The sequence below is a fragment of the Silene latifolia genome, chromosome Y (genome assembly GCF_048544455.1).
Source record: "Silene latifolia isolate original U9 population chromosome Y, ASM4854445v1, whole genome shotgun sequence".
NCBI classification, from domain to species: Eukaryota; Viridiplantae; Streptophyta; class Magnoliopsida; order Caryophyllales; family Caryophyllaceae; genus Silene; species Silene latifolia.
In genome coordinates, this window is record NC_133538.1 from 57,753,278 (window position 1) to 57,897,456 (window position 144,179).

A 144,179-nucleotide genomic window follows, 5' to 3' on the forward strand; every position below is an offset into this window, starting at 1 on the left:
CAGGAATGCCGCTGCCTATGGAAATGGCCACACCAGAAAGCTACGATGACTCGCCGTTTACTGACGATATAGCTACAGTGGCCTTACCAAAAGGATTTAATGTTCCAACAATGACCCTCTTCGATGGAACCACAGACACCTGCGATCACATTAGCCAATTCAAGTAGAAGATGATGGTTACCACTGCCACAGGAGCCTCAAAGGAGGCATGTATGTGTAAAGGATTTGGTTCGACCCTAACCGGAGCAGCATTACAATGGTTCGCCGGCTTGCCTAACGGGACCATATCTTCATTCGCCGATTTGGACAACGCGTTCAATCAACAGTTCTCCAGCAGTCGGAGAACACCAAAGCAGCCAAGTGATCTGTATAGGATCGTTCAGGAAATAGGTGAGTCAATCAAGGATTACGTCACCAGGTTCAATGCAGAGTAAGTTTCAATTCGAGGCTGCGATATGTCCACGGCCATCAACGCTTTCAGGCATGGCCTGGATAAGGAGTCAAACCTCTACAAAGAATTAACGATGTACCCTTGTGAGAGATTCGAAGAAGTCCAGCAGAGAGCTACAGCAGCATTAAGATTGGATGAAGATATACAAGCTAGAAAGGGAATAACAAACTTCGACAAACATGGCAGAAAGATCCTTACAGAAAAGAAAGACGAGCGAGCTAAGCCATACAGCAGACCTAATATCAGCAGAATAGCAGAGAAAAGCCAGCAAGTTGACGACTCCCAGCATCCTCCAAAGCTATCTAAGTACGGATTTAACACGGGAATGAAAGGATTGCTGAATGCGCTAAGAGGCCTAGGTGATCAGGTTAGGTGGCCAAAGCCTCCCACTCAGGATCGACCCAACGACGACAGGGACAACAGCAAGAGATGCGAATGGCATGAGTACATAGGTCACAGGAGAGAAGACTGCTACAGGTTGCGAAAGGAGGTAAAGTTCCAGGTACGCAGGGGAAACCTGGACCACCTTTTATCACGTGGGGGCAAGCAGGATAGGAGAGAAGCAGCAAATCAGGTGCTTCCCTATGCTCCACCCGTATGCACAAAAATTATTAACGTGATAACAGGCGGATCCGAGCTATCAGGTTTGACATATTCCACCGCTAAGAGGAAAGCCACCGGAAGCAAAGGGGATCACCCAGAAACTTCATACAGAGTAAGCCAGAGCAATTTACCCCCGGTAACCTTCGACGAAACAGACATAGAATGCGGCGTAGAGCAACACGACGATGCCCTAACTATAACGTTGTCTATTGGCAATTGCAACGTACGAAAAGCATTAGTGGATACAGGGAGTTCTGTGAACCTCATCATGCTTGAAACCCTCAAAACCATGGGTTTTGATAAAGAGAACCTGATAAAGAAATCTCTGCCCCTGGTGGGATTCAGTGGTGAGACTACGCATTCGTTAGGTGAGATAACCATCCCAACATATATTGAAGGAGTTAATAAACTGGTGAGATACCTAGACATTGATGGTCTAACCACTTACAACGTGATACTAGGAAGACCATGGCTGCATCAGATGAAGGCGGTACCCTCAACACATCATCAGTGTCTCAAGTTCCCAACACCATGGGGTACGGTCACAGTAAAAGGGGATCGAGAGGAATCCATAAACTACTACGCTCAAGCCCTCAAAGCTACAACCAAAATCCCCTCATAGCAATTACAGGACCGGGACACTTCAAAAGAATACAAGAAACCTCCCTCGGAGGAACTGGACTAGATACACCTGGACGAGGAGCACCCGGATAGGACAGTATTGATTGGGGCAACTTGCAATGAAGAGCTGCGCAGCCAACTGACTTAATTTATAAAAACCAACATGGACTGCTTCGCTTTGTCCCACAACGATATGATAGGTATAGACCCATCCTTTATTTCACATAAGCTAAGTGTGAACCCAGGCTGCACCCTAGTACAGCAGAAGAGAAGAAAATTCGCGGCAGAATGAAACGAAGTCATTGACAAAGAAGTAGACAGTCTCTTGGCCGCAGGTAAAATTAGAGAAGTTAGCTACCCATAATGGCTTTCTAATGTGGTAGTTGTGCCAAAAAAGAACGGCAAATGGAGGGTGTGTGTAGACTTCACAGATTTAAACAAAGCTTGTCCCAAGGACCCCTTTCCATTACCACATATCGATGCAATGGTGGACGCTACTGCGGGACACGAGCTACTCACTTTCCTCGACGCCTGGAGCGGTTACAATCAGATCAAGATGCATCCACAAGATCAAGAGAAAACGCCATTTATGTCGGAAAGAGGCATATATTGTTACAAGGTCATTCCCTTTGGCCTGAAGAACGCCGGGTCCACTTACCAACGGTTGGTAAATAAGATGTTCAAGCAGCAAATAGGAAAGACCATGGAAGTATACATAGACGACATGGTTGTAAAGTCCAAAAAAGCAGAAATGCACATGGAGCACTTGGTAGACACCTTCCAGACATTAAGGGAGTTTAAAATGAAACTTAATCCGTCCAAGTGTTCGTTTGGAGTATCCTCGGGAAAATTCCTAGGGTATATGGTGACCTAAAGAGGAATTGAAGCAAGCAAGGAACAGATAAAAGTAATATTCCAGCTGGAATCACCGCAGAAACCAAAAGATGTGCAAAGGCTGGCAGGGAAGGTGGCGGCACTAAACAGGTTCATATCAAGGGCTTCAGATAGGTGCAAGCTGTTCTATGATATATTGAGGAAAAGTCAGATATTTAAATGGACCGAGAAATATGAAAAGGCATCCGCAGAACTCAAAAGCTACCTGAGCACACCACCGTTACTCGCAAAGCCGGAGCAAGGGGAGCCACTATTCCTGTACTTCTCAGTCACGGAAGCAGCTGTAAGTGCGGTCTTGATCAAAGAATAAGAAGGAGTGCAGCATCCCGTATATTACATTAGTAAGTCTTTGCTTCCTGCAGAGACCAGGTACACTTTCTTCGAAAAACTAGCATTGGCTTTGGTTACTGTTTCCTATAAACGGCGACCGTACTTTGAATCTCACACCATCCATGTAATAACCAACTACCCGCTAAAGACTATTATGAGGAAGCCTGAACTTTCGAGCAGGATGACTAAATGGTCAGTGCATCTTAGCGGGTATGACTTGCAATTTGAACCCAGAACAGCGATAAAATCCCAAGCCCTAGCAGATTTCGTCTCTGACTTCTGCCCTGCTACCCGTGGGGAAGCAGAAGAAGGAATGCTGGCGATAACGGGGAGTCAGGATAGCGAGATATGGACCCTATACATTGATGGAGCCTCAAATACAAGGGGAGATGGTGTAGGTTTGATCCTTCGATCATCTAAAGGTGATATGATAGTACAAGCTGTTAGGTGTGAGTTCAAAGCAACTAACAACGAAGCCGAGTATGAAGCCCTTATACTTGGGATGCAGATGGCGTCGGGGCTTAAGGTGAGGAACCTGAGGGTGTATAGTGACTCCTTACTTGTGGTAAATCATGTAAACAACGAATATGTGGCACGAGATTCAAAGATGATAGCCTACTTGAAGATAGCCACAGAGAAAAAGTCAAAGTTTAGAACGTTCAAGATAAATCAGGTGCCGCGAGATCAGAACGTTGGGGGCCACCTTCCAGCCACAGAGCTATCAAACATACCTATCACCCATGTGTTGACCCCAGCCATCCAAAAAGAGCCAGATCAGAATCCGGTGAAAGAGGATGTACACATGCAGTGTACGCAGGGAGCCAGGACGCTGCTTTCCACGGTTTGACAGCAGGATGCAGATTGGAGGATACCATACATAAATTGGCTAAAGGATGGGACACTCCCTGAAGACAGAAAGGAAGCACAAAGTTTCAGGATAAAAGCCTCCAGGTATATCATGATTGATAACATTCTCTTCAGAAAATCATTGGCAGGACCATGCCTCAGGTGCTTGAGCAAAGAGGAAGCAGAAACAGTACTACCAGATGTGCACGGCGGAGAATGTGGGAACCATGCTGGAGGACGAAGTATGTCTAACAAAATCTTGAGACAGGGGTATTTCTGGCCCACCATGCGCACAGATGCCGTAAACCATGCCAAACGCTGTGAGTCATGTCAAAAAGCGGCTCTAGCAATCCACCAGCCAGCAGAACCAATGCATCCGATTATCTCTCCATGGCCATTCATGATGTGGGGCATGGACATAGTAGGTAAGTTGCCCAGGGCTCCAGGAAACAGAGTGTATATGCTAGTTATGACTGATTACTTCTCAAAGTGGATTGAAGTAGAGGCAATGACAGAGGTAAAAGAGCGGCAAGTGATCTCTTTTATCAAGCGCAACATTATAAGCAGATTTGGAATACCATCCGAAATCATATGCGACAATGGATCCCAGTTCATATCAGATAACACCGAGGGCTTCTGTGCACGATGGAACATAACACTCAGAAAGTCAGCCCCCAGATATCCGCAAACCAACGGCCAAGCCGAGTCCAGCAACAAAATCATTGTGTAGAACCTCAGAAAACGGCTGGAAGAGTTGGGGGAAAATGGGCAGATGAACTACCATTAGTACTCTGGTCAGACAGAACAACACCGAAAATGGCAACAGGCCAAACTCCATTTAGCCTCGTATACGGAGCAGCGGCAGTGATACCCTCAGAAGTCCTGGTGCCCACGCACGATCACTGGGGTCGACGGCAGAAGCGAAACAAGGTCGAAATGGCTAGGAGCCTGGATACAGTTGATGAGCTGCGAGAAAGCGCCTACATACGTATGGCGTCGTACAAACAATCTGTAGCAAGGACATATAACAAAAATGTCAAGATCAGGAGCCTTGAAGTGGGGGACCTCGTACTCAGAAGGGTATTCGAAAATACCAAGAACCACAAAGCAGGCAAGTTTGCCTACAAATGGGAAGGGCCATATCAGGTCGAAAGCATTGTCAAGAATGGGGCATACAGGTTACTGACCATGCACGGTCAAATCCTGGATAAACCCTGGAACATTCATCACTTGAAACGGTACTTTGTCTGACAAAGTGGCAAAATATTAGTTTACAAAGGACCTTTCCAAAGTCCGTGAAGCAAAAAAAAAGGAGGGGGTTAGTATATGCTTTAGGTATTGGTATGTTTCAGAAAACTTTTTTCTTTTTGTTTTCCCTAGTTTTTTTTTTTTTCAAATAGAGTCGTTTTTAAACCAAGTAGTCCAGGCTGTGGCTTCCTGGATCCAGGTGTTGCTCTGGAACACCATGAGATAGTACCAGATAATTTGCTCTACTTTGGACTTTATAATGCTTCTACGAAGAAAGGCTTTGGTACTAATGTTGGTTACTTATCATATAAGGAACACTTTGAGGGTCCAGCCCCTGCCATGTGAGGCTGCGAAGACGTTTATCTTAAGTCAAGCCACATAGGGAGCATACGCCGAGGTAGCGCGCAGGGTACGGCATACTAAGACCACCCATACCTTAACGTTAATCTCAGTAATTCCATAGCTATGACGTAGAGCAAAAGGTGCACGCACGGAATTTCAAACGTCTGGAACCACAAGGAACACAACATTCCTTGTTAGTCAGAAACAGTCAATGAAGGTATGCTCCAGTCAGCTAATCCTAGTGATAAGATATTTTACGTCATGGGTAAAATGTGTTATCAAAAACCTGTCACCAGGAACAACAGATGTGCACCTAGAACCAGGTCAGCTTCCTGGGTATACCTATGTGGAATCACAACTCCAAAAATCAATGGCAAAAAACGAAAGTAAAACAAAAGGAGGGCCTAAAACCAGGGCCCAGAACTACTTTAAGTCAAGGCACCTGCTACCTGTAGCAGGCACCATCAGAGTTTAAAGCCTGCATACCAGCAGGCACAAAACGAGCCAAAATAAAAAAACACGAAAAAGAGTTTTTTTACAAACTTGCACCACACAGGGCCAAGTCCCCAGATAACTTAAAAATTTAAGAGAGGTCAATCCTCTCGACAACTGCATCCTGACCAGTGCTCTGCTCCCCGTGCTCCATCTACTTCTTTATTGCAGGTACCTGAACAGCCTCGGGAGTTGCAGCAGCACCTTCACCAGTCTCTTCCGCCAGGATCACCTCTACAGTCCTAGAGATAGCCCTAGATCAGTCATCTCTTGGGGGCAGTTGAATCAAATGCCCTGAAGCAAGCCGGGGTCAGGAGCCTCCCAGTGCAGGCCAGTAGTTGGCATGATCAGCATCCCTAAAGTTAGCAGGGAGGCGCAGTAGAAGCTCATCAGCATGGACATGAGACCCAGGAGCGCGTGATATTGAAGTCACTTCGATAGGTTCTGGAGCAGGCCTAGAGGTGGATCTCTTTCTTGAGGAGGCAGGAGAGGTAAAGAAGTCGTCAGTTCTTTTCCTGGCTTGGCGCATCAGGATCTCAGAAGCGGAGGGTCTAGCACTTCCTACAGAGGCACCAGGACGCAAGAGATCGGAATAGAGAGCCAATGGGTAAGGAAGCTTCTAGAGATTAAAAGAGGATGTTTACCAGAAGACATGGTTTCGTCAGTGGCAGAATCATCTAAACCAGAAATCAAGAGGGGAAACAGTCTGCGGTCTTCAGGGATGGAGAAAAGCTTGGCAACAGAGATTGCTTCATCTTCAGATTTCTCAGGGTACTTGAGTTCTGCGTCATATCAAAGAGTAAGAACAGTGAGCGACAAGGGCAATCAAAAATAGACATGCAAAATACACTTACTCTTAGCAAAAACCCAGTGCTCGAAAAAGTAATCAGTGTGGATGGGAAGAGATTCAAGCTTGACATAGAAGAAATCCTCGTACCACCCATCGTCCTTCTCTTTAGCCGCCGACTGGAGGAAGTTTTCAGTCTTCTCCACGGCCCTGAAGGTGTATTGGCCATTCCCCAACGACCGACACTGAAACCTATGGGCCATATCTGACAATCCAATCTCGGCGCCCATACTGTTGTTCAAAGCAACAGTAGACAAGAGAATCCTCCATGCATAGGGGGCAATTTGGGCCATGGGGAGAGAGTTCAGGCAGATGAACTCTTGAATCATCGGGGGGAAGAGAAATTTAAGACCAAGGACGAAAGGGTAAGTGTACAAGCAGATCCACCCCGTACGAAAGGCGTCTGCTTTCTGACTGGGTTTGGGGATGAGGATCACCACATCGTCACCTAGCCCAAGAAAAGCTTTGATCCTAGGGATGTCCTCTTGGGTTAGGTGACAATCACCGGAATGTGGTCTTTTGAAGACTCCCTGCGAAGGGAAGTCATCGTCCTCTATGAGGTCAATGGTGGCGGATGAAGATGATGTGAGACTAAGTTTAGCCATGTCAAGTAAGGAAAGAGAAGCAGGAGTACCTGAAAAGACGGGAGGAGGTGGCGCTGACAGTGAAAGGACGTTGAAGAAGAAGGGTTTGGGGAGACGGAAATTTGAAGATTTTGAGGAAATGAAATGATGATGAAAGAGAAAAAAGGGGACGGGTGAGATTAAATAGGAGAGGGTAGTTGGGGTTTTGAAAAATGTGAATTGAAATGGAGTATGCGAGAAGTCACTCAACGATACACTGCAATTTCCCGCTCAAATAATTAGGGTTGCGCTTTCGCGGAAAATTGGAGCCAAACTGTTAGGCCCAAAATCTGGATATGGGTTGATCTGGGGCAGCAGGTCTGGAAGCATTGTGGGACGCAGGATATCAGGGAGCCAGGGTGACAGCATCAGCGTGCGGCGCAGAATGTGGGCTTTGATCCGCATGGAAGAAGCATACGAGAGTCCTACCACTTACCATATTCAAGGAAGGAAAGCCCTATTCGGTGTCAAAATAGGAATAACTTGGAGGGAAAGCAAGAAACCCTAGCTAGCCGAGCTCCCCTATATAAAGAGCCTCAACGTAAAGAAGAGGCATCATCAGAAGAATACGAAAAATATACCCTATCATTCATAGCAAGCGCACGAACTGTATTTCCTCCCGAATTATAGTGAAAATATTGGTGGGAATCCGTCTCCCCCCGCGGTTGTTTCCCAAATTGGGTTTTCCGCGTCACCAAAATTGCTTGTGTTCTTTACTTATAACGCACATTCCGATTAGCATACAGCAAATAATTAAATCATAATACGGTTCTAACGCTAAGACCGAACCCTAAATTGGTAGAAATTTACCAAAACACTCCCTTCCCACAACAATGCCCTTCATAGATGCAATGTTTAGGACAATTCAAACCGAATTACCTTTACAAGATGGATGGAAGAAACAATAATTGTTCACAACGTTTTTTTTAGCACAAGCAATCCTCTTATTTAATTAATAATGAGAAGGATTACAAACTTGACAAAAAAGCTAAACAAGTCCACGACTTTCCAAGCTAGAACGTCGACTAAGACTGTAACACCCCCACATACCAAGGTGCCTTACCAAGGACCACTCTAGCATATGAAGATGCTACCATCTCGGTTGCCCGAGGTAAGTATATCAAAATAACCATTCAAGAACAATTATAAAAGTATAAAGTTTAGTGAATACATCGTCTTAACTGATCACTAAAGTAACAGTATATAAATCTCAATACATCAAAACAAGGTATCTAAACTCGTGACAGCGGACACTAGACTCAAAGTGATGACATCCCATCCTCGTCCCCGCAGCTAAATGTAATCATCACCTGTCACAATCTGCTCACCATCCGCGAATGGATCACCAGAGTTTTATAAAACACAACGGGGTCAGTTCACTGAATAATCAAGATAAGATAATCGCAAAGAAACAACCAAGGCAAACAACTATACCACCATTCTTCAACTCCAATCACATCTCACATCCGGCTACACACATAAATGTGTAGCCCTGCCAGATTACCCATTGCGTTAGGTAATCGTCACCGCAAGTGGGGGACCGCTGCCATGCCCACCTAAGCCCCGCTCATCGCACCGAGCAACCACCGTTGTCCATTAATGTGAACATCCCTCTTTGTGACAGGAACCATAAGGGGCGAACCAAGGGCGTGAAGCCACTCCCCAAAATGACTAAACTCAGCCGAGGACGCACCTCGTAACATAGACAAACAACAACAATTCCAACAACCAAGAAAAACCATTCCAACAATAATTCCAATCATGCCAATACAACAATGAACACAGTTTAAATCAATTAAAGAGGCAACTGAGTAGGGAAAACCCTACCTTATCACTGATCCGAATCACAAGCAGACAACGGAAGCTAGAATTGTTACTCTACGAATCCTTCACCTAATAACAATCACAACAGTACTAATCACAACCATGCCAATCAACCTTTTCTCCAAATCTAAGTATTAGGGTAAAACCCTAAAAGACAATACTAAACAAAATATACGGAATTAATGACTTACCGACGATCAATTGCCTTGAGAGTGATTAAGGATGAGTAGAGAAGCATAGAATTAATTAGGTTTTCGTAAAATTAATAGAAACTATAAAAACACGATTTATATAACCTTTAATCATCCTAAATCAAACCGCGAAAATATATCCCGTCAGACCAGTTACTCGGCCGAGTACCCCTACTCGGTCGAGTGTTCCTGGACAGTAGCCTGACCAGAAAACACACGACACTTTACTTGGCCGAGTTAGCCCTATTCGGCCGAATAACTAGACCCAGAAAATCGTGGTATTATAAAGACATCTTACATAATAATACTAACACACACAAACACACAATACATAACTAATACAACATAAAAAAAACGCACACAAATGCTAATACAACATAATAATAAAAGGGGTAATGGAGGTCTTCACTCTTCCATTCTACCCTTGCCTTTGCCTTCGGGATACATCTTCCTCTTGTTCTTCTTGCTAACCTGCCTAGCATGGGTTTCCTCCTTGGAACGAATCCTAAACGGATCCATAACAGCAATGGCACCAGGGCTCTTACACGACCCTATACTCGGCCCAAGTCAAGCCTTCATGTGGCTCACCACCTTCCTGGGACCCAAGCTCATCTTCTTCGGGGGCCTCATCACATTCAGGCTCACATTATCGCCAAAGTCTTCAAGGTAGGCGTAATTTGCCTTGGCTGCCTCCCTATACTTCAAGTCGATGACTTCTTCCTTGCGGAACTTTGATCTTTCTTCCAAGGTTGAAGCTCTTGACCATTTGACATAAGTGGGAGTCACCCATGTCGTTAACGCGGGGTTTGGTACCTCCCACACCGGACGAGTGGCCCACCACCTCTCGAAAGCACCCACAAGCTTGGAGTTTCGGAATACACTCTCTTGGATGAGATGATCTTGAGCGGGCACCTTTTGTTAACGGCCCATTTGCCTCATGATCCTTTCCGGATAAATGAAGGACGCAACCTTCAAGACCAAAACCATTAAAGAGCAAGAAGAAGCGGCCGGAGTGGGAAGCCCCGTAAAAGACCTCAAGTGCCACCACAGCACCACCCAACAAATGTGAGGGCCGCCCTCCTCAACCAATTTCGAGGTCCAATAGGCCTCGGTGCATGCAAAGCTATCCGCATACAACTTCTTCCTCATGGTAAGATGACGAAAAAAGTGAGAAGAATCATCAACCGGAGGCTCAACATACCTATGCCTCTCCATAAGCCATACTTGGAGGATCCTAGGGGATCCAAACGAAGGGACTTCTCCACAAGAACCATACTTGCCCAAATCTTGGACAATCTCGCCGAGCAATAACCAAGAGGGATCCCATCCATTCTCCATCTGCTCGACAACCTGAACATGAGTCATGCTACCATACCTCCTTTTACCCTCTTTCTTCAAAGCATCAACAAGGAGGTAAGCATGCACTAGACAAAAGCCAAGAGCCCTTCTCCTAGCCACCTCCGAAATATTGGCATCCAAGCGATTTGAAAAGATGTTGATAAGAGATAACATATCAACACCATGAGGAGCAAGTAAGAAGTTCACTTGGCTCGTCGAGAAGCCTAACATGGAACGAAACTTCTCCTTATAGCACAACCGAGTAGGAGTAAGCACCGGAGTACAACTCCGCCACCCTCAAATAGCACCCACTTCTTCGGCAAACGGGCAAATTTCACCTTTAGGGAAAACGAAAACATGATATTTTGCATCCCAAAAACGAGAGCATGCTTCAAGGAACGAGGATTTCACCTTGACTTGATGAAGCACCAAAAATTGACCAACTCCCATTACAATGAGTTGATACTACTCGGGAGGCGATAAATCCCGACACCAATGTCGTAATCTATCTTCGAAAGTATCCATGAATTATTTTGTGGAAGAAGAAGAGAAGGTTTTAGTAGAGATGTTTTGTGTTTCGGATGATGAAACAATGAAGCATGAAGCTCCAAATTTATACAAAACAAGCAGCGCCTTTTTCCGAAAGAAGGGGGAGGTACCTTCCATCGCCCAGGAGCTCGCGCCTAGCTCTTTGGACTGCTTCTAAAAATCCGCACCTTGACTTGTCCTTGTCAAGCTGTGCTTCTTTCTGACACCTCACTTTTCTCGCCTTAGGGCTCGCGCCTCTTTAGGCTTTCCCAGAATTTTTTGTATTTTCTCACACTCACATTTCCTTGGATTCACGTCTTATGAAATCCGACACGGTTTTCATGACGTAGCTTTAAACATACGGATTTTTCTCTTCTTTTCTTTTTAGGGCGGAGGGCTAGTCGCCCCGATCCTCGACGGATCGTTTCCATGTCAGTCGAAAATTTCGAATTTTTTTTTCGCATTTCCGCAAAATTGATACATGACATAAATTTTTCTCAAAACACTCTTGCAAATTCGAGTCTTGATCTCGCAAAAATCAAAATCAACAAACTCACAAAAATCTTTTTCAAATTCATCCATGGCGGTTTGAATTTTAATTTTTGAGTTAAAAATCAATTTTGGCAAAATTCGATGTGATTTAATTCAAACACAAGTTAATTTCTCGAAATTTCAAAACAATTCCAAAGTGTAATGTCTTGTCGCGGAATTTTCAAAATTCATTTTTCAAACAAAAAATTTCGATTTTAACTTCGAGTCATCGTGGTTATTTTTGTTTTCAAGAAATACTTTGCGTGTTTACGTGTATATGTATATGCTACCTGTTGCCTGTTTTCTACACTAACAGTGAAGGAGCAAATGCCAAAGCAAATGGGGAATCAGCCGTTGACCGCGCTTCTCCGAAGCACAGCACACAAAAAAGTAAAGCACAAACAAACTACAAACCAAAAACACATATATACAGACCGCCTCAAGCAAAATATACACATACACAAACCAAAGTCCAAAACACGGGCAAGCAACAACTAACTACTCAATGCCTCACGGCGGGCTAGCTTCGGTCCCTCTAAGAGTCGCGGGCAAAGTAGACACCCCCACCTGCTCTGGCGTCCTCTCAGGAGAACTCTCCAGCGTCATCCGCTCCATCGTGACACGAAGCTCCTCTGCCTCGGCCAACTGAGCCCTAAGAGAAGTAATCTCAGCATTCCGGCTCTGCAACTCTTCCTCGCGGCGCCTTAACTCCTGCTGCCGAGCGGTGAGTCCGAGCTCCTGTGCCTGGATCGTCGATCTCGCCTCATCCAACCCAGCACGAACCCGAGAAAGCTCCACCAGATCCGCAGTACTCTTCAAAACACAACATAGATCGCTAAGATTTAACAATGAAATGAAATACAAAAAGACACAAGAATAACCAACAAAAGGTACCTGTACAAACCGAGACTCCCTCGCAGCCAGGTCACCATAAAGCGCCCTCCACCGGTTAGCCATTTGCCGCAGAGCCTAATGACTAACGGTCGACACCTACACAACAAAACAAAACCTTTCAACGAAAAACAACACGCAGAGCAAACAACAAAATACAAGCAAGAAGGAGAGCTCAAACTAGCCGCTCACCCTCAAAACCGTCAACCTCCACTCCATGCCAGCGTCCGTCACCTCAGGAACCGTAGGCTCTGGCAAACGCTGCTGCAACTCCTTACCACTCGGGCCCAGAAAGGTTGTCTGTGCCATGAAAGCTAGGGGTTGGGCCCTCATGAGGTCATCAAAACCCTACAACAGGAAGTCATGTCAAAGGTAACAAACCCTTTTACCGAAAAACAAAACACGACGACAAGCACGAGCTGATGAAAACATACCACAATTGGGTACCAAGCAAGCCTCGACAAACGGAAGGTGTCGTAGTCAGCCCCTCGCAACAACAAGTCCTCACCTCCACGACCTTGAAGGTGCTCCGCAACCTCGTCAGGAATCGACTCCTGGTACAAAACCCTAGGTTGGTCGATAGGCACCACAAAAATCTAGCTGAAGCACTGGCGAGCCAAGCGCTCACCAAGGTACCAAACATGGTCGATCGCCGTCTTTAGGTACAAGCGCTGACAACTACGGGACCGCAAGCGCTCTCTGACAAAGGCAGGCACACCCGTATAGTGCTACCAAGGCACCCAACAAACTGAATCCATGATAATTAGTCAACTAACTGGGGGCTTTCTAGCTACCTAGCCATCCTATCTCTAGCTCTTTTCACAAAAAAAAAAAGAAACAAGGAATGAAAACTCACGTCGTCAAGCTGAAGGGCGTTCACCTGGCGTCTGTAGTCTAAATAAGTCGACTTGGTGGACTTCTTCCGAGCCACCGTCCAACCCTTCACGACCGGGTAAACTAAAGGCACATCACCCACCGCCTTCGGACGCAAGGAGGGTAGGTAAGAAAACAACCAAGCCTGCAACACAAAAACACAGCAACGACAAAACAACCAATTTTCAAAAACACTGAAACACAACACAAAAGAAAACAAAATCAAAAACAACAACCAGCAAGCACGCTCGTACGTCCAAGATGAGGCCGGGACCAACGAAAGTAGGGGAACTCTCATCCTCCATCGTCTTCAGACGAATGGTGGCGTACAAGTAACGGGTAAACCGGGCCAGACCAAGCGTCCACCAGTCAGTACCAGTCGTACTGACATAAGGCGTCTAAGTCAGCAAGGAAATGAAGCACCTTGGTCATCAAGTGCTCGCCCTTGTCACCAAAGTACGTGGTACCTAAGAGGTACAACAACCACAACCGCGCCTCCTGCGCATAAGCCTTGGCCTGGCCCTCAGGATTCGCCAACGGCTCCGGAACAAAGCCAGTCACCCTCACCATGAAGTGGTCCCTCACGTAAGAGTTCGCCATCAAGAAATGGGTAATGTCAATCGGTGGATACAAACATTGTCGATCAAGCCCGTGATCACAGCAGAAGACACTCTCTCTGGTGTCTCCGTAAACTAAACCGGCCTCTTGCCACAGGGAAGACATGACACCATGGCAAAATTCTCTAAGGTGATGCCGATCTCCCCAAACTGCATGTGGAACGACGACGTCGTGTGCCAGTAGCGATCCAACATGGCATGGATCAAACACAGGTTCGACCTAATCGAAGCCCAGTGAATCTCGTGCCAAGAAGGAACCAGCGGGCCCATGGCCGATCTCTCTATCAACGCCCACGAACCTAGTCGCAGGGCGTCATAGAAACTCATGCAAGTCGAGAAGCTTGAGAATGTCCTCATGGTAGCAATCTCCTGAAATTGAAAATCAAACAAGGTCAGAACACCTATTCAGGTCTGAAACGGCAAAAATGACGAAAGCTCAACAAAGCAGCAAACTCACTAGGCCCTCGTGTGTATGATAGGAGATGTGAGTGTCGAGCCGCAACAAAAACTGGCTGTCGTCAAACCCCGCAGCCCAAGCAGGCGCCGCCCGCAAGTTCAGCCCCCGCGGAGCCTGAACAAGCCTAGCCTCCCAGTCGCGGACAAAAGCGTCGCCTGCCTCTGTCTCCACTCTGCGCCTCTTCGCATCGCGAGACTGCACAGAACGACGAGGACCCCTCTCAATAACCCGCACGACTCCCTCGAGCTTCTGCCTAGAGACTATATGAGCTCTCCTCCTGGTAGTGACCCTCCTCCCGGAAGTGCCAGCCGTGGATTCCGCCCGAGTCCCTCCAACACCAACAACCACGCCACCCCCCCCCCCCCCGAGCCTCTCTGGCCCCCTCAGCTCTAGCAGCCTCCGCAGCAGGCTCCTCCTCGGAAGCGTCCTCCACCACTACTTCCAGCGCACTCCCCGAGGTACTGACCGGCCCGGACCTACCGAGAGACTCCAAGGTCCTAGAGACCTTCTCCTCCAAGGCCTCAGCCTCGGACCCAGCGGGCCTAGCAGCTCCCGAACACCCACCTGAAACCAGAACCAAAACAATGTCAGCTGAAATTTCGGCATTACGACAGCACAAATGGACAAAATCCCAAAAACAAAAAAAAAACTTGCAAATAGAAAAACAAAAGCAGACAATAGCAAGGGAAAACCCGCCCAATCCTATCCCGCACAAAAAAAAAACTCACAAAAAAGACGACCCGCCCTTCTTTTCAAGCAAAAGACGAGTCAAAACGACAGCAAAAAAAACCCGAACACCCTCGGGCCAACACAAGGTTTACAAAAAAATAAACACCAAAAAATTTCCGTCACAACTGGGCAGTTTACGCAGTTCAAAAGGCGATTTTACGCCAAAATTGAGCGCAAACGGGTCAAAATTTCAAATTACGACGACGGCAATGCAACGTGACTCGATCACGCCCCAAGACGACCTAAACTACCATCAAGGTCTATTCTAAGCAAGATGGCTCAGTTTGAGCCCAAACGGGCGCTTATTTCGTCAGGCATAAGACCGTCTAATAAGGGCAAAATGTGGAATTTTGCCCCTAGCACCTAACGAAGGTTTAACATAGCACAGACGGCCTTCCTCGACTACAATGCAACCTAGTAGGGCACACAACTCGAGCAAACAAGCACGACATTGAAAAATGAGACGATCTCTTGTCTCATTCGCGTTTTTCGCACGAGAACTGGGACCAAAATGCAAACTCAAAGCAACCCTATACTCCTAAACAGGTTTCCAAACTAATGCAAGCATCAATTTCACTCGAAAATGGGAAATTAAAAACGCCCAAAACAATTTCAAACGAATGAGGGTACGTCCTAATTCAATCAACAAAACACAAACAAATGCAAGTGGAATCAAGAGGATTTACATACCTTGAGATGACATAATGGCAATGTCACAAATCTAAGCAAAAAACGAAATCAAAAATGGAGGTTTTTTTTTGGCGATTTGGTGTGATTTATCGAGGAAGATGAAGGGAATGGGGAGCAAGCTGCCCTCGTGTCCTTTTAGGAAAATAAGGGGAGGTCCATTACATCGCACAAAGGCTCGCGCCTCTTTGGGCGATTTTATCTGTTTTAGCGAAGTTTTTGGCTTTGGCCCAAACACACGCAATACAACATTTTCTTCACAAATAGTAAATGGCGAGTTTCAAAATTTGCTATTTTCACTAATTTCAAACGACGGAATTAAAAACCATCATTTTCTTCACAAATAGCAAATGACAAGTTTCAAAATTCGCTATTTTCACAAATTTCGGACGGAATTAAAAACAATCATTTTCCTCACAAATAACAAATGGTGAAATTAAAAAATTCGCTATTTCACACAAAATTGCAAGATAACGAAATTAAAAAACGTTATTTTCAAAAAAGAGACAAATAGCAAATGACAAAAGTAAACTTCGCTATTATCACAACGAAATTTTCCCAAACAAAAAATAGCAAATGGCGAAATTCAAAATTCACGTATTTCCCAAACCCCGAACAACGTCAATAAAAAAAACGCTACCCCCTTTTCAGAATTTAAAATTGCAAATGGCAGTAACAAGGGCCGCCATCCGCAAGATCCAAGCCCAAGTTACAAAGGGCCTATCTCTTCCCAGCAGCGCGAATATCCCTTATAAGCACTAAAATTCCCCAGCAGGACATCTGAGGCCTCCCCACGGAGTCCACTAACAACAGGCAACCTCTTGAAATAAGCCCCATAAACCAGGCTATTTCCCACAATCAACTATTCGACCTTCAATGGCCGGCGAGTCTTTATGCAACTTTAATGGCCGGCGAGTCTTTACGCACCTTTAATGACTGGCGAGTCTCTACGTACCTTCGGCGACTGGCAAGCCTCTACGCCCCTTACAACATCAACATGGCTGGCAAGCCTCAACGCACCTTCAATGTTTGGCGAGTCTCTACGCACCTTTAATGGTCGGCGAGCCTCCACGCACCTTCAATGGCTGGCGAGTCTTTACGCGCCATAAATAGCTGGTGAGCCTCGACACACCTTCAACGGCTGGTGAGCCTCTACGTGCGAACAAGAAGAAATTCAAGGACATATCCCAAAGATGCCTCAAGTATGACTCCTTTCTATGGCTGGCGAGCCTTTATTCATAGTCTAACGGATATTAAACGACCCACACCAACAGTCGACAGACTTTAAACTGTTCCCGACCTGGGGGATATACTTTGACTTTCTCCGTGTCCAAGACTTAGTCAGAGTGGGGGCTCTGTAGATTCTCGGTATCTGTTAAATCCACAACAAACACCCGATGATTATAGGACTACAACATTCTTAGGAATTGCTACGTTTGATCGATAGTTTATGTAAACTACGCGTCGGAAAACTCAAAAACGATTTCGAAAACAAAACATTTTCAAAACATTTCAAAAATACCAGGAATGTTTTATGCACGACGATGGCGTCGCAATGACACTAACTAGAGTCAAAACCGACACCGGACAAAAAACGGACTCAAAATTCATATCCCGAATCCAATAACGAGTCAAACCGAGTCAAACACAAAAAACAAACCCTACAATGCCTCCATGCTAAGTATACATAGTATACTTTATGGTCAAGCACAACAATCATGTCCTACAAAACCTAGGATAGAACAAACCGCAACTCCAAATTTTGATAGTGACAAGACAACTCGAAGACCCGCGGACATGCTCGCGCCACGTCGCCCAAAATGCACACAACCACAAAATCCTCTGTAAATACCCCTCAAATGCCACCATTTGAAGTTACGAGAGAGTCCGCCCCCTCTTTCTCCCTTAAAATTCTAGACCTCGACTTCTCGAGTCAACAAACGACTCATGTTTTCGACCTACCGATTGAAAATACGAGCCTTACACATTGTCTGGTACCGTCATCGTGCATTAAATCACTTGGCTTACCACTTCGACCAACAACACCATCACTAAAGCAAAGAAACACTACATATTTTACAAAAACGGTTTTAACCGAGTTTTCCGACTCACGAGTTTTTACACTTTGTCGATTTCTCGTCAACCAACCTAGCATGATAGTATGAGGGTGTAATAAATCCTCTTCTTTCATGTTCTATTTATCTGTTTTCATGACTTTAGCATGATAAAACATGCATAACATGATCCAAAATACGGATTGATTGAGCCAAAACCGAGTTTTGACTGGAAACAGAGGCTGGTAGTCACCACTACCAACCTCGCGCCTCTTTAGGCCTCCCCAGTCACAACTCAAACGTGTTTGCGTTCATTTTTCCTCTATTTTCATTTCTTATTTGCAATCGGTTTTTACCATTTTAAATATTTCAAATCATTTTTATGATGAGCATTTTTAACCATGAATTATATTCACCCTTGGCTCTTCATGCCATGACGGTTTAATCCGTGACTCGGTGATAATATTTGGTTAATTACATTTTAAAGGGTACTTTAAAGCCTTTTTATTCATTTGTTTACATTTGCAAAAAACCATATTAGACATACAAGTATAATCATCCTTGTTTCTACATACCATGTCGGTTTAACCTCATTACGATGATAAACTTTGGCTAATTACAAAACAATGAACTTAATATAATTAGTTCACATCAAGCACTTTTCACACTTTTTTACAAAGCAAAGAACTTAACAAAATTAGTTCATATCAAGCATTTTTACACCTTTTTCTTACAAAACTATCCATGTCAAGCTTGCAAAACCGAACCCGACATCGAATATTATCAACACAATGATAATTATTCCAAGTCCCGTTCTTCATATTAGCACAAAAGCGGTCTTAACGACCTTTTCAACAAAAGCGGATTTTAACACCCTTTTACAAACGATTTCACAAACACTTTCAACCACCAGGAGACACCCCTTTGGGCTGTCGCCTAAGTCGCGCCTAAACAGGCTCTCTGTTTTCTATATTTCAAACCAGGACAGGCTCCCTTGCATCGCCTTATGGCTCGCGCCTCAATAGGCTGCTTGGCGCTGCTCCTATTTCCTTTCCAGGACTCTTCTAGGACGATCCCGACTTCGGTTAACCCGAATACAGGACGAATCAGATTGATGAGTTTGCATTTCACACTTTGCATTCTAAAACACCAATTTTTTAAGACAAATGAATCATGTTATGCACCATAAGCCTAAATCGGTAAATGTATGTTTATGTTCCGTCTTGCATGCAAATCAACATTAAATCCAACTTAACATCAATTACTTGATATTTGGATAAACAACCAACATATTAAATCTCACATGTTAGGTTTAAACTTGTGGTTGCGCATTCATGCATTTAACCTGTTTTATCAACTTTTGCACTTAACCAACCAAGATTGATTAGTAGAGGCCGCTACCGCAGGCGGGATTGGGTGTTCGATTAAAGGGCTTACCAATACATACCCTCACTTCTTACTCAGAAACTTTGGATAGTGGACGACCTTATCCAGGGTGAACAAGAGTCATTCTAGAGATAGGATGCTAAAGAGGAACGATTCCTTATCTTTAGTACCTATGTCAAGCACCACTTTTTGTTTCATTTGACCGAGGTACAAAGTGGATTCAAACGGTTTCCAGGCATCCCATAATTGCTTGGTGGTGACTCCGAGCATCTTTGCATCATTTCGAGACCTTCACCGAGACGAAACCGATCGATCAAAAGGGATCCGGCCGAAAGCATTTCTACGGCACCGAGCTAGCTTTCCGACTGGTGCATATCCACAAATTGGCTTGACGTGTAGGTGGCCTATGTCCACACTATGTGAAGTTAGGAGTTGCATTAGATTACTTGCCACGTAGTTCATTAGAGCATATGCATTAGATTTGTATATTAGTAGTTGCATCATGTCATATAGTTGCATTTAGGATTTTCGAAAACCTAATTGAGAACTATGACAAGTGCACATAGGCCTTCATATCTACTTTTTCTCCTTAAGACTTTGTCTATTAGAATACATTCAAAACACCCTAGGTAGTGTACTACTAGTATATTTTGACCCATGAGTTAAGGCCTAGTCAAGAGTTTGCATATGAGTGCCCTATCCAACCTTATGATGTAATATGGACTTAATCAACTTGTCTACGTGACCTTGATTGACTTGGTGGTGTGGCAACCCAAAAATACTTTCCATGAATAAGTTTGAAGTGCTCATTTCAAAAGATTTTGTGATATGGAATCGTTTTAATTGCCAAGGAAACCTCAAGTGTTTTGAAATGTTGGAATTTGTGAAGTTTAGTCGTTTTGTTGGAGGCATACCACTTTGATGTGCTTTGGAGAGGGATCCATTGAATTAGGCCCCACATGGTTGTGAATTCAACCACCCAAAGACAGAGTGGCTATCACCCCGAAAAACTATTGTCTAGAGGTTACCGGTTGCCTAATAAGCGATTAGCGAAAGCAAAGGACAATAGCAAGGAAGGGACAAACCCCAACTTAAGTTTTGAAATGTAAAATGCAGAAGTAGAAATGAGGTCAAATTTTGAATGCTAGTCAAATCCACTCTCTTTTGTTTAATTGAATTCAACATTTCATTCCGAAAAACCTTTTGTTATGCCACTTTGTTGAGCATGGGACGACCCTTGACCTTTACTTTTGTAGAGAATTCGAGACATGTCATGTCATATGCCACTAACACCATAGGGATCATCCTTCTACGACATCCAATCGCCCTTGATGAAAGCATTTAGCGATTGTGGACAAAAGTAGCCTAGTTTTACACCATTTGGAGGTTATTTGATTGTATCCTCTTAGACTTAGTAGTTTGTAGAACTAGTGCCTATCAAGAAACGTGTGCTCTTGAAGTGATTCTCTTTTAGCAATTCCCGCCACTTAGATAAGGAAAGTGACTATTCTTTTTGTAGATGCATTCTATATTTCTTTGTGTGCTTAATGTTTGGATGCAATGCCATTTTGGCAAGCCCGACCTTACCTTGCAAGTGTTGGAATAAGTGTCCTCTGACAATAATGCGATCACAACTGTCGATCATAATGATCACATGTTTAAATCTCATTTTAAGAATACATGTGGAATATAATATTTTACAGTCAACAGGTCCACACATATCGGTAATGATTGGCTGACTAGAGTTTGACATTACTGTCGTGCGACGGTGGTGATCAGTTGATCGCCTTAGGTCATACCTGTAATACCCCGTATTTTTTTATATAATTAATTAAACGGATATTATTGAATTAAACGGATATTATTAAACGGATATTATTATATATTAATTATTATATATTAATTATTATACATTTTATATTACTAATTATGTCGGGTTAATTGTTAGTCGAGAATTATGTTAAATTATCAAGCGAAGTTTATTGTGACGGGTTTTATATTGAATTCGAAAGGAGAGCCAAACAATTAAACATCGACCCATTTGAGCTGGCCCAATAACATGTCCAGCCCAATAACCCTAACCCTATTTAACCCTAACCCTAATAGTGCCCCAACCCTAACCCTAACAGTCCCCTAACCCGCCTCCCTCCTCTCAAATCCCATCAACCCGCCTCCCTCCTTCATCAGCTTAGATCTCAGCCTTTCACGCAAAACGAGAGAGAGAGAAGGAGCGTGAGTGTTGACGGCACAGCAGGGAGAAGCTAGGGACTAGTGTCGACGCCCGTGGGTGGCCGTGGTGGCCGTCGTGGTGGCAGAAAGATGGTAAGACCAACTCTTTTCCTCTGTTTTCGTTTGATGTCGGGTTTTTGGGGGTTATGTCGTGTCTTGTTGAGGTGTTAAGGGTAGTTGTTGACGGAGTATATGGGTAGTAGGGTGTGTGACGAGTCAGGTGGTGGTTGTTGGGGTGGTTGTAGGCGGCTAGGGTGGCAGGGATAGGCAGAATCGATTAAGAGGGCAAAACAGGTTTGGGTTACGGTTTTCAGGCGAGTTTTGTGGTTGGGATTTGGGGTGGCGCCACCGTTGACTCGGGGGAGGTCGAAACGGCGGCGTCACGGTGTCTTGGTTCGTGGGTTGACGGCGAGTGGGGTGTGGTGGTTGTGACAGGCTATGGTAATGAGGGCGGTGGTGGTGTGTCGTGTAAAAAGGGGTGTTTGGTGAGGCACGGCCGTGAACCGTGGCCAAAAGACGGCCGTGGTTCACCTCGCCGGCGAGGGTCGACCCTGTGGGGTGTTTGCTTTGGTGGCTGGGTTGAAGTGGGGGACTTGTCTGTGGTTGACACGGTGGTGAGGTGGTGCGTGGTGGTGCGTGAGTGCGAGTGAAGGGGGGTAGTGCGATGCGGGCTGTTTTGGTTTTAAACGGGTTTTTCATCATCTAATCGTTATATTTCGTATCGGGTCGTATTCTAAATTAATTAATTAATTTCCGAGTGCATTAAAATAATTAAAGACGGGTTTGAGTCGGGATGTTTGAATTGTTTAAAGTTGATTCGGGTATCTCTTAAATCATATGATTCGTGTAATCTTTTATTTATCATTTTAGTTATTTAATTTAATTCCCGAGTCTTTTAAATAAATTATTCCCGAGACATTTAAATAATTTATTTAATTTGATCCCCAAGTCGTTTAAATAATTAGAGATGGACTTTGAGTGGGACCCGGTTAAAGTAGAAAGTTACTATATCGGGAAAGTTCTATTTTGGGAGATTTCTATATTTAGTAGTTAGTAATTATAAATATCATAATTGTTTTAGGTGACGGATTCGTGAAGGATCGATAATCAAATGCATTGCTTTATTTACTGACCGCTTAATCGCTTAATTGGAATTCTTTGGCACTTTGAGGTAGGGAAATACACTTGTCCTATTATCGTCATAGTTGAATTGTGTTGACTTGATTCCTGGTTGTTGATTTACGTTATCATTTATATTCGGAAAGGTGATTGACTGATTTGATCGTATTGAGTATGATATCACAACATCGGGTAAATCGGCATGACTTTATGATTTATCGGTTCGATGATTTATATACATATTGCATTGCATTAATTACTGTTGAGCATTTCATATGCATTGGAGTTGGAGGATGATGTGGTAGTGACGATGTTGAGATACGATGTGATGTTGTGATAAGGCCCGGGCGGGTTCTGCAGACTTGCCTGGTGTCCTCACTGTTGGTGGCGGATCGGCTTGGTCGATATATAGTCTACCGGGATCGGTATGGTGGGCGTTCGGGGTATGAGATGTGTGTGATGAGTTGAGATGGAGATGGAGGTGACGGAGTATCATGCATATCATATTTTATTGTTTTATTGTTTTCCCTACTCAACCTCGTGGTTGACCCTGTGTATTCGTGAACACCTGTGATGAACCGTTTTATGGGGAGCAGACTTGACAGGTTTAAGAGATAGGACGGGAGCTGGATGGGCGTGAGACACTGGATCAAACGACTTAGTAACTAGATCATCATCATCTAGAAGACTTCACTTTTATTTATGTCAGTTCTTGTAATTTAATTTGAAAAGAGAATTTGTAATAATTAAGTTAAAATATTATATAAATTGCCTTGGAGTTTAATTTGTTATTCACTACCTCGGGAAACCGAGATGGTAACAGTCCGTTTTATTCAGGAATGTCTTGACGAGGACTTCTTTTATAAACCGGGGTGTTACAAAGTGGTATCAGAGCGAACGATCCTCAGGCCTAAACCAATGAGCCCAATGAACATAGGAAGAGTCTAAATAAAATGAACACCGGGATAGAACTGTTAGGAGCACACTGAGGAAAGGTATGAGTTAGGGGCCCCCTCACACCGAACCAGTGGTCCTCTCAGTTGAACCGGAAACCATGAGTGTATACGAGAGAAAAGGGTAGAGTAGTTGCTTGAGGATGAACAGAAATTCAAATATCGTTGCTTAAGTATTAACTAATTGATGCATTGATTATTGCTTAATTGAGTTGATGTATGCCTTGGGACCATATATTCTAACCATTATGCAGGACAACGCTACGGTAAGTAATTGGTATGAATGATGTGTTGATAGCACTACTATGACTAAGTGATATGCGGTTATGTGATCCCGAAGCCATGTTAGTATAGTCTTGTGATAGTAATAAGAAACACGATAGAATTTCATATCTTTAGTCATCACAATCGTGATTTAGATATAATGAGTAGATCGAGATGCGAAGGGATTCAATGGGGTAGATGTTACGAATTGTACAGTGTGAGATTTAAGTTAGGATGAATTAGTATCGATAGTATAGTTGTAAGAATTGGGACATAGAAAAAGAATGACTTAGTGATAAAACTCGTTTAGTTGATGTTACTCTTTAATTGGCCTTACTGCCATTTCTTTTATGTTTATTGCCTATGGATGAAAATTTTACGAGAGATAGCCCGTGAGTTAGTGTTCATTTGACGTTGGTTTCATGCTTATAGGATATACAGACTAGGAGTAATAAATACTTTAGTGAACTGTGGTTAGGAAGTTCCCGTGTAGTGATGTTTGACCAATGATTTTATAAAATCCTCATTTAAATGGTATTAATAATTTTCGCATAAATTCCAACTCCATCGATCGTAAAATTTACATATGTGTTCAAATTGTTAAGCCGCTAAAAATCTTGATGTCTCAATATTGAATAATAAGTTTAGTAAACTGAGTTGTAAAATTCTTTAAAAATGGAATTCTTGTGCTTTAAACCTAATTCTTTTTCCCTGTATTTTAAATCTCCGTGTTTTATAAAAGTAATATGAATCAAGTTTTAATCAAACAGTTATTTATTCGTGATTTTGGAAGTTACCACGTGAATCAAAACATTTAAAATGTGCGTTCTAGGTTAAGTTTTCATGCAATTGTTTAGTTAATTCATGAGTTTAATAATGTGAATTTGTAATATTTTATATGACGATAGTAGCACGCATGTTCAGTAGATATGTATCTTAACAAGGGATAAATTTAAAACTTAGTCGATAACATGGTTGGCATGATAGTATGATTAAAATTGGATAGCTTAAATTTATTCTTAATCAATGGTGAAATATTTTATACGAGTCCAGTTGTTTGCATATTTTATATACATTTGGCATGTTGTAATATTTTATATCATATTTGCATAGTGGTCGGATATATATGAATAATAAAACTATATTGTCGTACCTAGGAAAAATTGATGGCGTTAAAAGCTAAGGTGATTGTTCTAATATACTCGCATGAATATTTACAATAATTATGTTTAAAAGTTTACAAATGGGTGGTAGTAATGATTGTGTCTAAATGTTCACACGTGGAGGATGTCATCTGAGATCTAAGGTCCTTTATGTGAGTCTGTGTACCTATAGTTATACCTATTGATTTCATTGCATTAAATTATTTCAGTTGAACCTAAAACCTATAACATGATAATAAACAGTGTCGTTATTCCTTATTGAATATGTTCGTTATTATATCGTCATAAAATGCTAAAGTGATTCTTGCAATTGTAACACGACATTCGACATATCTATATTCTCGAGTCGTTACTATCAACCATATTTTAATAAAGATTGTTTATGATAATGAGATTGGCAATTATAATGGGATAACCCTTTTTAGGATTCACATGATATGCATTGTTTTAAATGATAGTCGTTATAGTTACGTTTAATTGAGCCGTGAATATAATTGAGTAAAGAAGTGCAACTAAAATCCTGATGTTGAAGTAATAGTCGTTCATTAATAAAGATAGGAGTGAATTGAATAAGATGAACCGGTAAATTACAATATGTGAGTCGACACCCAAGCTTGTTTTGTTTAAAGTAATTGAATTAAGTTTACCTGATTTTGGGTTTCGTAGTAAGCTGTAAGTGGATTCTATGACGACCCTGTTATAAGATTATGTTAAGAAAATTATTCACCGTACAACATGAAAGTAAAAGTTTGGAAATGAAGTTAGATTTTGTCGTGTGAGTATAAATTCGGAATGAGATTTCCAGCCAGTGTTTGATTGTATGGTTTCATGATATTTGCTAGTCTGGAGGAATGGAACTAGAACGGAGTCACAAGTAGTTGATTAATTTAGTCATGTTGTTCATTCATGTAGCGAATTGGTGGGTTGTGGTTAGTTAAGAATGTCGAAACTGGTTGTTTTCATTTTATTGGTGATTCTGTGTCTTGAACTAAATCTGTACAATTAAGTAAAGGAAAGTCAGACTGGACCTATTAAGGTATAAATTTTCATAAATCGATTTAGTAAGTTTTGGACCCTAATTCTTTCTCATGTTGATTGATTCCCTATGTTTCTAAGGTAAAAGATTACCCTAATTGGTAAAATGAATAATTACTAATGCTTTTTACTGGAAACGGTAGCCTCTTTCAGTTGTTAGCCGTGGTTTGAGATCTGTAGTTATAATAATAAAGGTTACGAGGACGTAACCATGTTTTTAGTTGGGGAGGATTGTAAAATCTTGATGCTTAATTTGCACTTATTTGTAGGTTATAGTTGACCAAGTTGACCTTTAGTTGTGGGGTACCTATGCGGAGGAGTTCGATATGTTTTGTTCATACTTCGGTTAGTTAATTGATGTGTAAAGGGAGAGTGTGATTAAACTACTGGTAATGTGTTATGAGTTAGCCTATGAGCTGAGTTATGGTTACGGGGGATACGTTGCGGTCCAAAGTCGACCATGGTTAATGAGTTTATGTTGAGTTTGAGATCGGAATTGAGATGGAAAGATGATGATGGTGTTCTCAGATGATTATATAGTGTTATACATTTGGGTTCGCAGGTAGTTATTAGTTGTAGTTAATTGGATTAAGAAAAGATGAGTTAAACTTCGGGACGAAGTTTATTTTTAGGAGGGCAGAATGTAACATTCCGTAGTTGTTACGTTTAATTGATGAGTCAAAAGTGTGTTAACCATGTTAGAATTGCGTGACGTCCGTAAGTACAATATACAATACCTTTCTGTTGTTGAGTATGGGAGCGAACTTCGGGACGAAGTTCATTTTAAGGGGGGAAGACTGTAATACCCCGTATTTTTTTATATAATTAATTAAACGGATATTATTGAATTAAACGGATATTATTAAACGGATATTATTATATATTAATTATTATACATTTTATATTACTAATTATGTCGGGTTAATTGTTAGTCGAGAATTATGTTAAATTATCAAGCGAAGTTTATTGTGACGGGTTTTATATTGAATTCGAAAGGAGAGCCAAACAATTAAACATCGACCCATTTGGGCTGGCCCAATAACATGTCCAGCCCAATAACCCTAACCCTATTTAACCCTAACCCTAATAGTGCCCCAACCCTAACCCTAACAGTCCCCTAACCCGCCTCCCTCCTCTCAAATCCCATCAACCCGCCTCCCTCCTTCATCAGCTTAGATCTCAGCCTTTCACGCAAAACGAGAGAGAGAAAGGAGCGTGAGTGTTGACGGCACAGCGAGGAGAAGCTAGGGACTAGTGTCGACGCCCGTGGGTGGCCGTGGTGGCCGTCGTGGTGGCAGAAAGATGGTAAGACCAACTCTTTTCCTCTGTTTTCGTTTGATGTCGGGTTTTTGGGGGTTATGTCGTGTCTTGTTGAGGTGTTAAGGGTAGTTGTTGACGGAGTATATGGGTAGTAGGGTGTGTGACGAGTCAGGTGGTGGTTGTTGGGGTGGTTGTAGGCGGCTAGGGTGGCAGGGATAGGCAGAATCGATTAAGAGGGCAAAACAGGTTTGGGTTACGGTTTTCAGGCGAGTTTTGTGGTTGGGATTTGGGGTGGCGCCACCGTTGACTCGGGGGAGGTCGAAACGGCGGCGTCACGGTGTCTTGGTTCGTGGGTTGACGGCGAGTGGGACTGTGGTGGTTGACAGGGCTATGGTAATGAGGGCGGTGGTGGTGTGTCATGTAAAAAGGGGTGTTTGGTGAGGCACGGTACGTGAACCGAGGCCAAAAGACGGCCGTGGTTCACCTCGCCGAGGGTCGACCCCTGGGGGTGTTTCTTTGGTGGCTGGGTTGAAGTGGGGGACTGGTCTGGTGGTTGACACGGTGGTGAGGTGGTGCGTGGTGGTGCGTGAGTGCGAGTGAAGGGGGGTAGTGCGATGCGGGCTGTTTTGGTTTTAAACGGGGTTTTCATCATCTAATCGTTATATTTCGTATCGGGTCGTATTCTAAATTAATTAATTAATTCCCGAGTGCATTAAAATAATTAAAGACGGGTTTGAGTCGGGATGTTTGAATTGTTTAAAGTTGATTCGGGTATCTCTTAAATCATATGATTCGTGTAATCTTTTATTTATCATATTAGTTATTTAATTTAATTCCCGAGTCTTTTAAATAAATTATTCCCGAGACATTTAAATAATTTATTTAATTTGATCCCCAAGTCGTTTAAATAATTAGAGATGGACTTTGAGTGGGACTTTGGTTAAAGTAGAAAGTTACTATATCGGGAAAGTTCTATTTTGGGAGATTTCTATATTTAGTAGTTAGTAATTATAAATATCATAATTGTTTTAGGTGACGGATTCGTGAAGGATCGATAATCAAATGCATTGCTTTATTTCTGGACTGCTTAACTGCTTAATTGGAATTGCTGGCACTTTGAGGTAGGGAAATACACTTGTCCTATTATCGTCATAGTTGAATTGTGTTGACTTGATTCCTGGTTGTTGATTTACGTTATCATTTATATTCGGAAAGGTGATTGACTGATTTGATCGTATTGAGTATGATATCACAACATCGGGTAAATCGGCATGACTTTATGATTTATCGATTCGATGATTTATATACATATTGCATTGCATTAATTACTGTTGAGCATTTCATATGCATTGGAGTTGGAGGATGATGTGGTAGTGACGATGTTGAGATACGATGTGATGTTGTGATAAGGCCCAGGCGGGTTCTGCAGGACTTGCCCTGGTGTCCTCAGCTGTTGAGCTGGCAGATCGGCTTCGGTCGATATATAGTCTACCGGGGATCGGTATGGCTGGGCGTTCCGGGGTATGAGATGTGTGTGATGAGTTGAGATGGAGATGGAGGTGACGGAGTATCATGCATATCATATTTTATTGTTTTATTGTTTTCCCTACTCAACCTCGTGGTTGACCCTGTGTATTCGTGAACACCGTGATGAACCGTTTATGGGAGCGGACTTGACAGGTTTAAGAGATAGGACGGGAGCTGGATGGGCGTGAGACACTGGATCAAACGACTTAGTAACTAGATCATCATCATCTAGAAGACTTCACTTTTATTTATGTCAGTTCTTGTAATTTAATTTGAAAAGAGAATTTGTAATAATTAAGTTAAAATATTATATAAATTGCCTTGGAGTTTAATTTGTTATTCACTACCTCGGGAAACCGAGATGGTAACAGTCCGTTTTATTCAGGAATGTCTTGACGAGGACTTCTTTTATAAACCGGGGTGTTACAATACCTAAAGGGTGACGCTCTTAATTGATTATTTAATAAATCGTATGTCGATACGGGTTAATTAAATTGCTTAAAATTGTTGGATGATTTTGTGAGTAAAAATTGACGTGACTCATTGTAATTCGATTAAATGAGTTACGGTCTAAGTAATCAAATTGTTTTATTACTTAGATTAAATTATTGTTTACGAAACAATTGAATCAGAATGAATAATTTATTATAAATACAAGTTGTTGTAGTTTATAATTATATGACGAATTTTGGTACATGAAATTGTGAATTACTAATTATTTTTGTATGTGACATATTTAATTAATATGATGATTTTTAATATGTTAAAAAAGCATTATAATGTAACATGTCACATATATCACAATTGACAAATGACAAAAATAAATTGGACTACCATTTTATGGGATAACCGGTTTTAATGAAGGGTGTAGTAAGTTTTTTTTTTATATTTTAAATGTCTAAAAACAAAATGATTACCCACCTAATACTAGCCATGCAAACCTATTTTCTTGGGAAGAAAATGAGCATCATGCATTGACCTAAAAACCTCCCTTCCACCCGGTTTTTCATAGAGAAAAACAAAATAGTTTTCTCTTATTTTTACACTACATGTATTGATTTTAGTAGTGTATTATTAATTCATTTTACTCTCTACATTTTGTGAAACATTTTAGAGAAAGAAAAACCACAAAATTTCTCTCCTCTAAACCGAAATAGAGGAGAACAAAATAAATATTTTGGGTCAATTTTAAGCTAGATTAATAATATTACTAGTTCATAATATTATTAATTATTAAGAGTAACACCTTGGGTATATGCTTTTGGGAGAAGTTCTAATTTGTACCTTGTTCATCCATTGTTGGAAAGCTCAAGAACTAACAAGAAGGAGACCTTGTTGGTGCCCAAATGGCCGAAAATAAGATGGTGAGAAACCGGGTTTTCCATCTCTTTTTATTAAGTTTGCATGCATAAGATCTTGTATTTATTTTATGACTAAATAAATTAATTCATATATGAGTATGTAAACTTATGATATTAATGAATCCAACAAGTGGTATCAGAGCCTTAGGTTGTTTGCATGCAAATCGGTTTATGGTTTTTCCGAGTTATAAGATTAACATACAAAACTAATTAATTTGGATTTATGAAGATAAACCCAAAAATAACTTTCCATGTTAAAATTTTCTGATCCTAAGTGATTTTTAGGACATTTTGGTTTATTTATGTATTTTATTGTTCATTTTATATATTATTGGCATTAAAATGGGATTTTTATGATAAAAATGTCATTTTTGGACGAAAAATAGCTAAACTTCGAATTTTATAGTGGTTTTTGGATATATTTTCACATATATTATCTACTGATGGCCTGTAAATTTTTATGTTAAAATAAGTTATTTTGCTCGAAATATGAATTTTTAAGTTAAAATCGTATTTAAATGGGTAAATAGGTTAATATGAGCTATATTTCGAATCTCGTCATAGAAATTTAGTATGTTGTCACATGCAATTTTACAAGATGTGTTTAAAATATTTGGCTATAATGAAGTCTTTATGCATAATTTTTGAATTTTTGATAAAAATCACATAAATAGTGACTATAATTAGTACTAATGCTAAAACATACTTCATGACTAAAGGAAAAGCGTCACATGTTGCATTTTATCATATATTTCAGATCTAAAATTGAAAATTTGATGAAAATAATTTTTCTCATATTTTTATGGTCATATTTGTTAAAACCGATAAACCGCAACATTGTTTTTCTCGATAAATTTTCAAAATTTTTAACCTAAGTTTTGAACATTATAAGTGTCATGGTATTTTCCCAGAATGTTCATAATTTTAAATTTCAAATTTCGAAACTATTTGAAATTTTTATAATTTAATTTGAAGTTTATAGCATAATTTTGTATTTTTGGGTCCATTTAATTATGAACAATATTAAGAAATCAAGTTTAATTATTTTCAAAATGTAAGTACAGACTAAGTTTTGAGTCCTAAGATGGTTAGGGTAATTAACTTGTACATAAATATGAATTTATGTAATTATTGTGATTTTAACAAGTTATAATCACGCAAATCCATGAAAACCGATATATATACGATATTGGCTCTTAAAAAGTGATTTAGCATAAAATTAAGCATGTTCATACATATTATAATGTTGCATTTTATTTATGAATGTCATTTTAATTTTATGTAATTTTTGAATTATGTAATTTTACTTAGTATGGCCTTAGTTTTAATTAGTATTACCCGAAATGTATGGGAATATCGATTCGGTTGTAATTATTTTGATCTCGTATCACCGTTTTGTAATTTAATAGATTTATTTTTATTTTATTACAAATGTATAATAGGAAATTATGTAATTCGTTTTGTAATTTAATTATTCCAGAGTTCCTTGAAGACGGTGCCATTCGAGAAGACGGTTCATCAAAGAAAGTGTTGCCTTGAAGTGCGTGCCAAGACCGTAGTTCAAGGGACCAAAGGAATTGGTTTCCGAATTTGTAATAGTTTATTAGATTTAATATTTTAGGAAGGCCATACTAGGATTTTATTTTTATGCTTTGCATTTTATTTATATGTTGCATGCATCGCTAAATCGCCATAACTAAACATGCATTTTAAATCGAGTTTATCGACTGTGTCAATTACAATTATCGTAGTTCGCCGCTTTAGTTCACTTAAAACGTGATAGATAATAAATTGACATGACCTCTCGCTAAAATGAACAATTGAGAATTAGCCTTACCAAAAAGTAGAAACCATGAATACCTATTTCGTGAGGGAGTGCGCTTGGCCACACCGAGATACAAACCTTGTTACGTAGGGGAAGTGGGTGATAAATGTCTATCCACCGAATTCATGTTGATAAGGGATGAATCGGCTACAGCGTGGCCAAGTTAATGTGAATTTGGATCATGGACACATTTATTCGAAATTTGGGTTGAACTCAACAAAAGTATTCTCGACCATAGCCGGATGTGTTTTGGGCTAAAGATAAATATTAATGTAATTTTATCGACCAAGAGTTCTAAAAGTAGAATCGATTAAAGAGTTAATCCACCGAGTTATATTGATAAGGGATGAATCGGCTACACCGTGCCCAAGTTAATATGAATTTGGATCTTGGAATCATTTATAATAGTTGGGTAGAGGTCACTATATAAATGCTCATATCTTGTTAAAATTATTTACAAGTATGATTAAAAAGACAAATGTTAATATTTCCTTTTCCTCCATACTTGTAGTTCATTACAATGAATCCATCGAACGCTATTACACCGATAACTATTGAGTCTTGCCACAATGTTTTTGACGGCGTTTGCTTCAACAATGATTTCGACACTACAAGAGAACTTCATTTTGGGATAGGTTCGGATGGAAACATAAACTTCATCACTTCTTCTAGACCACCTACTACTACAAGATCTCTTGTGAGCCGATCTCACGAAGACCGCCTCATAAAATCTATAGGATCTTTATCTTTGGAAGAGAAAGATGCCAAAACTAGTGGGAGCTCAAGCAATCAAGCTCTTGCTTCTAAGAGCAAAAGGTTCAAGAAGAAGGGAAAGAAAGGGAAAAAATTCAAGCAAGTTGAAGATGAGTGTCATTATTGCTATGGCATGGGACATTGGCTTAGGAATTGTCCCATATATTTGCGAAATATAAGGGAAGGAATCATCGTTCCAAAAGGTAAAATTCCTAAGGAAATTTATGTTATTGATGTAAATTATACTTCCACTACGACATGGGTACTGGGTACCGGTTGTGGTTCTCACCTTTATAATCATTTACAGGTGTTAAGAGACGTGAAGAGGCTTAGCAAAGGAGATGTGGATCTAAGCCTTGGAAATGGAGCTCGAGTAGCGGCCGAATCCAAAGGAACTTATGTATTGGCTTTGCCTAATGGATTTGAGTTGTATTTACATAATTGTTTTTATGTGCCTACACTTTCTAAAAACATTATTTCAATCGCCATGTTAGACATGGACGGTTTTTGTTTTGTCATTAAAAACAATCGTTGTATTATTTCAAGGAACGACTTGGTTATAGGCCAAGCTCCTTCCATTAATGGCATTTACATTTTAGAAACCTCGAATCCAACTAAAGACATCTACAACATTCAATCAAAGAAACTCAAATCAAGTGATCCAAATGAATCGTTCATTTGGCATTGTCGATTAGGTCACATAAACGAGAATCGCATCAAAAGATTAATTTCGACTAATGTTATTACACCATTTTATTATCAATCATATGGAACATGCGAATATTGCCTTCTTGGCAAGATGACTCGTAATCCTTTTAGCGGTAAAGGAACACGAGCTAGTGAACTATTTGGACTCATACATACCGATGTGTGTGGACCAATAAGTATCACCGCTCGAGGAAATTATGACTACTTCATAACCTTCACCAACGAGTTGAGTAGATATGGGCATATCTATTTAATGAAGCATAAGAGTGAAGCTTTTGAGAAATTCAAGGAATTTCAAAATGAAGTAGAGAACCAATTGAACAAAAGGATAAAAGCATTACGATCCGATCGTGGTAGAGAACACCTTAACCATGAATTCGATTCACACTTGAAAGGTTGTGGCATAATATCACTACTATCTCCACCCGGAACACCACAACTCAATGGTGTTGCCGAAAGGACAAATCGAACCCTACTTGATATGGTTCGATCAATGATGAGTCAAACCGAGCTACCAAACTCGTTTTGGGGAGTTGCAATCTAAACCGCAATTAGATCTTTGAATAATAGTCCAACGAAGACAACAGAAAAGACTCCATATGAGATGTGGACGGGAAGGGTTCCTAATATATCCTATATAAAGATTTGGGGATATGATGCTTACGTCAAGGCAAAGATCGACAACAAGCTTGTCCCAAGATCCGAAAAATGCATCTTTGTAGGTTACCCCATGACCTTTCGAGGATATTAATTCTACAAACCTCAAGAAAACAAAGTGTTTGTGTCTTGCGAGGCTGTCTTCTTAGAAAGAGAATTTATTTCTAAGAGACAAGTGGGAGAAATTTTGAACTTGATGAATTTCAAGAGCCACAAACCGAGGTAGAGACGCAAGAAGATGTTCCTTCGTCGTATAGCACGGTTGTCCCTCCTCCACTTAGAAGAACGGGCCGAGTTACTCGCCATCCCGATCGATATGTGGGACTTATCGAAGAACATGGAACACTCGATGTGTTGCTTTTAGAAAGTGACGAGCCCGCCACCTATAAAGCCGCAATCTCTAGTCCAAATTCCTCCTTATGGCTTGAAGCCATGAAGTCCGAGATGGATTCTATGCATGAAAACCAAGTTTGGAACTTGGTGGATTTGCCTAAAGGGGTAAGACCTCTTCAATGCAAATGGATTTTCAAGGTCAATAATGGTATAGAAGGACATGATGATGTCTACAAAGCTAGGCTAGTGGCAAAAGGATTTACCCAAGTCCAAGGTCTTCATTATGATGAAACCTTCGCCCCCGTAGCCATGCTGAGTGATACGTGCATTTTATATAGTCCTTTTTGGCCTTTTTATGCCCGTATTTCTATGCTATTATCGTAGTTTTATGCTACGAAATGCCCCGAATTGTCTACTTTTGTTTCTCTTGTACTCCTTCCTATTCTAGATAAACTTCCCTAATCAAGGGGGCACTAGAATTAAGGAGAGAGATTAAAATAAGGCAAAGTATTGTAGTGGGGTTTGGTAATTGGAGAGAGGGAAGATATTGTGTGGTATTATTGTGGGTGGGGTGATTAAAATAAGTATTGTTGTGGGATAAGTTGATTAAAATAAGTATTGTTGTGGGGTGAGGTGGGGTATTGTTGTGGGGTAAGGTGATTAAAATAAGTATAAAACTTTACTAAATAAGGAAATAGGAAAGGTATTGTGAATAGATGAAAAAGGAAAGAGAGAAGTTTATGTAGAATAGGAGGGAGTATTATTTATAGGTATGAACCGGAAAGGAACATAAACAAGCATAAAACATGTCCCTATGCATGAATTTAGGAGATGAGTTTAGTCGGAGCTTGCAAACTACTTTTTTGAGATACGCAAAGAAGTAAGATAGCTAGGCGAGCAAAGGAAGAACTTCAAATTGCTAGTGCCTATTTTGAAGAGCCATACCTTGAGTTATGCAACTTATTTTCAAGTGATTCTAATTGAAAATTAAATCTTGTTCTCTTAGCTTTCCAACACCACTGGAATCATCCTGTTTGCCCAAGTAACGAAGAAATGGCAGCCGTTTAAAGTTCAGTGCGAGAAGCAGGAATTGTGCGCTGGAAAGTACTCGATCGAGTACAATTATGTTCGATCGAGTCTTTTTTCTACTCGATCGAGTAGTTGCATTTTATGGTTTACTCGATCGAGTATTTATTTCACTCGATCGAGTTGTTTTAGCTTAATTTTGCTCGATCGAGTGGTTTAAAATCACTCGATCGAGTGCTTTGCTATTGGGCTCGGTCGTTTTAGTCTTACTTCGCTATTAGGTTTAATAAGAATCGTCTCCTCTATAAAAAGGACGACGACAAACACATTTAAGAACACCTTTTTACACTTGACGACCCTTTTCTACTGTTCTCTGTTTCCTCTCTTTTCCGGATTTACTGTAATTCTCTCTTTCCCTTCTCTCTTTTATTTAATGTTCGCTATTCTTCTTTCCTTTGTTTTCGCTCTTCCCTCTATTATGTCTAGCAAATTTTTCCCTACTAGGATTAGGGGATTCGATGAATGAATGTTAATTGCTAATTAGGTCTATAGATTATCGTTGTTTTTGTCTATGTTGTTAATCACTGCTATAATTGTATTCTGCTAGTTGAGTCGACACAATTAGCTTATTTAATTTTGGTAAGCCTTGACCTAGACCTGAAGGTTGGAAGGAGTGAGACCTGCGGTGAACAATAGGATGCGTTAGTGAGGGCAGAAGCTAAGCTAATTGTATTTTAGGGCGAATTGAGACCGGAAGGAGATATTCGTTGCCCTTTAGACCGACACATCGACTAATCTATGACCTTAACTGCAATTAATTGACGTTCATGGATGAACCGGTTTCCTAGTTCCCTTTTCTTATTATTAATCACTCTTTTTATTTCCTCTTACCTTTAATCTTGTTTAGTTTAGTCAAACAACTCAAAACCCCCACTGTGACCTTAGACAGACCGAATAGAAAAGTGTATAGTGACCGCCTCCCTGTGGAGATCGACCCTACTTACTCCTGATTTCTGTTAGTAGTACCTAGGTATTTATTTTTGGTACCTGATGACGGTATCAAATATTGGCGCCGTTGCCGGGGGGGCAACTATTTATTTACTTGTTTCATTCTGTCTGTCTTTAGCCTCAAGGGATTTATTCCTTGAGGCAGTTCTTATCTTTTTCCTTGAGTGTTGTTTTGATAGGCCCTACAGGTCCTACCTAGACAGTTCTAGGTAAAAGATTGTCAAAGGAAAGGCTTGAGTACCTTTGACCTCCACCAATATTCCATCCTATGGCGCATCAGGTGGTTTACTGTGGGAGATGTGGTGCTGCTGAGCACAATGCAGCTATTTGCATGGCAGAGAACGACGAGGTCTATGCGTTCAAGCATCGTAGACAAGTTAGCCATTCTGTTGTAGTTGTGCCGCCACATCTACCTTATCAATGAGGCTACTAACAACCTCCGTTTGTCTGGCCACCGCAACAACAAGCTCCTCCTTCTGATATATAGAAAGAAGAGATTGCGGAGCTGAAATCTTTGATGAAGGCACTTGCATCCAAAAGGCAAGAGTATGATAGATGTACAGAAGCTCAACTCATTGAGCTGGAGTCTCAAATAGCTCAGCTAGTAGCTGAGTCGAATAGTAGGCAACCAGATGAGGTATACTCTACCTACACCGAGAGTGGTCTTTCCCATGAAGGACCCGAGTTGCCTAGCACTATTAATGATTTGGATGACTCGGATTACGAAGATCTATCCGAAAATGAAGCGAGTTATGAAGATTTCTGCGCTGCACTAGAGAAATCACTCGATCGAGCTAGTAATAGTGTTCGATCGAGTAGAATATCAGAAGAAGTGTTCGATCGAACAGAATTCACCATTCGATCGAACAGTTGCTTAGAGGAAGTACTCGATCGAGTTAATTTATGTGCTCGATCGAGTGAATATCATGAGGAAAGCTTTCGATAGAGTAACAATTCTACTCGATCGACTGATTTGGCCAGTGAGAGTATTGATACGTCATGAGGGTTTATTCTAGATGACAATTTTGATGATGACAACAGTTATGGTGAGTCTCCCCTTTTCAAAGCCGAGTTAGATGCGCTTGAGGCTGCGATTCACGGGACGATATCCACAGAGGAAGGTGACGAGAAGACAGCTGAGTCGGTAATTGCTCATAGCACGGATGAGGTAATATATTATTTTGTCAATGATTCCGACATTGAGAGCAACCCACCTGAGGTAGTTAGCGATAATTTTATTGTTGTTAATATTAATAGTACGCTACCTCGTATGACTCGTGTTTTTTCTTTTAATGCTATACCCCCTCCTAGTTGGTCAATGATTTAACAGTTTTGCACCGTTCTTGTCATCATAAATTTGTTAATATGAAACGGAGCCTTAAATTATTATTAATTGCTCCCGAGCTCCTATAGTTTGTGGACAAATTTAGGAGCTGTCATAGGAAATTTGTTAGGCTTAAACGGTTAAACATTTCAATTTCCTATTTTATTTTTATATCATGGTGCTACTTATGCTCTTGTGTAGCACATGCGCAGATATATGATATCATGCTAAGAGCTTTGAGCTGCTTTGATTATAACTGACTGGAGCAGCTGGATGAAGAAAAGAAGGTCGAGCTGGGACATGTCTGAAACTAGCGCTACCCGGGAGGCAACCCGGAGATTTTATTTTTAGTTGTTTTTCAAACATTTCAGTTTTTATTTTGTTTAATAATCGATTCTCTCGATCTAGTTTTCTTGCTTTGATTCGCTTCTTATGACGCCACTATGAAGCTGTTTGTGACCTCCCACGTTGCTGGCTGGTTTGGGGAGGTCCCTTATTCGCGCTATCTTGTAAGTTTTCCGTATCTTCACTCTCCTCTTTTAGTTTGCATTTCCTTTCCATGTTTTGGTACAATGAGGGCATTGTACGGTTTGGTTTGGGGAGGTTATGCATCCATATCTGTGTCTGCATATTGTTTTTATTGCATTTCTTTTATCAAATTTAATTTATGTATGCACTGTTGTTTATTTTTATAAAATTAATTGTATGCATTGTACGGTTTTGTTTGGGGAGGTCATGCATCCATAGCTGAGACGAATTAATTGTTAAATTCGTAAATTGAATATAAACTGTTATATTTAATTAATGTATATAATGTTAGCTTAAACGAATTAAGATGTTAATTCGTAATTAAACGTAACCAGTTATATTTAATTAGCGAATTATAAATATGTTATATTTATAGTTAATGTATATATTATGCGAAATTGTCATAATAAAATGTTGACAGACCGGTATTAATAAATGTCTACATAAATTGAGAATTGAGAAAATAATATACATTTTATACATTTGAGAACAACCAAAATAAGAAGATTTTTCTCCTTATCCTTGTGGTTGGTGAAACCGAGATAAAGAGAAAAAGGGAAAGAATAAAATCTTCCCATTTGACTCCCTTTGCACGGTTGAAGGAAACAAAAAGAGAAGAAAATATCTCTCCCTAATTACACTCATGTACACGGTTATATGAGAGAGAGAGGGAGATCATTTTACTTACTCATTTTTGACTTAAAAACCTCTCATCACAAAACCCTAAAAACTTCTCTCAAATTAGGTGAAATTAGGGTTCTTATTCTAGCAAAAAGAATGACATTTCTTAAAGCATTTTGGGTTCAACGATTAGGAGAATATCGATCTCGATATTGTTCTTAGGCCAAATTGCTAGGACCAAAGGTTGATTCTAATCTCTATACTTTTGTTTTTGTAAATTCGTTTATGACTAGTTATTTCATAATTATAATTTCGTTATAATCCGAAATTTTCTTGATGAAATATACCGCTATTTCCCACAAGTGGTATCAGAGCATAGGCTACGAAATTATTTTATATGATTTTCATGAATGAATTTAAACAAAAATTTTGAAGAAAAAAAAAACAGTTTCGGCCGAATTAATTTTTTTGCCGAGACATTTATCGTTTTTTTTTTATGTTTTTGTTTCCATTTTGATTTATTCATATTGTTGTTTTAATTAGTTAAGATGATAATATGATAAATTTGTAGATGTTTTGATTTAATAAGAATTAAATTAAAATGTAAATGGAATTTGTTTTAATTGTTGATGATTTGTTTTTGCTATATAGTTTTGGCATACAAGTTAATTTAATAATGTTCAAATCAATTATGATGAATCAAATATTCGGATAATCGATTTAATCATAATTTAGATATTCATTTTAATAGGTTAAATTGAATCATCTAGTTTGGATCAAAGTTTAAATTAAATGTTGTTGATTATGCCAATCTTGATATATTAGCAACATTAAACAAATTTATTCATGAAAGAGTTGTTTTTTTGAAAAAAAAAACAAAACTGTTTTTTTTGGTTTTTAGGGTAAACGCTGAAAGCATTTTTAAAAGAAAAAAAAACTGTTTTTTTTTAGGTCAAAATGCCGAGGGCATTTAAAATTAAAAAAAAATCTGTTTTTTTGTTTTTTGGAATTGCCGAGAGAAAAGAAAAAGAAATCTGTTTTTTTTTTTCGTTTTTGCAGAATGCCGTGAGCATTTATAAAAAAAAAATTGTGTTTTGGCCAATACTCTTTATACATTAAATTTATAATGTATGATTGTTTGTTGTGAAAAGGTTCACATATTTTAGATACCCAATTATTTTAAAGAGGTTTAAAATAATGTTGGATTAATTCATATTACAAGTTAATATGTATTAAGATTGGAATTATTGTGAGTAATTGAGGAATTGTCACATAATTTTGATAATTATAAAATAGGTGGTTTGGATAAATTACTCTACATAATTAACGAATTATGTCTTGAATGGTTAATTTATAGTTGATGCATTTTTATTTAGTTGTATGAATTGTTGAATGGTTTAATTTACGTATTTTTGCAATCGGTTGTAATTTTGTATTACCTAGTGTGGCCTTAGTTAATTATGTTTTCGTAATGATGGAAACATAATTTTAATGTAATTTTGAGATCTCGAATCTCCTTTTTGTTTTCTTTAGTATTATGTTTTTGAAATTAGAATGTAAATAGGTTTATTTTGTAATTTTAATTGTAATTTTGAGAAGACTAAAGATGGAGATTGGATTGCTCACTCCCGCTACATGGACCAAGATGGAACATCAAGACAAGCTTCTCGGGTCCTAGGAAGGATTCCAAAGTTGTATTTATGTTCATTTTGGTATATAGGCCACACTAGGACTTTATTTTGTTTTACGTTTTTCATTCTCATTGCTTTTCATTCACATGATAATTAGTGCATCATATTCCGCCTAAACCAAACCACCTACTACAAATATGCATGAAAATTGACTCATATAGATTGAATGTTAGTTATCATGGACATAAAGATGTCACACAATTTTAGGCCATCATCTTAGTTTATTCATTCTCGCATGCTAGATATTAGTTCACTTAAAATGAATTAAAATAAAGTTGATGGGATCTTCCTCTAAAACTAAAATTGAGACTAGTCTTTATAAGGGCAAACAACTATGAATCCCTTCTTCGTCGGTAGGAATATAGGACCATACTCTCCATATGACCCCTTCTATATTGGGTAAGTAGTTTGTGTTGACTTATTTTACCTCAACATTATAGTCCGAAGAGTTTCTCGTGACCATGATGGACTATAGATAGAATTTACAGAAATTTATCAACCAAGAATTCTAACAGTAGAATTAGCCAAGAGGTTGGCTTATCAATTTACAAATAATTGAGTCTTGGGATCATTTATATAATTCTTGAGGGAGGTCAATTGTATAAATGCTTGAGTCTTCGCTTATAACAATTTTGCATTAGACTTAAATCATTACGATTAGTATGCTTATTATTTTTATTCTTCTTTTCGCAATGTAGAATTAGTTTTATATTGATAATACTGCTTACAACAAATGGCTGGAAATAATGATATCCCTATGCCAAGTGCCACACTTGGACGCGAGTCCTCCCTAAAAGCTTTCAAGGACCACATGAATCAGTTCACACGACTGGAGAATGACGGGTCCAACTTTGCAGACTGGGAGGCATCATTACGGAATGCTGTCATTGTTGACGGTAAGCTCAAGTACTTAACTGAGCCAATACCGCCAAACCCAGGCCCCAATGCAAGAGCTAACGAGTCAATTGCTTATAGTGACTTCGTTATGGAAGCGGGTGCGATAAAGATCGTACTCATTTTTGCAATGGAAACCAATTTGCAAAGACGCTTCATTGCCCAGGGTGCAAACAAGATTTTCACCACGCTCACTAATGAGTTCTAAAAAGCACCGAGAATCGTTACTTATGAGCATACCTGTCGCTTCTTTGATACGAAACTCCAGAAGGGCCAACCGGTTAGCCCACACATTCTTAATATGATTGAGAATGTCAAGAAACTGGAGGCACTTGATTGCAAAATCAGTGAGAGCATAGTCATTGACCGTATGCTTTATTCACTTCATGATGGTTTTGCCCTTTTCAGGGCAAATTACTACATGAATGACATGAAGAAAAGTCCTCATGATCTACACTCACTTCTTGTACAGACCGAGAAGGATATGAAATTGAGTGGGAGCATGAAGCAAGATGTTCTCATGATTTCGAACAAGAATAAGGGTAAGGGCAAAGCTCACGGTGACCTAACTGTAGGAAAGCCAAAGTTTAAGAAGTCAGGAAACGGTAAGAGTGGGCCTGGTGAGACTAGTGGCTCACAAGGCAAGGCAAAGAGCAAGGGCGGTGACATTGAGTGCCACCATTGTCACAAGACTGGACATTGGAGGAGGAACTGTCCCATGTACCGTGAGGACATAAAAGTAGGCCGCGTCACTCCTGTTGGTATGTCATCTTATATTCATATGATTGAGATTAACCATGCAAGTTTCGGAACTTGGTTACTTGATACGGGTTGTGGTTCTCATCTGTGTAATCATTTGCAGGGCCTAAAAAACATCACACCTCTCGCAAATGGTGATGTGGACCTGCGAGTCGGGAATGGAGCACGAGTTGCTGCAGTCTCAATGGGAACATACGTAATCCAGCCCCTAGTGGTTTTTAGTTATATTTATATAACTGTTACTATGTACCCAGTTTATCTAAGAATATTATTTCTGTTTCCGTACTTGATAAAGACGGTTTTTTATTTTCAATAAAGGACAATAGCTGTATTTTCTATTTTAATGAAATGGTTTATGGCAAAGCAGTTTCCATGAATGGAATTTATATCTTATATCAAACCACCGATATATTACATGTGAGTAAGAGACATTAAAGGTTGCTGACAAAGATCAAACTTATCTATGGCATTGTCGAATGGGACACATAAATGAAAAACGTGTAAAGAAACTCATTGATAATGGGACTATTCCCACATTTGATTTCTCTTCATTTGGCACGTGTGAATCATGTCTTATCGGCAAAATGACTCGAATTTCCTTCAAAGGTGTTGGAATGCGTGCTAGTGACCTATTAGGACACATACATACTGATGTATGTAGACCTATGTCAATTACCGCAAGAGACGGCTATAGATATTTTATCACTTTCACGGATGATTTGAGTAGATATGGATATGTCCACTTAATGAAGCATAAAAGTGAGTCCATTGAAAAATTCAAGGAATACCAGAATAAGGTTGAGAACCAACTGGGAAGAAAGGTTAAAGCACTCCGTTCAGATCGGGGTGGCGAATATCTTTTAAATGAGTTTGATCAACACCTTAAAGACTGAGGAGTAGTTTTGCAGTTAACTCCACCTGGAACATCTTAATTAAATGGTGTGTCCGAACGGAGAAATCGAACACTCCTTGATATGGTTCGATCCATGATGAGTCACACGATAGTACCTGATTCATTATGGGGTTTTGCTCTTTTGTCAGCTGCTCTTATACTTAACCGAAGTCCGTCTAAAGCTGTCGACAAGACTCCATATGAAATGTGGAAGGGAACGGTCCCTAACTTGTCCTTTATTCGGGTTTGGGGCTGCGAGGCTTATGTCAAGTGGAGACACGAGGATAAGCTCGGCCCGCGATCGGTCAAGACATACTTTATTGGTTATCCAAAAGGAATGTTTGGTCATTACTTCTATTCGCCAACCAAACATCGAGTTTTTGTTGCGGCTAGTGCGAAGTTCTTAGAGAAAGAATTTCTCGAGAACAAGTCAAGTAATAGAACCTTCGAGCTATCGGAGATTCAAGAACCAACAACCGAGGAACGGTTGGAGGAAGATGTTCCTTCAACTAATGATACGGTTAACATTCCTCAGGAACCTAGGAGGTCGGGTAGAGTCTCTAATCCTCCAGACAGATACATTGGTATGGTCGAGGAGAATGACGTTTTGCTCCTAGAGAGTAATGAACCCGCTACCTTTAAAGGTGTCATAGCCTATTCCGACTCTAAGCTATGGCTTGAAGCCATACAATCCGAGATGGACTCCATGTATGAGAATGACGTATGGGATCTTGTTGATTTACCTAACAAGGTAAGACCTCTTCGGTGCAAATAGCTTTACAAAATAAAGCATTCTGTAGACGAGAAACCAGATACCTATAAGGCACGACTAGTGGCAAAAGGTTTCACCCAAGTGCACGGATTGCATTATGATGGAAGTTTTGCAACCGTAGTTATTCTGCGTTTCATTCGGATAATCTTAGTGATTGCCGCTTGTCATGACTATGAAATTTGGCAAATGGATGCGAAAACCACCTTCTTAAACGGTTATTTAGAGGATGAGTTGTACATGGTACAACCCGAAGGTGTCATAGATCCTGAAAATCCTAAGAAAGTGTGCAAGCTTAAGCGGTCCATTTATGGATTTAAGCAAGCTTCTCGGAGTTGGAATCATCGTTTCGACCAGGTGATAAAAGAGTATGGTTTCACTCGATCGGTCGAGGAACCATGCATATACATCAAGTCGAGTGGGAGCAAGATTGTTTTCTTGATATTGTATGTTGATGACATACTCTTTATTGGGAACGACATTCCTCTCTTATCTTCGGTTAAAGGATGGTTGAAGAACCATTTCCAGATGAAAGATCTGGGTGAGCCACAAGGCATATTGGGAATCCGTATCTATCGAGATAGATCACGACGGATGTTATCATTGAGTCAGGAGTCTTATTTAGATAAGATTCTTGAAAGGTTCAACATGACCAACTCCAAGAAGGAGAACCTTCCAATGACGTCTGCGATTCATTTGAGCAAGTCTCAGTCACCCAAGACACCTGAAGGGATTGAGCGCATGAGTCGTGTTCCTTATGCATCAGCCATAGGATCAATCATGTATACCATGATATGCACACGTCCAGACGTGGTATATGCATTGAGTATGACGAGTCGGTACCAAGGCAATCCAAGTGAAACACACTGGATAGGTGTTAAAAACATCCTTAAGTACCTACGGAGGACTAAGGATTGGGTATTGACTTATGGAGGAGATACTAAGCTATGTGCAATCGGTTACGCAGATGCTAACTTTCAAACAGATCGAGATGATTCGAAATCTCAGTCTGGATTCATCTTCACTCTTAATGGTGTTGCGGTCAGCTGGAAGAGTTCCAAACAGGATGTTGTAGCAGATTCTACTACTGAATCCGAGTACTATGCCGCTTCAGAAGCAGCAAAGGAAGCTATATGGATGCGTCAATTCTTATAAGGACTAACTGATGCGTGTCTTTTATATGATATTTTATACCTCATTTTACACGCATTTTAGAGCTCATTTTAGTAGTTTATGCTATTATTCTCCCTATTTCCGTCTACTTTCGTGTTTTTGTACATTATTGTAGAAATGTGAAGAATTCAACAGAAACTGAGTTAAATCCGTCCCCGAGTATCCTGCATTGCATTTTGACGTGGAGTATTCACTTAAGGAACGAGCTTGGTGCGCATTTAAAGGCCCGAAAGACAAATCCACGAGATCATAGAAGTCAAGTACCAGCTGGAGCGGTCGATCGACCACTACCTTCAGTCGATCGACCAAATCACGGATCCGAGGCTATCAGACATCGCTAGTCATCGATCGATCGACAGCCCTTCTTAGTCGATCGACCACATCGCTGCTTCAGACGAGAATTAAAAGATCGAGGAACTTAAAGCCCATTGTGTTTAGGTTTTAATAATAAGTGTTACGTATATTTGCTATATAACATAACCTAGTTTCTAAAGATTTTCATTCAGAAAAATACCTAGTTTTACATTCAGTTTAGTTTATAAAATAATTGGGGTTCGGAAATATTGTTTTGGGAAAGGATTTTTGTTCGAGCTTTTAATCATCCTTCTGCAAATTTCGGTATTCCTTCTATTCTACTTAAGTTTATTTTTATCGCATTGATAGTATAGAAATCGCTAGCTAGTTTCCCAAAGCCGATTTTGTTGTTTTATGTTGTCTATTTGTTCAATCGTCTTAATCATGAATTCGATAGTAAATTACGTCAATTTCATTGTTGTTATCATCTCTAGTATGAGTAGCTAAATTGCTTGTGCTAGGATGTAGGGAAACTATAGTGTAGGCGGCGTAGAATAATGCGGACTGAATCGCGTGTCAGTCGATCGACTGACATACTTGGTCGATCGACTGACCTTGTGGGGTTTTACTTTCGTTTTAATTGTTTTAAGTTCTTTATTCGACAAATCGAGTGCACACGACTAGTTGAATATTTAGGATATGACTGACCCATTAGATCGAGAGATAGGGACAGTTGTTAGATCACCAATTAAAATGACTAAACTATGCTGAGATCGAAAGATAGGTAAAGTTTAGATTATAAGTCACTTTTCAGGACGAGAGTCAGTATTAGTGATATTAGGGACTTATAGCGAGATCGAAAGATGCTATCTGTTAAGAGTGGACTGAGAGGACCTCTTGTTTCCCGCCTCATGTGTTTGATTTAGACCGACTTAGTTTGCTGCCGCCGAAACTATAGTGAACCGACCATCCTAGTACCCCTTCTTTTATCTGTTTTATCCGTTTATTTAGTTTATTGTCTTTTATTGCTTTTAGTATAGACCCAATCAATTCAACCCCCACTTTCGTTACCTTAGACTAAGTTAGACAATTAGAAATTACATTCGCCTCCTTGTGGTTCGACCCTGTTACCACTAGCCTAGGTTAGTTTTAATAGGAAAATATAAATCTTATTTTTGGTACCTACAACGACGGGTATCAAATTTTGGCGCCGTTGCCGGGGAGGCAATTGTTCTAATTTTTAGTTGTTTTTATTTAGTCTTTCTTAGTTTAAAGGACACCTGTTCCTTAAACTTTTCTTATATTCTTTTTGTAGTTTCTTCTTATGCGCAGATCACAGGGTGGTGAACTAGTACCGTTCAATCCTGAGATTGAGAAATCCTTGCGCGAGTTGAGACGATCACAAAGGGTATTACCGACAGAGGAAGAGTTGAGTACTCTGTCAAGCTACTACGAGAACGCTCTGTTCGAGGAAGATCCACCTACATCTCCTGCTTCTATTTCTTCAGCTGAGACAATCACTTCTCCAGAAATTCCAGTCATGGCTGAAGAAGCAACTATAGCAAGTCATTCTGAGCCGACAGCCGAAAACCTTTACAAGGGATTCGAATTACTTGGAGCTGATAGGAAATTCGAACCAAAGCCTTCCTATATCAACCTAGTTGAAAGGAACCAGTTCGGGGGAGCTGCAAATGAAGATGCAGCCAAGCATATGGAGATATTTATCGATTACTGCTGCTCTGTACCCCCGCCGACCGGTGTGACCCAGGACCAGATAAAGGAGACTATGTTTATATTTTCACTCCGTGATGCTACAAGGGAGTGGTACAGAGACCTGGACCGAGCCGCTCATGGGATCACCGACTGGAACTCCTTAGCCCTGGCATTTTATAAAAAGTACTTCTCTGCCTCGAAGACTAACGCCATTAGAGCTCAGATTACAAGCTTTAAATAAGGGCCGGATGAGAACTTTCATGAAGCATGGGTTCGTTTCAAGAAGCTGGTGCGAACCATACCTCACCATGGGTTCTAAAAATGGAGTCTTTGCAATCAGTTCTATAACGGGCTGTATGATGACCAGAGGGATATTTTGGATGCTGTAGCCAATGGCCGATTTGCTGAAAATATGGGAGAGACTAAGGGGTGGAAGATCATTGATGACTTAGCCATCCACAAGGCTGAGTATGGGAATTCCCGGGGGAATCAAAGGAGGAGTGTTGAATCTCCTTCTATAGCTGCACTTGAAGCTCTTACTGCAAGATTTGACAAGTATGAACTGGGAGGAGCTTCAAAAGGAGGTATTTACCAAGTAAATGCTGTGTCAGACGGTCCTTTCGTCTGCAGAAGGTGTGGAGCTCAGGGACATGTCTCAGAGAATTGTCCCAGTCCTTTCGAGTCTTGTGCTGCCTTTCAACACTATAGGCAGACAAACACCTACTATGAGCCTAATGTTCATCCCAACTTGAGTTGTAGTAGCCAGAATGTCCTAAATCCAACTCCACCTCCGCAACAGCAGCAGCAGCAAGCCTATGTACCCCCTCATCATAAGCAACAACAATATCAAAAACTTCCCTATGTGCCGCAGCAGCAACAATCTCAAAATTCCGAGTTTGCTGAGTTGAAGAATATGTTGCAAAAGGAGTCCCAAGCTAGAGAGGCTGGAATGAAACTTTTAAAAAGCCAAATTGCTCAGTTTGCTAGCAAGAGTACCACTCGAGCTCTGGGACACTTACCGACTCAAACTGACCAGAAAGAGACCCTAAATGCCATAACTTTAAGGAGTGGGTCGACCCTGAAGGGCCTGCTATGGTCGAGGATGCCACTGCAAAAGATGAGGCGAAACCGAGTCAGAATAAAGCTGTAACGAGTAATACAAAGAAAAAGGCGTCTACCAGGTATATCAGTCGATCGACTGATATACCCGGTCGATCGACTGAAGTGCGGGTTATAGGAGCTTCTGGAACCGTAGATCTCAGTCGATCGACTGAGCAAGGTGGTCGATCGACTGAGGCCACTGCTGATATTGAGAAATTTCGTCCTCCAATGCCCAATAATTTGAGAGACCACTTATTTCGGGGTACGACAACTCCAAAAGTATTGGGGCAAGACCCGAGTGCTGATGGGTCCGTCCCGATTCCGAAGTTCGACCCAATGTCGGTCAATGGCTTACATTTGAGACGGTCTGAAGAGGGTTCAAGCTTCGATAAAGAGAAGGTGGTGGACTTTCAGCCTAAGTCCAGGGATGCCGGCATGCGTGATTTAGAGGAAAGGGCTAAGCTGCTTCTTACAGCCTCGTATCCAGAGAGACTAGTGCCGACAAAGGAACAGGTATCTTTTAGTAAATTTGAAAATGTTGTTCGTAGTCTTAATGTACAAGTGCCTTTCCTTGAATTAGTGAATCAAGTGCCCGCTTATATGAAGTTCATGAAGCAATTGCTTTCTAAAAAGAGGTCACTTGAAACCGTGCATACGGTTGCACTAACTGAGGAAACTTGCTCTTACTTGACTCATACTGCACCCCATAAGCTACAGGACTCGGGCAGCTTTTCCGTTCCATGTAATATAGGTACCTTCTCTATTGAAAAGGCATTATGTGACCTAGGAGCTAGCATTAGCGTCATGCCCTTAAGCCTTGCTAGGAAGCTAAAATTGACTAGGTTTGCGATCACGAGACATGACATTCGGATGGTGACCGATCTGCGGTCCACCTATAGCGTCTAGAGGACATCCCCTGTGCAAATAGGGAAGTTTTTCTTCCACGTAGACTTTGTAGTACTAGATATGCCTGAGGATGCCCACATACCTATCATTCTAGGTAGGCCATTTCTGCACACTGCTGGTGCAGTTATTGATGTTGGTTCTGGGACCCTGACCTTCAAAGTGAGGAAGCATTCTATTGTCTTCGCCAAAACAACTAGGAAGAAGGACCCTATGTGGCTGTCACACCGTAATACGGTTTACGAAAAGAAATAATACTTTGTGCTTCCCGATATGCCTGTCTCTACTCCTATTCTGTCATAACCCCTCTGCCTCGGTTGGGAGCAAATTGGAGGAAGATTTGTCTATCTCTCGATATTGCGGAGCTGGTTTGGGAAGGAAGAGCCGCAAGTCGCTTTCCCGTGAAGAAGCCGATCATTCAAAGAGGAGGTCTTGGTTGCCTTAGCTATGGCACTGATGAGGAAGTTGATGACGAGCCGGTGAAAGTGAGAGAGTCCGATTTAGATTCTGATGAGTCCGAAGAGATCATTGACTGGGGAGATATAGAAGTTGTTGATCCGTTGAGTTCGGCGGATGTTGAAGCTAAGAAGGGTGCGGCTAAGAAGATGAGCATCGTTGAGGCTACCTCTAGTAGCCAGAAGCCAACGAAGTGGGCCATACCATGGCTATTCTTGATCAACTATTAGTTGATCAAATGCTTTATCAAACATTTACTTTATTGCTTTTACGACTATTTACCGTATTTTGTGTGCGCGAGACTTCGCATTTATTTTTGTTGCTTAGGATTTTTAAGTACTTTAGACTTTGGTTTGGGTTTTACGCAATTTTGAGCGCGTATTATTATGCACTTGCAGGTTTTTAGACCCCATTAGCTCAAGTAATTGAGCAAATACGAAGAAATCAAAAATTTACAGCAGCTTTCCCAGTCGATCGACTGCCTTCCATGGTCGATCGACTGAGTTGCGCATCTCAGGAGTTTCTGTTCCTGTTCACTTTGGTCGATCGACTGCCATCTGTGGTCGATCGACCACCACCTTCTTTGTACTGCTCACGACGACCTTTTCCTCTTTGTGTTGGGTCATTTTGCGGGATTAAGGGAGTTTTATACTCTATTTTATTTCCCGACTCATTTCTGATTTCTTCCATTTTCGTAGCTTTGCACATAATTACCGCTCCTTCATTGCTTTCTCGGTTTTATGCGTGGTTCTTTGTTTGTCTTTTCAGGTATTTATTGGTAGCACTGCTGGCTACTGAAACCTCCTAGCTCACACTGGTTTGGGGAGGTTTCCTTTGCTACGGTTAAAGTCTTGTGAGTTTCTAAGTCTTTACTTCATGTTTTATTTATTTAATTTTCTCGCTAATTCCCGTTTATCTTTTCTTCATTACAAGATTTTGCACAATGGGGACATTGTGCGATTTGGTTTGGGGAATGGTTTTGCGTCGCATATCATTTACTTGCATTCACGTTTACATTTTGTTTTGCATTGCTTTTTCATTTCATATATATATACAAAAATCCAAAAAAAAAATTGATTGAAAAATTTCAAAAATTCAAAAAAATGCACCTTTATTTTAGCATATAGGTCGGGTCGGAACGGTAGTATTTCAATGATGACATTGCATTTGTACCTGTTTTTGCCTAAGCCTTGCTTGATTAACATGTTATTAGTAGAATCATATAAGTGCATACCTACGAGTTTTCGTTAATTGTTTGCTGAACTTGAGACTTGACTTAGAATTTTGGCAAGCTACATCATATTTCTAAGATTTAGAGCCTATAACTGGTGACATCTATGACCAGTTTATCTAGGTTGTGAGTAGTATTCCTAATGAGGCATGTTAAGTAAATGTGCATAAATATGAACTTAATCTGCTTAATACCTGTATGCATTCGGTTTGTGGTCTGTCGACACATGTGGTAGAGGTTTCCCTTTATTCATTTTACCCATGAACTCGACACTGCCAAAAATATCCTTTTTGTCCTATTTACTACATCCTACATTTAGCCTGTCCTTTGTCAAGCTAGTAGTCTATGTTCTTGGGATTGTTACTTAGTTTTTGGTAGCATTTGCTCTTATATGAGATTTTGTTGGGAAGATGAAATGAAGGAGGAAAGAAGTTGAAAGGAAAGAAAAAGAAACAAAAAGAAAAAAATGATTCGAAAAAATGAAAAAAAAAAGAGTTCTTTACTGTTCATAGCAGTCGATCGACTGCCAATTCTGGTCGATCGACTGAGGTTCGAAAGAAAAGAAGAAATCAATTCGCATAGTTCATAACCCTTATCTTTTGGCGATTTTTGCTCCCATGTTGCATTAGTATCTTATTGGGAGTTAGTTGATTACTTTTATACCGGGAGATTGTGAGATTTGTGCTTGCTATAGCACCGTTTCGTTTGATTTTGAGCAAGAAGAAGGATGTTGCGATATGGTTCCGTTTTGGTACTAGCTTGATCACCTGTGCCTCCACTTTTCCATAAATGTTTTGCCTCTTCTTACCCATACCTCACATATCCACATATATACCTCGGCATGTGTCATGGTCTTTTGTTGGTTGGAATGCATATGTACGGTTGTAGAGATTGTTTTCATATTATATTGCAAACATGTTCTTATAGGTCATAGTTAGGTGAGAGTCTGTACAAAATGAATTCTTTCTATCCTCTTATATATTCACCTGTGCTTATGTGTGATATGAGCGACCCGTGAGAGTCCAATTAGATAAGTCTCTATAGTTGACAGTTCAACAATTTTCTAACGACTTCATGACTCGTTTGCATGATTCACATTACTGATTGATTGTTGGTTGTTGCATTAAAATGGTTTAGGCTTTACATGTTGTAATTCGCTCTGAGATTGAACTCGTTCCATTAAGTTTTAGGATCGAGTCTAATTCTTGCTTGGGGACAAGCAAGGGTTTGGTTTGGGGAAGTTTGATGCGTGTCTTTTATATGATGTTTTATACCTCATTTTACACGCATTTTACAGCTCATTTTAGTAGTTTATGCTATTATTCTCCCTATTTCCGTCTACTTTCGTGTTTTTGTACATTATTGTAGAAATGTGAAGAATTCAACGGAAATTGAGCTAAATCCGTCCCCGAGTATCCTGCATTGCATTTGGACGTGGAGTATTCACTTAAGGAACGAGCTTGGTGCGCATTTCAAGGCCCGAAAGACAAATCCACGAGATCATAGAAGTCAAGTACCAGCTAGAGCGGTCAATTGACCACTAACTTCAGTCGATCGACCAAATCACGGGATCCAGAGGCTACTGTACACTGGTAGTCAGTCGATCGACCGCCCTTCTTAGTCGATCGACCACATCGCTGCTTCAGACGAGAATTAAAAGATCGAGGAAGTTAAAGCCCATTGTGTTTAGGTTTTAATAATAAGTTTTACGTATATTAGCTATATAACATAACCTAGTTTCTAGAGATTTTCATTCAGAAATTTACCTAGTTTTACATTCAGTTTAGTTTATAAAATAATTTGGGTTCGGAAATATTGTTTTGGGAAAGGATTTTCTTTCGAGCTTTTAATCATCCTTCTGCAAATTTCGGTATTCCTTCTGTTCTACTTCAGTTTATTTTTATCGCATTGATAGTATAGAAATCGCTAGCTAGTTTCCCAAAGCCGATTTTGTTGTTTTATGTTGTCTATTTGTTCAATCGTCTTAATCATGAATTCGATAGTAAATTACGTCAATTTCATTGTTGTTATCATCTCTAGTATGAGTAGCTAAATTGCTTGTGCTAGGATGTAGGGAAACTATAGTGTAGGCGGCGTAGAATAATGCGGACTGAATCGTGTGTCAGTCGATCGACTGACATACTTGGTCGATCGACTGACCTTGTGGGGTTTTACTTTCGTTTTAATTGTTTTAAGTTCTTTATTCGACAAATCGAGTGCACACGACTAGTTGAATATTTAGGATATGACTGACCCATTAGATCGAGAGATAGGGACAGTTGTTAGATCACCAATTAAAATGACTAAACTATGCTGAGATCGAAAGATAGGTAAAGTTTAGATTATAAGTCACTTTTCAGGACAAGAGTCAGTATTAGTGATATTAGGGACTTATAGCGAGATCGAAAGATGCTATCTGTTAAGAGTGGACCGAGAGGACCTCTTGTTTCCCGCCTCATGTGTTTGATTTAGACCGACTTAGTTTGTCACGCCGCCGAAACTATAGTGAACCGACCATCCTAGTACCCCTTCTTTTTTCTCTGCTTTATCCGTTTATTTAGTTTATTGTGTTTTATTGCTTTTAGTATAGACCCAATCAATTCAACCCCACTTTCGTTACCTTAGACTAAGTTAGACAATTAGAAATTACATTCGCCTCCTTGTGGTTCGACCACATTTACCACTAGCCTAGGTTAGTTTTAATAGGAAAATATAAATCTTATTTTTGGTACCTACAACGACGGGTATCAAATTTTGGCGCCGTTGCCGGGGAGGCAATTGTTCTAATTTTTAGTTGGTTTTATTTAGTCTTTCTTAGTTTAAAGGACACCTGTTCCTTAAACTTTTCTTATATTCTTTTTGTAGTTTCTTCTTCTGCGCAGATCACAGGGTGGTGAACTAGTACCGTTCAATCCTGAGATTGAGAAATCCTTGCGCGAGTTGAGACGATCACAAAGGGTATTACCGACAGAGGAAGAGTTGAGTACTCTGTCAAGCTACTACGAGAACGCTCTGTTCGAGGAAGATCCACTTACATCTCCTGCTTGTATTTCTTCAGCTGAGACAGTCACTTCTCCAGAAATTCCAGTCATGGCTGAAGAAGCAACTATAGCAAGTCATTCTGAGCCGACAGCCGAAAACCTTTACAAGGGATTCGAATTACTTGGAGCTAATAGGAAATTCGAACCAAAGCCTTCCTATATCAACCTAGTTGAGAGGAACCAGTTCGGGGGAGCTGCAAATGAAGATGCAGCCAAGCATATGGAGATATTTATCGATTACTGCTGCTCTGTACCCCCGCCGACCGGTGTGACCCAGGACCAGATAAAGGAGACTATGTTTATATTTTCACTCCGTGATGCTACAAGGGAGTGGTACAGAGACCTGGACCGAGCCGCTCATGGGATCACCGACTGGAACTCCTTAGCCCTGGCATTTTATAAAAAGTACTTCTCTGCCTCGAAGACTAACGCCATTAGAGCTCAGATTACGAGCTTTAAATAAGGGCCGGATGAGAACTTTCATGAAGCATGGGTTCGTTTCAAGAAGCTGGTGCGAACCATACCTCACCATGGGTTCTAAAAATGGAGTCTTTGCAATCAGTTCTATAACGGGCTGTATGATGACCAGAGGGATATTTTGGATGATGTAGCCAATGGCCGATTTGCTGAAAATATGGGAGAGACTAAGGGGTGGAAGATCATTGATGACTTAGCCACCCACAAGGCTGAGTATGGGAATTCCCGGGGGAATCAAAGGAGGAGTGTTGAATCTGCTTCTATAGCTGCACTTGAAGCTCTTACTGCAAGATTTGACAAGTATGAACTCGGAGGAGCTTCAAAAGGAGGTATTTACCAAGTAAATGCTGTGTCAGACGGTCCTTTCGTCTGCAGAAGGTGTGGAGCTCAGGGACATGTCTCAGAGAATTGTCCCAGTCCTTTCGAGTCTTGTCTTTTTCAACACTATAGGCAGACAAACACCTACTATGAGCCTAATGTTCATCCCAACTTGAGTTGGAGTAGCCAGAATGTCCTAAATCCAACTCCACCTCCGCAAAGAAGCAAGAAGAAAAAGCCTATGTACCCCCTCATCATAAGCAACAACAATATCAAAAACTTCCCTATGTGCCGTAGCAGCAACAATCTCAAAATTCCGAGTTTGCTGAGTTGAAGAATATGTTGCAAAAGGAGTCCCAAGATAGAGAGGCTGGAATGAAACTTTTAGAAAGCCAAATTGCTCAGTTTGCTAGCAAGAGTACCACTCGAGCTCCGGGACACTTACCGACTCAAACTGACCAGAAAGAGACCCTAAATGCCATAACTTTAAGGAGTGGGTCGACCCTGAAGGGGCCTGCTATGGTCGAGGATTACACTGCAAAAGATGAGGCGAAACCGAGTCAGAATAAAGCTGTAACGAGTAATACAAAGAAAAAGGCGTCTACCAGGTATATCAGTCGATCGACTGATATACCCGGTCGATCGACTGAAGTGCGGGTTATAGGAGCTTCTGGAACCGTAGATCTCAGTCGATCGACTGAGCAAGGTGGTCGATCGACTGAGGCCACTGCTGATATTGAGAAATTTCGTCCTCCAATGCCCAATAATTTGAGAGACCACTTATTTCGGGGTACGACAACTCCAAAAGTATTGGGGCAAGACCCGAGTGCTGATGGGTCCGTCCCGATTCCGAAGTTCGACCCAATGTCGGTCAATGGCTTACATTTGAGACGGTCTGAAGAGGGTTCAAGCTTCGATAAAGAGAGGGTGGTAGACTTTCAGCCTAAGTCCAGGGATGCCGGCATGCGTGATTTAGAGGAAAGGGCTAAGCTGCTTCTTACAGCCTCGTATCCAGAGAGACTAGTGCCGACAAAGGAATAGGTATCTTTTAGTAAATTTGAAAATGTTGTTCGTAGTCTTAATGTACAAGTGCCTTTCCTTGAATTAGTGAATCAAGTGCCCGCTTATATGAAGTTCATGAAGCAATTGCTTTCTAAAAAGAGGTCACTTGAAACCGTGCATACGGTTGCACTAACTGAGGAAACTTGCTCTTACTTGACTCATACTGCACCCCATAAGCTACAGGACCCGGGTAGCTTTTCCGTTCCTTGTAATATAGGTACCTTCTCTATTGAAAAGGCATTATGTGACCTAGGATCTAGCATTAGCGTCATACCCTTAAGCCTTGCTAGGAAGCTAAAATTGACTAGGTTTGCAGTCACAGACATGACAGTTCAGATGGCTGACCGATCTGCGGTCCAGCCTATAGGCGTCCTAGAGGACATCCCTGTGCAAATAGGGAAGTTTTTCTTCCACGTAGACTTTGTAGTCCTAGATATGCCTGAGGATGCCCACATACCTATCATTCTAGGTAGGCCATTTCTGCACACTGCTGGTGCAGTTATTGATGTTGGTTCTGGGACCCTGACCTTCAAAGTGTGGAAGCATTCTATTGTCTTTGCCCAAACAGCTAGGAAGAAGGACCCTATGTGGCCTGTCACCTGTAATACGGTTTCTGAAAAGAAATAATACTTTGTGCTTCCTGATATGCCTGTCTCTACTCCTATTCCTGTCATAACCCCTCTGCCTCAGATTGGGAGCAAATTGGAGGAAGATTTGTCTATCTCTGATATTGCAGGAGCTGGTTTGGGGAAGGAAGAGCCGCAAGTCGCTTCAGCTGTGAAGAAGCCGATCATTCAAAGAGGAGGTCTTGGTTGCCTTAGCTATGGCACTGATGAGGAAGTTGATGACGAGCCGGTGAAAGTGAGAGAGTCCGATTTAGATTCTGATGAGTCCGAAGAGATCATTGACTAGGGAGATATAGAAGTTGTTGATCCGTTGAGTTCGGCGGATGTTGAAGCTAAGAAGGGTGCGGCTAAGAAGATGAGCATCGTTGAGGCTACCTCTAGTAGCCAGAAGCCAACGAAGTGGGCCATACCATGGCTATTCTTGATCAACTATTAGTTGATCAAATGCTTTATCAAACATTTACTTTATTGCTTTTACGACTATTTACCGTATTTTGTGTGCGCGAGACTTCGCATTTATTTTTGTTGCTTATGATTTTTAAGTACTTTAGACTTTGGTTTGGGTTTTACGCAATTTTGGGCGCGTATTATTATGCACTTGCAGGTTTTTAGACCCCATTAGCTCAAGTAATTGAGCAAATACGAAGAAATCAAAAATTTACAGCAGCTTTCCCAGTCTATTGACTGCCTTCCATGGTCGATCGACTGAGTTGCGCATCTCAGGAGTTTCTGTTCCTGTTCACTTTGGTCGATCGACTGCCATCTGTGGTCGATCGACCACTGCCGCTGCTGTACCTGTTCACGACCTTTCCCCTGCTGTGTTGGGTCATTTTGCGGGATTAAGGGAGTTTTATACTCTATTTTATTTCCCGACTCATTTCTGATTTCTTCCATTTTCGTAGCTTTGCACATAATTACCGCTCCTTCATTGCTTTCTCGGTTTTATGCGTGGTTCTTTGTTTGTCTTTTCAGGTATTTATTGGTAGCACTGCTGGCTACTGAAACCTCCTAGCTCACGCTGGTTTGGGGAGGTTTCCTTTGCTGCGGTTAAAGTCTTGTGAGTTTCTAAGTCTTTACTTCATGTTTTATTTATTTAATTTTCTCGCTAATTCCCGTTTATCTTTTCTTCATTACATGATTTTGCACAATGGGGACATTGTGCGATTTGGTTTGGGGAATGGTTTTGCGTCGCATATCATTTACTTGCATTCACGTTTACATTTTGTTTTGCATTGCTTTTTCATTTCATATATATATATATATACAAAAATCCAAAAAAAAAAATTGATTGAAAAATTTCAAAAATTCAAAAAAATGCACCTTTATTTTAGCATATCGGTCGGGTCGGAACGGTAGTATTTCAATGATGACATTGCATTTGTACCTGTTTTTGCCTAAGCCTTGCTTGATTAACATGTTATTAGTAGAATCATATAAGTGCATACCTACGAGTTTTCGTTAATTGTTTGCTGAGCTTGAGACTTGACTTAGAATTTTGGCAAGCTACATCATATTTCTAAGATTTAGAGCCTATAACTGGTGACATCTATGACCAGTTTATCTAGGTTGTGAGTAGTATTCCTTATGAGGCATGTTAAGTAAATGTGCATAAATATGAACTTAATCTGCTTAATACCTGTATGCATTCGGTTTGTGGCCTGTCGACACATGTGGTAGAGGTTTCCCTTTATTCATTTTACCCATGAACTCGACACTGCCAAAAATATCCTTTTTGTCCTATTTACTACATCCTACATTTAGTCTGTCCTTTGTCAAGCTAGTAGTCTATGTTCTTGGGATTGTTACTTAGTTTTTGGTAGCATTTGCTCTTATATGAGATTTTGTTGGGAAGATGAAATGAAGGAGGAAAGAAGTTGAAAGGAAAGAAAAAGAAACAAAAAGAAAAAAATGATTCGAAAAAATGAAAAAAAAAAGAGTTCTTTACTGTTCATAGCAGTCGATCGACTGCCAATTCTGGTCGATCGACTGAGGTTCGAAAGAAAAGAAGAAATCAATTCGCAACCCTTATCTTTTGGCGATTTTTGCTCCCATGTTGCATTAGTATCTTATGGGGAGTTAGTTGATTACTTTTATACCGAGAGATTGTGAGATTTGTGCTTGCTATAGCACCGTTTCGTTTGATTTTGAGCAAGAAGAAGGATGTTGCGATATGGTTCCGTTTTGGTACTAGCTTGATCACCTGTGCCTCCACTTTTCCATAAAGGTTTTGCCTCTTCTTACCCATACCTCACATATCCACATATATACCTCGGCATGTGTCATGGTCTTTTGTTGGTTGGAATGCATATGTACGGTTGTAGAGATTGTTTTCATATTATATTGCAAACATGTTCTTATAGGTCATAGTTAGGTGAGAGTCTGTACAAAATGAATTCTTTCTATCCTCTTATATATTCACCTGTGCTTATGTGTGATATGAGCGACCCGTGAGAGTCCAATTAGATAAGTCTCTATAGTTGACAGTTCAACAATTTTCTAACGACTTCATGACTCGTTTGCATGATTCACATTACTGATTGATTGTTGGTTGTTGCATTAAAATGATTTAGGCTTTACATGTTGTAATTCGCTCTGAGATTGAACTTAATCCATTAAGTTTTAGGATCGAGTCTAATTCTTGCTTGGGGACAAGCAAGGGTTTGGTTTGGGGAAGTTTGATGCGTGTCTTTTATATGATGTTTTATACCTCATTTTACACGCATTTTAGAGCTCATTTTAGTAGTTTATGCGATTATTCTCCCTATTTCCGTCTACTTTCGTGTTTTTGTACATTATTGTAGAAATGTGAAGAATTCAACGGAAATTGAGCTAAATCCGTCCCCGAGTATCCTGCATTGCATTTGGACGTGGAGTATTCACTTAAGGAACGAGCTTGGTGCGCATTTCAAGGCCCGAAAGACAAATCCACGAGATCATAGAAGTCAAGTACCAGCTAGAGCGGTCAATTGACCACTACCTTCAGTCGATCGACCAAATCACGGGATCCAGAGGCTACTGTACACTGGTAGTCAGTCGATCGACCGCCCTTCTTAGTCGATCGACCACATCGCTGCTTCAGACGTGAATTAAAAGATCGAGGAAGTTAAAGCCCATTGTGTTTAGGTTTTAATAATAAGTTTTACGTATATTAGCTATATAACGTAACCTAGTTTCCAGAGATTTTCATTCAGAAATTTACCTAGTTTTACATTCAGTTTAGTATATAAAATAATTAGGGTTCGGAAATATTGTTTCGGGAAAGGATTTTCGTTCGAGCTTTTAATCATCGTTCTGCAAATTTCGGTATTCCTTTTGTTCTACTTCAGTTTATTTTTATCGCATTGATAGTATAGAAATCGCTAGCTAGTTTCCCAAAGCCGATTTTGTTGTTTTATGTTGTGTATTTGTTCAATCGTCTTAATCATAAATTCGATAGTAAATTACGTCAATTTCATTGTTGTTATCATCTCTAGTATGAGTAGCTAAATTGCTTGTGCTAGGATGTAGGGGAATTATAGTGTAGGCGGCGTAGAATAATGTGGACTGAATCGCGTGTCAGTCGATCGACTGACATACTTGGTCGATCGACTGACCTCGTGGGGTTTTACTTTCGGTTTAATTGTTTTAAGTTCTTTATTCGACAAATCGAGTGCACACGACTAGTTTAATATTTAGGATATGACTGAGCCATTAGATCGAGAGATAGGGACACTTGTTAGATCACCAATTAAAATGACTAAACTATGCTGAGATCGAAAGATAGGTAAAGTTTAGATTATAAGTCACTTTTCAGGACGAGAGTCAGTATTAGTGATATTAGGGACTTATAGCGAGATCGAAAGATGCTATCTGTTAAGAGTGGACCAAGAGGACCTCTTGTTTCCCGCCTCATGTGTTTGATTTAGACCGACTTAGTTTGCTGCCGCCGAAACTATAGTGAACGGACCATCCTTGTACCCCTTCTTTTATCTGTTTTATCCGTTTATTTAGTTTATTGTCTTTTATTGCTTTTAGTATAGACCCAATCAATTCAACCCCCACTTTCGTTACCTTAGACTAAGTTAGACAATTAGAAATTACATTCGCCTCCTTGTGGTTCGACCCTGTTACCACTAGCCTAGGTTAGTTTTAATAGGAAAATATAAATCTTATTTTTGGTACCTACAACGACGGGTATCACTAACCATAGTTTCTAGTTCGAATGATCCAATCACTATCTATTGTGATAATAGAGGTGCCATCTTCCAGGTTAAGGAGCCTAAGTCTAGCAACAAGTCTAGACATGTACATCGGAAGGCTCACCTGATCCGTGATTACGTGGAGCAAGAGGAGATAGTGATTGACAAGATTGTTTCGGATGACAACATCGTGGAGCCTCTCACTAAACCATTGAAATATGATAAGCATGAAGGGCACGTTATTTCCATGGGAATTAAACGTGTTCCTGAGTTGTAGTAGTTGATTATGGATTCGATACATTATCTTTTTCATATACTATTTATAACTTCATCGTTTTATTTCATATTTTATTTTTAATGTGGATTGTACGACAACATTGAACGCCACAAAGTGAACTGAATTACATTATATTTGTTTTGGTCCGTAATTGCCTATATTAGCTGATAACTCTGGCTATTATATTGTGAAGTTGATTGATGGTGGGTTCAACGAGCCATAAGTCAAACAGTTGGCTGATCGATCACAGATGCGAGTTATAACTATACCTCATAGGACAAATTGTGACAACGTAATGGAGTCCTAAATGTTTAAAAACATTCGGTGCCAGGTCATGGATTGGACGTCCATTGTGTTCCTAGAGTCGATTCTTTTGACTATCGACTGTCTCTTGAGATTAAGGCAGTTTTTGGGTGACTTTGGTTTCTTTCTCATGGTCGATCGTAACAGGAGGCTAAGCAGATTTTCACTGAGTCATTTCATACTGTGCTTATATCTGCAGGATTCGAGTTGAAGAAAATATCCAACCTTTATCAGGTTTAGTCATATCTCAGGGCCACTCGAGGAGTTGTAACTGAAATGTTTGGCCACGCTCGAATGATGATTCATTTATCAGTTAAGTTACTCTCTAGTCGGGAAAACCACTCTTGATATCGATCACTTGAAAAATACGACCTTTGTGAATACGGATTTTGCAAATTGTTTTACATTGAGTGGGAGAAATTTTAGGATATGAGAATCGGTTATCGCACATACACTTGTGAGGACAAGTGGGAGATTGTTGGAGCTAGTGTCCTCCACAGTTGGTGTGATAACGTATATAAATCTCTTATAGGTTCACAAGGGTATACTTAATATTTTATCAGTTGATTAACGTTTACTTAATAACGGTTGGCTTGCTAGAAGTTTGACGTTATTATCATACTGATGGCGGTGATCAACTGGTCCCTAAAAGTCACACCTAAAGGATGTGTTTGAGAGATGTGATTGTATGAAGATATAATCACATTGATGCCTTATATGACTAAAAGCTTAGTCCATGTATTCGACTAAACAGTTAGTCAATGTGATGATGAGACGATTATTTAATACAATTAAATAATACCAGCTGAGACGAATTAATTGTTAAATTCGTAAATTGAATATAAACTGTTATATTTAATTAATGTATATAATGTTATCTTAAACGAATTAAGATGTTAATTCGTAATTAAACGTAACCAGTTATATTTAATTAGCGAATTATAAATATGTTATATTTATAGTTAATGTATATATTATGCGAAATTGTCATAATAAAATGTTGACAGACCGGTATTAATAAATCGACTACAAACTGTTGTGCATAGACTTATTAATACATGTCGACATAAATTGACAATTGAGAAAATAATACACAATTTATACAATTGAGAACAACCAAAATATGAAGATTTTTCTCCTTATTCTTGTGGTTGGTGAAACCGAGATAGAGAGAAAAAGGGAAAGAATAAAATCTTCCCATTTGACTCCCTTTGCACGGTTTAAGAAAACAAAAAGAGAAGAAAATATCCCCCCCTAATTACACTCATTTACACGGTTATATGAGAGAGAGAGGGAGATCATTTTACTTACTCATTTTTTACCTAAAAACCTCTCATCACAAAACCCTAAAAACTTCTCTCAAATTAGTTGAAATTAGGGTTCTTATTCTAGCAAAAAGAAAGGCATTTCTTAAAGCATTTTGGGTGCAACGATTAGGAGAATATCGATCTCGATATTGTGCATAGGCCAAATTGCTATGACCAAAGGTTGATTCTAATCTCTATACTTTTGTTTTTGCAAATCCGTTTATGACTAGTTATTTCATAATTATAATTTCGTTACAATCCGAAATTTTCTTGACGAAATATACCGATATTTCCCACATATAACTGGTGACATTCATGACCGGTTTATATAGGAATTAAGAGTAGTACTCCTTGCATAGCATGTTTATCACTTTTGCACTTTTATGAAATTATATTGCTTGTCACTTGCATACATTCGGGTTTGTGTTCGGTGTCACATGCAGGGAGGTGCTACAAATCCCCTTTCCTACATTTTTCACCCATTTAGCTCCACTTAAGCCAAAATTAGCCTTTTTGACCCATTAGCTACATCCAAAACTAAGCCTGCCTAGTCAACCTAGTTTGTATGTCTTTTGTGGTATATGTATTCCGTCTGCGGTTTGGCCTGTTTTCATTATTGGAGTTGGTGGACGATGAAGAAAGGAAGAAATGAAAAAAAACAATTAAAAAAAAATGAGAAAGACGTGAATAAAGAAAAAAGAAAGAAAAAAAGAAAATAGAAAATAGAAAAAAAAAAAAAAGGAAAATCACGTGTGTGTAGTAAACCATGAGAAATAAAAAGTGTGAAAATTTTATTCAGCTTGTTGAATATTGAGACCGTACGTGTTCATTTTTATCTTTTGACGGTCTCACTCCTCCGTTTTATTCATATCGTTTTGAGGAGATTGTGTATTGGGTAGTGGGTTTTGTGCCAAAGAAGGGCACTTGTGTTTTATTTTTCAGTCAGTTGAGATTCGGACGGTCTTATATGGTCTTGTTTAGGAGCTAGCTTGACGCTTTACCTTCACATTTCCATAATTTGTTTTGCCTTTTCTCACCTGAACCTCACTTTCCCATACTATTTGTAAGCCCTCGGCTGTGACGGACATTGTTGGTTGGAATGTATGTGTAGTACTTGAATCGTCTATCATTTTTGTTGCATGAATGTTATGTAGGTCATAGTTTAGGCGAGTGTCTGTTTCTCTGTCTCTCTTATACATATATAATTCCCCATTTGCTTCATAAGAGAAGAGTGACCACGTGAGAGTCCGATTTTGTTGGTCTTGCAAGGTCTATAGGTCAACCCTGTTTATGGACATCTTATAACTCGTTTGCGTATTGACTGTTGTGGCTATAACTATTAATTTCTGTTGCATTAAATTTGTTTAAGTAGACAAGTTATAGCTAGCTCTGAACTTTATTTTTCCGTTCCATTAGTTTTGCATATAGTTTGCTTGGGGACAAGCAAAGGATTGGTTTGGGGAGATTTGATACGTGCATTTTATATAGTCCTTTCTGGCCTTTTTATGCACGTATTTCTATGCTATTATCGTAGTTTTATGCTACGAAATGCCCCAAATTGTCTACTTTGGTTTCTCTTGTATTATTTATAGGTATGAACCGGAAAAGAGCATAAAGAAGCCTAAAACATGTCCCTACGCATGCATTTAGGAGATGAGTTGTGTCGGAGCTTGCAAACTACTATTTTGAGATGCGCAAAGAAGTAAGATAGCTAGGCAAGCAAAGGAAGAAATTCAAATTACTAGTGCCTAATTTGAAGAGCCATATCTTGAGTTATTCAACTTATTTTCAGGTGATTCCAATTTGAGATGAAAGATTGTCTTCTTAGCTTTCCAACGCCACCAGAATCATCCTGTTTGCCCAAGTAACGAAGAAATGGCAGCTGTTTGAAGTTCAGTGCGCGAAGCAGGAATTGTGCGCTTGAAAGTACTCGATCGAGTACAATTATGTTCGATCGAGTCCTTTTTCTACTCGATCGAGTAGTTGCATTTTATGGTTTACTCGATCGAGTATTTATTTCACTCGATCGAGAGGTTTTAGCTTAATTTTTCTCGATCGAGTGGTTTAAAATCACTCGATCGAGTGGTTTGCTATTGGGCTCGGGCTTTTTAGTCTTATTTCGCTATTAGGTTTAATAAGAATTGTCTCCTTTATAAATAGGACGACGACAAACACATTTAAGAACACCTTTTTACACTAGACGATACTTTTCTACTGTTTTCGGTTTCCTCTCTTTTCCGGATTTACTGTAATTGTCTCTTTCCCTTCTCTCTTTTATTTAATGTTCGTTATTCTTCTTTCCTTTGTTTTCGCTCTTCCCTCTATTATGTCTAGCTAATTTTTCCCTGCTAGGATTACAGCATTCGATGAATGAATGTTAATTGCTAATTAGGTCTATAGATTGTTGTTGTTGTTTTTGTCTATGTTGTTAATCACTGCTACAATTGTATTCTACTAGTTGAGTCGACACAATTAGCTTATTTAATTTTGGTAAGCCTTGACCTAGACCGGAAGGTTGGAAGGGGTGAGACCTGCGGTGAACAATAGGTTGCGTTAGTGAGGGCGGAAGCTAAGCTAATTGTATTTTAGGGCGAATTGAGACCGGAAGGAGATATTTGTTGCCCCTTAGACCGACACATCGACTAATCTGTGACCTTAACTGCAATTAATTAACGTTCATCGATGAACCTATTGGAGCAAGTGTCCTCCACAGTTAGTGTGATAACGTGTATAAATCTCTTATAGGTTCACAGACTAAGTTTGAGAGATGTGATTATATGAAAATATAATCACATTGATTCCTTATATGACTAAAAGGTTAGTCCATGTATTTGACTAAAAGGTTAGTCAATGTGATGATGAGTCGATTATTTAATACAATTAAATAATATCAGCTGAGACGAATTAATTGTTAATTCGTAAATTGAATATAAACTGTTATATTTAATTAATGTATATAATGTTAGTTTAAACGAAATAAGATGTTAATCCGTAATTAAACATAAACGGTTATATTTAATTAGCAAATTATAAATATGTTATATTTATAGTTAATGTATATATTATACGAAATTGTCATAATAAATGTTGACAGACCGGTATTAATAAATCGACTACAAACTGTTGTGTGTGGACTTATTAATACATGACGACATAATGACACTTGATAAATATACACATTTTATACAAATTGATAACAACCTAAAATTAGAAGATTTTCTCCTTATTTTTTGTTGTGGGTCACACGATTTAAGGAAGAAAAAAAGGAGAAAAATATCTTCCTAATTCTCTCCATTGGATGGTTAAAAGAGTGAGAGGGGAATCATTTTTCTCTCTCAATTTTTAACCTAATACTCCCATCAAAACCCTAAAAAAAACCTACTATAAAAGAATTAGAAATTAGGGTTTTCTTTCTAGCAAGAAAGAAGCATTTCTCGGAGCATCTTGGGTGCAACGATTAGGAGAATATCGATCTCGATATTTGTTCTTAGGCCAAATTGCTAGGACCGGAGGTTAATTCTAATCTCAATTATTTTGTTTATGCAATTTCGTTTATGACTAGTAATTTCATATTTCATAATTTCGTTATAATCAGAATTTTCTTGATGAAATATACCGATATTTCCCACAGTGGTATCAGAGAATAGGCCACGAAATTATTTTATATGAATTTCATAAATTAAACAAACAAAAAAAATATAAAAAAAAATTCGGTCGCACCATTTTTTTTCTGCCGAGATGTTTTTTTTTATGCTTTGTTTCCATTTTGATTTATTGATATTGTTGTTTTAATATGTTAAGAAGATAATATGATAAATTTGTAGATGTTTTGATTTGATAAAAATTAAATTGATGTTTTGGCATACATGATGTTAAATTGTTGTTTAAGAATCATGATTCATTAATTTAATAATTTTCAAATCAATTGTGATGAATCAAATATTCAGATAATCGATTTAATCATAATTTAGATATTCTTTTTAAGAGGTTAAATTGAATCATCTAGTTTGGATCTATATTTAAATTAAATGTTGATGATTATGCCAATCTTGTTCTAGTAGCAATTTTAAACAAATTTGTTCATATTAAAAGGGTTGTTTTCGAAAAGAAAAAAAAAACTGTTTTTTTGTTTTTAGGGCAAATGCCGAGAGGTATGCCGAGGGCTATTAAAAAAAAAATCGGTTTTTGTTGTTTGTGTTTTGGCTAATAATTATTATACATTATATCTATAATGTATGATTGTTTGTTGTGAAAAAGTTCACAAATTTTAGATACCCAATTATTTTAAAGTGGTTTAAAATGATGTTAGATTAATTCATATTACAAGTTAATATGTATTAAAGATTGGAATTATTGTGAGTAATTGAGGAATTGTCACATAATTTTGATCATTTTAAAATAGGTGGCTTGGATAATTACTCTACATAATTAAGGAATTATGTCTTGAATGATTAATTTATTGTTGATGCATTTTATTTAGTTGTATGAATTGTTGAATGGTTTATTTAAGTATTTTTGCAATCGGTTGTATATTTGTATTACCTAGTGTGGCCTTAGTTGATTATGTTTTTGTAATGATGGAAACATAATCTTGATGTAATTTTGAGATCTCGAATCTCCTTTGGTTTTCTTTAGTATTATTTTTTGAAATTAGAATGTAAATAAGTTTATTTTGTAATTTATTATTTGTAATTTTTGAGAAGACTAAAGATGGAGATCGGATTGCTCACTCCCGCTACATGGACCAAGATGGAACATCAAGACATGCTTCTCGGGTCCTAGGAAGGATTCCAAAGTTGTATTTATGTTCATTTTGGTAGATAGGCCACACTACGACTTTGTTTTTATTTTACGTTTTTCCTTTCTTGTTGCTTTTCATCGCATGATAGTTAGTTCATCATATTCCGCCTAAACCAAACCACCTACTTATATGCATGAAAAATGACTCATATAGTTTGGATGTTTGTTATCAAGGACATAAAGATGTCACACTATTTTAAGCCATCATCTTAGTTTATTCATTCTCGCATGCTAGATATTAGTTCACTTAAAATGAAATAAAATAAAGTTGATGGGATCTTCCTCTATAACTAAAATTGAGACTAGTCTTTATAGGCCAAACAACTATGAATCCCTTCTTCGTCGGTAGGCATATAGGACCTTACTCTCCATGTGACCCCTTCTACGTTGGGTAAGTAGTTTGTGTTGACTTATTTTTCCTCAACATTATAATCTGAAGAGTTTCTCGTGATTATGATGGACTATAGATAGAATTTACAGAAACTTATCAACCAAGAATTCTAAAAGTAGAATTAGCCTAGAGGTTGGCTTATCAATTTACAGATAATTGAGTCGTGGGATCATTTATATAATTCTTGATGGTGGTCAATTGTATAAATGCTTGAGTCTTCGCATTATAACAGTTTTTGCATTAGACTTAAATCATAACGTTGAGTATGCTTATTATATTTTTCTTCTTCTTTACGCAATGTAGAATTCGTTTTATATTGATAATACTGCTTACAACAAATGGTTGGAAACAATGATATCCCTATGCCAAGTGCCACACTTGCACGCGAGTCCTGGCTCATAACTTTTATGGACCACATGAATCAGTCCACACGACTGAAGAATGACGGGTCCAACTTTGCGGACTGGGAGGCATCATTACGGAATGCTGCCATTGGTGACGGAAGCTTAAGTACTTCACTGAGCCAATACCGCCAAACCCAGGCCCCAATGCAAGAGCTAACGAGTCACTTGCTTATAGTGACTTCGTCATGGAAGCGGGTGCAATAAAGAACGTACTTATTTTTGCAATGGAAAAAAATTTGCAAAGACACTTCATTGCCCAAGGTGCAAACAAGATTTTCACCACGCTCACTAATGAGTTCTCAAAAGCACCTAGAATCGTTACTTATGGCAATACCTGTCGCTTCTTTGATGCGAAACTCCAGAAGGGCCAACCAGTTAGCCCACACATTCTTAACTTGATTGAGAATGTCGAGAAATTGGAGGCACTTGATTGCAAAATCAGTGAGAGCATAGTCATTGACCGTATGCTTCATTCACTTCATGACGGTTTTGCCCTCTTCAGGGCAAATTACTACATGAATGACATGAAGAAAAGTCCTCATGAGCTACACTCACTTCTCGTACAGACCGAGAAGGATATGAAATTGAGTGGGAGCATGAAGCAAGATGTTCTCATGATTTCTAACAAGAATAAGGGTAAGGGCAAAGGTTACAGCGGCCTAACTGTAGGAAAGCCAAAGTTTAAGAAGTTAGGAAACGGTAAGAGTGGGCCTGGTGAGACTAGTGGCTCACAAGACAAGGAAAAGAGCAAGGGCGGTAACATTGAGTGCCACCATTGTCACAACACTGGGCATTGGAGGAGGAACTGTCCCGTGTACCGTGAGGACATAAAAGAAGGACGCGTCACTCCTGTAGGTATGTCATCTTATATTCATATGATTGAGATTAACCATGCAAGTTTCAGAACTTGGGTTCTTGATGCTGGTTGTGGTTTTCATCTGTGTAATCATTTGCAGGGCCTAAAAAACATCACACCCCTCGCAAAGGTTGATGTTGACCTGCGAGTTGGGAATGGAGCAAGAGTTGTTGCAGTCTCATAGGGAACATACGTAATCCAGCTCCCGAGTGGTTTTGAGTTATATTTATAAAACTGTTACTATGTACCCAGTTTATCTAAGAATATTATTTCTGTTTCCGTACTTGATAAAGACGGTTTTTCATTTTCAATAAAGGACAATAGTTGTATTTTCTCTTTTAATGAAATGGTTTATGGCAAAGCAGTTTACATGAATGGAATTTATATCTTATATCAAACCACAGATATATTATATGTGAATAATAAGAAATTAAAGGTTGGTGACAAAGATCAAACTTATCTATGGCATTGTCGAATGGGACACATAAATGAAAAACGTGTAAATAAACTCATTGAGAGTGGGACTATCTCCACATTTGATTTCTCATCATTTGGCACGTGTGAATCATGTCTTATCGGCAAAATGACTCGAATTTCTTTCAAAGGTGTTGGAATGCGCGCTAATGACCTATTAGGACTCATACATACTGATGTATGTGGACTTATGTCAATCACCGCAAGAGACGGCTATAGATATTTTATCACTTTCACGGATGATTTGAGTAGATACGGATATGTCTACTTAATGAAGCATAAAAGTGAGTCTTTTGATAAATTCAAGGAATACCAGAATAAGGTTGAGAACCAACTGGGTAGAAAGGTTAAAGCACTCTGTTCAGATCGTGGTGGCGAATACCTTTCAAATGAGTTTGATCAACACCTTAAAGACTGTGGAATAGTTTTACAGTTAACTCCACCTGGAACACCTCAATTAAATGTTGTGTCCGAACCGAGAAATCGAACACTACTTTATATGGTTCGATCCATGATGAGTCACACGGTAGTACCTCATTCATTATGGGGTTTTGCTCTTTTGTCAGCTGCTCTTATACTTAACCGAAGTCCGTCTAAAGCTGTCGACAAGACTCCGTATGAAATATGGAAAGGAACGGTCCCTAACTTGTCCTTTATTCGGATTTGGGGCTGCGAGGCTTATGTCAAGTGGAGACACGAGGATAAGCTCGGTCCGCGATCGGTCAAGACATACTTTATTGGTTATCCAGAAGGAATGTTTGGTCATTACTTCTATTTGCCTACCGAAAATCGAGTTTTTGTTGCGGCTAGTGCAAAGTTCTTAGAGAAAGAATTTCTTGAGAAAAAGTCAAGTAATAAAACCTTCGAGCTGTCGAAGATTCAAGAACCAACAACCGAGGAACAAATGGAGGAAGATGTTCCTTCAACTAATGATATGGTTAACATACCTCAGGAACCTAGGAGGTCGGGTTGAGTCTCTAATCCTGCAGACAGATACATTGGTATGATCGAGGAAAATGACGTTTTGCTCCTAGAGAGTAATGAACCCGCTACCTATAAAGGTGCCATGACCTGTTCCGACTCTAAGCTATGGCTTGAAGCCATGCGATCCGAGGTGGACTCCATGTATGAGAATGACGTATGGGATCTTGTTGATTTACCAAACAAGGTACGACCTCTTCAGTGCAAATGGCTTTACAAAATAAAGCATTCTGTAGAAGGGCAACCAGATACCTATAAGGCACGACTAGTGGCAAAAGGTTTCACTCAAGTGCACGGATTGCATTATTATGAAATTTTTGCACCCATAGTTATGCTGCGTTCCATTCGGATAATCTTAGCGATTGCCGCTTTTAATGACTATGAAATTTGGCAGATGGATGTGAAAACCGCCTTCTTAAATGGTTATTTGGAGGAGGAATTGTATATGGTACAACCCGAAGGTTTCATAGATCCTGAAAATCCTAAGAAAGTGTGCAAGCTTAAACGTTCCATTTATGGACTTAAGCAAGCTTCTCGGAGTTGGAATCATCGTTTCGACCAGGTGATAAAAGAGTATGGTTTCACTCGATCGGTTGAGGAACCATGCTTATATGTCAAGTCGAGTGGGAGCAAGATTGTTTTCTTAATATTGTATGTTGATGACATACTCTTGATTGGGAATGATATTCCTCTTTTATCTTCGGTAAAAGGATGGCTGAAGAACCATTTCCAGATGAAAGATCTGGGTGAGGCACAACGCATATTGGGAATCCGTATCTATCGAGATAGATCACGATGGATGTTATCACTGAGTCATGAGTCTTATTTAGATAAGATTCTTGAAAGGTTCAGCATGACCAACTCCAAGAAGGGGAACCTTCCCATGACTTCTGGGATGCATTTGAGCAAGTCTCAGTCACCCAAGACACCGGAAGGGGTCGAACGCATGAGTCGTGTTCCTTATGCATCAGCCATAGGATCAATCATGTATGCCATGATATGCACACGTCCAGACGTGGCATATGCATTGAGTATGACGAGTCGGTACCAAGGCAATCCAGGTGAAACACACTGGATGGTCATTAAAAACATCCTTAAGTACCTACGGAGAACTAAGGATTGGGCATTGACTTATGGAGGAGATACTAAGCTATGTGCACCTCGGTTATGTAGATGCTAGCTTCCAAACGGATCGAGATGATTCAAAATCTCGGTGCTGATTCGTCTTTACTCTTAATGGTGTCATGGTCACCGGAAGAGTTCCAAACAGAAGTTGTAGCATTCTACTATCAATCTGAAGTACTATGCCGCTTGTATGAAAGGAAGCTATATGGATGCGTCAATTCTTATAAGGACTAACCATAGTTCCTAGTTCGAATGACCCAATTACCATCAATTGTGACAATAGAGGTGCCATCTTCCAGGCTAAGGAGCCTAAGACTAGCAACAAGTCTAGACATGTACATCGGAAGGCTCACCTGATCCGTGATTACGTGGAGCAAGAGGAGATAGTGATGGATAAGATTGCTTCGGATGACAACATTGCGGATCCTCTCACTAAACCATTGAAATCTGATAAGCATGAAGGGCACATTATTTCCATGGGAATTAAGCGTGTTCCGAAGTTGTACTAGTTGCTTATGGATTCGATACATTTTCTTTTTCATATGCTATTTATAACTTCATCGTATTATTTCATATTTTGTTTTTCATGTGGATTGTACGACAACATTGAACGCCACAAAGTGAACTGAATTACATTATATTTGTTTTGGTCCGTAATCGCCTACAGGAGCTGATAACTCTGGCTATTATATTGTGAAGTTGATTGATGGTGGGTTCAACGAGCCATAAGTAAAACGGTTGGCTGATCGATCACATATGTGAGTTATAACGATACCTCGTAGGACATTGTGACAACGTAATGGAGTCCTAAATGTTTAAAAAGATTCGGTGCCAGGTCGTGGATTGGACTTCCATTGTGTTCCTAGAGTCGATTCTTTTGACTATCGACTGTCTCTTGAGATTAAGGCAGTTTTTGGGTGACTTTGGTTTCTTTCTCATGGCCGACCTTAAAAGGAGGCTAAGAAGATTTTTACTGGGTCATTTCATACTGTGCTTATATCTGCAGGATTCGAGTTGAAAAAAATATCCAACCTTTATCAGGTTTAGTCATTTCTCAAGGCAACTCGAGGAGTTGTAACTGAAATGCATGGCCATACTCGAATGATGATTCGTTTATCAGTTAAGTTTTTCTCTAGTCGGGAAAACCACTCTTGATATTGATCACTTGTAAAATACGACCTTTGTGAATACGGATTTTGCAAATTGTTTAACATTGAGTGGGAGAAATTTTAGGATATGAGAATCGGTTATCGCACATACACTTGTGAGGACAAGTGGGATATTGCTGAAGCTAGTGTCCTCCACAGTTAGTGTGATAACGTGTATAAATGTCTTATAGGTTCACAAGGTATACTTAGTATTTTATCAGTTGGTTAACGTTTACTAATAACGTTTGGCTTGCTAGAAGTTTGACGTTATTATCATACTAATGGCGGTGATCAACTGGTCCCTAAAAGTCACACCCAAAGGATGTGTTTGAGAGATGTGATTATATGAAAATATAATCACATTGATGCCTTATATGACTAAAAGGTTAGTCCATATATTTGACTAAAAGGTTAGTCAATGTGATGATGAGTCGATTATTTAATACAATTAAATAATATCAGCTGAGACAAATTAATTGTTAGTTCGTAAATTGAATATAAACTGTTATATTTAATTAATGTATATAATGTTAGCTTAAACGAATTAAGATGTTAATTCGTAATTAAACATAAACGGTTATATTTAATTAGCAAATTATAAATATGTTATATTTATAGTTAATGTATATATTATACGAAATTGTCATAATAAATGTTGACAGACCGGTATTAATAAATCGACTACAAACTGTTGTGTGTGGACTTATTAATACATGACGACATAAATGACAATTGATAAATATACACATTTTATACAAATTGATAACAACCTAAAATAAGAATATTTTCTCCTTATTTTTGGTTGTGGGTCACACGATTTAAGGAAGAAAAAAAGGAGAAAAATATCTTCCTAATTCTCTCCTTTGGATGGTTAAAAGAGTGAGAGGGGAATCATTTTTCTCTCTCAATTTTTAACCTAATACTCTCATCAAAACCCTAAAAAAAAACCTACTCTAAAAGAATTAGAAATTAAGGTTTTCTTTATAGCAAGAATGAGGCATTTCTCGGAGCATCTTGGCTGCAACGATTAGGATAATATCGATCTCGATATTTGTTCTTAGGCCAAATTGCTAGGACCGGAGGTTAATTCTAATCTATATTCTTTTGTTTATGCAATTTCGTTTATGACTAGTAATTTCATATTTCACAATTTCGTTATAATCCGAATTTTCATGATGAAATATACCGATATTTCCCACAGAACAGACATTCTAGTTCCCTTTTCTTATTGTTAATCTCTCTTTTTATTTCCTCTTACCTTTAATCTTGTTTAGTTTAGTCAAACAACTCAAAACCCCTACTGTGACCTTAGACAGACCGAATAGACAAGTATATAGTGACCGCCTCCCTATGGAGATCAACCCTACTTACCGCTGACTTATGTTAGTAGTAGTTAGGTATTTATTTTTGTTACCTGACGACGGTATCACTGAGATCCATACGGATTTTGTTAGCGATTGCCGCATTTCATGATTATGAAATATGGCAAATGGATGTCAAAACCGCTTTTCTAAATGGAAATTTAGAAGAGGAGGTGTACATGATACAACCCGAAGGTTTTGTTGATTCTAAAAATCCTAACAAAGTATGAAAACTTAAGAGATCCATTTATGGACTTAAGCAAGCATCAAGAAGTTGGAATCATCGATTCGATCATGTGATAAGAGTGGTTTCACTCGAAGTGTTAAGGAACCATGTTTATACATGAAATTTAGTGGGAGCAATGTTGTATTCCTAATCTTGTATTTCGATGACATACTACTCATTGGAAATGACATTTCGATGTTGTCTTCGGTTAAGAAGTGGTTAGGTAACCACTTCCAAATGAAGGATTTAGGAGAGGAACAACGCATATTAGGTATCCGGATCCATAGAGATAGATCCAAGAGGATATTGGCACTAAGTCAAGAATCTTATGTTGATAAGATTCTTCGACATTTCAGCATGGACAAATCCAAAAGGGGATTGGTACCTATGGTACGTGGAAGAATATTGAGCAAGTCTCAATCACCCTCAGAACCCCATGATGTTGAACGCATGAAGTTGATCCCCTATGCTTCCGCTGTTGGATCAATCATGTACGCCATGATATGCACACGTCCTGATGTCTCGTATGCCTTGAGCATGACGGGTAGATATGAAGGAAATCCAAGTGAGAGTCACTGGATAGCCGTCAAGAACATCCTTAAGTACTTGAGAAGAACTAAGGATTCTATCTTAGTGTTTGGAGGAGACACCAAGCTCCGTGTTAATGGTTACACGGACTCAAGTTTTCAAACGGATAGAGATGACATGAAATCACAAGCCGGTTTTATTTTCATGCTCAATGGTGGTGCTGTTAGCTGGAGAAGCTTCAAGGAAGCTGTGACTGCGGATTCAACAATGGAGGCTGAGTACATTGCAAAGATCGAAGCGCCAAGGAAGTCAGTATGGATCAGGCAATTCACGGAAGGTCTAAGAGTAGTACCTACCGCCAATGATCCCATCACTCTCTATTGTGATAATAGTGGGACGATCTTCCAAGCCAAAGTGCCAAATTCTAGTAATAGATCTAGACATGTACTTAGAAAATATCATATAATTAGAGACTTCATTGAAAGAAAGAAAATTGCGATATGTAAGGTTGGGACGGATGATAACATAGCTGATCCGCTCACCAAGCCTTTATTGCAGGCTAAGCATGATGTACATGTTGCATCCATGAGAATTAAACGTATGCCAGTTTTATGTTAGATTTTGATATGAAATAAAAGAGTTGTTTTATTTGCTCATATGCATAATCACATTTGTCTTTTATTTTTCCATTACTTTGTCATATTCAAATGGGTTGTGGAGACAAGATTGAACCCCATTAATGTGAACTAAATTGACATAGTAATCGCCCATAGTCACTTATATGAGGTGACCTCTCGAAGTGACTAGAGTGTGATGCGATTGATGGCAAATTTAAGTGCCATAGAGTCATATGAGAATGACTAGTCGATCACATAGGCAGACTGTTAGGAACCCTTTGTCGGGCTAATGACCGCTTATAGAGTTCTGGCAAATTTATATAGCCTGGTCGTGGCGAGAGCTACTATAGTATTCTAATGAGTCGATTCTTTTGACTAAAGACTGTTCGCCTAAGGTGGCACAGTTTCAGATTAACTTTGATTTATGTTACTACGACCTTTGTAAATGGGGTCAAATGGGCATATTTTGGGTTATGATGGTTGTGGCTAGTCGAAGGGGATAGTGCGATAGGAATTGTCCACCCCTTGTCAGGGTTAAAACAATATCTCAGGGCCACTCGAGGAGTAATGAACTGGAAATGCTGGCCACGCTCGGAAGGTATCTATGGTAGATAACTCCGGTCAATCAGTTATTCTCCAGATCGAGGAAACCACTCTCGATATGATCACTTGCAAGTAGGACCTGAAATACACCTTGCATTGAGTGGGAGATAGTAATTGGACAAGATAATTGGTGACGCACACTTGTCGAGGACAAGTGGGAGATTGTTGGAATAAGTGTCCTCCGACAATAGTGCTATCACAACTGTCAATCATAATGATCACATGTTTAAATCTCATTTTAAGAATACATGTGGGATGTAATATTTTACAGTCAACTGGTCCACACATATCGGTAATGATTGGCTGAATAGAGTTTGACATTACTGTCGTGCGACGGTGGTGATCAGTTGATCCCCTTAGGTCATACCTAAAGGGTGACGCTCTTAATTGATTATTTAATTAATCGTATGTCAATACGGGTTAATTAAATTGCTTAAAATTGACGGATGATTTTGTGAGTAAAAATTGACGTGACTCATTGTAATTCGATTAAATGAGTTACGGTCTAAGTAATCAAACTGTTTTATTACTTAGATTAAATTATTGTTTACGAAACAATTGAATCAGAATGAATAATTTATTATAAATACAAGTTGTTGTAGTTTATAATTATATGACCCATTTTGGTACAAGTAATTGTGAATTACTAATTATTTTTGTATGTGACATATTTAATTAATATGATGATTTATAATATGTTAAAAATGCATTATAATGTAACATGTCTTGTAACATGTCACATATGTCACAATTGACAAATGACAAAAATAAAATGGACTACCATTTTATGGGATAACCGGTTTTAATGAAGGGAGTAGTAAGGTTGTGTTTTTATATTTTAAATGTCTAAAAACAAAATGATTACCCACCTAATACTAGCCATGCAAACCTATTTTCTTGGGAAGAAAATGAGCATCATGCATTGGCCTAAAAACCTCCCTTCCACCCGGTTTTTCATAGAGAAAAACAAAAGAGTTTTCTCTTATTTTTACACTACATGTATTGATATTTTAGTAGTGTATTATTCATTCATTTTACTCTCTACATTTTGTGAAACATTTTAGAGAAAGAAAACCACAAAAATTCTCTCCTCTAAACCGAAATAGAGGAGAGCAAAATAAATATTTTGGGTCAATTTTAAGTTAGATTAATAATATTTCTAGTTCATAATATTATTAATTATTAAGAGTAACACCTTGGGTATATGCTTTTGGGAGAGGTTCTAATTTGAACCTTGTTCATCCATTGTTGGAAAGCTCAAGAACTAACAAGAAGGAGAACTTGTTGGTGCCCAAATGGACGAAAATAAGATGGTGAGAAACCGGGTTTTCCTTCTCTTTTTATTAAGTATGCATGCATAAGATCTTGTATTTATTTTATGACTAAATAAATTAATTCATATATGAGTATTTAAAATTATAAGATTAATGAATCCAACAGCAAGAAGGTATTCTATCTCATGGATGTCTTGTTGTCAGTTGAAGGGGCGGAGTGAGACTCGCTAATTGTCTTATATCGGCTATGTTATTAGAATAATTTAAATAAGGGTCAAGTTTTAGTCACCTCTTTACTCGAGATGAGAAAAGGTTCGGTTTGGGGATATTTGATGTGACTCGTATTTTCACACATTTAGTCCCCTAACTAGCCTTGTTTCATATGATTTTACGTGATTATTTAGGTCGTTTCTTGTCTTTAGCTTCATATTATGAAAATTCTATGAGGTTTGGTGCCTTTGTAGGAGGACAGCACTAGTCTCTCTTAAATGGAGCATTATGGAGCTAAATTGATTACATCTAACGACCAAGCATCAAAGAGGAGACCGAAACTAAAGGCCTTAGTCAATAATAAGTTTCTGAGCAATCGAGAGGAATCCCCACGAGTCTAGGCCAGCTCCCACGACCTAGGAGGCAGCCAAGCAAAATCAAGAGAGAAAAGAGAGTGAGCTAAGGCGAGCTAAGGCGAGCTCACTAAAGGTCGGGTAAGCTCAAATGGAGCTTGGGCAAGCCCGTACCAAGCTCCCACGAGCCAGCTAACAGAACTGACCTCGAAAGGAAGAGGTCATGGGATCTGACCTAGCTCTAGCAAGGCAATGGATTTTCTTAAGGGGCCTAATCATCATTTAAGCCCTTAGTTAACCTAAATCTTGTACTTAATATAAATACCTCATGTAATTAGAACTATAAAAAGAGGAGGAAATCATAGTTTAGCTTATTTAGACTACATTAATTAGCTTAATTACATCTTAATCCTTCCTTAATTATTGCTCAAATAATCTTAGATCTAGCTTGGTAATTGAAGACTACTTGGGTTTTGTATTGGAGAATTGACAACTCTTCATCATTAATCAAGGCTCTCTTTTATTATTCTTCCATTTCCTTTGTTTATCTTAAGTTGGTACAATTCCTTTACTCTTTACTTAATCTTTTACTTAATCTTTTGTTAATTGTTTTACTCAATCATCATATTTATACTTGTTAAGATTTTTGACACCATTGATGACATGATTACCATGATGATGTGTGAGTAGTCTTTTAGCTAGAGTTAGTGGGGGATTAGGGGAGTAATCATGGGTTAGATCAATGCTTAATGAGTTCATATGAATGATTATATGTTGTGTTTTCAACTTATGCACATGTTATGCTTGATGAAATGCTTGATTGATAACCTAGCATGATTCTCTAACCTTTTTAACAAGACTTGTAAGAAATAAATCAACTCAAGGATTGTTAGACAATGTATATAGTTGAATAGGGAGATCCAAGTCGTTGTAGGTGTCGTAAGCTATAAATAAACTCAACTCCAAGACTTAAGTCTCCCTAGGAATTATAAGATATAAATCAACTCGATTCAAACACAACTATAATCGTTTGTATGACTCATTATTATGATTATACCATGTTTCCCCTATGAACCCATGACACCCTACTATTTTTAATCACTTGTTTACATCTCTATTTACTTGCGTTGTTATTCATTTGTTTACTATTTCTTTATAGTAGTTTAGCTTACAACTCAAACCTAATTGTGACCCAAAGACATAGCTACTTGCATTAGATAACCATTTGATAAACCGTCCCTTGGTATCCGACCTCTACTTACTCCTTTACAAGTAGTTTGTTAAGTTTATAAATATAGTTTTGATTTGATTGTTAACGACGTGACTCGGTTACATTTGAATTGTTATTGATTGTTGGTTATATTCAATTGTTGTAAACATGACTGGGAGAGCATGTAACACCCCCATAAGTTGGGATCCTTCCTCAAGGCAACCCCAACACTCAAGAGTGTCGCAAGACTTGGTTTCCCAAGTTTGAAGTGCGAACATACGAATATAAAGCAATTTAGGACAACGATTTAAATAGATAAGTTGTAGTTAGATAATTAGTTACAAGTTAAGGGATGCAAATAACATCCCATTTAGTTAAAACCATATTGAAATAAAAGCTGGAGTCTAACGAGTCAAAAACTAGACAACAAGAGTGATGAGAACAAAGTGAAGACCGCTCCCAAGTCTCTCCATATATGCAAAGCTAACCTTTCAATTCACTCTCCCCATATGAGCGAAAATCATCATATGGTTCACCACAAACATTTGGAAAGCACTTTGGTTAGCTCCAATAATACAAATGTTCATGAATGGCATGCTACTATGATAATATACATGAGTATGTAAGTAAAGATTAATACAATGGTGCACGATAATTCAAGTATCCGCCCCAACACACCGATGTCAGGGACACGCCCACGACACCGCATCAAACAACTAGGTACTCGGAAAACGTTCATGGCACCGGGCCCGAGAGCGACTCGGATCCCCTAGCAGATGTCGTGTCTCAACCACACGAGTCCCTCCAAACGTAAGTCCTTAATGTGCACATCCCTCTTGAAGTGGAAAGCTCCAAGAGGCGACTCAAGCGTAAGACGGTTTCCAAACTGTCTTACGTCTCCTTAACAACCATGTATCATAACCAATAGCAACCCAACACATTCTCCAACAACCAACACCGCATAGGATGACAATCACAAACAAGTGGTATGCTTCTCAATTAACACAACTCATGACATGTAATAAATGCTCAATTCAATAATAACTCACCCTTTTGTACCAATATCTCATAACCATGTTATAATGCAATCTACCTAACAATGTGAGACCAACCATACTTAGCCAAATTTCCATATGTATGAATATTACCAAATAATAACATACCATCATACCCTAATTACCATTACTCATGTTATAATGCAACTACAATGTCCATAATGCTAATTAATCCACAAATAAATATCTATATCATCAAATCTAAGTAGGGAAACCCTACCTCTTGCTAGTCATCAATCAATCAACCAACAAAGTTAGAAGGGCGCCTCAATGAAGTCTCCTCCTACATAAATTATGACTACTATTACTACTAATTACTATAACAATAATAATACTAATTAACTCCCTTAATTATCCTCATTAATTAGTCACAACCCTAATTAATTATAAGACCACACACTAGATAAATTAAGGTCTAATAAATAAGAATAAGGAAGAAAGGTTAAGGATTTACTTACAAATGCTAACAAATGAGCAAGAACAAGAAATGGAAGACAAATCTTCAAATGTGTGAGCTAGATCTTGAAGGATACAATGTATAATGTTTTTAGAGGTTTTTAGAGAGTGGTAGGGTAAGGTGAGGGTGATTTAAGTGAAGGAAATCAGAAAAGATAAGAGTTAGAGAGTGATAGGCCACCTACCACAATATCATGCAAAAGCTGGACAACGACAGGTCACTTGATCGAGTGACCAGTTCACTCGGTCTAGTGAACCCTTCACTCGGTCGAGTGACGATTTCCCCTACCCTGTATAAAAACTGAAAGACTTACTCGTTCGTGTAGACCCCTACTCGGTCGAGTCAGACACTACTCGGTTGAGTACTTTGACCGAATAAGCCTCTAAAAGCATGGGTGCTACAATCTTCCCCCCTAAAAATGAACTTCGTCCCCAAAGTTCACACCTGACTCAAAACAAGGTGCCTCAAATACTATACTCTATATCCTGTGATATCCCTAAGGTACTTGATGATAAGTACAACTCTGACCAACACTACCGGCTCCCAGGTGAGGTAAGGACGACTAAGTACTACTAAAGGTTGGAGAAACGAAAGAACTTGCACTTGCGTAAAACGCCCCACCCCTGTAGAAACAAGGTTACGACCTCGTAACCAAACTCATTTCTGCCTGAAAAGGTGAGGATACCGGTCTTTCATGGTCTCCTCGGCCAACCACGTAGCCTCCTCTACTAGATGGTTAGACCACAAAACTTTCATCAACACCGTCCCAGCGTGTCTTGTTTTCCTTATCTTCAAGTCTAAGATCTCCTTGGGCGTTTCCACGTAAGTTAAGGCATCATCTAACTCGATCATTTCCGCCTCAAGCACATGTGACAAATCACTTATGTACTTACGCAATTGAGACACATGAAAGACATTGTGAACTCGCTCCAATGCCGGGGGAAGTGCTGAACGGTAGGCCACTTCCCCAACTCTCTCCAATATCTCATAAGGCCCTATGAACGTTTGGCTCAACTTGCCTCTCCTCCCGAATCTCATCACTCCTCTCATGGGCGAAACCTTAAGTAAGACCTTATCTCCCGCCGCAATTTCAACGTTGCTTCTCCTCAAGTCGGCATATTTCTTTTTCCTATCTTGTGCCGCCCTCATCTTTTCTCGGTATATATGCACTTGGTCTATCATGTTTTGGATCATTTAAGGTCCTAACAAGACGGCCTCGGTGATATCATCCCAACATATTGGACTCCGACACTTCCTCTCATACAAGGCTTCAAACGGCGCCATGCCAATGCTAGAATGTTAGCTATTATTTTAAGAGAACTCGATAAAATTCAACCTATCTTCCCAAGAGCCCCCAAATTCCAAAACGCAAGCTCTCAACATGTTTTCCAAGGTTTGAATGGTCCTCTCCGTTTGTCCATCCGTTGCCGGGTGGAAAGCCGTACTCATTTTCAATTGAGTACCCAAAAAACTTTGAAGCTCTTGCCAAAACCTTGAAATGAATCGTAAATCCCGGTCCGACAAATAACTTTCGGAAATCTATGAAGCTTGACCACATACTTTCAATAGGCGTTTTCTAATTCCACCTTGATCTAAGTGTCTTTCATTGCAATGAAGTGAGGTGATTTGGTTAATCTATCTACAATGACCCAAGTCAGGCTGTTCCCTTTTTGAGTTCTTGGTAATCCGACTATGAAATCCACATATATCGTCTCCCACTTCCATTCCGGAACATTTAGCGGTTGGACTTTCCCTTATGGTCTCTTGTGTTCTCCTTTTACCTTTTGGCAATTCAAGAATCTTGCCACAAATTCCGCCACTTCTCTCTTCATGTTTGACAATAAAAAATTCTTCTTAAGGTCCTTGTACAACTTATCACCACCCGGATGCACCGAGTAAGGTGTGTAATGGGCTTCATTCATGATCTTATTTTTAAGCTCTTTATCACTTGGTATGCACCACCTCCCTTTGAATCTAAGACTTCCGTCTCCATGCAACTCAAAACTTGAGGTTTCACATCTCTCCAACACTCCTTTCCACTCTCGGATCGTTGTATCACTTGTTTTCTTCTCCCGTATTTCATTGTACAACTCGGGTTCTAAAGTTAAGTCTCCAATTGCCCCCTTTTCGTATCATTTCAATACCCATCTTCTTCACTTCTTCATTTAGGCTTAGCATGGACAAAGCGTTATGATACGTGCATTTTATATAGTCTTTTAGCCTAATTTATGCACGTATTTCTATGCTTTTATCGTGGTTTTATGCTACGAAATGCCCCGAATATGCTACTTTGGGTTATTTTGTCTTATTTGCAGGAATGAACCCAAAAGTAGTGAAATCAAGCCTTTTACCGTCCCTTTAGCATGCATTTGGATGAAGAGTAAATTTGGAGTGGGAATGTAGCTATTTTGAGATACGCAAAGAACAAAGATAGCTAGGCGAGCAAAGGAAGAACTTTAAATTGCTAGTACCTACTTTGGAGAGTCATATCTCGGGTTCTACAATATATATTCAGGTGATTCCAATTGTAGATGAAAGTTTGTCCTTTTAGCTTTCCAATGCCACCGGAATCACCCTGTTTGCCCAAATAACGAAGAAATGGCAGCCGTTTGAAGTTCAGTGCGCGAAGCAGAAAATTGTGCGCTGGAAAGTACTCGATCGAGTAGAATTATGCTCGATCGAGTCCTTTTTCTACTTGATCGAGTAGTTGCACTTATTGATTCACTTGATCGAGTGGCTATTCCACTCGATCGAGTGGTTTACGCTTTAGTTTACTCGATCGAGTGGTTTTATACCACTCGATCGAGTGGTTTCGTTGATGCGTTGGGCTTTTTAGCTTTAATTCCGTCAATTAGGTTAATAAATCCTATTTTTCTTATAAATAGGAGTAGGACAACATTGTAAACCCTCCCCTTTTTTCATCTGACACTGTCAGACGTTACTTTGCTCTATCATTGCTACTGATACTTTGTTCCTAATTTCCGGATTAATTCCATTAATTCTTTCTTCCCTTTTCTCTCTTTAATTTAATATTTATTGTTCCTTCTTCTTCTTTATTTCTTGTTCTCATTTATTCCATGTCTAGCTAATTCCCCTTAATATGTTAGGATTAGGGAAGCCGTGGTAGAAATATGTTAGGATCGACTTGATTAGATTAGTCTTGCGATAAGAATTGTATTAGGCAATTTAATTGTTATTAGGTTGAATGAATGCATGCAGAAGACCAATTTATCTAGTTAACCCCGACCTGGATCGAAAGATTGGAAGGGAAGGCTTGCTTAATTACAATAGGTGATACCTAATTAGGGCGAAAGCTAAGTTAGGAGACCCTAGGGCGGTTTAAGGACCGAAAGGTGACGACCATAGCTCTTCTTATCGATCAATAGTTTAATCGACTCAGTTGACCCGATAGTGTAGCTGCCACGGTAGACCGACTCCTAGCATATTTCTCTCTTTTATCTGTTAAATTCTCTTACTTCTCTCTCTTGCCTTAGCTTCATTAGTTTAGTTCCACAATCAAAACCCCCAAATAGTGACATTAGACAGATAGGATAGACAAGTAGATAGTAAACCGCCTCCCTGTGAAGATCGACCCTACTTATCGCTAGCTTCTGTTAGTTTTATTTAGGTATTTATTTTTGGTACATAACGACCGTATCAAATTTTGGCGCCGTTGCCGGGGAGGCATCTATTTATTTATTTGTTTCATTTTATCTGTTTTTAGCCTCAAGGGATTTTTCCCTTGAAGTCGTTCTAATCTTTTTCCTTAAGTGTTGTTTTGATAGGCCTTACAGGTTCTACCTAGACAGTTCTAGGTGAAAGATTGTCATAGGGAAGGCTTGAGTACCTTTGACCCGTCACCTATGTCCCATTATATGGCACAACAGTGATTTATCTGGAGATGTGGTGTCCGAGCATAATGCAGTTTTTTGTTTGGCAGAGAATGACGAAGTTTACGCGTTCCAACAGCGTAGTCAGCTAGTCAAGCAGCTGTAGTTGTGCCGCCACATCCACCCTATCAATGGCCACCGCAACAAGATCCTCTTGATGTACAAGAAGAAGAAATTGCGGAGCTGAAATCTCTATTGGAGACACTTGCATCTCATATGCAAGTGAGGCAAGATTATGATAAACGCACTTTTTCGCGACTTGATAAGCTCGAAACTGACATTGCTCAGTTAGTAGCTGAGATGCAAGAAGAAGAGGTATACCTTGCTGAGAGCGGTTTTTCCCCTGAGGAAACCGTGTTGCCCAATGCTGAGGATGACCTCTATGACTCGGATGACGAGTTTCTATCATATTTCAATGCCTTACGCGAAGATTTCAGCCCTGTCCAGGAAATATCACTCGATCGAGTGACTTATATTAGTCGATCGAGTGAAATTTCAGAAGAATCAGTCGATCGAGTAGTTTAAATCACTCGATCGAGTGAAAATCAGGAGGAAAGTGCTCGATCGAGTAATAATTCTACTCGATCGAGTGAGTTGGCCATTGGGAGCTATGATTCGTCATGTGGGTTTGATTTAGATGACGATTTTGACGATGATAACGGTTACGGTGAATCCTCTTATTCAAAGCCGAGTTAGATGCACTTGAGGCTGAGATTTACGGGATTCCACTGAGGGCGACGAAAGGACAGCTGAGTCGGTATTTGCTCCTAGCACGGATGAGGTATTACATTCTTTTGTCAGTGATTCCATTGTTGAGAGCAACCAACCTGCGGTAGTAAACGATAATTTTATTATTGTTTGTTTTAACAGTATATTGCCTCGTTTGACTCGTGCTATTTCTTTTAGTGTTATACCCTCTTCCATGTGGACATATAAATTAACAAATTTTCACCGTACATGTCATCTCAAAATTGCTAATCTGAATCGGGACACTAATATATCGTCTATTGCTCCCACGCTCCTTTATTTCGTGGATAAATTTAGGAGCTCACATAGGAAATTTGTTAGACTTAAACGGTTGTTTAAATTTATTTCCTATTTCTATATTCCACTTTGGTGCTACTTACATTTCTCTGTAGCACATGCGCAGATGTACGATCTAATGCTGCGCGCTTTGAGCTGTTTTGATTATGATTAATTAGAGAGCCTCAAAGAAAAGAAGGTCGAGCGGGGACCTGTCTGAAGCTAGCGCTACCCGGGAGGCAACTCGGCGATTTTATTTTGCTTTTTATTTAATTTCAGTTGTAATAAATGGTTTTTATACCATAAACTATATCAGTATGCTTGCTTAGTTAGTTTGCGGGCTGTTTTTCATTGCGCCTTTGCAGGAATTCTACTCGATCCTTAAGCTGCAGAAAGACGAGTTATCGAGTAAAAAAAAAAAAAAAAAAAAAATTTTTTTTTTTTTTTACTCGATCGACCGCTTTTCTACTCGATCGACCACTATTCCTCTCGATCGAGCTATCTTGGACGCCCATTGCTTGACTTAGCTTCTTGTGACGATGTTTCGGAGCTATTAGTGACCTCCCACGTTGCTGGCTGGTTTGGGGAAGTCCCTTATTTGCGTACTCTTGTAAGTTTTCCCGCATTTACTCTCTTTCTCTCCTAATTTGCATTTCCTTTCCATGTTTTGGTACAATGAGGGCATTGTACGGTTTGGTTTGGGGAGGTTATGCATCCATATCTGTGTCTGCATTTTATTTTCATTGCATTTCAGTTATCACGTTTAATTTATGTTTGCATTGTTGTTTATTTTTGTTAAAAATTCAAAAATTCCATAAAAATTGAAAAATTGTTAAAATTCAAAAAATTTCATGTTTATTTTTGCATATAGGTTGAGTCGGAACGGTAGATTTCAATGTTGAAATTGCACTTTATCTGTCTTTTTGCTTAAGCCTTGCATTAGACTGTTATTTTTTAGCTTTGTCTTATTGCATATCTACGAGTTAATGTTTAATTTAGCTGAACGAATAGACTTGACCTGAAATTTTGGCAACCTACTTATAATTTCTAAGGAATTAGAGCCTTATAAACTGGTGTCATTTATGACCGGTTTCATGTAGGATTGTGAGTAGTTACTCCTTGCATAACATGTATCATCAATTTGCACGTATATGAAATTCAATTGCTTTTTGCCTTCATACATTCGGGTTAGTGGTTGGTGTCACATGCAGGGAGGTGCTTACATTTTCCCTTTCTTTCATTTTTACCCATTAAACTCCACATTAGCCAAATTTGCCTGTTGACCCTTAGCTACATTCCAAATTTAGCCTGCCTTGTTAAGCTAGTTTAGATTGTTCTGCGGTATATTGTCTATTGTATCAAGTTTGGCTTGCATCTATTGACTCGGAGTTGGTAACTTATGAAGAAAAGGAGGATGATGAAAAAGACGTGAAAAAGAAAAAGAAAAAAGTTGAAAAAAAAGGAATTCGAAAATGAAAAAAGAGAAAAAAAATTCGAAAAAGAAGAAAAGAAGAAACCGAAAAAATCAGAGAAAGAAAAAGAATGAAGAAAAAGATGTTGTTTGTTGAAGCGGTTTCACTCCTATGCTTTATTTATATCATTTGAGGAGTGTTTCTAGTTCGGTTTGGTGAGATTTTTTGGCAAATGAAGGGCATGTGCTTAATTCATAATTGAGTTGGAAACGGATGTTGATATATGGTTTTGTTTAGGTACTAGCTTGGCCGCCTATACCTCCACATTTCCATAAAATGTTTTGCCTTTTCTTACCCATTGCCTCACTTTACCATATTTTTGTAAGCCCTCAGCTGTGACAGGACCTTGTTGGGTTGGAATGTGTGTACGGTATCTAGAATTGTCTATCATATTAGTTGCATGCATGTTTATGTGGGTTGTAGTGTAGGTGAGCGACTATTTTTCTTTCTCTCTTACATATATATGTTCACCCTTTGCTTCATGAGAGAAGAGTGACCTGTGAGAGTCCATTATCAAAGGTCTTGCAAGTTCGACGGTTCAGGTACTTTCATAAACATCCTATAACTCGTTTGCATTTGACTGTTTGCTATAAGTGCTAGTTTGCTTGCATTAAATTGGTTTAAGTGGGCATTTGTAGCTAGCTCTGAGTTATCTTTTCCGTTCCATTAGTTTGCATTTAGTTTACTCGGGGACGAGTAAAGGTTTGGTTTGGGGAGATTTGATACGTGCATTTTATATAGTCTTTTAGCCTAATTTATGCACGTATTTCTATGCTTTTATCGTGGTTTTATGCTATGAAATGCCCCGAATATGCTACTTTGGGTTATTTTGTCTTATTTGCAGGAATGAACCCAAAAGTAGTGAAATCAAGCCTTTTACCATCCTTTTAGCATGCATTTGGATGAAGAGTAAATTTGGAGCGGGAATGTAGCTATTTTGACATGCGCAAAGAAGAAAGATAGCTAGGCGAGCAAAGGAAGAACTTCAAATTGCTAGTACCTAATTTGGAGAGCCATATCTCGGGTTCTACAAGATATATTTAGGTGATTCCAATTGGAGATGAAAGTTTGTCCTTTTAGCTTTCCAATGCCACCGGAATCAGCTTGTTTGCCCAAATAACGAAGAAATGGCAGCCGTTTGAAGTTCAGTGCGCGAAGCAGAAAATTGTGCGCTGGAAAGTACTCGATCGAGTAGAATTTAATTGTTATTAGGTTGAATGAATGCATGCAGAAGACCAATTTATCTAGTTAACCCCGACCTGGATCGAAAGATTGGAAGGGAAGGCTTGCTTAATTATAATAGTTGATACCTAATTAGGGCGAAAGCTAAGTTAGGAGACCCTAGGGCGGTTTAAGGACCGAAAGGTGACGACCATAGCTCTTCTTATCAATAGTTTAATCGACTCAGTTGACCCGATAGTGTAGCTGCCACGGTAGACCGACTCCTAGCATATTTCTCTCTTTTATCTGTTAAATTCTCTTACTTCTCTCTCTTGCCTTAGCTTCATTACTTTAGTTCAACAATCAAAACCCCCAAATAGTGACATTAGACAGATAGGATAGACAAGTAGATAGTAAACCGCCTCCCTGTGGAGATCGACCCTACTTATCAATAGCTTCTGTTAGTTATATTTAGGTATTTATTTTTGGTACATAACGACCGTATCACGTTACACAAGGAGTGCACCGACTTCCTACTCAAGGCATTGGCTACCATATTAGCTTTCCCTTCCCGGTATACTATTTCCATGTCATAATCCCCAATGAGCTCAATCCATCTTGTTTGCCTCATGTTCAACTCCTTTTGGGTGTAAATGTATTTCAGTCTCTTGTGATCAGAAAACACCTAAAAGGTCGCACCATAAAGGTAATGCCTCCAAATCTTCAAAGAAAAGACAACGGCTCCCAATTCTAAGTCATGGGTCAGGGTAGTTCTCCTCATATGACTTTAGTTGCCGCGACGCATATGCAATAACCTTACCGTTTTGCATTAGTACACATCCTAAACCATTCTTTGAAGCATAGGTATACACTTTAAAAATTTCACTCCCTTCCGGCAAGGCCAACATCGTAGCCGTTGTTAGGCACTCTTTTAGGGTCAAGAAGGTCATCTCACAACTCCCGTCCTACTTGAAATGGTTTTCCTTCTTCATCAACGACGTCAAAGGCCTAGCGATCTTAGAGAAGTATTTCTCAAATCATCGATAATACCCGGCTAGACCTAAGAAACTTTGTATCTCCGCCGCATTTTTAGGTGCTACTCACTTTAACACGGCTTCAATCTGGTAGGGTCCAAAGCCACTCCTTCCTTTGATATCACATTTTCTAAGAAAGCCACCTTCCCCAACCAAAATTCACATTTAATAAGCTTGGCATAAAGTTGATGGTCTCTTAAGGTTTGCAACACGATCCTCAAGTATGCTCTTCATGTTCCTCTTTGGTCTTAGAGTAGACAAAGATGTCATCGATAAAGACCACCACAAATTTGTCTAAGTATGGCTAAACACGCTATTCATGAGGTCCATGAATACGGCCGAAGCATTTGTCAATCCGAAAGGCATCACCACTAACTCATAGTCCCTATACCTTGAGCGAAATGCGGTTTTCAGAATGTCCTCATTCTTGATTTTCAATTGATGGTAGCCCGACCTCAAGTCGATTTTGAAAACACACCGGCTCCACTAAGTTGGTCAAATATATCATCAATCCTTGGTAACGGATACTTGTTCTTGATGGTGACACTATTCAACTCTCGATAGTCAATACACAACCTCATATTTCCATCCTTCTTCTTCACAAATAGAACAGGTGCTCCCCACGGTGATACATTAGGTCTAATGTACCCCTTATCCGCTAATTCAAAAATTTGCTTATTTAATTATTCTAACTCCTTTAGACCCATCCGTACGGGGCTTTAGAGATTATTCCCGCTCCCATTTTCAAGTCCACACCGAACTCTATTTCCCTTGGTTGAGGTAATCCGGGCAATTCTTCCGAAAATACATCCTCAAATTCTCCCACTATTGGTATATCTTGAGCTTGTGGTCTTTCCATACTAGTGTCCCACACATGAAACAAGAGCATAGGACAACCCTTCTTTAAACAAGTCTTTAAGGTCATTACCGAAATGAGCTTCACCTTGGGCTTAAGCAAGTAGCCCTTGTACGATACTCTAGTACCCTTGGGTCCTTTCAAATCTATTTTCTTTTGATGACAATCTATATTAGCATTGTGCTTACTTAACCAATCCATCCCCAAAATTACTTCAAACCCATCTAAAGGAAACTCAAAAAGATTTACCGGAAAGTTTGTTTCGTGTACCAAAACTAACACCTCTTTATACACCTTTGAACACACAATAGACTCTCTCGAAGGTAAGAACATGTGTAATACCCCTTATTTTAATGACTTATAATTATGAATTGAGCATTTAATAGTTATAATGATAATTATAATTAGTGGATCGTGTGTGAGACGGAATAAAATAATAAAATAACGGATGAGTCGGGAATTGAAGTTTGGCCGTGTATAGACGTGTACTTTTGGCGTATGATACTCGTGTTGTGAAAATAATAATAATACTACTACTAATATTAAGAATAATGAATATTATAATAGGAAGTTTCCTAGTTGTTTCCCTACAACTCAACCTACCACTATAAATAGATGAAGGGAGCCTCACCATACAACCTTATTGACTCATAAACACAATAAAATTAAAAAAATAGGAGAAATGGAGATCTAGAGGAAAGGAGAAGGAAAACTAAAGTAATTATCGTCTCAAAGGTAAAACCGTCTTAAAAATAATTGAACTCGTATTTTCTATTCATTTAATCGTGCCCTAGAAAAACCGTGTAACCACCATTGACCATGACTTTTACCCTAGTTATAACAACCCAACCCGCCACCGTCGTAACACAACCCCAATAAGATGGGATGTATACCTTTGGGCCCATAATTTGTCCTCACATAAGCCCAAAAGCACAAGGCCTTGTTACTTAGTGATGAGTGAAAGCCTTTATAAATATCTCATAAGCCACGCAATTTCCCGATGTGGGACATCTTCCCTCTCAATCTCTTGGGGTGTTACAAACTTTCCCGCTTAAATAACCAACGTCCCCGTTGTGCCCGTAGGCTGACCGCAGCCAAGCCCAAAAATCCTCCTGCGCTAGGTGGGTGACACGAGTACTCCTGACCACAGGCTCACAATACGGTCGCTGGGTTGCTCTGATACCATTTATAGGAACCCGATCTGCCACCGTCGTAACACAACCCCAATAATATGGGATGTGTACCTTTGGGCCCATAATTTATCCTCACTTAAGCGCAAAAGCACAAGGCCTTGTGACCACTCTTGGGGTGTTACACTAGTGCTTCCGTGGACCACCGTGACCTAGCCGAGCCTACCTTTAACCATCGTTGACCGACTTAGGGTTGATTTGAAGGGTGGTTGTGCCGAGAGGAGTAACACGGATTTTGAACCCTTGTCTGGACCCATCTTGACCTCGGTTGGTTTGGGATGGTTGCTGGTGGTTGGGTTGACCTTAGTGGTGGCGCTAGGGTTGTTAATGGTGGTAGCTTGGGTGGGTTGTTGCTGGAGTTGCAAAACCGAAGGTGTTTGTGGGGTGTTGTCTTAAAACCTTACATGGGGGTTTGGTTTGGGTGTCTTAACCATGGTTGTTGCCTCGACGGGGAAGGGACACCACCACTGGAGCCACCATGAGTTAGAGGTGACGATGGTGGTGGTTACTGGAGGTGTGGGTAATTATGGTGGTTGTGGTATGTGTTTGAAATCGTGGGATTATGGGTGTTGCGGTTATTGTGTCGTATAATGTAGGTGTAGGGCATGGTGGCTGGTGTTGTTGATGGGACACGGCGGAAGGAAAGGTGGAAGGTTGGTGGTCGGACTATATCTTTTCGGTAACTTGTCGTTAAGAGCACCTAGACCAAAACACAATTTATAGCTTCACAAACAACTCTACAATTAGTAAAGAGGCAAGTAAAGGTCGGATCCCAAGGGACGGGAATTGAAATGAGATTTCTATTGCAACTAGTGGTGTCTTAGGGGTGTCACAATTTGGGTTGATGTAGAATGTCACTAAACTAAATAGCAATGAAAGTAAATAAGCAAGATGAATTAAAAAGGGTTGTAAACAATTGATAAAAAGCACTAGGGTATCATGGGGTCATAGGGGATTCATGGGAATTGATCATACAAACATGTTCTCAAATTATAAGCAAGCAATTATTGTTGTGATGGATTGAGTTGGTTTATATCTTACAATCCTAGGAAAGTTTGGGTCCCGGAGCCGAATCGATTAGATTGTACAACACCTACAATTCGACTTAGTCTTCCCTACTCAACAACATGCATGGTCTAATGAGACTCGAGTTGGTTTATGTCTTACAAGTCTCATTGAAAAGATAGGTGATGGGTAAAAAATGCAAGGATTCATAGGCTCGCATTTCATCAAACATAACATGTGCATGAGTTGAGATCAAAACAAGCAAGCAAATAAACCATGAAAACATATTAATTTAAGCATGAATCATTCCCCATGTTGGTTTCCCCTAATTACCCATTAACCCTAGCTATGGAACTACTCACTCATTATCATGTTGAACATGCTAGCAAGGTTGTAAATCATACCAACAAAGTGAAACATGATGAACAAATAAAAGTAATTAGCAATAATTAAAAAGGGATTAAGAGAAGTATACCTACTAATGATTCCAATAATAAAGCAAAGAATAAAAGAAGTACTTGATGCTTGATTTAGAGGTTGTCAATCTCCCAATAATAACCCAAATAATCTTCAATTACCCAAAATAAAGGATGAACAAAAGAGAGATTAAGGAAATAAAACTTGTATTAAAACATGATTAATTGTTGATTACAAAACTAAAAAGAGATTTGATTGATATTTTTTTTTGTAAGAAGTGAGCTCTTTCATTAAAAAGAAAGAAAAAGACTTACAAAGTAGCACCAACTAGAGGACAGGACCCCTCCGGTCGTACGTTATTGTTTTTTTTTTTTTTAAAATTAAAATTTCTACGATGCTAGACTAATACTAACCGCCTCATTAGTGAGGCCATTCATACAAGCTAAGACACGAATTCGGATTACATTTTTAATCACGCAAATTAGTTGACTTGAAGAGCGACAAGTATCCTGGAAAATTCGTGCATTCCTCTCAGCCCATAAGTTGTAAACAGCTGCACTTAGAGTACATTTAGCCCATTTTTTCCGAATATTCTTCCCAGTAATCTGAGCCTGTCTTCGAATCTCATGTTTAAGACTCAACGGACGTCTTGTAATCCCCTGCCAAGTGAAAAGAGCCTGAAGTACTCCAGAAGAATACTCACAGTCGAAGAAGAGATGCGAGGTGGTCTCTTCAGCTTTTAAGCAAAGTATACATCTACTGACCATATGGAAACCTCGTTTGCATAGGTTGTCAGTAGTGCTAAGACTGTTCTGAAAAGCAAGGAGGACGATAACTTTATACCTTGGCATAATGACAGGGTCCATGAGAGCCTTGGTCCAGAACAAGTTAGGCATGGCGCCCCTCAATGCTTGATATGTCAACCTTAACCTGAGTCTGGGAGGGCCTGTGGCACGCAGCAGCTGTGCCTGATGCATTCCCGTCTTGTGAATGAGATGGTCTCGAAGCTGAAGAAAACGTTTCCATAAAAAGGAAGAGGATACCAGAGGTTGTATGGTCCATAAATCTGCATCCTTGATGATATAAGCATGCATCCAGTTTGTCCAAACAGTCCTAGAGCTGCAAAATAGCTTCCAGAATTGTTTCATCATCAATGTTTTGTTCCAACTAAGTATTTCCCTAATATCAAAACCCCCAGCTCTGGAGCTACGACAAACTTTTTCCCAACTGAAAAATATAAGTTTTCGCGTACCCTGAGAATACCCCCAAATGAACTGTCTGCACAGTCTTTCAATATGCCCAATAACAGTGGCTGGTAGGAACAGGCAGGAGCACCAAAAGCTCTCCAATCCAAAAATTGCAGAGTTAAGGAGCTGCACCCTTCCTGCATAACTCAGATTTTTACTAGCCCAGTGACTGATCCTACTCTGAATTTTCTGAATAAGAGAGTGGTACATAGCAACCGTTAACCGAGAGGAGTGAAGAGGGGTGCCAAGATATCTAAATGGGAAGGACCCCTGAGAAAATTGGGTTGAGTGTAAAATGGCAGCCTGTATATGCTGTTTTACCCCACCAAAATAGATGCTAGATTTTTGAGCATTAGCCTTGAGTCCGCACTCCAGACGCAAAATCCTTGACCCCCTGAATTGCAGCATTAACAGAAGCACTGTCACCCCTAGTGAAGAGCAAGAGATCATCCGCAAAGAGTAAGTGAGAGAGCCCAATCCTGGCACATTTAGGGTGAGGATTAAACTCAAGACGCCTAAGATGTCTAGAGAGGACCTCCATACAAAGCACAAACAAAAGAGGGGAGAGAGGGTCCCCTTGCCTCAGGCCTTTTTTTCCAGGGAAATATCCAACTAAGTTGCCATTTACCTTTAAGGAGTATTTGGTAGAAGTGACACAAGCAAGAATCCAGTGAGTAAAGATATCAGGGAACCCCATAGCCACAAGCATTTGCTCAAGGAAGCGCCAATCAACTGAATCAAAGGCCTTTTGAATGTCTATCTTGATCATACATCTTGGTGAGACATTTGATTTTGCATATCCTCTAATCAGCTCCTGAGTAAGGAGAGTGTTATCAAATATAGAACGACCCTGCACAAATGCAGCTTGCTCTTGCCCAATCAAATGAGGCAAGACAGTTTTGAGCCTATTAGCTAAAATTTTACTAATAGTCTTATAAAGGGTGTTGCAGCAAGAGATTGGGCGAAAGTCCAAGACTGAGTTTGCAGTTTCAGATTTTGGGAGAAGAGCAATGACCGTGGCATTGATTTCCTTGAGTAACTTGCCAGTCCTGAAGAAATCAGAGATGGCTTTAGTAAAATCCCCCTGAATAATAGTCCAAGCATGCTTAAAAAAACCAGATGAAAACCCATCAGGACCTGGGCTCTTATTCTGGTCAATGGAGAAGAGGGCGTTTTTTATTTCCTCAGGAGAAACAGTCTGGGTGAGCAACTGATGCATATCAGCAGAAAGACAGGGTCCAGTATTGACAACTCCCAGGTCAGGGACTATATTGGGATCAGCCACTCCCAAAAGATTCTGATAATACTCCTCAAAGGCTTTACCAATAGAGTCTATATCCTCACAAATATTCCCATTCATATCAAGAATTTTGGATATGGAATTTGAATTCTTTCTGGCTGCTACTTTGGAGAAGAAATAGGCAGAATTGGTGTCCATGTCAGTAATATGGTGCTCTTTTGCTCTCTGATGAAGCATAGATAGTTCTGATTTTTTAAGATGAAAGTAAGTTCGGAGAGGGCGACTTCCTCCTCCGAAGGGACCCATCTGTGGGAGAGACTTGCAGCAGAAGTTGGCAAGAGTGGAGCTTATCTTGGGCATCTTGGACTCTAGCGAAAAGATGAGAGTAGTTACTAGCATTCATCCTCTTAAACACCGACTTCAAAGATTTTTAAATGTGTAACCAGTTGGTACATTGCAGCATACCCTAACCTTAGTGGACCAGACTTGGGCAACGACTTCCTTAAAGGACGGGTCAAGACCCCAATAATTCGAAAAATGGAAGGGTTTAGGCCTAGGCTGAATTGAAGGGTCAACAGAATAATTAAGGGGAGTGGTCTGATAAACCAGATGGGAGGGCCTCAGCAAATGAAGAAGGGAATTTGAGAAGCCAGTCCCCATTGCAAAGCACCCTATCTAGCTTAATCCATTTCCTGCTAGCAGGGTTTTGATTATTAGTCCACGTGAAAAAACATCCCATAGTAGAGAGGTCATTCAAACTTGCATCGTCCAGACAAGCATTGAAGTCATCTAACTCAGCAAGCACAGGAAGACTATCACTAATTCGTTCATCAACACTTCTTACACAGTTAAAATCTCCTAAGATAAGCCAGGGAGATGAGAATTGAGCATTCCTGAGATGGTCCCAAAGCTGCATTCTAGGGCCTCCATCATTTGACCCATAAACGAAGGTGATATGCCCAGAGAAGGAGGACATATACTGCACATGAACAGTGATCCATTGGTGTGCCTCACTAATAATAGAAACCTTAAGGAGAGAGCTCTTCCACAGGATCCAGATCCTACCATTATAATGAGAGTTGTAGTTATGAGAAAGGAAAAATTGTTTGAATGAGGAGCTCATTGCTTTATTCATATTATGAATCTTGATTCTAGTTTCTAACACTCCAATAATATCCAGTTTATTTTTGTTGAAAAGAGCCACTACTTCCATTTGTTTGAGGTATTCGTTCATACCCCTTATATTCCATGATCCAACTTTCATGAGGAATGTGTGATAATTTCAGTCCCCACTATGCCCTGCTCATCTAAAGGCATTCCCTGCCCAGTATCTAAAAGAAACTTAGCAGGGTTTGTTACATGCTCAGGACTGGGTATAACCTCTATGGGCTCAGCATTCTGACTATCACTGCATACATGAGACAGCTCCTTAGAAGGATCCTTGGGATCCACAGTGCCCACTCCCTGAGAAATATTCATATCACTGTTATCAGGAAGAGGGTCAGAAAACTCATGAGAAGTTTCCATTCCAACAGAGGTGGCAGAAAGCATGACCACAGGACTGTCAACCAACTTAGAAATAGCATTCACAGGGGTTAGATTCTGGGACTCCTTAGGGGCTTCGCTTTCATCCAGCTTAGTTACAGCACTTTGCTTAATTGGATCCTCAGATTTAGCAGGATGCTTGACCACAGCAACAAAAGTTTTTTTGGTTACCTTCCCTTTTATAGGCAATTCATTTTTCTTGAGAAGACGACAGTTACCCTGCGCATGCCTTAGTTTTTTGCAATGCCCACAGAAATAAGGCATCCATTCAACGACTACCCTCTGTAAGATAGAACCCCCAAAAGGTGAATGCAAAAGTAGATCATTAGGTACAGGTTTAGATACATCCAGTTCCACCAAGACCCTAGCAAACCCAAGCCGCTCTTTATGAGTAGTGACAGGGTCGGCATAAAGCGGCTTACCTAACTTGCTAGCGATCTTGCTTAAAGCTTTTGGAGACCAGAACAGGGGATCTAAGTCCATTAGTAAGATCCAAACGGGTACAACAGAACTTGAATCCAATTCACGTCCAAAAGTTGGGTGCCAGTTTTTTAGAACCAACATACTATTGTTCCAATTCCAACACCCCCCTCGCATAATTGTTTGCATATCATCAAATTTCTCAAAACGGAAATAGAACCAACCTTTCTTAAAATATAAGACATCAGGTTTTGAAACATGATTCCAAAATTTCTGAACGAAATCACGAACCTGAATAACAGAGGGCTTAGCTCCAAGGAATTGTCCTACTAATGTGAATTGCCAGAAATCAATTTCACCTTGGACATCCGCCATATCTATAGTAACTTCATTATCTTTTTCATCAGTACTTGTCGTCGAGAATAACTCCATCCCCAGGTGAGAGCGTGCCATGATGCGATCTTTCCAGCTCATCTTGTCTCCAGGGGGGGAATTGGATCATTTTTGGAGGTCGTTGGCTCATCAATAGATGAAACCGGCGGAATTGGATCAGCTGTGGAGGTCAAAGGCTCATCAACTGGTGGCTCAGGCAGGGGAACCACTGTAGAGGTGGATGGACTAATGTCTTTCGCGGATGAGGGAATTGATGGATCCCTCGCAGGCGAAAGGTGAGAGTGAATTGCAGAAGAAATTACAGAATTAAGAGTAGGTTTGGGAGGAATTGGAGGATTAGAAGTAATAGCAGATCTACCACGCCGGAGAAACGACGTGGGTTCATTTGCTTTAAGACGAGTCATGATCGGAAAGCTTGTAAAGCTAGAGAGGAACCTCTCTCATCCAATCTCTCTCATCAGCATGATTATTGGTTGGATTTGATTGATATTAACTACTCTAAGAATTGATAAGAAGAACATGCCCTTCTAATTAGACTAATGAGGTATTTATAGTGGGGATTAGGTGTAGGAATTAGGGTTAACTAAGGGCTTAAATGACGATTAAGTCCCTACTTAGGGAAACGCCGGTATTTTTGGAAGGATGGGCATCTTTCTTGAAGCTTGAAGAAACGAAGTTGTGCTGTCTTGGAATCTGTGCGTCTTAGGCATGGGACGGCCAGATTCTTCAATTGCTGCCCGGGCGTCTTTGGGAGAAGACGGTCGTCTTCTGGTTGCTGCTGCCCGGGCGTCTTGTAATGAAGACACACGGATTGTGGCTTGATGGACGGGCGTCTTCTTGAGAAGACGCACGGATTGTCATGCAGCGTGCTTTCTTCTTCTTTTCTTCCCTTTTCTTCATAAAATCCTTGGCGATTTCCTCGGGGATGCAAGGATCTTTTGTCATCATTGCCCATCTATTATAGTATGTACAAAGGCCTTCTAATCTTGTCTCTCCTTGATGCTTGGTCATTGGATTCAATCAATTTAGTCTCGTTTTGCCATGAAAATGCAAGGTTTGCTCTCCTTTCCTACCAAGGACACAAAACCTCAAAGAATATGCAAAACAAAGAACTAAAGACAATAAATTACCCAAATATGCACTAAAAAGCATGGGAACGAGGCTAATTCGGGGACAAAATATGCTCTAATTATGGTCACATCAAATATCCCAAAACCGAACCTTTGCTCGTCCTGAGTAAAGAGGTGACAAAGACTAGGACAATTATTTAAACTAACCTAATAACATAGCCGATATGAGACAACTAGCGGGTCTCACTCCACCCCTTTAACTCACAACAAGACAACCATGAGGTAGGATGCCTTCTTGCAAAGCAAGGTGGGTCTTGCCAAAATGGCGACACATCCAAACATTAAGCACACAAAATCAAATAATGGATGCATCGACAAAAGAATAGCCACTTTCCTCATCTAAGTGGCTGAAATTATCTACAAGGGAAGCAATTCAAGGGTACACACTCCTTCATAGATGCAATTTCTTCAAACTACTAAGCCTAGAAGGATACCAATAAATCACCTCTAAGTTGTGTCAAGCTAGGGTACCTTTGTTCTCAATCGTTAAATGCTTTTGTCAAGAGTAGACTCCCTATGGTGTTAGAAACACTGGAGGATCGCACAATTCCCCCTCTTGCCTAGACAAGAAGAAGGGTCGTCCCCTCTCTACCATGCGCAAAAATGGATACGGTGGATAAAGGGATCGATAGATATTTGAGTTTCACTTTGGGAGTTTGCTTTCATTTTTGTTTTCCCCCCCAATTTCATGTGGCAAATAACATTTGAGAACACTTTCTTGCCATTTCTTTTTGATTTTTGGCATTTCAACACTTGACAACTTTCAACTTTTCTTTGCATTTCTCTTTGAACATTTTCAAAGTCACCCCATATGTAGTGAGGGTGGCTTATATTTGAAGCTTTAGGAGTTCTATTTTTGCTCCTCTTTTCATTTGATGCATTTTTTTTGCAAACTTTCTTTCACTTTTCATTTCATTTAACTCAAATCAATTTCTTTTTGTGCCCATTCCCTTTGATGACAAAAATATGGTAGAACATGGATGATGGATGGATGGATGCATGGTTTCAAGGGTCACCTTGGAATAAACGGTAGCCAATGAGTTATCACACCACAAGGTACTCTTGACTAGGCCTTAATCCATGGGTCAAAGGATACTAGCATGACACATCCTAGGGTGTTTTACAAGTATTCTAACAAGCAAAGTCTTAAGAAGAAAAAGCATCTACTAGGGCCTATATACACTTGTCAAACTTCCCAAGTAGACGGTTTCGCAAAATTTTCTAACATACAACTACATGCCATGATGCAACTATCATATAAACATCCTAATGCAAATGATTCTACCAACTATTATGACATATAAACTAAATGCAATTCCTAAGTTCACATTGTTGTACCGCATCAATCAAAATAAAGCCACATAGTCATTAACATAAAGAGGAAAAAGGAGATTGGAAAGTGATACGTGCATTTTATATAGTCTTTTTAGGCCTTTTTATGCACGTATTTCTATACTATTATCGTAGTTTATGCTACGAAATGCCCCGAATATGCTACTTTGCTTTGTTTTGTCTTATTTGCAGGAATGAACCAGAAAGTAGTGAAATCAAGCCTTTTACCGTCCGTTTATCATGCATTTGGAGGAAGAGTGAATTTGGAGCGGGAATGTAGCTATTTTGAGATGCGCAAAGAAGAAAGATAGCTAGGCGAGCAAAGGAAGAACTTCAAAATGCTAGTGCCTACTTTGGAGAGCCATATCTCGAGTTCTACAACTGATATTCAGGTTATTCCAATTGGAGATGAAATTTTGTCCTCTTAGCTTTCCAATGCCACCGGAATCACCCTGTTTGACCAAGTAATGAAGAAATGGCAATCGTTTGAAGTTCAGTGCGCAAAGCAGGAAATGTGCGCTGGAATCTACTCGATCGAGTAGATTTATGCTCGATCGAGTACTAGCTACAGCGAGAAGGATATTGTCGAGTATAATTTGATTTTATCTTATGCTTATCTTATATTTAGTTAATAATAATGATACTACTTAGTATAAATAAGAGTAGTTTAGACCTAATAGCACATGATTCATTCCCTGGAGTCAGTAGAGGGGACGGACGACTGCCTTGCTCTTCATTTCTATTAATTCCGGATCTACTTCTACTGTAACTTTTTTCCCTTCTTTTCCCTCTTTATTTTATGTTAATGTTTATTGTTCTTAATTCCTTTATTCTCGTTCTCCCTTTACCCATGTCTAGCTAAATACTCTTGCTAGGATTAGGTGATTCATTAGACTAATGTTAATTGCTAATTAGGTTTATAGATCTGTCGTTGTAGTTGTAGTCTATGTTGTTAATCGCGCTTTAATCAGTATCCTGCTAGTTGAGTCGACACAATTAGCCTTTTAATATTGGTAAACCTTGACCTGGACCGAAAGGTTGGAATAGGTGAGACCTGCAGTGAACAATAAGATGCTTTAGTGAGGGCGAAAGTTAAGCTAATAGCATTTTAGGGCGAATTGAGACCGAAAGGAGATATTCATTGCCCCTTAGACCAACACATCAACTGATCTGTGACCTTACCTGCAATTAACTGACGTTTATTGATGACCCGAAATCCTAGTTTCCCTTCTCTTTCTGTTAATTTCTTCTATTTTTATCTCTCTTTCCTTAGTCTCTTAATAGTTTTAGTAAATCATTTCAAACCCCCACATTGTGACCCGTTACTCATAGACTAAAATTAGACAGATAAATCTCATTTTTGCCTCCCTGTGGAGATCGACCCTACTTACCGCTAGCTTCTGTTAGTATTACTTAGGTAATTATTTTTGGTACCTGACGACGGTATCAAATTTTGGCGCCGTTGCCGGGAAGGCAACTTTTATTATCTGTGTTGTTTATTTCTGTCTCGTCTTAAGGAATTTTATTTCCTTAAGGTTGTTCTTATTTATTTTCTTTTAGCTATGTATGCGCAGGTCTCGTAGAGGTGAATTAGTTGAGGCTGATCCTGAACCCGAAAGATCCTTTTTACGCAGAAAGAGGGAGTTAGAAAGAGTTCGTCGGGAGGAAGTCTTGAGTACTTCCGACAGTTCGGTTATTGAGGAAATTTCTATTCGTGAGACTATTATTCCAGTCAAAATGCCTAATATCGTGAGTCATTCGGAACCTATTGCTGACTATATTCCGAGGGGATTCAAATTGTCTACCGATGAGGACGGCAATACCTTCGACATTCGGCCATCCTACATCAATTTGGTCGAACGGAATTTGTATCAGGGGGTCCCGGGCGAGGATCCTAGGAAACATATGGAGATATTTGCTGATTACTATTCATCTAGCCCTACATCCAAGGGAGTGACCCAAGACAAGATAAAGGAAGATCTCTTTCCTTTCTCTCTAACCGATAATGCAAGGGAATGGTTGACGGACTTGGATAGAGAAGCAGCAGGTATCACGGATTGGACTACTTTAGCTCTGGCCTTCTATAAGAAGTACTTTCCTCCGCAGAGGACCAATGCATTGAGGGCCCAAATTACAAATTTCAAGCAAACGGGTTCTGAAAATCTGTTTGAAGCATGGTGCCGCTTTAAGAAAGCTGTGCGATCGGTACCCCATCATGGATTCCAACAGTGGTTTTTGTGCAACCAATTTTATAATGGGTTGTATGATGATTATAGAGCTATTTTAGATGCTGCAGCCAATGGGAGACTCCAGCGCGAGGTTGATGATGATAAGGGCTGGAAGCTTATTGAGGAAATGGATAATCACACCGCAGAATATGGGAATCCGCGGAGTGGTACACGGACGATAGCTAATATCGAATGTGAAGATATGGATGCTAAGTTCGATAAGATTAATGCTAGGTTTGACCGATTGGAGATGCAGTCTCCAGAGAGTCAACAAACGGTTCACATGCTGAAGAAACACGATATGAATCTTTGTGAGAGATGCGGTGAGTCAGGGGCACGTTGCTATTGATCGCTTTTCTTTGAGAGGGAGCAAGTCTTTTCTTTCCAACAAGATGCCGTCAAGGGTATAATTCGGGTTATATCCATCCAAATCTGCGATGGTCGAGTCAAAATGTCCTTAATCCTACTCCTCCACCGCAGCAACAAGCTTATGTGCCACCGCATAAGCAAAGTTATCAAAAGCCTCCGCAATTTCCAAATCCGCAGCAAGGAAGTTCTTCATCTGGAGGAATTTCAGAAGTGGGAGAGCTGAAATCCATGATTCAAGCTCTCGCCACACAAGTGAGTAGATCGGACCAAGCAACCAATGCTACTATCAAATTGCTTGAGTCCCAAATAGCTCAAGTCGCCGCAAATCAATCCACGAGGCAACCCGGACAACTGCCTTCTCAATCTGAAAAGAGGAAAGAAACGCTGAACATGACTTACTCTGATGTTGATATTGCTGGTACTGATGTTTCTGGCACGAATTCCAATGCTACTGCTGCTGACAGTACGACAGCTCTCGATCGAGAGGTTTCTGTTCCTCGATCGAGAGGAAATGGAGAGATGGAGCTCGATCGAGAGGCGGCTATAGCTCGATCGAGCACTGTTGCTGGTGAAGTCTCTCGATCGAGTGAGAGTTGTGGTCGATCGAGACGTTCTGACGATGAAAATGGTCGATCGAGACCATTGAGCAAACGTATGATTAATAACGCTTTGATTCGTAACACGCATAACGGAGCTCCTATTGAAGATGCTCCATATCCAGGGCGCCTGAAGAGGGTCAAGAAGACGGAACCAGAGTTCGCGCGTTTCGGTGAACTTGTGCGAGGATTGAACGTAAGTGTTTCGTTTATCGAGCTGCTAAAAAAGGTACCTTCATATTTAAAATTTATGCGAGAAGTATTAACGCGTAAAAGGACCATAGATGATGTTGAGACAGTAGCTCTGACGGAGGGGTGTTCTGCGCACACTCAAAATAGGACCCCACCTAAGCTTGCCGACCCTGGTAGTTTTTCGATACCGTGTCACATTGGAGTTCAATTAATTGATAATGCGTTGTGTGATTTAGGAGCAAGTGTTAGCGTGTTACCCTTGTCTCTGGCCAAACGGTGAGGATTCACTAAATTACATTGCACCAACATGACGGTCCAGATGGCTTATCGGACCTTGTCACGACCTTTAGGAGTGCTACAAGATATTCCTGTGCAAATAGGAAGATTTCTTATTCCTGTTGATTTTGTCGTGTTAGACATACCCGAAGATAATCACACCCCAATTATTTTGGGAAGACCGTTCTTGCACACTACGCAAGCTTTTATAGATGTCGGGATGCGCACTCTTACGTTTAATGTCGGTGGTGAGGAATTAGTTTTCGCTAAACCCGCTACTCATAGGGGTTCCATGCGTGTTTTGGAGTGTTATGCTATTCCTGCGGTTGGCGTTGTTACGCCACCCATGATTGAGTCATCTTCCATCCCCGTTGTTGATGATGAGCCCCCACGTGTTGTTACTCTACCTTCTACACTTACACCTCCGCCTCGGAATGAGAGCGATAAGGAGGACCGTGCTATTGTTGTTACTTGTACAGGACCTGGATGGGGAGCATTGGCGCTTGACCAAGGCGAAATGAGCTCCAATGTTGGAATGGGAGAGGGCGATGGTAGCAATATGTCACGCATTCTGGCGGAAGAAATCAAGTTGGGACACTCGTCAGGAAATGGTACTTATGTTTGGAGAAGGAAGTTGGAAGTTACCGCAGCTGAGGGTAACTCCGTTAGCCAGAGGCTTAGCAGAGGCCTGAAGGACTTAATTGAGCATTAGCCGGATTTGCAACCCCGTGCAAATTGTAATAGACAATAGATTTTTGAATTCCTTTTATTTTTTTTGAAACTTCTTTAATTGCGTTAGACACTTAGACTATAGACATTTTTAGCGTAGAAGACAATTGTGGGCTGTAGACAATTTGCTGGTGTTTTGGGATATTTTTACTATCAATTTTGCAGGTACAAATGATACATTAATATGCGTGCTAGCAGGAAAAGAGCTCGATCGAGTGAGTCAGATCTCGATCGAGGGGATTTTTGAAGAAAAAGAGCTCGATCGAGGGAATCCAATCTCGATCGAGTAAGAGGAAGGTCAAGGGACAGCCACCTCTCGATCGAGAGGTATGAATTAACTCGATCGAAAGGATCTGAGAGCTAAAGCTCTCGATCGAGAGACCTGTATCTCGATCGAGAAGCTCCACGGGTATATAAAGGGAGTTCTTTTCTCGATCGTCTCCTCTATTTACTCGACCCCAATTTCTTCATTCCTGCATTTTTCGATTGATTAATCACCTTGCAAATTTGGTTTTTCTTGCCCAAAATCCTTCTACAATAAATTACCCATATAATTACCATCCTAAATTAATCAAAAGCCCTCTCCCAAACTCCACCTTTTTCGATTAATTCGAGTTTTCGGGTTTTTAGGGTTTATAAATTCGAATTTTTCGAATTTGTGCTTATTGTTTTGATTAATTAAACTTCTGTGGGTATTCTAGCATCAAGTAAGTTCGACCTTACTCTTTCCTTTCAATTAGTTGCAATCCCCATTCCCTTTTTGTGATTTAGGGTTTATGTGGTTGTTTAGGACGAATTTTCCAATTGAATTTGTAATTTAATTATTAGTCTTGATGCTATTGTAGTTATGGATTCCGGTAAAGAAATCCCCGTCACTGAGACCGTACCTGAGACCGCTGCTAATGCTCAGACGGCTGCTTCTCCTGCTGGAGTTGTTACTCCGGTGGTTACCACCACTACAGCTTCGGCTGCCGCTTCCATTCCAGTGACGGAGAAACCCACAGCCGCCACCGAGGTCACAAAAGCCAAGGCTGTGGAGGAGGTGACACCGGCTGCCTCTGCCCCTGCCAGGCCCTTCGCTATGCTGGACAGAGGAGTCACGCCTCGATTCCCGACGCCTGGTATGCTGCCACCTAGGCCGAGTCAGTCGGCTAGCCAGCTAGCCATTACTTCCAGCTCTTTTGGGGCTGTTGTTACGAGAGAGGCCACTCTTACTCCTTTACGGGAGTTGCCCAAGGTACGTTTTGCTTCCAGGGATCACCTAACTCGGTTATCCGCTTTACTTCGTTGCCCTCTCTCCTCCACCCGTTTCATTGCGCGGACTGACCTAGAGACCTTAGGAATTTATGAGGAGGTCTGTGGTTTGTTAAATGGGACGGGTATGTCGGGTCTGATTACCTTGCAGGAAGCTGCTATTCGTATCGCTACATACGAGTTTTTCAGCTCCTACTCTTTTGACACCGACTCTTACGCTTCCAACCACTCTAGTCCTTGCATTCACTTTTGACTCCGCAATGAGTCGCATCATTGGACTTTGGCCAGGTTTGGGGAGGTTCTAGGCCTCGTTAGTGACGGCCCCATCAAGCCGCCTTGGGATATCCTTCAGCCGCTTTGGGCTGCACTTTCTCACACTCCTTACCCCGCGCGTAGAGGAGCCCACGTACGCCTACCTGCTCCCCGTTACTTCTCGCGACTTATGGGAGAGACCATCTTTGGGCGACCTGAGCCCAATAACGTGACCAACACTGAGCTAGCGATTCTCGCGGGGTACCTCAACATTGACTACGAGAACCCGTTTGTTCTAAACATTGCTTATTTGGTAGCTCAGCATTGGAACGGAATTGGGAAGAAGGTTAAGACCTCTGTTGTCTGTGGCGGGTTAGTGACTAGGATAGCCCGCCATCTTTACCCCTCTGAGCCTGGACTTACTGCGCCTCATAAGCAGGCTTACCTTGACTTGGCTGCCATGGTTGACTTTGCCTGGTTCCCTAAGAAGAAGGGCATGAGGACGTGGAAGATTTGTGGTTCCACGTCTGTTACCTTACCATGCCCTACCCTTCCTCAACTTTTACCGCTCCCGACTGCAGCTGAGGGAGCGAGGCCTCCTCCACCCACCTACCACCTTACCTTCACCCCTACTTCCTCCTCTTCCAAGAAGAGGAAGCGGGAGGCCGGAGCCTCTTCTTGCTCTCAGGCTCAGACTCAGGCTCAGGCAGGACCGACACCTATGCCCACGCCTTCACCTACCCCCACTACTTCTGGATCGGCCATGCCGACCAATTTTGTTTGCCCTCCTGCTTTAGTGGCGCCCGAGGTCATGGACCAAGGGCGTCGTGATGCCTTGCTTCCGGATATGTGCAAGTACCTTTCCGAGATGAGACGGGATCAGGCTCTTGCCTTATTCCCGATCTACGAGTTCCACATCCGAGCACGGAGACCGATTCCAGAGGGGTGGCCGCATCCCTCTTTCTACCGATACCCGGAGGGTGGGTACCCTCCACTCCCTTCTAACTCAGAGGACGAGGTGGAGGATACACCGGTAGCACGAGAGTTGCGGTTGTGGGCTGAGCAGGCGGCACGACGAGCTGCCATAGAGGAGGAGAGGGACTCCCCATTTACGCCAGGTGCGGAGGATGTAGCTGGAGACGACGATTAGAGGTTCCCCTAGTTTGTTGCTGGTTTGGGGAAGCCATCTTGTGAGTACCGTCTTCCTTTCTTTTTCCATCTTTGTATTTATTTATTGTATTTTAGGAGCATGTATTAGGTTTGCGTACCCCATCTCCCATTTTGCTGCTGTTAGTTAGTTGTGAAGACAATGAGGACATTGTTTGTTTTGGTTTGGGGAGGGTATATGCATCCTTTTGCGTCTGCATTTGCATTTTGTTTTGCATTCACGTTTACTGCTTTATGCTTTTACTTTTCATAAAAAAATCAAAAAAAAAAATCAAAAAAAAGGAAAAAAGATAAATATAATATATCACGTTTACTTTTGCATATAGTTGAGTCGGATTGGAGTTCCTTAATGATGACATTGCGCTATTGGTCAAATATGCCATTCCTTGCCTTTTCACAACTGCTTAGCAAGAATTAAAAGTGATTTCTCAAATTTTGTTATGGAATTTACTACGGATTATTAGACTTGACTCGTAATTTTGGCAAACTACCTATATATTCTGAGATTTAGAGCCATAACTGGTGACATTCATGACCAGTTATCATAGGAATTGAGAGTAGTTACTCCCCACACTTCATTGTATCGCATGTATATGAGTCTTGATTTCTTCTTGCCTGCACGCATGGGTTGTGGTCGGTATTGAAGGGAAATATCCGTATAAAACCCTTTAATTGTAGGACTATAACGTAAAATTTGATATGCAAATTATTGTCATAAACGAAATAACAATAGAAACGATAAGGAATAAAGAAACAACCTCGGGTCCTTGAGAATTTCGCCTAAGATCAGAAATCAACAGAGATTTCCTCCTAATCGAAACACCCAAGACCGTCTGAGATTATACCCTTGTGCTAGAAGTGTATTCTCTAATTGCCTTGCAATATTGAGAGAATTTGTGTGAGTTTTTCTTAGATGTGAGATCTGAATTTTGAGAGAAAATGTTTCTCAAAACCCTAATTTTGTTTTGCAAATGAATTAGGTTACAAAAGGAGAGAAGGCTCCCCTTTTGTGGTTCGGCCAACCGTGAGGTCTCATGGGGAAGTGGGCTTCCACTTCCTCTTAATTTTAACTCGTGGTCCGGCTCGAAAAATGCTAAATGTATATGACGCGGTTTTATTATAAATCGTCATCGGTTATCGGTTATTAAAACATCAACTAATAACTCGGATTAGTTGAAATATTAATACATGTCCGACAAAGACAATATTGTATAATTAATTCAATATACATTAATTAAATATAATCGTTTATATTTAATTTACGAATTAATCATTTAATTCGCTTAGCCCATTTTATTTAATCCGTATTAAATAAAATATCTCAACATCGCATTTTGACTAATTACTAGTCAAATAACTCGGACTAACTGCTTAGTCAATTTTTGGCATCAACATGACTTTATTTTCATACCGTCACATCTCTCAAACGTATCCTATAGGTGTGACTTTTAGGGACCAGTTGATCACCGCCATCTGTATGACAATAACGTCAAACTTATCTAGCAAGCCAACCGTTATTGATAAACGTGGACCAACTGATTATAATACAAAAGTATACCCTTTGATCCTTTTAGAGATTTATAAGTCCTTGCACTAACTGTAAAGGACACCAGCCCCAACAAGCTCCCACTTGGTCCGTACAAGTGTATGTGCAATGACGTTATCCGCACTAACTGGAGGACACAGCTCCAACAAACTCCCACTTGTCCGTACAAGTGTATGTGCGATAACCGATTCTCATATTCATTTAAAATTTCTCCCACGCAATGTAAAACAATTTGCAGATCCGGATCCGCAAAGGTCGTATTTTACAATCGATCTTATCAAGAGTGGTTTCCCCGACTAGAGAGTAACTCAACTGATAAAACGAATTCGTATTCGAGCATGGCCATGCATTTCGATTCTGACTCCTCGAGTGGCCCTGAGAAATATCGAGTACCTGATAAAGGCTGAATATTTCCTTCAACTCGACTCCTTCCGATCTAAGCACAGCATGAAATGACCCAGAAAAAATCTACTTGGCCCCCTGTTACGGATGACCGTGAGAAAGAAACCAAAGTCACCCAAAATCTGCCTTAGTCTCAAGAGACAGTCGATAGTCAAAAGAATAGACTCTTAGGATCACCATGGAGGTCCTATCCACGACCGGGCACCGAATGTTATAAAACATTTAGGACTCCACGTCGATGTCACAATTGTGTCCTACGAGATATCCGTATAAATCGCCTCTGTGATTGGTCAGTCAACCTTTTGACTTATGGCTCGTTGAACCCACCATCAACCAACGTCACAAAATAATTACCTTGAGTTATCAGCTCACGTGGGCAATTAAGGACCAAAAATATAATGTTTGTTCAGTTCACTTTGTGGTGTTCAAAATTTGTCGTACAAATCCACATGAAAAACAAAATATATAAATATCAAAACGATGATGTCGTATAGAGTACAAAAGAGAATGAATCTAATCCATAAAAGAGTACTACAACTTAGGAACACGTTTAATTCCCATGGAATTAACGTGTCCTTCATGCTTATCTTGTCGTAATGGTTTAGTGAGAGGATCTGCTATGTTATCATCAGTAGCAATCTTTTCTATCACTACTTCCTTTTGCTCCACGTAATCTCGGATTAGATGAGCTTTCCGTTGTACATGTCTAGACTTGTTACTAGACTTTGGCTCCTTAGCTTGGAAGATGGCACCTCTATTGTCGCAATAGATGGTGATCGGGTCATTCGAACTAGGCACTACGTATAGTCCTTGTAAGAATTGACGCATCCATATCGCTTCCTTTGCGCCTTCGACGCGGCATAGTACTCGGACTCAGATCGTAGAATCTGTTTGTAACACTTTGTTTGGAACTCTTCCAAATGATCATAGCGCCATTAAGAGTAAAAACGAATCCAGACCGAGATTTTGAGTCATCTCGATCCGTTTGGAAGCTAGCATCTCACAGAATCGGTTGCGCATGACTTTTGATCGCCTCCATAAGTCAATGCCCAATCTTTAGTCCTCCGTAGGTACTTAAGAATGTTCTTGATGAGCCATCCAATGTGATTCACCGGATGCTTTGTTGGAATCGACTTGTCATACTCAATGCATATGCCACGTCCGGACGTGTGCATATCATGGCATACATGATTGATCCTATAGCCGAAGCATAAGGAATCCGTGTCATGCGCTCTTTCTCTTCCGGTGTCTCTGGTGCCCGAGACTTGCTCAAATGCACCCCGGAGCCATAGGAAGAAACCCCTTTTTGAGTTAGTCATGCTTTGAATCTCTCTAGGATTTTGTCTATGTAAGACTCCCCGATCGAGAGATAACATCCGTCGTGATCTATCTCGATAGATACGGATGCCTAGAATTCTTTGTGCCTCACCCAGATCTTTCATCTGGAAATGGTTTTTCAACCATACTTTCACCGAAGTTAAGAGAGGTATGTCATTCCCAATCAGGAGTATGTCATCGACATACAATATTAGGAAGACAATCTTGCTCCCACTCGACTTGATATAAAGACATGGTTCCTCGACCGATCGAGTAAATTCATTTTCTTTAATCACTTGGTCGAAGCGATGATTCCAACTCCGAGATGCTTGCTTAAGTCCATAAATTGAACGTTTAAGCTTGCATACTTTCTTAGGATGTTCTGGATCGATGAAACCTTCGGGTTGTACCATGTACAACTCTTCCTCCAAATAACCGTTTAAGAAGGCGGTTTTCACATCCATCTGCCAAATTTCATAGTCATGAAAAGCGGCAATCGCTAAGATAATCCAAATAGAACGCAGCATGACTACGTGTGCAAAAATTTCATCGTAGTGCAAACCTGGCACTTGGGTGAAACCTTTAGCAACTAGTCGTGCTTTAGAGATATCTTGTTGACCTTCCACAGAATGCTTTATCTTGTAAAGCCATTTGCATTGAAGGGGACGAACCTTAGCAGGTAAGTCAACAAGATCCCATACGTTGTTCTCATACATGGAGTCCATCTCGGATTGCATGGCCTCAAGCCATAGCTTTGAGTCAGAACTGGTCATGGCACCTTTATAGGTTGCGGGTTCACTACTCGTTAAGAGTAGAATGTCATCTATGTCATGTTCCTTGACCATACCAATGTATCTGTCCGGAGGAATAGAGACTCTTCCCGACCTCCTAGGTTCCTCAGGAATATTTACCGCAGCCGGGATTGAAGGAATTGGTTCCTCCAATGGTTGCTCGGTATTTAGTTCTGGAATCTTCGACAGTTCAAAGGTTCTATCACTCTTTGCATTCTCGAGAAATTCCTTCTCTAAGAATGTCGCACTAGCCGCAACAAAAACACGTTGTTCGGTTGGCGAATAGAAGTAATGACCAAGTGTTCCTTTAGGATAACCTATAAAGTATGTCTTGACCGATCGCGGGCCGAGCTTATCCTCGTGTCTCCACTTGACATAAGCCTCGCAGCCCCAAACCCGTATAAAGGACAAGTTAGGGACCGTTCCCTTCCATAGTTCATATGGAGTCTTGTCAACAGCTTTAGACGGACTTCGGTTAAGTATTAGAGCAGTTGACAGAAGAGCATAACCCCATAATGAGTCAGGCAACACGGTGTGACTCATCATGGATCGAACCATATCAAGTAGTGTTCGATTTCTCCGTTCGGACACACCATTCAACCGAGGTGTTCCAGTGGAGTTAATCGTAGGGCAATCCCACAGTCCTTAAGGTGTTGATCAAACTCGTGAGAAAGATACTCGCCACCACGGCCCGAGCGCAGTTTTTAATCTTTCCGCCAAAGAGGTTCTGTACCCGATTCTGGTATTCCTTGAATTTCTCAAAGGATTCACTTTTGTGGTTCATTAAGTAGACATAGCCATATCTACTTAAATCATCCGTGAAAGTGATGAAATACCTATAGCCTTCTTGTGCGGTGATTGACATAGGCCCACATACATCCGTATGTATGAGTCCTAATAGGTCAGCAGCGCGCATTCCAACACCTTTGAAGGAAATTCGAGTCATATTACCGATGAGACATGATTCACACGTGCCAAATGATTGAAAATCAAAGGCCGAGATAGCTCCATTCTTTATGAGCTGTTTTACGCGTTTCTCATTAATGTGTCCCATACAGCGGTGCCATAGATACGTTTGATCTTTGTCGCCAACCTTTAACTTTTTATTCATTACGTGTAATATTTCAGTGGTCTGATCTAAAACATAAATTCCGTTCATGGAGACTGCCTTGCCATAAATCATATCGTGTAATGAGAAAATGCAAGAATTATTCTCTATTACAAATGAAAAACCAAGTTTGTCAAGTGCAGAAACTGAAATAATGTTTTTCGAAAGACTGGGTACATAATAGCAGTTATATAAAAATAACTCAAATCCGCTAGGAAGCTGGATCACGTATGTTCCCCTTGAGACGGCAGCCACTCGTGCTCCATTCCCGACACGCAGGTCCACCTCACCCTTTACGAAGGGTTCGATGTTTCGGAGCCCCTGCACATGATTACACAGATGAGAACCACAACCATTATCTAGTACCCAAGTTCCGTAACTTGCGTGGTTAATCTCAATCATATGAATAAAAGTAGAAGAAGAAGACATACCAACAGGTTTAACGCGACCGCTTTTATGTCCTCATGATAAACAGACATGTGCGCCTCCAATGCCCGCCTTGTGGCGGTGATGGCATTCCATGTTTTCGGTCTTGCTCTTTGTCGCGCCCGATGAGTTACTTGCCTCACCAGGCCCACTCTTACCTGACCCGACTTCTTGAACTTCGGTTTGCCTACGCTAGGTCCGCTTGAGCTTTGCCCATACCCTTGCCCTTGTTTGTCACAACGAGAACATCTTGTTTCATGCTCCCACTGAACTTCATGTCCTTCTCGGTCTGTACGAGAAGGGAGTGCAATTCATGGGGACTTTTCTTCAAATCATTCATATAGTAATTGGCTCTAAAGAGCGCAAAACCATCGTGGAGTGAATGAAGCATGCGGTCAATCACAATGTTCTCGCTGATTTTACAATCAAGCGCCTCCAGTCTCTCGACATTCTCAATCATGCTGAGAATGTGTGGGCTAACCGGTTGGCCCTTCTGGAGTCTCGCATCAAAGAAGCGAGTGGTATGCTCATAGGTCACGATTCTCGGTGCTTTCGAGAATTCCTTAGTGAGCGTGGTGAAAATCTTGTTTGCACCTTGGGCTATGAAGCGTTTCTGCAAATTGGATTCCATTGCAAAAATGAGTACGTTTTTAATCGCACCCGCTTCCATGACGAAGTCGCTATACGTGGAGACCTCGTTAACTCGAGCCGTGGGGCCCGGGGCATGGCGGGAGGGGCTCGATCGAGATACTTGAGCTTCCCGTCGCCAGTGGCGCATTCCGTAATGCCGCCTCCCATTCCGCGAAGTTTGATCCATCATTCTTCAGTCTAGTGGACTAATTCATTTGATTCATGAAGATCCGAAGCCAGGACTCACGGTCCAATGTGGCACTTGGCATTGGGTCATCGAGGATGCCACCATTATGTTATTAGCGCTTAAAAGACGTGATCTACGCTGAAAAAGAAAGAAAAACAAAAACGAAATAAACAACTCATCGAGGTGATTTAAGTCCATTAAAAATTCATTTTAATCGTGTAGACTCATTGCACTTGCATAATTGATCTCCCTCAAGAATAATACAAGTGATCCCAAGAATCAATTTCTGTAAATTGATAAGCCAACTGTTTAGCTAGTTCTTCCGTAAAAACTCTTGGTCGATAGATTTCCGTAAATCCTATCTATAGTCCACCATAATCACAGGATCGTACGAGTGACCATAGTGTTGAGATAAAATAGGTCAATCGGTTCCAACTTACCCGACGTAGAAGGGGTCATATTATGCCTACCGACGAATAAGGGATTCATTGGAGTTTGACCTATAAAGACTGTTCTCAATTTTCGTTTATACGAGGAAGATCCCATCAACTTAGTTTTAATTCATTTTAAGTGAACGAATATCTAGCATTACGTGAATGAATCAACTTAGGTGATGGCTTAAAATGATCGTGTGACATAAGAATGTCATAGAAAACTAACGCGTGACCTCTATATGAGTCAGTTTTCATGCAATTATTAGGTGGTTTGGTTTTAGGCGGAATATGATGCAATCTATCGTTACGATAAAATAAATAAATGAATGCAAAACGTAAATAAAAATTCCTAGTGTGGCCTATCCTAGTAAAAAAAACATAATACAACTTTGGAATCCACCGTTGGACCCGAGAAGCTTGTCTTGATGTTCCATCTTTTTCATGCAGCGGGAGTGAGCATCCGGTCTCCATCTTTGGTCTTCTCAAAAATTACAATTAAAATTTACAAAAATAAACCTATTTACATTCTAAATAAAACTGTAATTACAAGGGAAAATTAAAAATGGAGATACGAGATCTCAAAATACAACCAAGACCGTGTTCCATCATTACGGTAACACGTTCTACTAAGGCCACACTAAGTTACAACTGATTGTAAAAAAAATTAAATACGTAATTAAAAGCATTCAAAATAACGATAAATAAAATGCATCAAATAAATTAAATTTATTCGTGACATAATTCCGTAATTATGTTAAATTTATCCAAACCACCTTTAATGATTAAAATTATGTGACAAAACCGCTTTAATCAACTTAATTTTAATCCGTGATAATCCGTTACTTTAAATCGTTTTAAAATAACCAAATGGTACGTGAGTGAACCGTTTCACTATCAAGCGAATGTATAAATCCGTATTATGCATAAAACATAGCCAAAAAAAAAACAAAACAAAACAATTTTTTTTTTCTCCTTCACGGACTGACCGTGAACAGTACACGAAAAAATTTTTTTTTTTTTTTTTCCAGCTAATGCTGGAGCAAAAAAGGGGAAAACCCTAACAACAATAAAACTCTCGCAAAATCGATTTGACAAAACCCAATTGCAATGGAATATAATCCGTATTAAAACAAAATTACAATTGACAAGATCTTAACATATTGTAATGAATATCGATTACAAGAACAATATGCAAAGAACAAATCGAAAAACAAAAGATCGTCTGATCTACCACGCACCGTGAGGCACGCAATTCAAGGCAAAAAAAAATGAAAACAGGCCGTGAAAATAAAAAGGCCGCACGGTTTTTAACACAAAAAAAAAATGCCGTGACAAAAAAAATTTGGGCGAGACCAAAACAGCCACACGGTTCATCAATTTTATGCAAAAATTTATCGATTCAATTTCGTTTGAAGAAAATCACATAGAAAAATTTACGTGGCCTCGCTCTGATACCACTTGAATGGAAATATCCGTATAAAACCCTTTAATTGTAGGACTATAACGTAAAATTTGATATGCAAATTATTGTCATAAACGAAATAACAATAGAAACGATAAGGAATAAAGAAACAACCTCGGGTCCTTGAGAATTTGGCCTAAGATCAGAAATCAACAGAGATTTCCTCCTAATCGAAACACCCAAGACCGTCTGAGATTATGCCCTTGTGCTAGAAGTGTATTCTCTAATTGCCTTGCAATATTGAGAGAATTTGTGTGAGTTTTTCTTAGATGTGAGATCTGAATTTTGAGAGAAAATGTTTCTCAAAACCCTAATTTTGTTTTGCAAATGAATTAGGTTACAAAAGGAGAGACGGCTCCCCTTTTGTGGTTCGGCCAACCGTGAGGTCTCATGGGGAAGTGGGCTTCCACTTCCTCTTAATTTTAACTCGTGGTCCGGCTCGAAAAATTCTAAATGTATATGACCCGGTTTTATTATAAATCGTCATCGGTTATCGGTTATTAAAACATCAACTAATAACTCGGATTAGTTGAAATATTAATACATGTCCGACAAAGACAATATTGTATAATTAATTCAATATACATTAATTAAATATAATCGTTTATATTTAATTTACGAATTAACTGTTTAATTCGCCTTAGCCCATTTTATTTAATCCGTATTAAATAAAATATCTCAACATCGCATTTTGACTAATTACTAGTCAAATAACTCGGACTAACTGCTTAGTCAATTTTTGGCATCAACATGACTGTATTTTCATACCGTCACATCTCTCAAACGTATCCTATAGGTGTGACTTTTAGGGACCAGTTGATCACCGCCATCTGTATGACAATAACGTCAAACTTATCTAGCAAGCCAACCGTTATTGATAAACGTGGACCAACTGATTATAATACAAAAGTATACCCTTTGATCCTTTTAGAGATTTATAAGTCCTTGCACTAACTGTAAAGGACACCAGCCCCAATAGGTATTACGTGTTTCGAGAACTATTGCATTTCCCCTTTTCTCATTTTATTCCATGAGCTCCACATTAGCCAAATCTGCCAGTTGCCCTGAAACTACAACCTATATTTAGCCTATCTTTGCTGAGCTAGTTAGTAGTTTTGTGGAATATATTGCTATGTATCGGATTTTGGCTCGTATATCTTATTTTGGAGTGTATATTAATGAGAAAAGAAAAAGAAAAAGAAAAAGAAAAAAAATCCGACAAAGAAAAGAAAAAAAAACGTGGAGAAGAAAAAAAAAACAAGAGAAAATGGCTGGAAAGAAAGAAATATATTTTATACCTCTCGTGCTCATTTATACTTTACGAGGTACATTCATTATGGATTCTTGTGTTGTATATGCCAAATTATAAGGCATTGAGTTATTTCTATGATTGGAAGAGTGGGATATATTTTATTATGGTCTTGGTTAGGTCCTAGCTCGGCTATTTTACCTTCACATCTCCATATTTGTCTTTGCCCCTTCTTACCAATTGAGCCTCACATATCCATATTATGCAATTGTTCGGCACGTGATAGTCCTTGAACGGTGGTTTTGCGTGTGTACGGTGATTGAATCATCACTCATGTTAGTTAGCGTTACATGTTGTGTTGGTCGCAGTCTAGGTGAGAGTCTGCAATTTCTTCTTTCTCTGCACACATATTCTTACTTACCATTTGCTTTGCTGAGAGAAGAGTGAACCGGGAGAGTCCAAATTTATGAGTCTTGCAAGGTCGAGCATCCAATGTAATTCCATGATATGCATAATTTTGTTCACTGACTTTGAGCATGGCAGTAGTTGATTTTGTGCATTAAAGCGGTCTGGCATTGACTAGTAGTTAGCTCTGAAAATTACTCCTTTCCATTAGGTCCTTAGTTGCATTTTGTTTTCTTGAGGACAAGCAAATTTTTGGTTTGGGGAAGTTTGATGCGTGCATATTATATAGACTTTTACGGTCTCTTTTGGCACGCATTTCTATGTATTTGAGTGATATTATGTCACTTTATACCCCGAATAGGCTACTTTGTGATTTTATTGCTATTTTGCAGATTTGTAGCGGAAACCAACCTTTAGTGGCCTCGAGATAGCATCTCTGGAAGATGGACGGAAAAGAGGACGAAGGACTCATGCATGGGAAAGCGTGAAGACGAAAGTTAACCAAATTAAGCAAGTCAGAAATACTACGGAAGCTGGGAAGTGACTGAAGATCTCGATCGGCCACATTTGGTTGTCGATCGAGAACACAGAGGAACACAAGCCTTCGATCGAGCTGCCCTGTGCTCGATCGAACTATCAAGCCCTCGATCGAGCTGCCCTATGCTCGATCGAGCTGTCCTGTGCTCGATCGAGAGCCTTAACCTCTCGATCGAAGTGGTTTTCGTTTACGTGGGCTATTAAAGCCCGTAGGTTAATAAAACAACTCGTGAGTTTTGTTATAAAAATGATTAGATGAGTTGCTAGGTTATTATCTTTTACCTATCATTCATTTTTCCACATACATTTTTACGGCATTTACTATTCACTGCTTGGAATTTTACGATTTTGGATTTGGTTGTTCTTTACGCCGGATTTGCTATTATAGTATAATTCTTTCCCTTAATCTCTTCTCTTGTTTATGTTTTATATTTGCTCTTTTAGTTTCATTATTAATTCCTGCCCTAATCTCGTCATTGCTTTATACTATTGTTACATCATGTTTTCCGTTAGCATTTCGTCATTAGTTGTGTTAGTTAATATAATTAGCATGCGTAGCTAATTTCTTTATATGCCGGGATGAGGGAAACCGTGTTAGAAGCATGTTAGGACGACTACTAAGGTAGTTATGCGGTAGAATCAGGACTAAGCAATTTATTTGTATTTCGGTTGAATGAGTGCACGCTGAAGACCGTCTATTTAGTTAACCCCCGACCTGGATCGAAAGATTGGAAGGGTAGACTTGCTTAGTTCTGATTATTGACTCCTATGAGGGCGAAAGTCAAGTAGGATGACCTTAGGGCGACTTTAGACCGAAAGGTATAGTCAGGTTTGAGACCGAAAGGAGATAATCTAGCCCTTCCTACTAATGAACTTACCGACCTAGTTAATCCGATAGTGTGTAGAACACGGCAGACCAAAATCCTGGCATATCTCTCTTTATCTGATAGTTTACTTACTTTTTCTCCTTAATTCCTCTTATACTCTTACTTCCTCTTTCCCTTAAACTTTAGTAGTTAGAACATCAAATTCAAAACCTCCAGTTTGTGACCGACAGATTAGACTACAGTTAATAGAGAAGCCTCTCTGTGGATTCGACCCGACTTCCCTAGCTATTTATAGTATAGGCTTGTTGGCATTTATTTTTGGTGTTGAACGACACGCATCAAATTTTGGCGCCGTTGCCGGGGAGGCAGCGTAGTTTTATTTGTTTTTATTTAGTTTATTTCTTGTCTCAGGGAGCTTCGGTTCCTTGAGACCGTTATTATGTCTTTCGTTCTTCTCTTTCCGCAGGAAGAGAACGAAATTTTTGGTACTTATTTAGCCATGTTTATGGAGTGGCTCGAGCCCAGACGAGATGCATTTTCTGAACTCCAATTATGCTGGACTATCTTCCGGGGTATGAATGACCCTACGCGAGCATACCTAGAATCTATTGGTAAGTGGGATTTCGAAGGAATCCCCGTAAATGAGGTATTAGAATTCTTTGATTGGTTTGCTGCTGAATCTCTTAAACCCAACTTTTCTCTTCATGTTGACTAAAATGAGGGGGTGGGTGAGACCTTAGAAACCAATCTAGGAAGTGCTGACGGAGACATAGAGGAGACCACTAGCGTGGTTGACAATCCTTTTTATGAGGATAGTTTAGAACCCCTTTATGATTCTTGCACTGATAGCGAGGACGATTGGGAGGACCTCTTTCAAAACCTCCAAATTGACGAGTCTAGCGATAAGGAGAGTGAGGAGGAAAATTTTGATAGTCTTGAGGTCATATGGGATAATTATGACAATGTAGATGAGCCTATTATAGAGGACCCGATTGACCCGATTGACCCAATTGTTTTTGGGTTGAATGCTATTGAGCTCCTTCATTTACCACCTGCGGTTAATTTGAGCTTTTATATTCCGCCCATAGCTGGATGGGCAGAATTATTTTGTGAATGATTTTAGGAGCTGTCATAGGAAATTTGTTAGGTTTAAATGTTATTATATTTCAAATTCCTATGCTATTACTATATTATGGTGCTACTTACAGTTTTGTGTAGCACATGCGCAGCTATTTGACAGGTTGCTGCGAGCCTTGACCTGCTTTGATTGGGTTCAATTAGAGTAGTTGGCTGAAAAAGAAGGTCGAGCTGGGACCTGACTGAAGCTAGCGCTACCCGGGAGGCAACCCGGAGACTTTATTTTACATTTTATTTCATTATAGTTGTAATAAATGGTCTTCGTACCATAAACCTATATCAGTATGCTTGCTTAGTTAGTTTGCGGGCTGTTTTTCATTGCAGGAATTCTACTCGACCTTTAAGCTGCAGAAAGACGAGTTACTCGATCGAGTAACTTTATACTCGATCGAGTAAAAAAAAAAAGAAAAAAAAAATTATGTACTCGATCGACCACTATTCCTCTCGATCGAGCTGTTTTGGACGCCCATTGCTTGGATTAGCTTCTTGTGACGATGTTTCGGAGCTATTAGTGACATCCCACGTTGCTGGCTGGTTTGGGGAGGTCCCTTATTCGCGCAATCTTGTGAGCTTTCCGTATTTACTCTCTTTCTCTTTTAGTTTGCATTTCCTTTCCATGTTTTGGTACAATGAGGGCATTGTACGGTTTGGTTTGGGGAGGTTTTGCATCCATATCTGTGTCTGCATCTTGTTTTTATTGCATTTCTGTTATCACATTTAATTTATGTCTGCATTGTTGTTTATTTCCATAAAAATTCAAAAATACCCTAAAAATTAAAAAATTCATTAAATATTCACGTTTATTTTTGCATATAGGTTGAGTCGAAACGGTAGATTTCCGTGATGACAATGCACTATAACTTGTCAATTAACTTGAGCCTTGCACTTCTGTTAATAGTTTTTAGCTTTGTCATACGCATAATCTACGAATTTCTGTTCAAATATAAGCTGACTGTTTAGACTTGACCTATAAATTGGAAAACTACTTAAAAATTCTGAGTTTTAGAGCCTTAACTGGCGACATTCATGACCAGTTCATTAGGAATTTTGAGTAGTACTCTTTGCATAGCATGTTCGTCCATTTTGCACATTTATGACATTCAATTTCTCGTCAAATGCACATATTCGGTTTGCGGTTGGTGTCACATGCAGGGAGGGCCTTGCAAATTTCCCTTTCTTTATATTTTCACCCATTTAGCTCCACAATTAGCCAAATTTGCCTTTTTGACCCATTAGCTACATTCCAAATTAAGCCTGCCTAGTCAAGCTAGTTAGTTTGTTCTTTTGTGGTACGACTTTCCGGTGCATTTTGGCCGTATTTCTTGTTTTGGAGTTGGTAGGAAAATGAGAGAGGAAGGAGAAAAGAAAAAAAAAGTATTGGAAATGAAAGAAAAAAAAAAGAAAGACGTGAAAGAAGAAAAACAAAAACAAACAAAAAAAATGAAAAAAAAAATGAAAATGAAGAAAGCTGGAACGTGTGAAAAGAAAAAGAAAGTTTGAAAAAAAATGATTTGTTTCAGTTAGTTCATTCAGACGGTAGGGAACTTTGTGACCGTCTGACTCCTACATTTTTATCCCATATTTTTTGAGGAGATTGTGTTTGAGTTTAGTGAGTTTTGTGCCAAATGAAGGGCACTTGTGCTTAGCTTTTCAGTCAGTTGAGATTCGGATGGCTTCATTATGGTCCTGTTAGGAACTAGCTTGACACTTTTACCTCCACATTTCCATAACATGTTTTGCCTTTCTCACCTGAACCTCACTATTCCCAAATTATTTGTAAGCCCTCGGCTGTGACGGACATTATTGGTTGGAGTGTGTGCATTAGTACTTGAATCGTCTATCATCTTTGTTGCATGTATCTTATGTAGGTTGCAGTCTAGGTGAGTGACTGTTTTCTCTTTCTCTATTATACATATACTTTCACCCTTTGCTTCATGAGAGAAGAGTGACCGCGTGAGAGTCCGTTTTGTGTTGGTCTTGCAAGGTCGATAGGTCATCTTTATTTATGGACATCTTATAATTCGTTTGTGTATTGACCATTGTAGCTGTAACTGTTGATTTTAGTTTGCATTAAACTGGTTCAAGTAGACAAGTTAAGCTAGCTCTGAGTTATCATTTCCGTTCCATTAGTTGCATTTTAGTTTACTCGAGGACGAGTAAAGGTTTGGTTTGGGGAGATTTGATACGTGCATTTTATATAGTCTTTTTAGGCCTTTTTATGCACGTATTTCTATGCTATTATCGTAGTTTATGCTACGAAATGCCCCGAATATGCTACTTTGGTTTGTTTTGTCTTATTTGCAGGAATGAACCAGAAAGTAGTGAAATCAAGCCTTTTACCGTCCGTTTATCATGCATTTGGAGGAAGAGTGAATTTGGAGCGGGAATGTAGCTATTTTGAGATGCGCAAAGAAGAAAGATAACTAGGCGAGCAAAGGAAGAACTTCAAATTGTTAGTCCCTACTTTGGAGAGCCATATCTCGAGTTCTACAACTGATATTCAGGTGAATCCAATTGGAGATGAAAGTTTGTCCTCTTAGCTTTCCAATGCCACCGAAATCACCCTGTTTGACCAAGTAGCGAAGAAATGGCAACCGTTGAAGTTCAATGCGCAAAGCAGGAAATGTGCGCTGGAATCTACTCGATCGAGTAGATTTATGCTCGATCGAGTACTAGCTACAGCGAGAAGGATATTGTCGAGTATAATTAGATTTTATATTATGCTTATCTTATATTTAGTTAATAATAATGATACTACTTAGTATAAATAAGAGTAGTTTAGATCTAATAGCACATGATTTATTTCCTGAGTCAGTAGAGGGGACGGACGACTGCCTTGCTCTGCATTTCTATTAATTCTGGATCTACTTCTACTGTAACTTTTTTCCCTTCTTTTCCCTCTTTATTTTATGTTAATGTTTATTGTTCTTAATTCCTTTATTCTTGCTCTCCCTTTACCCATGTCTAGCTAAATACTCTTGCTAGGATTAGGTGATTCATTAGACTAATGTTAATTGCTAATTAGGTTTATAGATCTGTCGTTGTAGTTGTAGTCTATGTAGTTAATCGCTGCTTTAACTGTATCCTGCTAGTTGAGTCGACACAATTAGCCTTTTAATATTGGTAAACCTTGACCTGGACCGAAAGGTTGGAATAGGTGAGACCTGGAGTGAACAATAGGATGCTTTAGTGAGGGCGAAAGTTAAGCTAATAGCATTTTAGGGCGAATTGAGACCGAAAGGAGATATTCATTGCCCCTTAGACCGACACATCGACTGATCTGTGACCTTACCTGCAGTTAACTGACATTTATTGATGACCCGAAATCCTAGTTTCCCTTCTCTTTCTGTTAATTTCTTCTATTTTTATCTCTCTTTCCTTAGTCTCTTAATAGTTTTAGTAAATCATTTCAAACCCCCACATTTCATAGACTAAAATTAGACAGATAAATCTCATTTTTGCCTCCCTGTGGAGATCGACCCTACTTACCGCTAGCTTCTGTTAGTAGTACTTAGGTATTTATTTTTGGTACCTGACGACGGTATCAGAAAGATCATACCATGCGGTCTTCAATATCCTCATGTCTCGGATGTGGCGTAGTCGATCAATGTGAACAAGGGTAAAACAAACACAATATATACAATAATATATACATGACTACACTACAAAGGAAATGAACTTGTTTTTGGTTTTTCAATTTTTCAAATTTTTATGGTTTTTTCGAAATTTTTCAATTTTTTTTTTTTTTTTGGATTTTTGAATAGAAGTTAAGTTAGAATTCCCCATCCCCACACTAATATGGGCAATGTCCTCAATGGCCAAAATGATGGGAAATCATGCAAGCATGATGCATGAATTCTACACTAAATGCAAGCTACACTAATCTACACTACATGATGCATGGTTTTTTTGTTTATGACGGAGAGGATAATTTAGATTACGTCCCGTTGTGTATGTATGTACTTCCCCAAATCGAGTTAGACATTATTTCTAATGTCCTAAGGTTGGGTGTAGTTCATTCACACACAATGCAATGCATGAAACTAAATTTGTCATTTTGGATTTTCAAAAGTGGGAACAATGAAATAAGAACACCTCAATGGGGCCGAGGTGTTAGTCCTCTATGTTGCTAGGACTACCAATCATGATCAAGATTAAATAATATACAAGTTAACAAAACACAAACTTCTTTTCATGAAAATTGAAACTTAAAGAGAGGAGATGAGGAAACTTCACTTAAGCTTGTGATGGGTGCCTCTCGCCCGATCCACCTAGATATGAAGTAATCCTCTAGAGGTCGGCATCATCTCCTTCTTGATCACTATCCCATATCTCCTTTGATGCATCACTCATATTCGGGTCCATGAACTCATCCTCTTCACTTTCAAGCTCCACCATGTCCCCTCCGCAAGAATTGTTGCTCCCCTCCTCTTGTCTCCCGTTTGCCCCTTCATTTGCCCTCTCCGAATTGGGGAAGAGTAAGTCCATTTGTGCCCATGAGGGAAATGCTCCTTCCTCACTAATCTTTCCCTTTTGAACCATATCGTGGTATTGAGGATAGAGTGCATAGTAATTGTCCACGTTGGTTTCGTATTGGCGGTAGTGCAAATCTTGTAGAATTCCCGTGACAAAGTCGTCACGGAGGAGGATGAAGGGGTTGGGATGGTTATACGGTTGATAAGGAAATGGGTAGGGAGGCACTTTGATCTTCTCATCTTGAGATTGTTGCTCTTGTTGTTGTTGGGGATTTGGAGGTGGTGGTGCTTGTCTTGGTTGGGTTGGGTTTGGAGGGATGAGGTAGGATGGTATTGGAGACAAAGGTCCTCTTCTCGGGGAAATCCGTGGTAGGCCGGTCATTGGTAGAAACATCGGATCACTTCCTTTCGTTATCCATTTTATTTGGTTTTCAACCCCCTCAAGGGTTATCCAATGATGATGAATGAGAAGAAGATCTTCATTTATCCTCGTGTTTCCCGAAAGAGGAGCATACTCATTATTCTCATTGAATCTCGGATTGAAATGCTTCGCAAGCCTAGTAATGAGTCCTCCATTTACAATGTGTCTCATCCCGTCATCATCACCATTCCTAAACTTTGCCCATTTCTCGATTATCACTAGAGGTGCATTGAAGTGGTACACATTTCTTCCTTGAATATTGAGGTAGGATTCCATAAACACAAGGTCTAGTTGGTTCACGATCGCTGGATCTCGGCGAGCAAAGAGGGTGCCCGGGAGAAATTGATAAGTAAGTCTCAAGATCGGATTTTGAATATGAAAAGTGAGACATTCCTTGTTGTGTATGAAATCCCGGCCGGTCATGGCCCTCCACAAAGGTTCAACACTGTATTTCTTTGGCTTCGATGTCCGGGTAGGCGAAACATCGAGTCTGAGCACATTTGCGAATTCTATAAGGGTCATCATCCTTGAAACATTTTCCAACCTAAATTCTATGCAAATTGTTTTGTTCAAGGTTGTAATATTCAAAAAGCTCAAAAACTCAAGCACAAGGGATCGATAAGTTTGCTCATACATGTGGAAAAGGGTAGAGAGACCAAATACTTCAAAGAGAGCTTCCACTTGGTGATAAATCCCAAGTTTCCTCAAGGTATCATGACATAAAAACTTAGTAGGGAGAATGTTCTTACTTAGAAGCCAGTGGAAGACTAGTCTTTGCACATCATTGATAAACTCAACATTTGAGAAGTCATCATGTCTTGTAAGATCCACTATTTCTTCATGTTCTCTTCTTAATGTGTTGACATGGGAGGTAGAAGAACTTCCCCTCATCCTTGGTCTCCTCCCATTCCTAAAAGAAGATCTCCTTGGTGCCATTCTTGATTATTGAGCTGGGACTTTTGATTTGTTAAAGAATAAAGATGCTCCTTATGGATTGAGTGTTGCCTTTGAAACCCTAGCAATTTAGGACTTTTTGATTTTGTGGGGTAAAAGAGTGATTTGGATGTGCTTTGGAGTCATAAGGAGGTGGGTTTTTATAATACAAGTGGAATGAAGGGTGATGTGTCACAAATTGTGTGGTGGGGTGTAATTGAATTAAGAAAAGTCGGGCCGAATTACCGCAGGAAGACGGGCGGATTCGAGGTAAGACGCTCGGATTCCAGCTTATCGGGACGGGCGACTTCTGCTGAATCCGGGCGGATTCTGTCACAGTCATATTTCCAAAAATTGACGCTAAAAAAAAGAGGGGCGTCCCGAGCCTAAGACGCTCGGATTCTTCAATTGCGGGACGGGCGTCTTCTGCTGAATCCGGGCAGATTCCTTTCCAAGGAATTTTCTTGAAATCCACAGGTAGAAAGACGGCCGTCTTTCTGCAAAGACGGGAGGAATCTTCAGGACGGGCGTCTTACCTTCTGAGATGCTCGGATTCTTCTACAGTCCCAAAATTTTCAATTTCTCACTTTAGAAGGACAGATGGATTCTTCCCAGGATGGCCGGATTCCAGCAAGACGGCCGGATTCCAGGGAACACGCATGTGTTCAGAATTCTTCCTTTGACTTCCTTTCCTTTCAAAAATGCTTCCCCACACTTGAAGATTAGTTCCTTCCTTCATTTCAAATTTGTTAGTGACCCTCCCTCACTTACTCTCATGAAAAGAGTTTATGTTTATTATTATAGAAATGCATAAAAATTATAAATACAAGTTAGAGGGTTAGTATATTTACAAGTGGTGGTTTAGGGAGGACTCCACCAAACTCTCCCTTTGATGGTTCTTTCAAGGATGAGGAGGCCCGTGGTAGGTGACCTCGACCTCTCCAATAAACGCTCCTTCATAGTATGGCTTCAACCTTTGACCATTGACTTTGAACTTGCTTCCATCTTCCGCCTTTAGTTCAAAATCTCCATATTTTCCAACTTCGGTTATCACATAGGGACCCATCCATCTAGAGTTCAACTTTCCCGGAAAAAGTCGGTAGCGGGAATTGAATAGAAGGACTTTGTCCCCTTTGTGCAAGGCTTTTTGTCTAATCCTTGTGTCATGGAGCAATTTCGTGTTTTCTTTGTAGATCTTGGCATTCTCATAGGATTGTAGTCGGAATTCCTCCAACTCTTGAATTTGAATCATCCTCTTTTGACCACTTAACTTGAGATCGAGATTAAGAGCTCGGATTGCCCAAAATGCTTTGTACTCCAATTCAATTGGCATGTGACATGCTTTTCCATAGATAAGCTTGTAAGGGGAGGCTCCTATGGGAGTCTTATAGGCCGTCCTATAAGCCCATAGAGCATCATCAAGCTTTGTGCTCCAATCTTTTCGGGTCTTGTTCACAACTTTCTCAAGGATTTGCTTGATCTCTTTATTTGAAACTTCAACTTGACCGCTTGTTTGAGGATGATATCCCAAGCCGGTTCTATGTTGAACACCATATTTGGTCAAAAGGGATGTAAGTTTCTTCTCATGAAAATGTGTTCCTCCATCACTTATGATTACTCTAGAAACTCAAAATCTTGGGAAGATTATTTTCTTGAAGAGCTTGGTGACCGTTTTTGCATCATCATTTGGAGTGGCAATTGCCTCCACCCACTTCGATACGTAGTCTACGGCCACAAGGATGTACTTATTCCCATTGGATGTCACAAAGGGACCTTGGTAATCGATCCCCCAAACATCGAAGATCTCCACCTCTAGAATTCCCCTTTGTGGCATTTCGTTCCTCCAAGAGATATTCCCCGTTCTTTGACAAGCATCGCAATGAATGATGAATTCTCTTGTGTCTTGAAACATTGTAGGCCAATAGAAGCCCGATTGAAGAATTTTTGCAATGGTCCTTCTAGCTCCATGGTTCCCACCGTAGGGTGATCAGTGACACCCTTCCAAGATTCCTTGGACTTCTCATTGAGGGATGCATTTCTGGTAGAGCCCATCACTACACTCCTTGTAGAGGTTTGGGTCATCCCAAAAGTACCTCTTCACTTCGAATAGGAACCTTTTTCTTTGGTCGTGGTTCAAATTTGGAGGGAGTACTCTTCCAACAATATAGTTAGCATAATCGGCAAACCATGGGGTGATGTGCCTTTCAAGTTGTGTTTGAATGGCCATCAAAATATCGTCGGGAAATGAGTCATTGATCGGGGTTTCTCCATGTTCATCATGAAACCGGATGCTTGACAAGTGATCCGCCACTACATTCTCGGCTCCTTTATTGTCTCTTATTTCCAAGTCAAATTCTTGAAGAAGTAAAATACATCTCAACAACCTTGGTTTTGCCTCCTTCTTTATCAAGAGATGTCGGAGAGCATGGTGATCCGAAAAGACAATTACCTTGGATCCAAGCAAGTAGGAACGGAATTTGTCCAAAGCATAGACAATGGCAAGAAGCTCCTTCTCGGTGGTATCATAATTCACTTGGGAGGGATAAAGAGTCTTGCTTATATAGTAGATGGCATGAAGAGCTCTTCCTACCCGTTGGCCAAGAACCGCTCCAACGGCGTATTTACTAGCATCACATATAATCTCGAACGGTAGTTCCCAATTTGGAGGTTGAATGATCGGTGCCGAGATTAGTGCTTCCTTGATTCTATTAAAGGCTTCAACACACTCATCAGTGAACTGGAATTGGGCATCTTTAAGCAAGAGTTGAGTGAGAGGTTTCGCTATTTTTGAAAAATCCTATATGAAACGGCGATAGAAACCCTCGTGACCGAGAAAACTTCTCACCCCTCTAACATTTACGGGAGGTGGGAGTATCTCTATCACCTCAACTTTAGCTTTATCGACCTCGATGCCCTTTTCCGAAATTAGGTGACCCAAAACAATTCCTTCATTGACCATGAAGTGACACTTTTCCCAATTTAAAACAAGACTAACATCTTCACATTTTTGCAATACAAGAGAAAGATTATGCAAACATGAGTCAAAGTTCTTTCCATAAACACTAAAATCATCCATAAAAACTTCCATTATGGTCTCTAGATAAACGGAGAAAACACTCATCATGCATCTTTGGAAAGTGGCGGGGGCATTACATAAACCAAAAGGCATCCTCCTATATGCAGAAGTACCATAAGGGCATGTGATGGTGGTCTTATGTTGGTCATCCGGGTGTGTAGGGATTTGGAAGAATCCCGAATACCCGTCAAGGTAACAAAAGAATTTGTTGGAGGCTAACCTCTCAAGCATTTGGTCAATGAATGGTAGGGGGGAAATGATCCTTTCTTGTCGCGGAATTCAATTTTCGATAGTCAATACACATTCGCCAACCGGTGATCATCCTTGTGGGTATTAGTTCATTCTTTTCAATTCTCACTACCGTGGTACCCCCTTTCTTAGGTACCACTTGGACGGGGCTAACCCACAAAGAATCCGATATGGGATATATGATTCCCGCATCAAGTAATTTCATAACCTCTCCTTTGACAACTTCTTGCATTTGGGGGTTCAATCTTCTTTGAGGTTTAATGGTAGGTCTATGGTCTTCCTCTAGATGAATTCTATGCACGCAAAAATTGGGACTTATCCCCTTAAGGTCATCTAGACTATAACCTATAGCCTTCTCATGTTGTTTCAACACACCAAGCAATTTTCCCAATTGGTTCTCATCAAGTCTATCATTAACAATCACGGTTTTGGTCTTTGATTCATCGAGGTAAGTATATTTCAAATTTGGGGGAAGGGGTTTTAAAGTAGGAGTTTGTACCTCACTTTCTTCCTTTGGAGTTTCATTGAGAATTTGCTCCATCTCCATTAGACATTCCATTCTCATAGCATATTCAACTTGTTCTTCATTCTCATCAACCTCATCATATTTGAATTCCATGATGGATTCCTCTTGCTCTTGAGCTTGTAAGTGAAGGAAGAGTAGATCTATATACTTACATATTCATATATGTTTTAAATTAATTTGTCATAAAATTAATTAGTGATCTTATGCATGCAAACATCAATAAAAGAAGATAAGAAAACATTTTCTCACCATATGAAATTCGGTCATATTGGGCACCAACAAGATCTCCTTCTTGTTAGTTCTTGAGCTTTCCATATATTGGATGAACAAGGTTCAAATTAGAACCTCTCCCGAAAGCATATACCCAAGGAAACTCATAATTAACCAATATTATTTAGATCTAGTAATAATATTAGTTTTACTATAAAATTGACACAAAATAAATTGTATTTCGGCTCTTGAATGATTCGGTCAAGAGGGAGTATATTAGATTTTATTTCTCTAGAAAAATCACATATTGTAGAGATTATGCATTTTCTTACACTAGAAAAATTACATTGTCAAGGAATGAATAATAATATGTAAGAGAAAAGCTCTTCTCTCTTTTCTTGTGGAATGGCCGAAATAATGGCCTTGGGTAGCATGCCCAATGCCTTTCATTTTTGCTCTTCTCAAAAGGTAGGTGTGCATGGCTACTACTTAGATATGATAATTGTGTTTTCCACTCAAGATAAAAAACACAATACATATCTTACACTCCCTCCTCATTTTCAGTTTTAAGCATAAAATGGAGAATCCATTTTATTTTGTCATTTGTCAAATTTGTCACATGTAACATGTTACATGACATGTCACAATGTAATGTATTTTTAACATATTAAAAATCAACATACTCATAAAATATGTCATTTACAAAATCGACTAGTAATTCGTAATTACTTGTACCAAAAATGTTTCCAAATTATAAACTACAACATTCTGTATTTATAATAATTTATTCATTCCGTTTCAATTGTTTCTGTAAACAATAATTTCATCTAAGTAATAAAATAATTCGATTACTTAGACCGTGTCTCATTTAATCGTATTTACAATAAGATACGTAAATTATACTCACAAAATCATCCGTCAGTTTTAAGCAATTTAATTAACTCGTATCGGTATAGGATCAATTAAATAATCAATTAAGAGTATTTCCCTATAGGTATGACCTAAGGGGATCAACTGATCATCACCGTCGCACGACAGTAATGTCAAACTCTAGTCAGCCAATCATTACCGATATGTGTGGACCAGTTGATCAGAAAATATTACATCCCACATGTATTCTTAAAATGAGATTTAATAATGATATTTAAATCATGTGATCGGACTATTGTTGAGGACACATTTCCCAACAATCTCCCACTTGTCCTCGACAAGTGTGCGTCACCAATTCTCTTGTCCTATTACTATCTCCCACTCAATGCAAGGTGTCTTTTAGGTCGTACTTGCAATTGATCATATCGAGAGTGGTTTCCTCGATCTGGAGAATAACTGATTGACCGGATTTATCTATCATAGATACCTTCCGAGCGTGGCCACGCATTTCCAGGTCATTACTCCTCGAGTGGCCCTGAGATATTGTTTTAACCCTGACAAGGGGATGGACAATTCCTATCGCACTCATTCCCTTCGTCTAGCCACAGCCATCATAACCCAAAATATGCCTATTTGACCCCATTTACGAAGGTCGTAGTAACACAAATCAAAGTTAATCTGAAACTGTGCCATCTTAGGTTAATAGTCTTTACTCAAAAGAATCGACTCATTAGAATACTATAGTAGCTCTCGCCACGACCAGGCTATATAAATTGCCAGAACTCTATAAGCGGTCATAAGGCCCGACAAAGTGTTCCTAACAGTCTGCCTATGTGATCGACTAGTCATCTCACATGACTCTATGGCACTTGAACTTGCCATCAATCGCATCACACTCTATTCACATCGAGACGTCACCTCATACAAGCGACTATGGGCTAATACTATGTTAATCCAGGTTCACTTTAACGGGGTTCAACGTTGTCTCTACAACCCGTTTGGATGTAACAAAGTATAATAAAAGAGTTTTAAAATAAAACTCGAACGGCAAATGCGATTATCACACATGAATAGTCAATGCCTGATTACTATTTCATGTTCTATAATCTAATTTGATCTTGTATGTAGTTGTTCATTTCAATTCAATTGAAATGACATGACTCATCATGTTTAACCTTTGAGAAGGCTTTGGTTAGTAGGTTTTATCAATTTCTTGTACCTTACTCAACCTTACTACATACTTGTTTTCCTTTATAATGTATACATTTGCATTACAAAACTTTCTGAGTACGTGTGGAGATCCAATCAAGACATAGGCCTTCTATCCTTAGAATAGCTCCCACTGTTTTCACAGTGTGCGGGACTCATCCTTCTTGCACATCTCATGATCGCAAGTGTACTCAATTTCCGTTATAAATATCTCTCATTGTTCTTTATTGCCTAGAACGATTCTAGAAAATCTACTTCTTAATTAACATTGCCACAATGGTATCTTAATCAGCTTAATGTGTTTTGATTATGATTTTGTCGGAAACCATGCGTAATCTCAATTGTCAATTGTCACTTGTGTAACACCCTTACACAAAGTTGCATCTTAAACACTTTGCATCATAGCCTTAATGCTTCTGCAAGCACTTAAGGGTAATCTTTATGGCTTACTTAGTAAAGATTACTTAAATTCGATTTTGAAAACAATTCATCATACTCCAAGTATATGAAGTGTTATACATCATTTTCTATTTAATTGATTTGGCAGCGGAACTAAATGGAATCAATCAAATATGTTCAATTTTAATTGAACTAGTCATGAATCTTATCAACATAAGACTTCTTACTGACGCTAATATCATGTGGATTTATCATCATAAATCTGGATATTAAAGATGTATTGTAATACTCCAAAAGTCTTAAATCATTCCTAATGATCAATATGTCATCCACATATCGGACTAATTAAAATTTTCGTAACTCCCACTAAACTTCATGTATAAACACAACTTCTCGACTTATCGAGAAATGTTTTATCACATGATCAAAATGTTGATTCTAACTCATTGATGTCCTACTTAAGACCCTCTCTTAAGTTTCACATTATCTTAGGATTGCAAGAATCTACTAAACTCAAGACATGTATTGAATACATTCCTTCTATTGAAGAAGTGGGTTTTATATTCACTCGCTCTGTATTTCATAACCTCATAATGAAACACAATCCCTAAGAAGATCCAAATAGACTTAAGAATTTCAATTAGTGCAAAACCCTTTGCAACCAATCTTGCTTTGAAATATCTCTTTATTAGTGCAAAACCCTTTGTCACTAATCAAGCCTTTTTTTTCGGATTCTCATGGCTCTAAGCCTTGTATTGAGTTGTGACTTAAATACTCTTGTAAGTCATTTGTTCATTAATTTCTAGAAGTAATCAACTTTAATCAAACAATTTCTTTTGTAAGTTATAAGCTCTTTACTTTCTTAAAAGTAGCATGAATTCATTATTTTTTACAAGTGACGAATTTAACCTCCTAGGTTTTGAAGAAACAATGTCTTACACAAAACGTCTCATGTAGCCAAGAAAGACCAGTTTCTTGCGACATAACATTCTCTGTGGAATTCTTTGTGGCTCTTGAATGCATTCTTTGTGGCTCTTGAATAATTTCTCCCACTCTGTCTTCTAGAAATAAACTTTTATTTTTAGAAAGACAGCTTCACGAGCCGCAAAGCCGTCGTACTCGTGATGATTGAAAAGGGAAAAAGAACATTTGTTTCTTGTGAAAACTTACAAGCATGGTACCCTTACCATTTCATATCTCATATGATTCGATTTAGTGGAAAAATAATCTAGACAAAAATGATAAAATCCCCAAAAGGATCAAGTAACTCAAAGTAACTTGATTGAAGTCCAAACCATATCGAATAGCGTTTGATTTCTTATCCAACCACACATTATTTCATAATGCGTGCTAAGAGAGATTAACTTGTGATACTATATCACATTTCCTTTGGCTTATATCAAAGTCTTCACTTTGATAATCCCATTACGACTAAATCGTTATTCCTTGAACTCTTTAAACTTCTTCAAAGATTTTTCTATTTACCTTATTAAGTGAACACATTAGCGTCAACTTAAATCGTTGGTAAAAGAAAATGATCAACCTATTTTGGATCAATGATTTACAATCTCAATCTCCTTTTTTAACCAAAAGGCACGAGATATCTTGCTTTGAATACAAGATACGCATATACCATTAAAAGTCTGATGGTTTCAAGAGTACTTGATAACTCTTTGCGTTCATCATTCCAAAAATTAAGGTTTAATCTTGGGTTACCAATTTGAATCTTACATCATCTACATGATATATCATTCTAGTTTGGTTTAGAATATAATCACCTTGATAATGGGCTAGCCATTCATCAAATCGTGGTGTATAGGGTCACAAAAGTGAAAACCACTTTTGTCTCTTAACAAGTTTATATTCTTATTTAGAGTTTATGCACTTAATAGTCACAATTAAGTACGACTTTAAATCCAAAAACTAGATTGAGTACACAATTACTCTATCTCTCGACTTCATTGTTGCTAGTCGTCATATTCTAATCATCCTATGTATCAAACATAATGATGAAAACCACCACTAATTTGTAATATTGACGAAGTGATACTAGCAAAATTTATGTTTAATCAAATAAACATTTAACGAAGAAGATCTCATTAGATGTCCCACAACTAACTTGTTGATTCTTCAATAATTTGGGGTAGTTTCCTTCCTCGTGTCCAACATTTAAGACAATGGAAACTTTATCGGTCGGGATTGAAAGGTTTAGTATCGTCATTCTCAACAACTTTACCTTTAACATTACCTTGTATCAATTCCATTATAATCTTTACTTCTTGAACCTCATCCTCATCTTAATGGTTTAAGAGAATGCTCCCACTTATTTCAATGAGTTTTTGCTTTGAGAAGCAAAATTGAATTCACGAAGATCACTCTTCATTTGTTCGTTTTAGTCTTAAAACTTTCATTGAAGTGGTTGCGTTATTTTGGTCAATTACGAATTCTGGACAAAACTAATTACCAAAACAATTTATCGCTTCAAGGTACTTAATTCAATTAAGTATATGAATAACAATCCATTGCAAGTAGATGTGTTAGTCAAGAATCAAAAACCTGTTTGATAATGAATAACTTTAATCTATACTCTTTATAAGAGATCCATAGCAATGGTTCATTTGAGGTTTTAGAAGCAAATTCATATTTGTCTTTAGTTACGATGTTTTAATGGAGATTTGAATCAAAAATCGAAATGATATCGTATATGAATTGTGGTAAAGAAATAGAACAATATGATAACGGAATAATGAAAAACAAAACATTTATCATTATAATAATACTTGTAAATAACAAGTAAAGCATTTACATAGTGACCTCTACCCAACTATGATAAATGATTCCAAGATCCAAATTCATATTAACTTGGGCACGGTGTGGCCGATGAAACCCTTATCAATATAACTCGGTAGATTAACTCTTTAATCGATTTTACTTTTAGAACTCTTGGTCGATAAAATTACATTAACATTTATCTTTTGCCCAAAACACATCCGACTAGGGCACGGTGTGGCCGATGAAACCCTTATCGAAAAACTTTTGTTGAGTTCAATCCAAATTTCGAATAAATGTGTCCATGATCCAAACCCACATTAACTTGGGCATAGTGTGGCCGATGAAACCCTTATCAACATGAATTCGGTGGATAGACATTTATCACCCACTTCCCCTACGTAACAAGGTTTGTACCCCGGTGTGGCCGAGTGCACTCCCTCACGAAATAGGTTTTCATGGTTTCTACTATTTGGTAAGGCAAAGTCTAAATTGTTTATTTTTAGTGAGAGGTCATGTCAATTTATTATCTATCACGTTTTAAGTGAACTAAAGCGGTGAACTACGATTATTTTAATTGACACGGTCGATAAACTCGATAAAATGACAATGCATGTTTTAGTTATGGCGATTTAGTGATGCATGCAACATATAAATAAAATGCAAAACATAAAATAAATCCTAGTATGGCCTTCCTAAAATAGAAAATCTAATTAACTATTACATATTCGGAAACCAACTCCATTGGTCCCTTGAACTTCGGTTGTGGCACGCATCTCGAGGTAACACCGTCTTTGTGTATCGCCATCTTGAAGAAATCCGTCTTTGGGAACTCCGAGATAAATTAAATTACATAGCAAATTACACAATTTCCTATTATACATTTGTAACTAAGATAAAATTAAATCTATTAAATTACAAGGCGGTGATACGAGATCACAATAAATTACAACCGAATCGATATTCCCATACATTTCGGGAAATACCAATTAAAATCTAAGGCCATACTAAGTAAAATTACATAATTCAAAAATTACATAAATTAAATTATGACAATCATAAAGAAAATGCAGCATTATAATATGTATGAACATGCCCAATTTTATGCTAAACCGCCTTTAATTAGCCAATATCGTATATTACTCGGTTTTTACGGATTTGCGTGATTTCAACATTTTATAATCACAAAAATTACATAAATTCATATTTATGCATAAGTTAATTACCCTAACCTTTTAGGACTCAAAATTAGTCTTCACTAATTATTTGACCATAATTAACTCATATTTATAAAATTGTTCATTAATGGACTAAAAATTGCAAAAATAAGCTATAAACTTCAAATAAATCACAAAATTTCAAATAAATTTGAAATTTGAAATATAAACCTGAACATTCTGGAAAAATAACATGACACTCATAATATTCAAAAACATAGGTTGAAAAATTTTGAAATTTTTCCGGAAAAACAATGTTGCGGTTTATCGGTTTTAACTAAAATAATCATAACAAAACATGTGAAAATTTATATATATATATATATTAACTTTTCAATTTTAGATCTGATAAAGATAATAAAATGCAACATGTGACGTTTTTCCTTAGTCATAGATTATGTTTTATTAATTTTTCACTAATAATGTCACTATTTATGCTATTTTTCTTCAAAAATCCATAAATCATACAAAAAGACTTCACTATAGCCCATTATTTTACACAGATCTTGTAAAATTTCATGTGACAACATACTAAATTTTTATGACCAGATTCGAAATTTATCTCATATTAACCTATTTTTCACCTAAATCCGAATTTAATAATGAAAAATCCATTTTTCGAGCATAAGAAGTCCAAAAATTATGAAAATTTACAGGTTATCTCAAAATAATATATGTGACAACATATCTAAAAATCACTGGAAAATTCGAAGTATAGCTAATTTTAGACCGAAAATGACATTTTTACTCATAAAATCATATTTAAATGCCATTATTGTATAATATGAACAATAAAAATACGTAAATTAACCAAAATATCCTAAAACATTTTAGGACCAGAAATTTAACATGCATAAATATATTTCGTGATATCTCATAATAACACAAATTATTACAAGTTTTATATGTTAATCTTTATAATTCAGAAAAACTTTTAACCGATTTGCATGCAAACAACCATGGCTCTTGATACCGATTGAAGGAAAAGTAGATCTATATACTTACATATTCATATATGTTTTAAATTAATTTGTCATAAAATTAATTAGTGATCTTATGCATGCAAACATCAATAAAAGAAGATAAGAAAACATTTTCTCACCATATGAAATTCGGTCATATTGGGCACCAACAAGATCTCCTTCTTGTTAGTTCTTGAGCTTTACATATATTTTATGAACAAGGTTCAAATTAGAACCTCTCCCAAAAGCATATACCCAAGGAAACTCATAATTAACCAATATTATTTAGATCTAGTAATAATATTAGTTTTACTATAAAATTGACACAAAATAAATTGTATTTTGGCTCTTAAATGATTCGGTCAAGAGGGAGTATATTAGATTTTATTTCTCTAGAAAAATCACATATTGTAGAGATTATGCATTTTCTTACACTAGAAAAATTACATTGTCAAGGAATGAATAATAATATGTAAGAGAAAAGCTCTTCTCTCTTTTCTTGTGGAATGGCCGAAATAATGGCCTTGGGTAGCATGCCCAATGCCTTTCATTTTTGCTCTTCTCAAAAGGTAGGTGTGCATGGCTACTACTTAGATATGATAATTGTGTTTTCCACTCAAGATAAAAAACACAATACATATCTTACACTCCCTCCTCATTTTCGGTTTTAAGCATAAAATGGAGAATCCATTTTATTTTGTCATTTGTCAAATTTGTCACATGTAACATGTTACATGACATGTCACAATGTAATGTATTTTTAACATATTAAAAATCAACATACTCATAAAATATGTCATTTACAAAATCGACTAGTAATTCGTAATTACTTGTACCAAAAATGTTTCCAAATTATAAACTACAACATTCTGTATTTATAATAATTTATTCATTCCGTTTCAATTGTTTCTGTAAACATTAATTTCATCTAAGTAATAAAATAATTCGATTACTTAGACCGTGTCTCATTTAATCATATTTACAATAAGATACGTAAATTATACTCACAAAATCATCCATCAATTTTAAGCAATTTAATTAACTCGTATCGGTATACGATCAAATAAATAATCAATTAAGAGTATTTCCCTATAGGTATGACCTAAGGGGATCAACTGATCACCACCGTTGCACGACAGTAATGTCACACTCTAGTCAGCCAATCATTACCGATATGTGTGGACCAATTTACTGTAAAATATTACATTGCACATGTATTCTTAAGATGAGATTTAATAATGATATTTAAATCATGTTATCGCACTGTTGTTGAGGACACATTTCCCAACAGTAAGATGTCTTCTAGGATGGATTGCTCATCTTATATAGGTTGACATGCTTCCACTAGGATGTTATGCACCAATACGGATTGTGCATGAGTGAGTTCTTTGTTAGCTATAGCGGCCTCAAAAAGATCTACCTCCAATTCCCAATACATATTTTTAGCCTCACTTGCTTCCAAGGCTTCTAATGCTTGCATGGGATCTTTGAAGAAAGGTATACTTAAGTGGTCCTCTACAAAACAATCTGTAAGGTCCATCTTGCAAAATATCAAACAACTTGAAAACAATTAGAACAAAACTTGAGGAGTTTTACTTCCTCAAGGCAAAGAAAGACACAACTAATAACAATATAAGAAAATCTAAATCAAGTTAACACCGTCCCCGGCAACGGCGCCATTTTTGGTCGGACTATATCTTTTCGGTAACTTGTCGTTAAGAGCACCTAGACCAAAACACAATTTATAGCTTCACAAACAACTCTACAATTAGTAAATAGGCAAGTAAAGGTCGGATCCCAAGGGACGGGAATTGAAATGAGATTTCTATTGCAACTAGTGGTGTCTTAGGGGTGTCACAATTTGGGTTGATGTAGAAGGTCACTAAACTAAATAGCAATGAAAGTAAATAAGCAAGATGAATTAAAAAGGGTTGTAAACAATTGATAAAAAGCACTAGGGTATCATGGGGTAATAGGGGATTCATGGGAATTCATCATACAAACATGTTCTCAAATTATAAGCAAGCAATTATTGTTGTGACGGATTGAGTTGGGTTATATCTTACAATCCTAGGAAAGTTTGGGTCCGAGAGCCGAATCGACTAGATTGTACAACACCTACAAGTCGACTTAATCTTCCCTACTCAACAACATGCATGGTCTAATGAGACTCGATTTGGTTTATTTCTTACAAGTCTCATTGAAAAGATAGGTGACGGGTAAAAAATGCAAGGATTCATAGGCTCGCATTTCATCAAACATAACATGTGCATGAGTTGAGATAAAAAAAAAGCAAGCAAATAAACCATGAAAGCATATTAATTTAAGCATGAATCATTCCCCATGTTGGTTTCCCCTAATTACCCATTAACCCTAGCTATGGAACTACTCACTCATTATCATGTTGAACATGCTAGCAAGGTTGTCAATCATACCAACAAAGTGAAACATGATGAACAAATGAAAGTAATTAGCAATAATTAAAAAGGGATTAAGAGAATTATACCTACTAATGACTCCAATAATAAAGCAAAGAATAAAAGAAGTACTTGATGCTTGATTGAGAGGTTGTCAATCACCCAATAATAACCCAAATAATCTTCAATTACCCAAAATAAAGGATGAACAAAAGAGAGATTAAGGAAATAAAACTTGTATTAAAACTTGATTAATTGTTGATTAAAAAACTAAAGAGAGATTTGATTGATATTAACTACTCTAAGAATTGATAAGAAGAACATGCCCTTCTAATTAGACTAATGGGGTATTTATAGTGGGGATTAGGTGTAGGAATTAAGGTTAACTAAGGGCTTAAATGACGATTAAATCCCTACTTAGGGAAATGCCGGTATTTTTGGAAGGATGGGCATCTTTTTTGAAGCTTGAAGAAACGAAGTTGTGTTGTCTTGGAATCCGTGCGTCTTAGGCACGGGACGGCCGGATTCTTCAATTGCTGTCCGGGCGTCTATGGGAGAAGACGGACGTCTTCTGGTTGCTGCTGCACGGGCGTCTTGTAAGGAAGACGCATGGATTGTGGCTTGGTGGACGGGCGTCTTCTTGAGAAGACGCACGGATTGTCTTGCAGCGTGCTTTCTTCTTCTTTTCTTCCCTTTTCTTCATAAAATCCTTGGGGATTTCCTCGGGGATGCAATGATCTTTTCTCATCATTTCCCATCTATTATAGTATGTACAAAGGCCTTCTAATCTTGTCTCTCCTTGATGCTTGGTCATTGGATTCAATCAATTTAGTCTTGTTTTGCCATGAAAATGCAAGGTTTGCACTCCTTTCCTACCAAGGACACAAAACCTCAAAGAATATGCAAAACAAAGAACTAAAGACAATAAATGACCCAAATATGCACTAAAAAGCTTGGGAACGAGGCTAATTCGGGGACTAAATATGCTTTAATTATGGTCACATCAGTTGGGCTCATTGTGGTGTTAGGTAGCTGACCACGGTAAGGCAAGGGACTAGTGGCCGTGAGTGGTGGTGTTTATGGCGGCTTTTTGGGACGTGCTTGAAGGGGTTTTTGTTTCGTGGGTTTGGGCTATTAAAAGACAGATTTTAATTCAATAATTACGTATGTTAATAATTTATAAATTATAATTAATTAATAATTGAATATGTGACGTAGTTAGTAATTATAATTATTACTTGTCTTAGGTGGCGGTTTTGATGATGAGTACTATTGATTTGTTTGCTTTGCTTAGATTGCTAACTGGGAGTATTTGCTGAAAATGTAGGATATCTACCAGCTAGACCATTTTAATGTGTTGAAATTATGCTGTGAGTTTTATGTAGTGGTTGAGCATGGGTGTAAATGATCACTCTTCCCTTACTTCCTCCTTCTTATATCTCCCTCTCACAAATCCACCGATTACAAGAGGAAAATCTAGACTCAAATGTTGACACTCACTCTCCTCTCACACCCCCTCCTTATGTCACCCTCATTACAAGACACTACATACCTCCAACTCCGACTCATCAACATCACAACCACCCTTCTTGTATCACCGAGTAAGAGATGGCCACTCTCACCTTATCTCAAGGTGATAGAAAAGTGGCATTTACAACCTCCTCACACATCATCAATACACCTCCTTATAGCACCCCCTTATCACTCCATTTAAGGTAAGATCATGTTACGTGGTTGGCCAAACAATTCCACCAATTTGGAGAAACGTTTTGTGACTAAAAAATAAATTAAACCCTAATCTATCCTCCTTCCAAGACCCTCCTTATCGCGCCCTTCTTATCCCTCCATATTTTTGGTATTTTTCAATTTTTCAGATTTCTCTCTCTCTCTCTCTCTCTCTCTCTCTCTCTCTCTCTCTCTCTCTCTCTCTCTCTCTCTCTCTCTCTCTCTCTCTCTCTCTCTCTCTCTCTCTCAAAAATTTTTGATTTTTTTGGTGAAAATCCCTCATTTTGCCTAAGGTGCCCTTTCGGGTTTTTACCTTATCTTTCCTTTCCTCTCATGGTGGCTTGCTTCTCTATTTTTCATTTTGCCCGGAATGCACTTTGAGTTTTCATTCCGTCCTCGGCCACCTTTTCATTTTTGCTTAGGCGCCCACCCTTTTGAGTTTTCACCTAGCCGGGATTTTGGTTTTTTTTTGGTCGATCAAAAGGAACTATATACATATATTACAATGATAAATCCTTCCCCACACTTGTTTTCCACATTGTCCTCAATGTGGAGGAGGTGCCAACTTCATCTTTATTGGTTTTAGGACCCCGAGCCACCGCCATGCTCGTATGTCCCCTTGCTTCTCCTTCTCCTTTCACGGTTCTCCCTAATCCTCCTTGCCCTCTCATAACCTTCATCCACTTGTTCTTGGTTTATTGTTGGTTGGTAGTCGGGGTTTTTGGTGTTGATGGTCATTTTGGAAAGACCACGGATAATGCCAAGAGCGTCTTCTTGCGTTTGCGCATCTTCATAAAAATCCTCAATGTATTGGGCACGGCGCTCATTTTGGAACCTAAATTTCTCGATCACTTGCCCCCGCCAAACATTTTGTTCCTTCCGCAAGGCCTCATTTTCTCTCCATTGCACTATTTGTTGTTGTTGCCAAGCAATGGATTCTTCTTCCCTTTGAGCAATCTCTCTTAGTATCTTTGTTTGGGCCGCTTCGACCTTCGCACTCAACCTTTGGTGTTCCATGCTAGCCACCCTCCATTGGTCTAAGCTCTCTAGCCTTGGCTCTTGTTGTTGTTGTTGCCAAGTTGTTAGGCCCAGTTTAGCCTGGTCTGACTCCAGCCTGGCCTGACCTTATTAGTCTGACTGAAGTAACCTAGGACCGGACAAGTCTGACTACTATTCAACTATTGAAGAATATTATAGCAAGAAGGCAACTAAATCCTGGAAGAAAAGCCTGATGGTAGGTACAGAGTAGCCTGGCACGATACCCAGGCAGGCTGGATTAAGAAGAATAACAAGAAATACAGTTATACAAACTAAATGACCACGTCCTATTCTCAAGGAAGACCAAGTCTAACCACAAGACTATATCACTCCCATGAATCAAGACGTGATTAAGGAGAAAAGCTAAAAACAGTTAGAGAAGAACGGGTCAACCGGATTAATAGGAAATGTGCCCTATTAATCAGGTAACAACTCCGACTATTGAGAAGAACGTTGAGATTGAATACAACGTTAATATTTGTAGAACTATAAATAGCATGATCGAGCATTTGTAAAGGGGGAAGTGATTCATTAGTAATCTATTAATTTATCTCTTACTATTTCCTGTATACTCAATTACATACACGAGTTTGTGCTCAGCTTATTAAAATAATACAAGTGATATCTTTTATACTTAGTCCTTCTTTGTTATTTACTCATAATATTATTCCAAACTTATAGAACTAGATACCCTAATTACTCTATAATTAAGCCGGATCCTTTCAGGAAAATCCTGCTAAAACAATTGGCGCCCACCGTGGGGCATCTAGTTCTTCAACCAATAAAATTCCCTTTATCATTTTTCATTTAATAATCACACACAAAAATGGTGGAACTCACCGCAGAACAACAATTAGCGGCTGCCCTGGCCAAGATTAAAGAATTGGAAACAATCCAAGAGAAGGCAGCCCAGGCAGAAGCAGAAATCAATAGGCTGAAGGAATCTGAGTCTAGCCTGAGGAAAAAATTGGAAAATCAGGCTTCGGGCTCCAAGACCAGATTCGAACCAGGAACCCCATTCTCATCCATTATCAAAAACATTGACTTTTCTAATTTTAGAACCCCGGAGAAGGATACATTATCCGGTACCCCAACCATTCCCAATGATGAAACAAACAAAACTGTAGCAGTAATAATGATGGCTATGCTTCAGGAAATCCAAAAACTCCACAACAAAATAGAAAATATACCTGGAGTGCCAGACCCTGTGGCTGAAGTAGAAGTTGACAGCTTTGCAGATTCACCCTTTGCAGATGAAATTGCAAAGATTGATCTCCCCAAGAAATTTACTGTTCCATCCATGAGAACTTATGATGGAACCTCTGATTCACAAAATCATGTTGCCATATTCAAACAAAAATGTTGGTCGCCTCAATACCCAGTGAACTCGAACCAGCAAGTCTCGCATGTGCAAGGGCTTTGGTACAACCCTGACCGGAGCAGCATTACAGTGGTTCATCAATCTCCCAAATGGAGGTATCAAGAATTTTGCAGAATTAATCAATGCCTTCAATCAACAATTCGCGAGCAGCAGAGATATGGCTAAGAGACCCAGTAACCTGTTCAGGGTAAAGCAACTTCCTGAAGAATCTCTCAAAGAATTTCTGGCCAGATTTGTCAAAGAAAAGGTGGCCATTCCCAGGTGTGATGAAGAAACAATGCGGGAAGCCTTCAGCAAGGGGTCCCGCTTGACAAAGTGACATCTATGCGGACCTGACCAAGAAAGCATGCCCAACCTTTGCCACTGTTCAGTCCATCGCCTTAGAGCATGTCAGATTAGAAGAAGATCTCAACTTCGAAACAAACTCATCCGGCGGAAAGCAAGTCTATGGACACACTAACAGGAAAAGCTCCTACCAGAAAGGAGGCAACCCCAGATCAGCACCCTATTCCAGGCCTGAAAGATCTGAAGTCAACATGGCACAAGAACACAAAGGTAACCTTTCTAGCTTACCAACTATTCCTGAATATAACTTCTTTATTAATACTGCAGATTAATTAAACGCTGAAAGCCTGGGAGATACGATCGATGGCCCAAGAAATCGACAATCCCAGAAAGACCCAACGAGATGGTGTGACTTCCATCGGACATCGGGCACACCACGTAGAATGCATCCACTCGAAACAGATGGCATATCTCCTAAAGAAAGGCTTCTTGAAGGATTTAATCCA

The 144,179-nt window shown here is 39.4% G+C and overlaps 5 protein-coding genes and 1 non-coding gene across 6 annotated transcripts; 3 read left to right on the top strand and 3 right to left on the bottom strand.

The window, feature by feature from the left end:
• Positions 1–524: 524 nt before the first annotated feature.
• On the top strand, positions 525–1,676 carry LOC141628127 (uncharacterized). The gene has a single exon (XM_074441307.1). It carries the CDS (start codon positions 525–527, stop codon positions 1,674–1,676), a length of 1,152 nt encoding a protein of 383 aa, XP_074297408.1.
• A 1,377-nt stretch (positions 1,677–3,053) lies between these two features.
• On the top strand, positions 3,054–3,746 carry LOC141628129 (uncharacterized). Its single transcript, XM_074441308.1, has one exon. It carries the CDS (start codon positions 3,054–3,056, stop codon positions 3,744–3,746), a length of 693 nt encoding a protein of 230 aa, XP_074297409.1.
• Positions 3,747–47,490: 43,744 nt separating this feature from the next.
• LOC141636716 (small nucleolar RNA R71) lies at positions 47,491–47,597 on the bottom strand. Its single transcript, XR_012541308.1, has one exon. It is a non-coding gene; the product is annotated as a small nucleolar RNA R71 (small nucleolar RNA).
• A 33,695-nt stretch (positions 47,598–81,292) lies between these two features.
• Positions 81,293–81,784, bottom strand: LOC141628130 (uncharacterized). Its single transcript, XM_074441309.1, has one exon. It carries the CDS (start codon positions 81,782–81,784, stop codon positions 81,293–81,295), a length of 492 nt encoding a protein of 163 aa, XP_074297410.1.
• An 11,288-nt stretch (positions 81,785–93,072) lies between these two features.
• Positions 93,073–94,140, bottom strand: LOC141628131 (uncharacterized). The gene has a single exon (XM_074441310.1). It carries the CDS (start codon positions 94,138–94,140, stop codon positions 93,073–93,075), a length of 1,068 nt encoding a protein of 355 aa, XP_074297411.1.
• Positions 94,141–101,556: 7,416 nt separating this feature from the next.
• Positions 101,557–103,655, top strand: LOC141628132 (uncharacterized). Its single transcript, XM_074441311.1, has 4 exons — positions 101,557–102,195; positions 102,304–102,495; positions 102,585–103,050; positions 103,309–103,655. Exons 1-4 carry the CDS (start codon positions 101,557–101,559, stop codon positions 103,653–103,655), a joined length of 1,644 nt encoding a protein of 547 aa, XP_074297412.1.
• The last annotated feature ends 40,524 nt before the right edge of the window (positions 103,656–144,179 follow it).

Excerpts from the sequence above, each read along its gene's own strand:
- LOC141628127 (XM_074441307.1), top strand. The coding sequence starts at position 525 with ATGTACCCTTGTGAGAGATTCGAAGAAGTCCAGCAGAGAGCTACAGCA.
- LOC141628129 (XM_074441308.1), top strand. The coding sequence starts at position 3,054 with ATGAGGAAGCCTGAACTTTCGAGCAGGATGACTAAATGGTCAGTGCAT.
- LOC141628130 (XM_074441309.1), bottom strand. The coding sequence starts at position 81,784 with ATGAGGGCGGCACAAGATAGGAAAAAGAAATATGCCGACTTGAGGAGA.
- LOC141628131 (XM_074441310.1), bottom strand. The coding sequence starts at position 94,140 with ATGTACCACTCTCTTATTCAGAAAATTCAGAGTAGGATCAGTCACTGG.
- LOC141628132 (XM_074441311.1), top strand. The coding sequence starts at position 101,557 with ATGCGCAGGTCTCGTAGAGGTGAATTAGTTGAGGCTGATCCTGAACCC. Across the intron at positions 102,196-102,303 it reads TTAAGAAAGCTGTGCGATCG|CGCGAGGTTGATGATGATAA; the intron begins GTACCCCATCAT and ends GGGAGACTCCAG. Across the intron at positions 102,496-102,584 it reads CTCCAGAGAGTCAACAAACG|GGAGCAAGTCTTTTCTTTCC; the intron begins GTTCACATGCTG and ends TTTCTTTGAGAG.